This window comes from Convolutriloba macropyga, chromosome 11, assembly GCF_964194025.1.
Source record: "Convolutriloba macropyga chromosome 11, txConMacr16.3, whole genome shotgun sequence".
Classification (NCBI taxonomy): Eukaryota; Metazoa; Xenacoelomorpha; order Acoela; family Convolutidae; genus Convolutriloba; species Convolutriloba macropyga.
In genome coordinates, this window is record NC_134478.1 from 38,851,741 (window position 1) to 38,983,496 (window position 131,756).

The 131,756-nt window shown below is 36.3% G+C and overlaps 4 protein-coding genes across 6 annotated transcripts; 2 read left to right on the forward strand and 2 right to left on the reverse strand.

The window, feature by feature from the left end:
• Positions 1 to 6,240: 6,240 nt before the first annotated feature.
• LOC142349019 (cationic amino acid transporter 3-like) lies at positions 6,241 to 19,096 on the forward strand. The gene is made up of 3 exons (XM_075400421.1): positions 6,241 to 6,502; positions 14,665 to 15,098; positions 17,437 to 19,096. The coding sequence occupies exons 1-3, from the start codon at positions 6,426 to 6,428 to the stop codon at positions 18,711 to 18,713; spliced, it is 1,788 nt and encodes a 595-aa protein (XP_075256536.1). The 5' UTR covers positions 6,241 to 6,425; the 3' UTR covers positions 18,714 to 19,096.
• A 17,662-nt stretch (positions 19,097 to 36,758) lies between these two features.
• LOC142350053 (cationic amino acid transporter 3-like) lies at positions 36,759 to 72,419 on the forward strand. Of its 2 annotated transcripts, XM_075401968.1 has the most exons (4): positions 36,759 to 37,342; positions 47,953 to 48,386; positions 69,095 to 70,331; positions 72,365 to 72,419. In XM_075401968.1, the coding sequence occupies exons 1-4, from the start codon at positions 37,263 to 37,265 to the stop codon at positions 72,375 to 72,377; spliced, it is 1,764 nt and encodes a 587-aa protein (XP_075258083.1). In that variant the 5' UTR covers positions 36,759 to 37,262; the 3' UTR covers positions 72,378 to 72,419. The 2 variants fall into 2 exon arrangements, with proteins under 2 accessions (XP_075258083.1, XP_075258082.1); XM_075401967.1 differs by lacking the exon at positions 72,365 to 72,419 and having other exon boundaries at positions 69,095 to 70,630.
• Positions 72,420 to 74,812: 2,393 nt separating this feature from the next.
• LOC142349877 (tektin-1-like) lies at positions 74,813 to 79,905 on the reverse strand. The gene is made up of 3 exons (XM_075401705.1): positions 79,502 to 79,905; positions 78,381 to 78,942; positions 74,813 to 75,385 (listed from the first exon to the last, which is right to left on the reverse strand). Exons 1-3 carry the CDS (start codon positions 79,727 to 79,729, stop codon positions 74,958 to 74,960), a joined length of 1,218 nt encoding a protein of 405 aa, XP_075257820.1. The 5' UTR covers positions 79,730 to 79,905; the 3' UTR covers positions 74,813 to 74,957.
• Positions 79,906 to 93,337: 13,432 nt separating this feature from the next.
• Positions 93,338 to 122,337, reverse strand: LOC142350021 (uncharacterized). Of its 2 annotated transcripts, none has more exons than XM_075401923.1 (11): positions 121,840 to 122,337; positions 118,609 to 118,877; positions 116,352 to 116,419; positions 113,605 to 113,818; positions 111,475 to 111,630; positions 108,158 to 108,327; positions 107,506 to 107,728; positions 106,875 to 106,944; positions 101,734 to 101,874; positions 94,524 to 94,602; positions 93,338 to 93,696 (listed from the first exon to the last, which is right to left on the reverse strand). In XM_075401923.1, exons 1-11 carry the CDS (start codon positions 122,094 to 122,096, stop codon positions 93,598 to 93,600), a joined length of 1,746 nt encoding a protein of 581 aa, XP_075258038.1. In that variant the 5' UTR covers positions 122,097 to 122,337; the 3' UTR covers positions 93,338 to 93,597. The 2 variants fall into 2 exon arrangements, with proteins under 2 accessions (XP_075258038.1, XP_075258037.1); XM_075401922.1 differs by having other exon boundaries at positions 93,339 to 93,696; positions 116,352 to 116,422; positions 121,840 to 122,336.
• Between the last annotated feature and the right edge of the window lie 9,419 nt (positions 122,338 to 131,756).

Consider the following 131,756-nt stretch of genomic DNA (forward strand, 5'->3'; position numbering starts at 1 on the left):
ATGCGTAAATTTTACGTCATTGGTGATCTGCAAAACTACTAACTTGAAATCAAAAGCAGGTTTACTGGGAACAATGATGCTGCTCTGAGATACTAGAAATCTGCAAAATCAAATGACTTGCCCTAATTTAGCAACAATTCGCTTTCATTCATTTTTCATGAATGCAATCTTTCAGCAAATGGTGAGAAGACCTCAAACAAAAACTGTTTCCATGCACATAAAGCATTTATTGAGGCAGGGGTCACATCTAGAAAGACGGCCAAGAAAAATTGGCTAATTCGTCAGGGGTATCATTCTGAAGACGAGCCAGCGAAAATTGATTACACGGACAGCAGAGCATAGGTTATTGGTGCAAGGAAAACCTCTGTAGCAAAAGTGCAATAGAATTTTATTTAAAAACAACCAGTGATATACTTTCATGAAAAAACCATTTACTAAGTTGTCACAAAGGTGTCACAGGGGCCACCTTCGTATTTGTCTCAGAAGAGAGACCAATGCTTTCGCTTTTTTATCAGAAGCGAACGAGAATTACAATCTGACAATTTTTGAAGCAAAACTTTATGTGAGAAAAAAGATGGTGGCGTGCCATGTAACTACAATGCGTGCAATGCGAAAACACTACTCAACAACTGCAGAGTACAGATACACAGAATCTTTGCCGCAAACGTTGACTGGCAACACCTGGAATAAGAATTTAGAGGAAGGAATATGTTTTTGTAAAGAACTTCTTCGAAGAATGACTGTGGCAATGGCAACGAACCAGACATACTTGTGAACAAGCAAAATCTGTATTTTTCACTATCAAAAATTCAACTTGGTTGAAGTTGTTGTATACAGAAACAGTTCGCTAATTGTAGGAACCCCCATGTCTAAAAAATTAATCAAGGCCTTTGCATTAGCACTCTCGATGATTTGGACTTTTTGGACAAAGGTACGCACAGTATTGGTCTCGATGAGTACCAGTATCCTTTCATTCTAATTTTCGAAGTTTCTAAGTTTCTGATTTGAACTCAAAACATGAGGCTTCTCCTAATTTTAGTTTATCCTAATTTTCTCCTAAGTTTATCCTAATTTTCGAATTGTTATTTGCTCAATATCAGTTGAGCTGACTTTTGACTAACCGTTGAGCAACAAAGCAAATTTTTGATTCAACTTTTTACGTTAATTCTGAAAAAAGTGAGCAGGAATTCAGTTTTTACTTATCCAGCTGATGGATAATTTGGATATTAACTACTATGTCAACAAGTGTTTTCATCTAATGTACTAAATTTTATGGAGTATTTGGACCGGAAAGTCTTCCTAAATTGAATCAAATTGTTTGGAAATTGTAATTGCATCAGTTCGAGCATCCTCTGGAGCACACCAGTTACTTATATGCAACAAGCAGAAAAACACTTTTTTGCTGAGGCTCTTGGAATGGCTATGCAGTAGTAAAATTTTGTGCGCAGTCTCTTGAGTCTTTTATAGTTTTAAAATGAAATCGTCCAGAGTTTAAATTTCCACCAGTTCAAAACTCAAAATCAAAACTTGCATTCTTTAGCTTTTATATGACCAATGTTTTATTCAATGCTGAATTTCCTTGATTTTTTACACGAATGATAATGATTTGTTAGGTTTTGCAAAATATATGAACAAACAAAGTATTTCTTTTAATAGTAACGCGTGTTTTTAAAACGAGGAGTGTATTAACATAAATTTAATTTTTACCCGAAAACCTTAGTTTATGCTGCTCGTTGTAGATAACCCCTTCTTGATGTTTTTTCAACACTTTGCCAAAGAAAACAGATTGAGAAGAGCCCTGGATGAGCAGTTGAAAAAATGTGAAGAGACAGGGTATTGGATAAAATTTTGGAGGAAGCAACCTTAGAAGATTGTGGTAGATGATCAACATCTGCAATGACTTGACAAGGCGACTGTGGTACTCCGCAAATTTTTTCTTTCGTGTGTAGGGTGTATGCACATTTTTGTCAACCTGTATTTGCATAGAGGCTCAGTATTGCGAACAAATTATCGAAAAACTTTATGCCACTGGCAAAAGTATTCAGGTGTAGATTAAAGTCTAGCGTCTATCTTTTTCGTTTTTTTGTCCGGCTTAGTAGCTTTCTTCATCGCTCATGTTGGATTTTGTTGAGATTTTGAATTTCCAACTAGGATTTTGAGCTTTCATCTACCGTTCTGGATTCTTATAAGCGCCTCTTTTTACCGTAGGCACTTTGCTCATTCTAAAATATGAGAAATTTTTTTAACCAGCATCAAAATTTCCCCCCGAATTGTTCCATTTCGATCATAGAGAGACACAGAGACAGAGAGACAGACAGAGAGAGAGAGAGAGAGAGAGAGAGAGAGAGAGAGAGAGGAGGAAAGGAGATTAGTTATCGACGGTTTTTTTCTTGAGTAGTTTCATTTCTATACTATACGTTTCAGCACAAGCAACTTCACAAATTTTTGTGTCGATGCACAATTTTCATATAGATTTTACAAATTTTGATGACAGTCAAATTGAAAAAAAACTTTTGGTCCCTACAGAAAAATTGCACTAAAAAATTACTTCACGGATCATCACCGGGGGGGGGGGGGAGGCGTTCCCCCTTGACAAAGCCTGAATTTGGTCCTACTACTCACTTGAAGACACAGTCATTCAATGGGCTTCTCCTTTTCAAACTGTCGAACGAAGAGCAATCCAATAATAAACAGTCACAGAAAAAGAATCGAAAGCGTCCAGTAAGAGACATATTCAAGCTACGAAAAATTCATTTTTGATAGTGGAGAGATCTATCGGAGGGTTAGTCTCGCAAGTAGTTGTTCACTCCTTGAGTTTGAATTCTGAGCTCTTTGATCGTATGACAGCTGCCAAACTGTGAAGTAATTGAAAGTGATATACGATCAATTTTTAAGAAAACGTATGTTCTTAATTCATCTTTCCTACTTTGATTTTTGGTTACAGAAGCTTAGGATCCATCGGTGTTCTTGTTTAGCTTTTTCCCTTTTTTAGCATAACCTTTTTGCTGAGCAGTACTGATATAGTGAAACTTTTTACTGTCAAATAAGAGAAAACTGTTTATAGTATTTTTAGAGACCGTATTTTCCGTTTTCTGAGAATAATCTTTCCATAGTAAAAAGTGACACTACCATGATATGTTCCCACTAAAAATAAAGACTTGAAATTATTTTGATTAAGATCTGACTTGCTGTGTTGCTAAAAATACTACGTTGCTTTTAAAATAAAGCGGGTGGTTGAAGATGACCACTCAGTTTTTGAGCCCATATCCCGTAAATTTTGGCGTTAGATGAGAGCGATCGTAATCTTTGTAGGTTGCCCACCCTAGTCTAAACCTGGAATTTATGAGAAGACCTAATAAAAACCTAATAACACCTAATAAAGACTTAGGTGGGGGGGGGGGGGTAAACATTGGATTAAATCACATGGTCAAGGACAATGACTTTTCATAGCTTAAATTGGTGGAGGTTGTTCTTTTCATAATTCCAGGTCTCGACTAAGGCATTGGCCAACAATTTTACCCAGAATAATCTGGCTTTCGGAAACAAAAAACTTTGAGGTGACGCTAAAACTCAATCATTACAAAACTAGCAAACGAAAAATTTTTCACAGTACATTCAACCTCACTTAAAATTTTCCTTTAGACTGGGTATGTTTTTGTTAAAGTTGTTCCTACATTTATGAAATAGTTCGACAAATTTTATGTTCAAGCTGGGTTCTCCAATCAAACTGAACGGTGACAATATGCAGTTTCGGCAAAAATAATGTGTAGTCGGCGGGAACTAGCTTTGAAACATTTGAAAACTCGCTGCACTTTTCTAACGTATTTTTGAGGTGAATTTAGAGACAAAAACTTAAGGCAATTCCCGTGGAGATTTGTTATGAATTACGGTTAACTTTCAAACTTGTCCGTCGTAGTCCCAAATTTTTTTACAAAATTTCGGCGTTTCTAAGCGTAGATCTTACACAATTTTGCGTTTCTAAGCGTAGATCTTTCATAATTCTGCGTTTCTAACTGCAGACCAGATAATTTTGCCTTTCTAATTGTAGATCATAAAATTTAGCATTTCTACGCGTTGATCTTGCACTGTTCAAAATTTGCGCACAGATACTTGAAAGTTTTTAAAATTTTGTAAAATAAACTCAAATTTCAAAATAATCAATTGGCGATGGAATCCTAAACATCACTAAGTTCAACTATTAAGCTTTAGAAAATTTTTAGAACCAACTCTAAGTTAAGCGATATTTTTTTGAGAGCAACAAAAAAAGCTAAGTGTTGATTCTATGTAATGTCAACGTGAAATAAACTCCTAATCTTGTAATGTCAATGCCAAAAAATTATGAGCTGGTTTTAAGTATGATCTGAGCTTAGATACGACAAAATTATGCAAGATCTGCGCTGAAAAACGACATTTTTAGGTGAGATCCACGCATAGAGACGCAAAGTTATGTAAAGTCTACGCATAGAAACGAATGTAAATTCTACGCGTAGAAACCGTGATATTTTCTTTTCATCGACTAAAGCGTAGATCTTACTACTTTCACCATCAATCTTACATAATTTTGCATTTTTAGCTGGACACCTCGGCCCAGGCAAGGCATTAATCGTGCCCTGATTTTTCAATTTTACAACTTTTTCCTGATTTGCTCTTTTTCGCATTGCTCAGAAATGAAAATCAATGTTTACACGTTACCAGAAGGTAATATGCACTATCAAACATAGTTTGATCCTTTTATGTCCTGGATTTTGTGTTTTTGTCATAAGGTCTTGCTTTTTGACTTATTCAAAAATCAAATAATTACTACCATCAGACGCACTAGACAATAAGCAAACAATACCTGGTTCAGCATGACATCCTGGTTTTCTCCTCGTTTCAATCTGGATTATTTTAAGAGATGCGGATTTCAACCCGAGCGGACATAGCGGAAAAAATTTGCAACTCTTTGCCCAATCTGTTTGAAACAAATTATTTGAGCTATGAACAAAAATGATTTCAATCAACTATTTCGACAAAATTTTTGAGCAGTACACTTGTGCTCCAAATTTTATGCATATTTCTTAAGTAACATCATTATAACTGTTTTAATTTTTTTTGAAGTTATACAACTTACTTTTGATTTATTAGCTCTAAAATAACCTTTGAGTTGTAACTACCCTGGTCATCACAAAAAGCATTCAGAGAAAAAAGCTTCATGATCAGACAAAAAAATTCATAATTAGTGGATAAGTAGAATTTGTTACTGTTTAAAATATCAAACTGGAAGTCGTGACAGTAAGCCAGGACAAAAATTGTGGAATTGATGGGCGCGAGTTGACGATAAAATTTAGAATCAACTTTCAATCGTCAAGTTGAAAACAAGTTTCAGAAAACAAATGAAAATATTATCAGCATCCTTGCAGAAACTGAGGCATAACAGTGACTGCATTATAAAATATTTCGCTGACCATTTATACTCTTGCTGATAATTTGAATGATAGGGTAATATATTTGACAAATTTTGGACATAATTTGTACTTTGAAGACACATTTTCCCAGACACACCTTTAAATTCGTACAGAAACAGATAGATCTGAAATATCATTTTAAATATTTGGTATTAAAAATCGGTAACTTTCAGCCTTTTGCTTGATGACGAAAGCGCTTCTGTACCTAAATTGCATCGTGGTTGGTGAAAACATGGTGGAAACAATTTAAAATTATTCTCAAAAATGATCAATTTAGATTTCACGTGCTTTGGAGTGCTTTTCATTTAAAATCAGATTTGGTGTTTTAGCGATAACAATATTTACAAATTAAAGATTCAATTTATTATATCGGTTCTAATGTTTGCACTAATTAATAACTGGCAAAATCGGTAAATATTATGTTGACAATTTATTCTCTTTTAAAACATGCAGAAATCGTACAAGAACCCGAACTTGTGCGTATGAGCGGACAGGTGATCACCGATTTGGCCGACAGGAGGTTTAGCCGACAGGAGGTTTTAGCCGACAATCAAAAAATAGAACATCAACTGTAATAGCGGGACGACCTAGTGATATTCTGACCAAATAATCGAATTTTCGACCAATCACAATTAGGCGTCGGCTAAAATTTCTCATTTTTCCCTCTCGGCTAAACCCCCTGTCGGCCAATATTCCGAACATCGAGCGGACGCCATTAGGCAATTTTATCCAAATAATGTTATGGCGAGTTGTTGGTTATTCAGATAGAGAAATCAAGCCATTTCTAAATTGAGAATCAGTTCAAAGATATCGAGAGATCTCATCCGTTATATGGATTTAAATTTAACTGATATTAAAGAAACTGTACATCATAATTCAGGTGGCATCAATGCGCTAGGCTTTAGCTCGTTTGTTATCAACTAACTCATTCGGCAAAAATTTTAATTCTGCTTTGGTTTCTCAGTGAAATAAATATAAACAATGAGGTCCAGTTTTTGGCATAAATTGTTCAGGCGGAAAGTATTGGAAAGTGACGTCATGAGAACGGAAATGAACAGGTTAGCACATCTCGAAAACTTAAGAGGCAAATTTTTTTTTTATTTATGTTATGAAAGATTACAAAATTGAGCAAAGATATTTTGCTGGTTTTTGCTTGTATTCAATTATTTACCTGGGTCGAATGTTCTTAGTAGCAATACTTAAATCATTTTTGCTCCATATGAGAAACTAAAAGTTTCTCCATATAAGAAATTAAAAATTTCAAGTATGATCGTATATTGTTTTCTAGGATCCATGTAAGGTATTTTTATAATAAGGAAGAATCATATATGAGCTTTGCATTGCGAGTAAAAACTATATATCTATTTATGGTTGTTAAGACCTTCCTATGCTTTTTTCAGTTGGTTTTCTAAAGAGAAGACGCTGATATTGCATCACTTATTGAACGCTAAGGACCGCTCACACAAAATCTTTCTCAAAGATAACAAAACTTGCCATAATGTGCAATGTAAAGAAAACTTTTTTGCATTTTCTTTTTATAACTCGCACTTTCTATTTATAAATGAAGAAATTGTTTTTATGTTTTCTGCATTAAAAACTAATTTTAGACTAATTGTTTTTGATAAACTTATCAAATAGCTTCAGAGAGGGAGACGTTGGAAACGCAGTCTTCCATTAAAAATGAGACCCCTGAAACTGAAATTTCTGAAATTGAGACGCATGAAACAAATGATCCAGAGCCAACTTTCCCGGCACAACAGCCAACGCCACGACCAACAGCAACTGATGAGAAGAGAGCCGCAGTTGTGCTAAGTGCCTTAACTAATGCTATTGGAAACATCGAGGAAACGGTTAAAGTTATTGAAACTACTGTACAAAAGACTGTGGAATCCACTATCAATGCGTCTCTTGAAAAGTCAATGCTAACTTTTACTGCAAAATGGCAGGATGAAGTCCAAAAAACCATGGGCACTGCAGTCGACAATGCTCTTGTAAAACTGAAGAGAGAGCTACAGGACAAGCATGAGCAAAAAAATATTAGCGCTGTCAACAAAACTGACCTCAAAGCTATGGCCCATTCTGAAGAGTTGAAACAATACAACAGAAGAGAAAATTTGCACATCAGTGGTAACCTTGAATTCACGAACAATGACCAGAACGGAACAACTCGCCCTGAGACATCCCAGGCTATTGTCAACAAAGTCGTCGAAAATGGAAGATTCCTTCAAAGCGAAATAAATGAGAGAGATATCTCAAAAGCTCAAAGATTCCCTACAAAGAAACCTGGCCATAGACAGATAATTGTGCTATACTCGAGGCGTGTTGCAAAAGTCAATATCCTTCAAAACAAGAAAAATTTAGCCGAAGCAGCAGAGACGAAAAACGCTGAAATTTACGAAAACCTCACAGCCCCACGTTTGCGGTTCATCATTAAGATGAAAACTAATAAAAGGATTAAGTCAGTGAGAACCAAAGAAACCAACATCTTCTTTACATGGAAAAACAACAAAAGGTGAAGAATATAAGCAATCTCTTTGATGGTTGCCATCTTCCCAAATATTTGTTCAATGACGTTTGGAGTTGTTTTTCTCGGCAGCATTTTCTACCAACCGTGATATCTCAACCGGATTCTAAACTAACAATCAACTCGGCGCTCATATTTGAATCTAAATTGTGTTGGGTGCTACACTTTAATTTTCGGTCTCTCAAGTGCCATTATGATGAATTGCTTTTTCTAAATTCTTTGAAAATCAAACCGACTGTCGCAGTTTTAAACTTGGCTGATTGACCTAGACCATAAAGAATCAAAGTCAATTCCAGGCTTCAGCAAAATAACAACTAAAAAACGACGAACCAGAGGAATAGGTATAGGTCTACTTGTTTACGAATGCGCTTTCGTTGTTATAGAGGACTCTGCTGGAGAAGCAATGGATATCATTAAAAGGTCGATCATTTATGAAAATATCCCATTCGGCATTCTGATTACCTATTGGCCTCGTCACTTAAAGGCTGCCGTTTTTGGCGAGAGTTCGACTCATTGATGGAATAAGTAGCTGGCAGTAATCGGGAGTGACTGTTTTGGGTGTTTTTAAAATTGACATATTTCACTCATCTGCTCTTTCGCAAAGTTATTTAAAAAAAATTAGCAGCCATAGCGTCCCACAAGTCCTTCAATATCCAACTGTAGTTACCCAAAACCCTTCTTCTTTGCTCAATCACATTTCAATGAAAACCCATTCTTCAAAAAAGAAAAATTTTAGAATAACCGAGTCCTCTATAATAAATCATTTTCCTGTTTTCTTTGATCTTGTTGTCAATATTAAAAAAAGATCCAACTTCTTTCGAACAGAGAATTTTATCGCAAATTGAAAAAAATGGGAACAGTTTTCAAGAATTTGTTTGTGAGCATATTGATAACCTAGACATGGTAAAGATCAAATCGATAACGTGCACTATACTTGATGCGGCAAAGATTTTCGCTCCCCGACGTCTTTTGAAAACAAAATCTGAACCATCAACCACTTGTATAACTAGTTCACTTTAAAAAATTATGTCGATACGCAACCTTTTTTGGAAGCAAATTTCTCACAATTCCCACTTCAAGAATTCTAGCAGAAAAGTACATTTCCAAGAAAAATTTAGATACAAGATCAATTTGATCTGTAAAAAGAAAGTATTATGCAACGAAAATTGAGAAGCGGATGGAAGACCCCGAGAACTCTTTTGATACTTTGAATTTTGTTATTGATATCGCTTCAGAATTCAACGAGTTGTTCTCTAGCATTGGTTTGCAGCTCTCGAATGCTATAGATCACCGCTAACTTATTGCTCTCGCTTTTAATGATTTTTCAATGTCATTCAAGTAAGAAATAATAAACACTTTGCAAGCAAATACATCATCTGTTGTTGATGACATACCCAATTTGGAGATTAAGATACTAAGAAATGTACTAAACCATCCACTTGTGAATTTAACAAATGGACATAAACGCTCGTGAACTTTTCACGCATAGCTCAAATATGCGATGGTAGTGCCGCTACAAAAAAGGAGGCAAAGTTATTCCTAACAATTATCGGACAATATCTTCGCTTCCGACTGTAAGCAAAGCTCGCGTTTTTTACAACCGAATTTTAGACTACTATACATACTTTAAATTGTTCTTCGGATTTAGGCCTAAAAAGTCGACTGTAGATGCGCTAGTTCATATACCCAAACTATTAGACACGTTTTGACGTGTGGTTTTGAGTTTCCAGTTGCTGTATTTCGTGACTTCAAGGAGGAATTTGACCCGGTTGATCATTATATATATAAAAAAGAATCAAATGAAACTCGTGGTTTTTTTCTATCCTGCCTGTCGAGTTATTTGGAAACGAGAATGCAAATTTTGTGAGCTACAGTATCTCTGCAGCTCCTCCAGTTAGTTGTGGAGTGCCTCAGGGGTCTGCTTTCGGATCTCTTCTTTTTATCATCTACATCAATGGTTTGCGTCACCTCTGTCAAAACTCTAAAGTATTTAATTTTGCTTATGATACTTCTGTTCTGTTTAACAAGCCGAATAATGACCCAAAAGTTCAAATTGTGAACATGACATTATCAATGATTGAATGAAATCAAATAAACTTACTTTAAACCAGAACAAGATGGAAGTTATGTCATTTGAGGACCATTTCGATTGTTACCTCAACCTTTAAACTCTTCCTTCAGTTTTAAGTCTGAAATTTCTAAGAGTCATTATTGATATAAACTTGAAGCATAAATCTAATTTTTATAGTTTACACTGCTCTATATCCAGGTTGCTTGGTTTGACTTATTCGATGCGTAAGTTGCTAAATAAACAGGACTTGCTAAAAATGTACAACGTGAACATCAAGACTGAAATGCAGTACGGAATTTTCGTGTACTGTTGTACTTCATAAACGGAATTGAATGTGCTGAAGCGTTTGCAAAGTAAGTTTATATGAAGTATTTGATTTCTGCGAAATTTCGATTGCGTTGATCATCTTTTTGAGTTGCATAGAATCTTGCCTGATTCATAAACGGTATATTTAAGATTTGCTGAAGTTTCCTTTAGAATTGTATAATTATCTTTTTCACGATGAGTTTTTGAACAATCCCATTTCCCATCGTAAATATTCCAGGAATTTACGCTCATCAAGCGTTCACATAATATCAACTACCAAATTGAAAGGGCAGTTATCCAAATTATCTATTGCTTATAGGGGTCCTTTTGATTTCCATTCAATTGGGTTTTTCCTGTGACAATCAAATACAGCATTTTGTTCAATACTTCAGGGACAATGTCCTATTATGCGACAGAGAAATTGTTGTTATTTTTTTGCATAATTCTGCATTTTAGCATTGTTTCCTTGCATATCTTGCCTAGAGAAAACCTTCCTGCTCCGTTGGTCACCCACTGCCTGTTTTAGTCCTGCATATCTTTAGGCAGATTCCGGGGGCTAATTTAGTGTCTGCGGCTGCAAGGAGTAGCAGGAATATGCAAGAAAAAATATGTGAAATTTTAGCTAAGGTTAGCAGTGAAAAAATTTTTTTCCATTTTTGCTCTTTTTTTCATTCTCTGTTTCTGTCAAATCTGGGCGAGTCAAAAATCTCATTTTTTTTCTGTTCGGGGGTATCAAAAAAGCAAGAACTTGCTAATTTACCGTCCACCTTGGTGTTTTTCATTTCATTGGTTTATAAAAAAAGTGTTATTGATTTAGCATTGAGGAATTTATATTATTATTATTATTATTATTATTATTATTATTAATATTATTATTATTATTATTACTATTATTATTATTATTATTATTATTATTATTATTATTATTATTATTATTATTATTATTATTATTATTATTATTATTATTTCAGTGTTTCTGTTTCTCAATGTCAAGCACACTGAAACGTCAGCTCTGTTTGTCTTTTCACCTGAATGTGAAAATTAGGTCCCAGGTTGAAGTGGACAGATTGAAATCACCTCTGATCAGACCATATTCGAACGCACACATGTGAACGCTGCGCTCTAATTCCATGGTCTAGAAAAGGCTTCGAGCACACTTTAGTCTGGACAACTGTAGGAAAATTGCGCGATTAGATGTCACTTTGGTCTGGGATGGTCTAATCAGACGCAGTTTCGAGCGCACTAGTCGGACCAGAGTCTAATTCAAGCGTACACAAATCTGATCAGAGGAAGTTCTCAAGCGCACTTTAATCTGATCAGAAAATAGTCAAAGATATTCCTATGTTCCTATGTTCTTTTCGGCAGTAACCATTCAGTTGCCATAACGGTAATCCCAAATCACATTTTAGCCTAAATTGAAATTTTGCTGACATAAGAACAAAACTCTCTATCAAACAGTACGATGCGAGGTACTTTTGAGCAAACGTTGGCCTAAACGACGTTCTAAAAATGAAGTGAGTCAATGCTGGCAATATGGTCTAATCAGAGTTCATCCGTCCTTATGATGGTGTGAGACATTTCGAGCCCACGTTAGCCCGACTTGACAATGGTCTGGAACTCGATTGATTAGATGTCATCTCGATCTGAATGATCATACAGGTGGCTTCGAGTCCACGTCGAGCGAACCATGAGCTTTGAGCGCACTATAGTCTGATCAGAGGCCACTTCGGTGTAAGATGGTTTGATAAGTGGTCAATTTTCTCTATAGGGGTATGATCAGAGACGGTTTCGGTTTGGATCTCAATTGGTGTTTATACTGGTATTCCCAATACCGCTATACAAATAATTGTCCTATAAACTAAAAAAGCTGGCATCCCGGGTTGCCCATCATACAACTTTCCTTGATTTAATACAAGGTCATATATGGTCCCCGGTAATCATACAAGGTCATATATGATTTGTATGATTTCCCGGTAATCATACAAGTTTCATACAAAAAATAAAAATAGTGTTAAACCACTCTAATCGTAACAGCTATAACGCCCATTCGGTAAGAAATACACCAGACTAACCCAGCGATGAGTTTTTGAGATTCATTTTTCCCGGTAATCATACAAGGTCATATATGATTTGTATGATTTCCCGGTAATCATACAAGTTTCATAAAAGAAAAAAATTGTAATTGTAAATGAGTTAACAACTCCAGTCGTAACAAGTATAACGCTCTTTTAGTAAAAAAAACACACGAGAGTCAACCAAACGATGAGTTTTTGAGTTGCTTCTGTTGTTTTTTTAATAAAAAACCCCAAAAAAACCTTCATGGCGAACTGGGATTTTTTCCAACATAACGATAGTGGGTTTTGGTGTTCAAAAGCTATATAAAATAGTTGACCGTAAATGCCCCCAGATTTACGTTCATCGTAATGTGGTTGCAAAGATGATGGTGGCTTTTAAATAGCTGAACATTATATATTGAAACTTTTGATTACCAGTACAGTTTGAAAAATACTTCTTGTAATTAAGTCAAATAACAGTGCATCCTTTATGTAACAATAATTGCTTGTTCATTGCTCTTGGTTTCAATTTCATTTAATTGTTGAATTAATTGATTCACTTTTGAAGTCTTTTGTAAGAGACGAGCTGATCATTAAACAGGCTAAGATAACTTTCAACTTATTATGCCTTCGAGCTTTTCACATAGGGATCATATATGGCTTTGTTATTAGCTTACGAGTGTCCTGCAAGGTTTACTGGTCATCATACCAAAGCAGTCAACGATTTCCAAGTAATCGAACAGGGAGTATTGAGAATCTCTGTTGGGATTACCAGGAAATAATATATATGATTTCCTGGTAATCTTACAAGGATCATATATGATCCTTGTACGATTACTAGGAAATCATGTATTTTATTTCCTGGCAATCCTAGCAGAGACTATCAATAATCCTTGCACGATTACTAAGAAACCATATTGAGTTTTTCTGATTATCGTGAACTCATATCTGATTTTCTGGCAATCGTACAAGGGTCATATATGGTCCTCGTATGGTTACAAGGAAATCATATATGATTTCCTGGTAATCGTACAAGGATCATATAAGGTCCTTGTATGGTTACAAGGAAATCATACATGATTTCCTGGTAATCATACAAGGATCATATATGATTTCCTGGTAATCATACAAGGATCATTTATGATTTCCTGGTAATCATACAAGGATCATATATGATTTCCTGGTAATCATACAAGGATCATATATGAGTTCCCTGATTTCATACAACTTTCATCAATCATTTATCGTGGTTTTTGAGTGCTCCTGAACATTTCTTCTGTTTTTTTCCTAAAAGTCACACTAGGATTTTCTATGATTTCCTTGATTTCATGCAAGGATCATATATGATTTCTTAGGTTCCATACAAGGATCCTACTAGGAAATACGTTCTGATTTGTATGACATCATATATGATCCTTGTAGGATTACCGGGAACGGTCAACCCGGGATATTGAAATGCTTGATATTGATCCAGTGTAGAACACTAAATTCTTTTTCATTTTTTCCAGAACAATTGCTGGTCCTTTTTAAAATGTTTTATGAAACTCCTTTAATGTTGTTCATTCCAAACAAGTGTTTAGAATTTTTTTGCCAAAATTTTGGCGGTACTTACGCCATATGCCAAATTTTTCCGAAGAGTGCCTAATGGGACGCAATGGTTGTTATCAGCCTCTGCTGAAGAAATCCAAATTTTGATCTATATTAAGTTTGAACACTGAACCTAAATCGATTACCAAATGTTTAGTTGCCCTCACATTCTTAACATCTTAAATTCTTCTATGGCTAATTTGCAGCATTGAATCTTAATATTTCCATAGACTTTATACAGTTAATCATTGTAATTTATGAACTGTTAGTTACTCTTGTGTTTACAAAAAATTGATCAAGAAACTATTTAATTAATTTGATTGATCGTCTTTTTTGTTGAAAAGTGGCGTTAAGAGACAGAAGATAAAAATCAAAACTCTGATTGTAGAAGAAAGTAATTGCTATCTGAATGTACCCTAAGCATTGAAAAAATATGGTAAAAATTTCATTTCAAACAAAAAATGAAAACACTCACAAATATTTGGAAAATTGATAAATTGTTGGACGAATGGCTTTAAAAAGTACCACCATTATCAAGTTCAGAAGGAGTAAAAATTTGTCAGCAATTTCAGATTAAAACTTCGGTTACAACTAGAGAACCATTTTTTCTTATTTTAATATTTCATGTTTTTTTTCAAAGTTATATAGTGAGCTACCTTCTCTTGTGTATGTTTTCAGGTGTCTCTCGACCATCGATTTGATTTTGATTGGAATCGGAAGCATGGTCGGTAGCGGTATGTACGTTTTGGCCGGCGAAATTATTAACACAGCAACTGGACCAGCCGTTATTTTATCATTCTTGGTAGCCGGTCTAGTTTCCGGACTCTCAGCCTGGTGTTACGCCGAGTTCGGTTCACAGATTCCGAAAGCTGGCTCTGCATACATCTACACGTATCTAACCATAGGGGAGTTTGCGGCGTTTGTGATTGGCTGGAATTTGATACTTGAACACGTGATCGGGGCTGCGGCTGTGGTCAGAGGGCTGCTAGGGTACATTGACGAGATCTCAAACAATGTTCTAGTTGATGCGTTGCCCGAATTTATCCAGAAATATGACTTCGATCCCTATACGTCAATTGTTGTTCTAATAATGTGCATCATTGTATGTCTAGGTGAGTGCATTTCAATTCAGATTAATGCTCGGACCCGACCGTTCATTTTGGATTGAAGAAATACTTTGGAAATGGCCCCATTTTTATGCCTAAAAAAATACACCCCCCCCCCAAAAGGATGTTAGATTAGGGGGTAGTTTTAAGGGGTAAAACAATGTAAGATAAGGGATAATGGTGATAATGGGGGAGTGGATTCAAATAGGTCGACCGTCAAGAATTGAGCAAGCATTGAGCGTTTAGAGGCTAAGGAGAACCGGTTGAGGGTACAGAGGTTGCGAGTTGGGTTTCCAAGGGGGATGATTACCTCTTCGTCTTGCACCATTTTACTCCCTTCCCCCGAGTTACCCCCTACTACCCCACTCTTGCATTGAATCCCCCCGTTACCCTCCAAATCGATGTTTTTCGAGTTTTAAGAGGAAGTGGCTAACAATTCCCCATTTTACCCCCCCATTTTACATCTTTTTGGGGTTAAATTTTGACTTGGGTAGTGACCGAGACGCAAAAAAATAGACTTGAAGGGACAAGTTTTACTATACACCTATAATTTATTGCCGATTTTTGCAAAACAGCAGCAAAGAAGGTTTCGCTGATATGTGGCACAGCTCAAATGCGTTTCATGCTGTAGATGAAAGAACATATAGGATATCAATCTTAGATGAGAAAAGAAATTAATTGAAGTCTCTTAAGTCAAACTTTTCAAGTTGTTTTTTTTACAATAAAAGTGTCTGAATTGAATACCTTAATCCCAATAACTCAGCTATTTAATATATTTAAATCCAACTGAAAATGCTTATAAAATTGAAGTTGTGTTTTTGCGTGACTTTGCATGCACCAGGATCTGTAGTCCAGAAAAACACGTTCAGGCCTCAGATCTCCAAATTGGCGTATATTTAATTGACTAATCAAAATTTTTTTACTTTATTGTAAGAGATCATTAATATTTCTTGGAATCACCTGAATAACGATGTGGTTTCTTATTGTGATTATAATCGTGAGAATTCAATTAGAAACGTAGATGCGTTGAAACACTTTTTTTCGTCAAGTTGAATGTTTCCAATTTGGTTGCTTTTCGTTTTGAACCTGCAGTTTTTATTTTAAAATCTTTTTTCTGGAGACTCCAAGTTCGTATGCAGTAAAAGAATATTTGTTTCGTGAACTACGATAGCAAATATTAAACTATATGTTTTGCTTTGTTGAAGTCAACGGATGATTATTTCATGCCGGGAAGAAACCACGGAAGAGCATTTTGTTGGTTAAGGAACTTTTGAAAGACCTTTTTGAATATATTTAGGGTGATAGCGGCTTTGTTAGTTTTCATCGGCTTTCTAGATCAATCACCCAAGCATTTTTATGGAAAAAGCTCCACAGTACATAAGTAGTTGCTATAATCTTCAATCTTAGCTTAATGTAAACAAAAAATTACAATTTTAGATTGACAAAGTATAGCACTTTTTAAAAATTGGAAAATTGGAGATTGCTTTGTCTCATAATAAAAGTTTGCTTAAGAACTTAAAGTGACAGCACTTTAGCTTATGCACAATTCAAAAAACAAGGACGTAAAAGTCACTTAAAGAATTTGAGAACCAAGCATGTAAAACAAGCCCTGAACTTAGGATCCTCGCTGAAGCTGTTGGTTGGTATTAAAGCAAGACTACAATCTTTGATAAAAAACAAAGAAATGCCCTTTCACATGCAAACCGCAAGTTTCTGAATTCAATTTTAGGCAACTCTTATTTTGGTGGTCTTATTAACTTTTATATCAATCAACGCATGATCTTCAGAAGTTCAATAGATCCAAATTCAGAAAAAAATCGACACCCCTGCTAACAGAGAAATTCCCAATAGAAATTAGCCAGTGTTCCATAAGATAATATAATTCAGTTCTACGTGCAATCTGCTCAACTAGATCAGAAAATTTTTAAATTCACGTTACAAAACTTTATCTAACTTGATAGCGGGCATGATTAAGCTGCACATACTGAGTGTCAAAAAATTGGAATGCATTGACCGTTCGTTTTTCCCCATATTCATCGCTCTCACGCAATTGCACCTCATTTTTTGATTCGATATTTCAATGTTATTTCAGCTCCAATTTCAGCTTTGCAATTGTTGTTTAATAGCATGCAAATATGCCATAACTTTTCTCTGCATTCACTTACTTTCATGTGATTTTCATTACAGGTGTTCTTCATTACCCATCGCGAGACGAAAACAATTTTTTTCTGTATTAGTGAGTAAAAGTTAGAATAAAATTAAAATTTTGGCTAGCGTTGGCAATATTGTTCATTACTTAGAGATGAAAAATGCTAAAAATAATAAAATGCCAATTTTGTTTCAGGTGTGAAGAACTCTGTCATGGTAAACAACATGCTTACTTTTCTCAACATATCTGTGGCCCTCTTTGTCATATTCGGTGGGTTCTACCTCTGCAACTGGGACAACTTGACTCAACCCGACGGGTTCTTTCCTTATGGACCTTCATCCGTGCTGGATGGAGCTGCTCAAGCTTACTTTGCATTTGTGGGTTATGATGCAATCGCGATTGCAAGTGAGGAAGCGATGACCCCTGGTTTCTCAATACCTTTCGCATTGGCCTTTGACGTCATATTTGTAACTTGTTTGTATTGTATCGTATCTCTATCTCTGATCTTGTTGGAACCCTATAAGAATATAAACAAAGATGCGGCTTTTGCAGCAGCTTTCAAAGACAATGGGTGGGATTGGGCCGAATATCTGGTCAGCATTGGGGCCATAGCTGCCATGTGCTGCGCCCTTTTGGGTTTAGTATACGCAATGCCACGATGTATTTACGCTATGGCACAGGACGGGTTGGTTTTCAAAACGCTGGCAAAGATTTATCCTCGAACCCAAGTTCCAGTGATAGCTACAGTTTTGGGGTGTATAGGGATAGCAATTTTTGCTTTTTTCTTGAGTTTGACAGAACTGGCCGAGTTTATGTCAATTGGAACCTTACTGGCATATCTTATAATAGCCCTGGCTGTTATAGTGCTGCGATATTCCTCCATAAATCTGATAGAACAGACGGGAATTTTGGTCAATAATGACGAACCAAGACTTGATCGCGAACAAACTAAAACTTTAGTAGTATTTGTGTTTATGGTGGTCGTCACTAACATTCTGCTCACAGTTCTTCCCAACCATGTTACTGACTGCGTAACTTGGATTACGATAGTTTCCTTGTGCTGCATTTTAACAGTCCTTCCTTTAGTTTACTTGTCGAAAATATCGGAAGAAAATCCGAACGGATCCGATCTTAGAGTCCCTTTCGTTCCATATTTACCCGGACTGTCTGTGTTCATCAACTTCCACCTCATGACTCGATTGAGTATCTTCACTTGGGCTCGTTTTGCCATCTGGATGGCAATTGGGTTCTTGCTCTACTTCTGGTATGGAATTAGAAACAGTTCCCTGTCCAGGGTCAACGTGCGTGTGATCCCCAAACAAGATGAAGAAAATGGCGATGATCCCAATTATGGTACAATGATTCCGGCTAATGGAATGGGTTCTTCGAATTCCTCATCGCAGTCATCTTCGTCATCGTGTATTGATACCAGGCGTTTAATTCCAGAAGAACCCTGGACTGAAATGTACTGAGTGAAGAACTTGAAATCTTTAATTCCTTAGAAATCTTTAGAAAAATAGTACTGAAAAATTTAAGTCTATGGTCGGAAATAGGGGCATAAATGTTAAAATTGCCGGAATCTTTAACAGGGATTGTTCTAGACTGTTCCAGAATAACAAGACCAAGTACTGTTCTGGAACAACAATTGACAATTGCAATACATCATAATTATCATATATAACTTCTGTTTTTGACTTGGTCGGTCTGAATGGCAAAACTGTTGAAAAATTAAATGCTTAAATTAACTGAACGCCGAAAAGATGAGTTAACAACAGCTGCTCGTTCTGTCAGAAAAAAAACGAAGATTGACTAAAACAAAACTTATTTGCTCAAATAAATGGAATAGCTTTCAAAATTTTAGAGAACAATAATAGTTATAAACAATTTAATTCAAATTTTTCATCCTAGTCTTCAATCAATAGTTGAAAATTGAGCTTATATGTACATATCATTTGGATTCATAACAAAAACAAAAACAAAAACAATTATGGCCTTGATAGAGAAAGTATCATGGAGCTTTCGATATCATTATCTTGTTGATCACACTTTTAAAAACGATTGTACGCCATGCGAAGCTATTGGAAACAAGGCGGCTCGGTAATGTGCGATGGCACATAAGGTTCCGACCCCGCCCATCCACAATTTTGGCATAATTGTCTACCAAATGAGGAACAGATGGAAAAAAACCCAAAAATTATTTTTTGCGAATCCCAAAAAAGCCCAAGCCTTTTTCAAAAAACTCTGTATGAACGATAAGATAGCCTCCAAAGCAAATAACTCAGTGGAGAAAAAAATTATGCATTAGATTGCTGTAATATGTCATTATTAAGAAAGCGAGTCAAGACGAACAGCAAAATCAAACAACAACAACAAACATTAATTACATCAAAAAATTTATGTCCCTCTTAAAAACTAAATTTAATAACAAAGTCAACATACCGTCAGATAAACCTAAAACTAAACAAAAATAACTTATAAATCACCAGAAAACTTATAAATCACCATATGCGACCAGTCCATAAAAAGGTTTGGTAACAATTATACGAAAAAGAACAAAAACACTAAAGTAAAAAAATTAACTTATTTTTTTGAAACAGTTAACTTCAAAGTAATAAATACCATTAGGAATCAATTAATATTACCACAAATTTACGATTACCACTGCTTCTATAGAAGAGCATTAGGACCTGTCCTTATTCATTTTTTAAAGCGGATAAAAAGAACAACAAAGACAACAAAATTTCAATTGAAACTTGCCAGAAAACGCTGTCAAAACCGTCAAGCCAAATTTTGGCACTCAAAATATATTTGATAGCGCCTTCTTCAAACAGTTATAATGTAGTACGTGGCCATACATTAGAAGGACTAGGTAACAAGTAGACAAAAAAGCGAAGTGCTAAAGTATGTAATACTTTTAAATTTTTTTTTTGAAACAAAATTACATTCAATGTCATGAAATGCATTAATTACAAAAAGAGCCATTTAAACAGGGTCGTTCATTCATGAGAGGAAGCCCTCGAGACCTGTAATTATCCAGAATATTTCTTGCATCTACAAAAAGAACGTCAAATATGACAAAAATCAAATTAACTTACTTTTTTTTGTGAAAAACCGTTGTCGAAGCCAGTAAGGTCATAACAAATTCTTTAAGAAAAAAAATTTTGGGACACCAATCCCTTTTATTCCCTTGACACCCATAATGTCATATTTGACCTGTAATTAACTAACGAGATTAGGTAACAAAAAGAAACATAAAAAGAACAAAATTGCGAAGTTAAAAAGTTTTTTTTTTAATTTTGGAAAACGATTGTTTTCAAAGTCATGAAAGCCATCAGCTATCTACTAATATCAGAATATTGGTTCTTCTGTCCTTCCATGAAAAGCCAATGAAAGCTATCACTATACAGGAAACTTCATACGACCGAAACGACAAAGTATAAATGACAGTTAGAGACAAAATTAAAAAAATCAATTGATTTCTTCAAGAAAGAGGCGTCGAGGCCGTTAAAACGATGATGCATATCTTTCAGGATTTTAATATGTTCGATTGTGTCTCATTCTGAATGCTAATAAGGTGACATGAGAACTGTCAATAATGTGATATTGTGACAAAATTAGAAAACGTGAAAAACTGGCAAATATCAAAACAAACAAAAATCTGAAACCTTGTAGTATCAAAGCCAGAAAACAATAACTTCAGGCTAAAAACTGCAACCGAGAATAAATGTTAAATCATTAGAAAGAAAAAGCAGTCTTTCTTTGCTGACACTAAGCTGGAAGTTGAACAAATTAAGAAAAAAAATAGAGGAAAAGTTAATAAAGCCATTATTTATTGAAAAGTCAATTATTTTTAAAAAAAAGAAACGCCCATGAACTTTCAATTAAAAAACTAAATGTATTAGCTTGGAGCTGCTGAGCAAGCGAATTGGTTGGACCTATCACTCCTGAGCTTTGATTTGATTTGTTCTGTTCTTTATTATTATAAAAAGGTCTTTTTTTTAAAAAAAAAAAGACCGACTGATTACAACACAATTTTTTTTGGATTGCAACAGTCCAAGAATGGCCCAAAACTAGCCCTGCTAATACTTTTTGTCCATTAGGAACAATTGACTTTTCGAATGTTGTAGATATAGATAATTTGTTAGTTGAAAACTCAAAATAAATTCTGCAATTTTGATAATCAACGAGTAAAGTTAGCAAAAACCGGCAAAGTTTTAACTACAACGCACTCTCAGCGGACTCTGAAGTAGAAATAGCCCCCCTCTGAGTCTACAAAGATTGTATGGGTGTTGTTTGGGGGTGTACTGTCGGCAAATTTAATCAAAGTGGACTAAAGTAGCTTATTTCGTGCTGTTTTTGATGAAAAAGGCTAAATTTTGAAATGTTTATCCAGATTTTTTGACCAAAAAAATTAAATCAAAACAATCAACAATGCTTGTTCGTCTTCAAAAATAAAATCAACGACACTATTCTGAAAAATTATAACAAATTTTAGCAAAATTGACGAAAATTTAGGCAAAAATTCCGGAAAATGTGAATAAAACAATGTGAATTCACTCTTCTTTTCTCAGAAGTTTAAACCTCGATAACTCCCCGTAGAAAACGAAAATTAAAAAAATCTTTTTAATTCCATATTCTACGCTGGACGAGCTTTCTAATGATACCAGTCTCAACTCTCTACGATGAATATATCGAGCGGCGAAAATTCACGGAACAAAAAAAACCCATTTGAGTATATAGTTCCTCCCCCCTCAAGAGGGTCGGAACAATTATACCAAGGACACGTGGTCTCCACGAAAAGTTGGCAGCCTTATAACTAAAAACATAAATATCATCCTTGCCTGAAGACTACAAGATAAGAAGTTTTGCAACACTTCGAAATTGTTGCGTGCGAATCACACGATAATCGTGACACACGATAAGTTGTCTATTGATACGACAAATCGTTTAAATGTACTTAATTATCCCGAGCTTAAGCAGACCATTTTTCATGTGCACCATTCAAAAAATCTTGTGTAGTGTTAACAAGCGGACGCAGCGAAATATAGGCTATTAAACCAATTTAGCTGAAAAACTGCATGCAAAATATTCAATCAAAATTTAGCATAATCTTTACATGACTTATCGCACAATTGATTGTATACATGCATTGTTGTAATACGTGGTATCATTTAGCCGAATTTCAACACAGCACAAATTTTTGAAAAAAAAATCATTGGGCCATGCGTTGAGGACCACCCCGTACCGAACTCCAAGTGCATTTCAGTACTGGGTCAGTACAAATGCAAGCCTAACCATATAAATCAGTACTGAATCATTTTAAATCAGTACTAAAAGCTTCGAGTCTATGAGTCATATCAGACTCGCAATTTACTTGGCAAGTTGATTCCCAAGTGTAATATCACGTTTGAAAATTTTTCGAATGAAAATTTTGAATGCAAGAAAAAATTTCGTAACGTGCCACGATATCGTATTTTCAGCCTACCACTCCAGCACTCTTTACCTCTTTTAACTTTCCGTCTTCCTCTCTACCTCTCTTAGTTTTCCATAAGCGGGAGTGGGGGGAGGGGGGGGGGGGGGGAGAACAGGTGGCTGAAAGGTGGCGAACAGCTATTTTCGACAACTTTAAGCCGATTTGGTATCAAACCCAATGAATTTCACCAAAATTTATCCAAAATGCACTCTCAGATACTCTGTTGTTAAAACCAAAATGGCCACGATTCCCAATAGAGGACCAGTGTACAAGAAAACCGGGGGCAAGCTAGTGACAATAGTCCCCCGACAAGCTGGGCCGATCAAGTTGAGAGCCCTGGCGCCCATTAATATGGGTAATGTCACCAGAGAGGAGCATGATGCGAGCATTGTTCGCAGAAATGAGCCCCCGGACAAGGAAAATGCGCATCCAGAGCCCTCATCACTGATGAAGGACTTCCCCCTTTATTTTAACAAAGGAACCAATTTCGAGTTGTGAGGTTTGTCAGGTGATCCGAGTCAAAATTGCCATATATATGCTCTTTGCACATCGCTTATTGTTTTTGCGATTTTGATTATTAAAACATTGTTATACATATGGTTATAAAACTAAGTTAATGTTGACTCTAATGCACTAACGTTAGTTCAATTTGATTCAGTATGTATTGAGAAAACTGATGATGTTGATGATGAAGCTCTTTTTTGACCGAGTACCTAAAGCTCTTTCGTTTGTTGTTTTTTTTGCTATGCACTAAATTTGATAAATAATAGCTTTTTAAAGAAATAAGATGCTCCTCTCAATCCCTCTATATCAATGGTCCCGCATTAGTGGTGTTTTCTGCTGATGTTCATGTAAAACGGGACCATTTTTGGTCCAAATTGAGCAGATTTGCTTCTAGCTCACTTACCTTGCACTTCTACACCACGTAACCAAATTTAATGTGCTATCTATAGTTATAAGGCTGGTTTCATTGTAGTTCTACTGGTCTTAATGGTTTATCGTTTTAAGGCTATCTTTAACATTCTCCTGGTGATTTTAATTGTTTTTCTGGCTATTTTTGACGTTTCTTTTTGGCTAATTTTGATATTTTTCCAGCTACTTTCGACGTTTTCCGGACCTCTTTTACGTCTGGCAGGTATGAAAATCATAATGTGCCCCTATCTGGCAAGTAAAAAAAATCATAATTAACGCAAGTACGACAATTGTATAATCATAATAGGTGAAAGTCAAGTGTAAAATCAGATGGCTTAAGTCTGATAAATGTAAAAGGAGACTCGGCGCAAGTCCGACAATCGTAAAATCGGTATGAACGCATGTCTGGCACGTAGAAAAATTGGCATGAATCAGAGCAGGATCAGTACTGATAAGGAATTGCATTTAGACGTGCCCAGTACTGATTCGTACTTGGAGTTCGACATGGGAAAATCATGCCGTAACGGCCTGTGGGACTTGATATCATTTCATCACAACCGAACAGATTAAAGTTACTTTCATTGAGTTGAATTGCATAGAACTAAAAAAAAACAGCCACGACAGTTATCATTCGAAACTACTTTGAGGAGCGCCTTCAACCCATTTACCCTATCGTTTTCACTTTTATGTAATGTCTCGGGTTGTGACCACTGAAAAAATTCCAATATTGCGAAAAAGCGATGTTTGTAGACTATTTTAGAAACTCCGGATTAAGCTAATTGCTTTCCGCAAGCCTTTAATCACAAAAGTGTGCGACCTGACGCGAGAATTTTAGTGTGGAGCAAACGCAAGCAGCAAAGGATTCGTGACGAAATGACGTGGGAGATTCATTGTGCCATACAGGAAATTAAATATAAAAACTGAATGTGAGCCTGGAAAGTCTTCAGCAAGAACCTAACATGATGAGGTTTGCCGATTTGATTGACCCCACTTGGTTTGTATGGTCTGATCAGAAGCTACAGCATTGACCCTGAGATTCAGAAACGCTGCCCGGGGCTTCGTTGTGGAAATATGAACCAGTCGATCCAGACATAAATTGGCCATGATCGGACGGTCCAGTCGAAAAATTTATGACTCGAATTAACTCGCATTAGCGCAAACTACCACGAAATAATCCGACAAAACGCGTCTATGTTTTGACCCTGTGTATGCCTGAGTAACCGATGTTTTGCGTCTTTGAATCAAAAGTGCGACAACTCAAAACTGTGCGTCTATGATCAGATTGTGTGATCCAGACGAAAAGTAACTCTGATCAGATGATCAGACAAAACGTTGACATGATTGGAAGGTGTTCGCTTATGTCCAAAATAGTGCGCAATTGTCCGAAATTACGCAATTTAAGAGAAGCATGATCCGACGGAACAGATAGTGGAAGAATGTGAGACTATGATTCGGCAATGCAGGCCGTGCATCGTTCTCAGCTAGCGCACAGAAAATAAAAAAGTTTTCAAATTTTTTTTGAAATCTGCTGGATCATGAGGCACATTTAATTAGATTATAATTCGAAATATCGGGCTTATGATTCGAATTTGTGCAATTTATTCAGACTTATTGGAACTATGATTCGATAATGTGAGCTTTGATGTGACATAGTACACTTATGGGTGGAAATAGCGCAAAAAGGGCACCTCCCCTGTACGTGAAGAGGGTGCCATCGCCTGCTTATGTTCAGCTGACAGGAAATTACGAATTTGTTACTCTTGGTGCATCGCTTACTGGGATGCTTACAAATATTGCAATAAACGGACGGTCTCGAATCGCTCTTTCATTAATTGGCTTCTCTCTCATAAAACTTTTAACTACTTTTACTGTTATCAATCATTGCAAGATTTCTTTCGGGTCTTTCCCATTATAGCCCCATCTTCTCTCCCATTATAGCCCCCCCATGAAAATATAGCCCCCCATTATGGTATGTTTACCATGATTTGGGGGGGGGGGGGGGGCTATATGTTATCTGACCACTAAGCCGGGGGGGGGTATAATGGGAAAGACCCCTTCTCTCAATCAGTTCTGTTAGAATCTTAGACGGCTGAAGTAACTATAAACGCTCATTTATTAGAAGCACGCAAAAAATTGAAAGTAACTTTAAAATCATTTACTCAAAACGTATAACTTTCAAAGATTTTGCTTAAGAGCCCCCAAATAGTCATATTTGGACTGCACGTGTAATATACTAAATTTAAAGACTCTCCGACCACATCATACGGGCATTTTTGGCATTGTCATAGATGACCCTGTATGATTTCCACGAAAACTTATCGAATTTTACTGAAAATTAAAAACAAGTTTTTCGGTGTTCTAAGGCGAATTCTGTTTGATTTCCAGAAAGTCATATGTGATCTTTGTATGAATACTGAGAAACCATACAAATTATATATTAAATAATATGATTTCTAAGAATCATATATGACCCTGTATGAAATCAATGAAAGTTGTATGATCGGTGACCAGGCAATTGATACCGCTCACCTTTTAATGTTTTCGACGTATATGCGTGGATCAACAAAAGATTGCACAATTACCAAAAGAGGGCTCTCAAAAAATGAAATGGGTTACCTGATTTGAGCTAGAAGAATTTTGTTTCTTTTAAAGGAAAAGCAGGAAAGTGAAAACATTGGGGTTGAGGTGTGAACTTACAAAAAATTTGGAACAAACCAAAACTTCATCTCATTCTATCTATAAAACAATAAGTCGCATTACGTTTCAAATAGCACGATTTATCAAGAAAATCTACTCCAAGATGTCACTGTTTTCCAGGAAAAAGTTTGAGATTAAAGTTGCAAGCGTGCACCGACAGGAATGCCAACTATTTCAGATCTGCTTCAAATTTGACATTATCCGTTACAATCGTCAGAGATGCCTCTTTTCGAGGAACCGCGGACAACCCAGCAAAACTGTTGTTCATGTCATCACTGTTTTCCCCTTTACTGTAGTGAAATGCTAAGATAGTGGACAACGCACCAAATAGACCAAAATAAAAAAGTTTAATTGCTCGTTGATTTCAGAAAAGCCTTATGCAGATTGCTTAACAACACTGTTTGCTGATTAAGAACAATTAATGGTTTAGAAATTACTCATGTCAAGGTTAACAAAGACAATCAACACTTTAGACTGAATTGGGTCTCAAATAATTATCAAGTAAATTCTAGTGAAGACAGTTTCAGGCTACCTAGAGAGCCTTATGGAGAGTCAATTGTATGAAAACGCGGTCACCGATCACATTACCCTGGAGAACGACTCAAGACTTTCAAACCTATGCGATCAAAATTATGTTGTTCGCAGTTAACGTATCGTTTTCTTAGCGGAAAATCAGCCACGTAAAAAAATTATGTTGCTACAGTATTGTCACTGTTATCAGCGGAATAAGACCCTTAATAACAACCAATAGTTACCCTAGTGTTCTGAAATTCTTTGCAAGCATCTTGAAAGACCCTATTTACGTGTAGAAACTCATAAGCACAGAAACCAAGCAAATTAAGTGCGAAAAAGACAGAATTTGTACTCATAATTTGATTTTGACTATTACCAGGTTACCCGCCTTAGACGAAATTTTGAAAGCATACTTAGACTTATTTGGTGCGGTAGAAAACTTACAAAACTTTTTACGGCGCCGTTTAAAGCCGTAATAAGTTCCTGCTAAGGCCGGGCAAGTTTGGAAATCTTCTTCGGTATTGTTTTTCAATTAACTTAGGTATTGTTTTTCAATTATCAAGTTTTCTTAGATATTGTTTCAATGGAAACAGAACGTACTTGACTTATGGGGAATAGAAACGGTAGTTCCGATCAAACATTATTTTATATGTAATCAATTTTGAAAAAATATGACATTGAATCAGAGACAATTGTTTTCCCGCCAAAATCTACGAAAAGAAATAGCTTCACCCTGGTTGTCAAAAACAGCCTATTAATTATATGGATCTATTCTGTTTCGCCCCCCCCCCCAGCTTAGTGAGCAAAAGTTTTTTATGACCCCCAGACGCACGTGCTATTTTCTTACACGGTAAAGTGTTATATAACAACATAGAATTTGTAACGGGGGGTCATAAAAAACGAGGGGGGGCCGAAACAGAATAGATCCAGTTATATATTAAAAATATAGAACAAAAGAAATTTATTGCTTTTAAGTGCATTACACGGTCCTTCTAACGGCCAGAAGAAAACTATATATGATTTATTTGTTTGTTGGTAAACAACGCTGGTAAAGTAAAACCTTCAAGGTAGTATGGTTGGATAAACTTTATAAAAATATTTTTTAATCATTAGAGGTCAATTTACATAACTGGATAGAGGATAAAAAGAGATGTTAGAAGCCTTTTGAAGGAAATTTAATAATTGTACGAAACTACTTTGCTTGAACTGAAAACAAACTTGCTCGTAAATCCCTCTTTTTTTGAAACATGTAAATTACTCAGACTATCATCCTAAGGTTAGATATCTACATGCTCTAAAATGTTAAATAAATTAATCAGCATCGTTATTAATATAATAATCTTCAAATTGTGGCAGTTCGTTTTCATAGGTAAGAATAGGATTTGAAGGCCCCTATTTGTCTATTAACGGGTACTTTCTTGTGTTGATCGAGCAAAAACTCGGTTAAAACATTTTAAAGCAAGTTTTACTTGTTAAAATTTCTTTTCCAAAACCATGTTTGAGAATAAAGTTGTAAGCGTGTGGTGACGACTATGAAATTAAGCAAAACTGGTTCTGATTTACAACAAAATTGATTATATCCGTCACGGTTGTCTGCGTTCCCTCTTTTCGAGATGGCCCGGACAACTATAAGTGACAGTTGTTCAGACCATCACTGTAGCCCCTTTTACTGTACTTTATTGCAACGAGAGTAGACATCCTACCAATCAGACCAACACGAATAAGAGGTTTTTTTCTGGTGATTTTTTTAAAAAGAAAAACGCTTTATATTAAAGTTTGTGGATTTAGAACAGAAATAGTGCTTGTACAATTTCCCAAAACTCGGCTAACAAAATAATAAGGTGTCAAGACTGAATTGGTTCTCTAATAATTATCAAATAATTTTGACCAAAAATTAGGCTGACAAGAGAAGATTATGAAGAATTAAATTACTAAGTTTGCAGCCAATGGTTTTTCTGCCATGGAATACGGATGACAAAATTGATGTTTTTAGCCACTGCTGTCCATAGTTAGACTGTAATTTTTCAACAAGAATTTGGTAACGTAAAATAAAAATATGCGACACCAGTGTTGTGCAGTTCTTGACCCTAAACACTACATTTGTTTTTTCGAAAGCAACTTCACAGCAAGTAACCATTTGCTAAAACGTATTTGACATTTTTTCTTTCACCAATATTTAACTTTGCGTTTTTTTAAGTTTCGAATTGTAATCCATGGCAGATTTTTGGCGATTAATGAGTTTTTATTATTTATGTGCTTTTGAATATTTTTTGATAACAAATGGAAGAACTTGAGTGCGCATTTAAGGTAAGCATATAAATTAACCGATAAGAGGGCACTCAAAAGAAAAAGTTTAGCTCATCAATCATAATCATATTTGACAATTTAAAAGCTTTGTCCAATTCCAGCTGAAAGTCAGTGAGTTCCGTGAAAAAAGAAAAGATTGGTGAATGAGCTCAGCAGACTACAAGAATTAATGAAATTTTCCAAATTTGATACTTGGCGATATTCGAAGTTAAGTTACGATAACTTCATTGCAAGTCACTGACGTAATTTGAAAGCTGAATTCAAGACTTTAACGTATGTACCCTTCAAGAATAAAAAATACTAGGTCTTTGACGTTTTTTGTTAAAAAAAAAACCAAAATAAATTTAAAACTGCTAAATTTGTTAATCAGTTCCTTTTGGTGAATAAAACGTTTCGAAATTATTTGCAAGAACGTGAATGGGACATAATTCCGCTCATCAACAGGGAAAACTGGTAAAAAAATGTTCAGTGGATTCACAGAATATATAATTAGACTAAACCTATTAAACCTAAATTTGATTTTTGATCTTATAATAAAATTTTGTTCTTGTACATTTTACATTTTACATTGTATTTTTTGCGCTGATTTGATGACTAAACAGCGTAAAAAAGGGACATGATTATAATATGGCCAGTCTAAAATTTCAGTCTTGAAAGTTCATGATTCAGCGCTGTATTTAAATGGTGAAAAGATGCGGGTAGGCATACGTAGCGTTGCATCTTTTGAAGAAATCTGAGTGTCAATTTACAAGCTATATCAAAGTCCAGCTGAAAGTGGGTGAGTTCCGTTTAAATAAAGGGATTGGTGAATGAGCTCAACATATAACTAGAAATATGAAATTTAGAAATTTGATACCTGGCAATATTCAAAGTTAAATTCTGATAATTTCCTCGCAAGTTATTGACGTAATTTGCAAGCTAAATCCGAAACTTTAACGTATGTACGCTTCAAGAATAAAAATTAATAAGTTTTTGACGTTTATAATAAAAAAATCCAGAAAAAATTTGAAACTGCTAAATTTGTTTGTCGGTTCCTTTTGGTGTATAAAAAGTTTCAAAATTATTTGCAAGAATGTGAATGGGACATAATGTCTCTCATCAACAGGGAAAACTGGTAAAATAATGTTCAGTGGATTCACAGAATATATAATTAGACTTAACCTATTAAACATACATTTGATTTTTGATCTTATCATAAAATTTTCAAGCGTTGTATTTTTTTGCTCTCATTTGAAGACTAAACAGCGAAAAAAGGGACATGGGTATAATATGGCCAGACTAAAAAACAGTCTTAAAAATTCATGATTCAGCGCTTTATTTCAATGGTAAAATGATCCGGTAAAATCTACAAGTTATATCCAAGTCCAGCTGAAAGTGGGTAAGTTCCGTTTAAATAAAATGATTGTTGAGTGAGCTCAGCATATATCTACAAATCATGAAATTTGGAAGTTTGATACTTGGCGATATTCAAAGATAAATTTCGATATTTTCCTCGCAGATTACTGACGTAATTTGAAAGTTAAATCTGAGACTTTAACGTATGTACGCTTCAAAAAAAATAATAGGTTTTCATAGTTTTTTTAAAAAAGATCCGAAATAAATTTAAAACTGCTAAATTTGTCTATCGGTTTCTTTTGGTATATAAAAAGTTTTCGAAATTATTTGCAAGAAACTGAATGGGACATAACGTAGCGTTAACCGTTTCCAAAAGGTTGATTAGGCAATAGAATTTTTAACCCGAATAGTTTGAGGCTGGTAGCGTTATGTTATGTTCTAACCAATTTTCTACATTTGCTTTTAAAACTCTTCTGTACACTAGATGTTAAAAAAGAACTGATACAAAACTCAGCCTACTTTTCTTAGTGTTCGAGGCTTCTGTTCTTAAAACAGTCCCAAAAATGTCCTCAACCAGCCAAAAAAAAACAAATAAATACCCCTACCTCAGACAAAAAACATCAATTTTTTTTTGTTGCTTTTGGTTTGGAAAATTGTTTAAAAAGCAACAATTTGCTTCAAAGATGTTTTCCAAAACATTTATACCCTGATTTATTTTTTCGTCTAGATTGATATCTTGCAACATTCTTGCAACAATCTTGCAAGCTTTGAGTCGTCTTGCAAGGTTCTTGCACGATTTGAATCCGCTCATTATCAGGGACAACTGTTAAAATTTTGCAGTGCATTCACAGAATTTATAAGTGGACTGTGCTTATTAAACCTAAATTTGATTTTTGATCTGATCATAAAATTTCTAGTTATCGAATTTTTTGCTCTGATTTTAAGTCTAAACAGCGCAAAAAGGAACGTGATTAAAATATGGCCAGTCTAAACAGCGCAAAAAAGAACGTGATTATAATATGGCCAGTCTAAAATTAGAGTCTTGAAACTTTATAATTCAGCGCTGTTTTTCATTACTAAAATGATCCTGGCAGGCATACGTAGCGTTGCATCTTTTGAAGCAAACTGGATCAATAGCTTTACATGCGTCTCAACCACTGATGGTCAATATTATTGCCCCTTAGGAAGAATTGCATAAAACATGAGGTGTGCAGAGTTTCCTTGTTTACTTATTAACGTAAACGAAAAGCCTCATTGTTAAAAATACAATGCCAGTTATTGCATGAAATACCAATTTTGATTTAATAGGTGTAAATTAGTCTACTGACTCGTGACGCACAAGTCTGTGATCTATTGCAAACAAACAATTTTTTAGAATTCAAACATTTTATTATCATGATTATAAGTAGCAGTTAAACGCTTGCATTTGAATGAAATAAAACAATGGCACTCAAAAACTAAAATTATAGTTGTTCCGACCCCACCTGTGGGGGGAGGAACTGTATACTCAAACGACTTTTTTTTTGTTCAGTCAATTTTGGCCGATCGATATATTCATCATAGAGATATGTGAGTGGTATCATTAATAAGCTCGTCAAGCTTAGAATTCGGAACTAAAAAGATTTTTTTGAATTTCGTATTTTTTGTGGAGTTATCGAGGTTTAAAATTTTATGTGAACACGTGATATTGTTCACTTTTAGCTTGATTTTGTTCACTTTTAGCGTAAATTTGTTCAAATTAAGGCTTTTCTATAAAAATTTTATTTTAAAACTACATTTCACGCGACAAAAAAGAAACATTTTTGTGTTAGCAATAGACCGATAAAAAGGCTGGTTCTGGTCTCATGAGGAAAATTACTATAAAAAAACTCGAATTCAATTTCAGAGCTGTTTTTTAGAAAACTTTTTTAGAAAAATTATTTAATATTGTTTTTTTAGTCACTTGGAGCCTAGGCACTTTTCAAATCGAGGCTCCTTTAAAGACAAACCACATTTACAGTCAAATGATACCGACTGAAAAAAATATTTGTTTTCAAGGAACCGCTCATTTTTTTTTGTCATCGACTCTGAGTTTTTAATGAAATTTGGATATACTTTTTTGAGATTTACAAAATCTTGGGAGTCTTATGTTATAGACTCGCTAACTAAAAGTGCAATTGGCTTCCTAATGTGCATTAGGTAAACCTATATAGAGCTTTGAGTATCTATATAGTGCGTTGGATATCCAATTGCTGCTAAGACGTTAAAAAATAATTTTTCGAAAGTTTTTTTTGAACATTAACCGATATTAAACTTATTCCCTTCATGAACAGTAAGTCAGTCTCAGCAATGAAAAATCCAAATTATTTTTATTGCAACCAAAATGTATCTGGTAAGCGCTTTTGTACACTAACTGATGGTTTTATGACTTCGATAGCACGAGTTTTCATATTTTCAAGAAAAATTCAGATCTTTTTTGTAATTTTAGTTCCTTTTGAAATCTTATTTCATTATCCTAATACTGATATCTCCCATTGACTTAAAAAAGGCGTCCAATGCATCATAGATAAAACTTTCAGAGGAAACATTATGCTTTAAATGGCTTCGAAACTTTGTTCTCTTATTTCTGTTTTTTGTGGTTTTTGCCTGTATTTGTTGTTGTTTGCATAATCATAGGACTTATTTTGACGCTCTATTGATGACATATTGATGACAAACATCCTTGTCTTCCAATTGAGGCATAACGTGCTGTACTTTTTGACTTTTGTTGAAAGCTCCTGAATTTTGATGCCTATTAACACTTTAAAAACAATTTTTTAGAATATTTTTTGAATCTGAAAACTAACCAATCTTAAAGTTATTTTCATCAACTGTATGTCACTCACAGTAATGACAGGAGCTCGTTCTTTTCTACTGCAACTGAAATAAATCTGCTGAGCAGTTTTGTCTTTTATCTATTTGTTTTATGACTTCAATGCCACGAGTTTTCATAATTCATTTTTTATTTTTGGTTATCTTTTTGTAATTATGGTTCCCTTTGAAATTTTATCACATTATACTAACATTGATAGTTGCCAGTGGCTTAGAGAGGACTTTCAAAGGACAATAGATAAAAATTTCAGAGAAAAGTTTATGGTTTACATGGCTTCGACACTTTGTTGCACTTTTCAACTGTCTTCCTGGTTTTTGACTGCTTTTGTTGTTGTTTTCATAATCATAAGACTTATTGTGATGTCTTATTGATGTCTTAGGAATGAAAGACACCCTTAATTTCCTATTGAGGCACAACTTTGCGTATGTATTGACTAATTTAGTGGCTGTTAAGTCTTTTAAAAAGTTTTTGAATTGTTTTGAATTTTTTTCAATACTAACCATTATTAAACTTGTTTTCTTTAACTGTAAGACAGTCTCAGTAATCACAAGACGCACCACCTGTTTAGTGCAACCAAAACAAATCAGTTAAATTGTTTTATCTCCTTACTTTTGCTTTTATGACTTCGATGTCACGAGTTTTCATAATTCCAAAAAATTTAGGGTTTTTTTTTGTTATTTTGGTTCCTTTTGAACTCTTATCGCATTATCCCAATATTAATGGTTCCTATTGGCTTAGAGAAGACTTCCAAGGGATCATAGTTAAAGTTGTCAGAGAAACGCGTGTGGTTTTAATGGCTTCGACATTTTCTTCTCGCACTTTTCTACTGAATTTTTGGTTTTTGCATGCATTCGTTGTTGTTTTTATAATCATAAGACTTATTTTGTTGTCCTGTTGATGACTTAAGATTGAAAAATATCCCTGCTTCCTCATTGAGGCATAAATTAGCGTATTTTTTGACTTCCGTTGAAAGCTAATGAATGTAATGACGTTGATATAACCGGTTTTCTCGAAAATTTTTTATATTTTTTGCTTGCTGATTTTTTGAAGTCACATTGTTGCTGTTAAAAACCGCGTTGCTGTTAAAAAACTATATGAAGTTAGAATTTTTTTTACCAAGAATTCCTTTTTATTTTGGTATCGACACTTTTCTCGCTCAATTTTTTTTTTGAGTTTGCTGTTTTTGCATTTTTCTTCATGTAGTCCTAAAATGCTGACTGGTCTCATAGGCTTTTAATTGAGAATTAAATAATGATGTTACTCTATGAGGTCAGTTTATAGCGATGAGTATTACAGTTTATGATATTGTTCGTTTTCAAAGAATTCTTATACTTTTCAATTTTTGTTCTTTTCGTCAACTTTTAACTTATTCTCATCATTGAGAGGTTCCATCCGATTCCATATAGTTCAAAAACTATTTTTCAATTGATATCATGTCATTACTGATGTTTTGTTGGTTGGACAGTATGCGTTTTCATCAAAATTTTGTGAGTTGTCAATATTTGTGTTTCTTCTCTTTTATAGCACATTCGCTAACTTTTTTTGTTTTTGCTTATTTTGTTTTTTTTGTTTTTTCCTCGTCTTATTTGTAATGGCAGATTTTTTGAGCGCTGTAATGAGGCGTGGTATTATGTAATTCAATTGTAGTTCGGTTGTGTAACGATTTTTTAAAACTCAAATATCTATTTCAATTATCTCATCATTTTGTTGAAAATTAAGTGAAAAATGTAGATGAGCTCGGGTCGGAACATCATGTGCAAACGCACATTAACGAGCATCCTTGTTTTTGTACGTAAAAGTAGGGCATTAACTGGAACTAAAGGTTGATTTAAAGTAGGACATAAGGATTAATTTGCTCAGTCTATTCAAAAAATTGATTTTGTTTTCAATTTGTTATGCATTCAGATAAACTATAGCGTCTTATTCAATCCGTCTTAAAGCATTTGAGTATTACAAAACAATTTTGCATCTTCTGTAGATATAACGAATAAACAGGTCTCAAAAGTCTGTAATTCATGCCTATAGAACTATAGATTGAGAATGATACGGCGATATGGCTATAGATCCAGAAGACAACAGATCGCAAGCGAAAAAGATCGGAAATAAAATTATTCAAATTGCATACTGACCAATCAGATTTAAGCACAAATCTATGGTACACCGCATAAAATGTTCGATCGTGATATTTTGAGCGGTTGTAATAAATTTAAATCAATTCTCACGGACAGCTGAAATACGGCCATGGCTCGTGAGGCATGGCTAGATGCGGTGATTTTATGTCTGTTCGCAAAAACGATTAATTTCAGCCAATGTGAAAAAGATTTATTTTCAATCTATTGGCTCAACATTTTTTTTTTCGATCTATTGTCCAGTCACCATAGCCAACGGACCGCGCTAGGAAGCGTTTTCAAGAGACATATTCCTCAAGGACAAGAGTAAACGAAAATGTTATGATATAATATATGTAAATTTGTGTTTAAATATATATTTTTTTGCTATTTGGGCGTTACACTACTATATTTCCCGTAAAGTAGATAAACTGAATTGCGCGGACGCATTGATTTGCTTGGGATTGATCTAATGTAGAACAAAGACAATAAATTGTTCTCAGTTTGAATTTTTTTTCAAAAAAAAATTCGTCTATTTTTTGAGACAAAAAATTTCAGAACTGACCAACTACTTTATAGAGACAATAGTGACATTTTATGCACGTAAATTTGCTTACTAAAAACAAAAACCATATTTTGATCAATTAGGCACAAGAAATTGTTTTGACAATTTTTATATTTCAGCTATATTTCAATGATTTTATAATGTTTACTAAAAATCCGTTTCTTCTCGCAGTATGTTTGCGAAGTAAAAGAATTATATAAGGCTTAGTATGATTACAAAGAATCATGTTCGACTTAAAGGATTACATTACTAAAATTCTTTAACGTTAGTAAACCCGGGCAATAACTATTTTTTAACTTCATAGCCTTCATTCTGTTAGTCTACTACACATTTGCGCTAACAGTAGAATCTATAGGAAAACACTTTTGCGAAAAATAGCTTCTACGCTTGTCTCCTAATTTTGCTCATTTTGTGTATCTATTTTTTGCGCGACTTTTACTAAGGCGGAAATTTTGGGGTATACCTCTGCGTCGTAATGATATCAGAAAACCGCTTTTTAAGGAACAGCGCAACGGAGTTTAACGACAATCTTGATTTTGAGCAATTGCTTTCAAGTTTTTATCAGAGATCAATCATTTGTTGAGCTAATTTCGAATAGATAAGAATTTGTTTAGGTTAAGAACCTTCAAACGATTCCAATGTATGAATTAAATAGAAAAGAATCATTTTGGGTAAACACGACATAGTCGCCCGTGATGTTGATTAATTTTATTTCTGACAATTCAGTTAAACAATTTCCAAAAAGCAATGCTAGTACCAAGTGGACACTGGCAATGGGCTTTAAAATAACAGATGACAGTTTAGGCAAACTACAGGAGAGCGAAATTTAGATTAATGTAATTTAAATGTTCAAAACTAGATCGTACAATTTTGGTATCACTTTCAAAATAGTTTCAAACGAATTTCCGAACCATTCATTTATAAATTGATGCAAAAATTGTGAATTATTTATAACGTAATGCAAAAACTGGTAAACTGTTTGTAAAATAAGGCAAAATTTGCTATAACCATTTATAAAATTCGATAATTTTAAATTCATTATTTTTGCGAAACCAAGAAGTTATAAATTTCGATAAATCGTCTATTAATTTTTTCACTGGGGTTCGCATTTAATTATAATCACCAATTTACCGCATGAAATATTTGAAAATTGATTTCTATCAGATGACCATCATCTGATTCACGTTTTGATGACCAGAGTTGTTATTATAACTCAAAATTTGGAAAGAGAAGGTGGTTGAGTGAGCATATACTTCAGAAATGAGCAGGTCAGGTTTGTGGTCAAAATTGACCAGGAGGAGAGTCTTAGAACGTGACGCCATGAAGACGGAACTAAACAGGTTAGATTTCAAACAAATTTCAGAAAGAAATATATGTATATGAAAGGGTGTAAACCCTACTTTGGTCAACTACATTTTTAAAACTAAAAGAAAGAAATAACATTAAACCTTTTCAGCGACATTTGCCAAAGAGCTAAAAAAACAGTTTCGATAAGCCTTGAACAAATTTGCAATTTTTTAAGAGTCGATCTGATGCTAATCAAAGTATAAAAGTATTATCAAATCTGACAAAATTATACAGAAAAAATTGAAATACGGAAAAACTGGCAATTTTCTACGTTTCAAATCAAATATATCATCAATTTTCTGTGTTTTTAGACCCACGCCGAAGTTTTCCTACGTTCGGTAACCAAACTTAGCATACCTTTAACGGAAAATACAGGAAAATACATAATAAACAGATCAATCTGAGGCTCGTTTTCTATAGAAATAGGACTCGCGTTTGCGTTGGTTTGGTCTTCTAGACTGGGTAAAAATTTAGCCGGATTATAGAGCTCAGATGATTGAAGAAACAGATAAAAATATTTGCTGTTTCTACTAAACATGATTCCAAACTGTTTTAATCGTTTAAACGTAACTTAAACATATTTTGTTGATCTCTGGGTCGTCCGCTTACGGTCACCAAAATGACAATAAAAATTCCTTTAAATTTGATTTGCTAACTATAAACAGACTACCTGTTGATTCACGTTTAACCCACAGTTAAACACAAGATCCAGACTTTTTCATTTTTTCTGTCCAAAAACTTAAAAACTCATTATTCATGCTATTTCGAAATGTGATAATTCTTTTTACTTCGGTATTTGCCTCTGTTCTTAATTAGGTTCATTAAGTGGAAGATTGTGGAAAAAGTATGTTAATTTTTTTCTGAATTAAAATCAAAAATGGCGAAAAGAAATCTTAAAAACAGCAGCTGTCCAAGGATAAACGCTCAGGTGACTTCAGAGACTGAAGAGAATTTGTCAAACACGTTACAATCTGTTTTTTAGGACACTTCTCACAGGAAGATGAATCTGATCACAACGATGTAAATCATCTGGATGGATCTGGTGTCCATAACTGCACAATGGAAAATCCCATTTACAATGGTCCAAATAATAAAAGAAACAAAGAAGTGCAGCGCATCCACACACCAGACCACGAGGAGATTTATTGGCCTTGTAGGCAGAAAATGCTACTTACTAACACGGAAATTGGTGTAAGAAGTCGATATTCCCTCAAAATACATCAAAACTCATTCCCTGCCGAATACGAACAGTGGAACCATAGAAGTCTTAGCAATCTAATAAGAAAGTTAAATGAATGCCCGCCAATCAACACAAATCTTAACAATATCGCATGCAGACACCAATGCAAATCCTTAACTAACCAGATCAGCCCAGTTATCTACCTTGATCCCATTATCGATATATAGCTGAAACTGACTTGAACCTACAGTGTAGCTTTTCTAAACAGAAACGCAGCGTCGGCGGCAACCAGTTTTTTCCCATAATGTAACCCCAAGCAAATTGTCTTTTAATTCATTATCGTGTTGCGCAAAACATCCCTTCTGCGTACAGCCATATAAAAAAGAATTGCTCAACTCACATAGTGCCGTAACTAACCTGCCGGATATCGCTGTTCAAAATCAACAAAACGTTTCAATTAACCAAATTAACTGCCCAAAACCTTTCATAGCCTCTGCTACTCAACAGATGCTATATTCATCAGGCCTCCATCAGCAATTGCAAACAACAATTGAAAAACAAGTTCATACTTTTAATTGTACAAAACCTTGACAATTCTTGTCGGAAAAGGTAAATTATCCCCATCAACAACCTTTTTGCAATAGAAACATCTTAATCAACAAGCTACGCACACGCAATTGTCCAACAGCTTTCATCATCAGCCGTTCAATCGAAACAACTCTCGCTCTGCGCAGCTTCCAGACATACTAAGACAGACGTTCGGTTGGGAATCTTTGAAAATCCTTGCGTCATCTTGAATGTTCTCACCAGCGATCAATCAAAATTGAAAATGAAAGAATGAGCTACCTGCAAGGAATGGTAGTCGGATCAGCAAAAAAAGCCTTTCCGGGATTCTATAACACGGAATCTATCATGACGCCTTATCGGAACGTGAAAGAGCCTAACACTAAAAGAGGTCATGGGTAAAAGAAATGAGGGTTCGGATTGACCCAAAAATCTAGAGGTTCTGTACCCACAGACTTTTACTTCCTAGAAGAAGAAATACGCAAGCAATTTCAGTGTTGCAAGAAATTTGAACCTACCCAGATCACTTTATTGAAAAGCATCTCAAGTACACAAAGAAGTGCAAAGCAGCTTTTGATATTCCTTGGCTGGCATACATAAAAAAAAGGCGCGCAGCCAGAAATGAGTTTGTAGTAAGGCACCAACAATCAAGGGCAGTAAAAACAACCCAACGTACAATTCGGTTTCTTAAACTTAAAACAGCGGAGCAAAAGTGAGCGGTCAAGGTACGGAGAGTGTTTCTGAAACATCTTCAACGCAACGCGTGAAGAATGAATGAAAGAGTCCAATATCGAAATCAATTCAAAGTTGCGACTTGAACAATCACGGTTGGGTGAGCTGAAGCGCAAATTGAAAAGAACGAAATAAACGCCATTTTAGAAAGCTGAAGCTTGTTCCAAATCAACTAGTGAACTAGATAAGTCAGCTTTCAAATGGAAACCATAGGGAAAAGAAACTTTGGATTAGGCCAGTAGAGTTGACATTCTGCTAACACCAGACAGATCAAGAACTCACTTCGAAGAAACTACTGAAAAGAGCTGGCATAGTCTTTCTCACGATATCCAAAGTCACGCTATCGTTCATCCAGTGATGAGGACTGGGATGCTACCCAGTGCTGATTTAGAAAACACCATTGAGCATTCAGGAACCAGTAACATACTGTAATTGAAATTTAATCACTTCGACCGAAAACCCCCTGAATGGTCGGAGCGGTCCGGAAGGTTCATTGCTAAAGTGGATAAACGACCAATACCAGACTCAGAGAAGATGAGTCATCTTAAAACTCTATTGACAGGCAAAGAACAGTCAGCAGTTTTTGAAATGGGCCAGTCTGGGCTCTTCTATGGTGTTTCTTGGAGCATTCTGGAGAAGAAGTTTGGCCAACCTCATGTAATCATCGACACACAGCTGGAGGGTATTCAAAAGGGAGTCAGATGAAACCTCCTGACTAATGAGGTCTGATCAATTGATAAATGGTTGTCTCTGAATTTGCGAATTTGCTCAAAGTGTTCAGCAAATTGGTGATCCGTTATCAAGCTCGACAATGTATATGCCAGAAGATAACCAAACTCAAGTTCTTCAAGCGAAGTGGTGGTTCTATATTGATGATAAAGATGAGAACCGGCCCGATCTGATACTAAAAATGTCTATTTATATTCGCTTTCGTGGAGTTAGGTGTTTCAGCATTTAAGGGAGAGCGAAAAAAGAGACTGTTGAGACTCAAGTAGAGACAAAATGTTCTCGGATAAATCGATGTTCAGTACGAGTTCAAATGTGACAGAAATCAATCAAAAGTCAAAAACAATCACTCTCAGCTAATTGAAGGCACAAAAAAGTTTAATCTGTCCGTTTCAGGGAAAAGAGTTTTGAAGATCTTTACAATGCTAACAGGAAGCAACGTATGTGTTACGGATGTCTGACAAAGGACATGCAAAAACGATTTTAAAGTCAACGCATGCAGTATTAATGGATGTTCCAAAAATCACTACTCGTTGTTTCACTCAGAAAAACCAATAAACGAGGGAAATTACGAACTCAACGTAAGCGTAGTAACAATCAACAAAAGTAACAGTGTTTTGAGCTGTCTTCAGACATTCTTCTCTCAACACAAAACGGTTGTAACAGGCTGAACACGTATGTTATCTTCAAAAGTGGATCAACCGTATCATTCATCCATCAAAGTGGAAGACAAGTTACGTACTCAAGGCAACGATGCTACCCTCAACATAGCTGGCATACACTGAACAGAGGATCTGAAGGCAGAAAGGGCGCACTTAATCCAGGCGTTTGCACACCAGTCAACCTTGTCGGTGAACACAAAACTACGATTACATCCAGCTGTAGCAAAACTTCAATTGTTTTAAAGTTCTTCTAAACAAGAGCTCCAACTTGATGGATGTTGGTCTCATTTTCGATCAATATGCTTATGTGCTACCAACGCCCATTGGACTACAAAAAAGGAATCTTTCGCTGTCTTAACAGAATTTGGATGGCTCGTAAGTACACCCATGACTTTTAGGAGAAATATCAAGTTAGTCAAGTCGCCTTCAAAGAAAATGTGAAGGTGGCCAAGATTGTCCAAACATGGTAAAATTTAGAAGCCTAAGCCTCCAAAACTGACCCTGTCAGTCAGTCAAAGAAGGAAATGCAGGCTAGAAGATCATGGAGAGTACGGTTAAGTTTACAGGCGAAGCTAGAATGACGTGTACGAATCCAGAGCCCAATCTACCAAACAACTAGAGCTCAGCACTGGGTCAACTTTACTCAATGGAGCAAAGATTCCAAAAGGAGGCAAACCGGGAAAATTGTGTGCCAACATTCAATAGATACAGATTTGTTAAGAAAAAAGTGATTCGTTAAAATGCTGAACGAATCCAAAATAAAACGCAGTTCTGGGGAAGAACAACCTGTGCCCCATCATGCGGTGCTAAATCTGACCAAAATTGGCAAAGTCAGACGCATTTGCTTTGTCTGCATCAAAGTATAAAGAAGTTAGCCTAAACGACAAGCCTAAACGACAGAGTTATAATCTTTGATCAATGTATTCAATTGCAGCAAAACCATTTCAAAACAATTTGTACATGGACAATCTTATGAATTCAGTAGAATTCTTGCAGACAAAATTGAGCACTTCAGTCAATTACCACCTCTTATCTCAAGACAAAAATGTGAATTGAAAAAATTGTCACGCATCAATGATGAAAATACCAAAGCAATCCTAGAAAACCTGACATTAATACGCAACACAAAGCAAACCAGAATGAACCCAACCAGTAAAACTTTCAGTGCTTGGACAACAATGGACTGGTAATGATGATAGTTTTCAAATGTTGGGAGATACCAGCAATAAAGATGACACTCTAATAACTAAGAGGACGCTTCTGTCACTATTATCTTCAGCGTGTTTCTCAATCTTTGCGTTTATCTCAATCGTTTGTCTTCAGCGTTTTCTCCTTCTTGTGTTAACAAGAAACAACTTCTGAAAACTATCTAGACTAACAATGGACAACAAAGAGACAACGTAGTGGAGCCTGGCGAGTAAGAAGAAATTTTTAAGTGGAAAGGTAGATTTCCAATAGTGTTTGAACCCAGCATCGATTACAGTTTTTCTGAAGACACAAAGCCAAAGGAGTACTCATCCAATTTAGCTTTTAATAATTGAAAAGGCAGCGTGGCTCAAATGAGACTACTTTAAATAACTTGCTCGGAATTGCAAGCTGCTGTGATGGCGGTCAGGTTGAAATGACAGATATTGAAGGAATACGAGTTGAAAATACTCAATTGCAGTTTCGGTTCAGACTGAACTTCTGTATTGTAGTGATTACACCAATCCCAATGAAAAAAAATTGTTTATGGCCATCCAATTAGCTGAGGTACTGAATACAACTGATGTTTCACAATTCGGAAATGTGAGGCGTATCAACAACTCAGCGGACTATGCCACGAGAGCAATCAACACTAAGCAACTCAAGTGATGTCATTGGCTCACAGGGCCAGTCCGGTTGAAACGATTAGAAAATGAAAGACCAGAGCATGTGGTCCTAGATTTTTGCGTCAGTTGAGGAGAAATTGACCTCACATGTCGTCATGACGTAAGTCGAAGAGAAAAAAACTGTAATTCAGTGGAGTGTTTCAGTATCTTTAACAGCCTAGTGAATACGGTAGAATGTGTATAGTGAGCTTTGAGCGAACACAAACCACAAAAACCTGTATTCAGCTTCCAAAAGAGAAAAATGCAAAATCATTCATGTACAAGCTACAACAGCGAGGACAATTTGCTGAAGAGATGAATTCTATTGTATCTGAATGCGAACATCCAAAAATCAGCAAAACTTTACAGTTCTCCCCATTTTTTGTTGAAGAAGGGCCTCTTTGAGCCAAAATGCCGATTACGCATGAGTCAACTGAAATTCGATGCAAAGCATTATATTGCTGCATTGGAAGTATCATGCGGTTGATTTTATCATGCAAAATGAACACAAAAACAGTCTGCATGAAAGCACTGAACATGTAAGGAGCCATGTTCAGCGGAAGACGTTGATTATGGGAATACAAAACGCCTTATGATCAATCATGAACAAGTGCATTAACAGCGAAAGTATAAACGAACGACGGAGTTTACAAGAGACCGGCAGTGATGCTCGAAACTATACTACAAACAGGAATTAGTGGTTTCGCGGTTGCAAAATGGGTTGGCAATGTGAGGTTTGAGCTTTACCAGTTGGAAAGTTTTTCATGACCATACCGAACATTGGAGTTAGAATAGAACAGCAAGCAAAATCTAATGCTACCTTCTATGCAAGTAAATTTGATTTGTTCACTTCGTTCAACATCTATGTTGAACCAACCTGCTGTTGATAAAATTTAATCGATGAACTTCTATAGGATTGAAAAACTTCCTATGACATTATTTTTACACTGAAATGTGACGTTATGGAGTGTGGCCAGGTGTCAGATATTTCAATAATTTTATTCTCATCCTATGTAACAAAAAAACAATGGAACCGTAAATCACTTCTTGAGGGACGCTCGCCATGGCCGATAAGATTCACAAACTTCTCTTTTTCAGAAGACTTAATTTAAATGATTTCTGCTTTTGTTTTCAATGAAAGCAGGCCTTCTCGCATGAAATTTCATTTTTGTTTCGTCACCGTTGGGTCGAGGGTTCATTCGCAGCGCTAATCATTACATCTTCCCACGAGTGGTTAAATACATCAGGCGTCGTCTTTTTTTCATTTCTTCCATCATAACCCAGGTTTAGGTTCGCGACTTTAGACCGCTCTGATCAGACTATTTTGGTCTCACACTGGTGGCGTGGTGCAACCCAAAATACATGGTCTGGGAAACGCTGGATTCTGGACAATGGTCGCAATACGGTCTGATTAGAGGGCAAAGTCTGGGAAATGATCTGGACAATAGTCGCACTACGGTCTGTTCAGAGGGCAAAGTCTGGGAAATGGTCTGGAAAATAGTCCCACTACGGTCTGATAGAGCGCAAAGTCGAACTACAGTATGATCATAGGTCGCACAAAAGTCTGTGCAATGAACTCACTACGGTCTGATCACAGAACATAGTCTGGACATAAGTTGCCCCAAATTCTGACTACAGATTTTTAACTGACCGTATTTATTTGACTGCAGTTTTTTATCACTGTTTTTGATGACTCAAAGTAAAATTTGCAGGTGCTTCAAAATGACTTTTTTTAAATTTTTTTTCAATTAGTTTGAAAGATATACTGAATTATTCAGTTTTAAGTTGAGTAGTACATAGGTTTGAATTAAATATTTTAAACAAAAAACAACGGAATATAACATGTATTCAAGAATGGTCTGATCATAGGACAAAGTTTGGAGTATGGTGTGATCAGAGGGAGCATTGGTCACACTAAAGTCACACAAAATTTAGGGTCGCACCAGAGTAGCACGAATTATTTGGATCGCACGATAGACTGATCAGAGGGATTTGGGTCGCGCGATGGTCTGATCAGAGATCTTTTGGGTCTCACTACGGTCGCACATTTCTTGGGTAGCACTTCCGTCTGATTAGAGGGCTTTGGGTTGCACGATAGTCTGATAAGAGGGCGAAGTCTGGGAAATTATCTGATCAGAGCGGTCTAGTGTCGCGCACCTGAACTTGGGTACTGCCCGCAGCCATTCGCTCGCTATCTCTTGCTAGTAGATTTCAATTTAGCAAAAGCCGTACCTCTTGTGCATCACAGCATTATAGCAGTGATGGTCAGATGTTCTTCCACGGTTTTGTTCAGACTGAGCCACATCACTGGGTCATTACTGCTAGCGTTGTCATCACCATTTTGATAAAGTACCAATTTAGTCTAAATTCGAACTGTTATGGATGTCCGGAGAAACCAATATTATTCTTGTTTACTTTGCCATTTTTTGAAAAATCCTGATTTGCGATTGTTGTTAAAAAAAGCAAGTAATGGTTCAATAATTACAAAATAATAGTTTGAAAGTTTTGTTGCCAGTAGATTCCGCACCCGGGCCGAGGAATTTGGCCAAAATTATGTAAGATCAGCGGCAACTAGCGTTGACAAGTCGGAAAATTCACCGCAATTTTCCTACATAATTTTGCGTTGAATGCGTTGAATTTGAAGACAAAAATTCAACGCATTCAACACCAAATTATGTAAGAAAATTGCGATTTATTTTCCGACTTGTCAACGCTAGTTGCCGCTGATCTTACATATTTAGCGTTGAATTTAGCGTAGATCTTATATATTTAGCGTTGAATTTAGCGTAGATCTTACATAATTAGCGTTGAATTTAGCGTAGATCTTACCTATTTTTGCGTTGAATTTAGCGTTGATCTTACAAAAACTCAACGCATCCACTTGAACTATTAACCTCAAGTTGCCTATGGGCTCGAACTTCTGACCTCCTGTTTGCTTGTCGCCTCTTCTACCGTTGTGCCATAGTACCTTGGTTTCCTTAAGAGCTGCAATTCTTATAAAGCGTAGATCTTACATATTTTGCGTTGAATTTAGCGTAGATCTTACATATTTTGCGTTGATTTTGCGTAGTGTTTAACTTAGCATATTCAACGCATTTACAATGTGAGGCGTACTGGGAAAAATTTACATTTTTTTAAAAAGTTTTGAAAAAAATTTTAATTTCTAAAATGGTCTGAAATGGTTTTTGCACCGTAAGAGTGCACTCAAGGGTTATTTTTTGCTGACTTCATTTTTCTCACTTATGCAGTATAGGGGTCGAAACAGTAAAAAAAAATTTCGAAAAAAATTTGAAATCGTAACATGGTCTGAATTGGATTTTGCACTATAAAAGAGCACTAAAAAATATTTTTTTCTGACCTCATGTTTCTCACCTTTGCAGTATAGGGTTCGAAACAGTGAAAAATATTGATTTTTTGGAAAAAAAAACTTGAAAAAGTTCTGAAATCGTAAAATGGTCTGAAATGGATTTTGCACTATAAAAGAGCACTAAAAAGATTTTTTTCTGACCTCATGTTTCTCACCTTTGCAGTATAGGGTTCGAAACAGTGAAAAATATTAATTTTTTGGAAAAAAAAACTTGAAAAAGTTCTGAAATCGTAAAATGGTCTGAAATGGATTTTGCACTATAAAAGAGCAAAAATGTGATTTTTTGCTGACTTCACTTTTCTCACCTGTGAAGTATAGGGGTCGAAACAGTAGAAAATTGACTTTCTAAATAAATTAGAAAACTTTTGAAATCGTAAAGTGGTCTGAAATGGAAAGGAAAGATTAGCGTTGAATGCGTTGAATTTATGTAAGATCAACGCTAAATTCAACGCTAAATATGTAAGATCTACGCCAAAATTCAACGCAAAATTATGTAAGATTAGCGTTGAATGCGTTGAATTTATGTAAGATCAACGCTAAATTCAACGCTTAATATGTAAGATCTACGCCAAAATTCAACGCAAAATTATGTAAGATTAGCGTTGAATGCGTTGAATTTATGTAAGATCAACGCTAAAATTCAACGCTAAATATGTAAAATCTACGCCAAAATTCAACGCAAATTTATGTAAGATTGGCGTTGAATGCGTTGAATTTTTGTAAGGTCAATGCTAAATTCAACGCTAAATATGTAAGATCTACGCTAAATTTCAACGCTAAATTTGTAAGATCTACGCCAAAATTCAACGCAAAATTATGTAAGATTAGCGTTGAATGCGTTGAATTTATGTAAGATCAACGCTAAATTCAACGCTAAATATGTAAGATCTACGCCAAAATTCAACGCAAAATTATGTAAGATTAGCGTTGAATGCGTTGAATTTATGTAAGATCAACGCTAAAATTCAACGCTAAATATGTAAAATCTACGCCAAAATTCAACGCAAATTTATGTAAGATTGGCGTTGAATGCGTTGAATTTATGTAAGATCAACGCTAAATTCAAAGCTAAATATGTAAGATCTACGCTAAATTTGTAAGATCTACGCCAAAATGCAACGTAAAATTATGTAAGAATAGCGTTGAATGCGTTGAATTTATGTAAGATCAACGCTAAAATTCAACGCTAAATATGTAAAACTTACGTCAAAATTCAACGTAAAATTATGTAAGATTAGCGTTGAATGCGTTGAATTTATGTAAGATCTACGCTCAGGCGTAGATCTTACATAAATTCAACGTATTCAACGCCAATCTTACATAATTTTGCGTTTTTTAGCGTTGACACCTCGTCCCGGGCACCGCTAGAATTGGTATAATTTGAATCTATCATGCTATCAACTATCGTTTTCCATATTCCACTTCAAAGATGTCAGAACCCGCAAAACCAATATTATTAGTAAGTAAGTAATTGGAGCTTTGTGAAGTAAAGAATGAGCAAAAGCGGTTAAGTGTGCTTCAGGTGTCTATCAACGCTGGATTTAATTCTAATCGGAATCGGAAACATGGTTGGTGGTGGAATGTACGTCTTAACGGGAGAACTTGCAGCAGCAATCACAGGACCAGCTGTCATCTTGTCTTTCTTCCTAGCTGGAGTTGCTTCTGGACTCTCAGCCTGGTGTTACGCCGAGTTCGGTTCACAGATTCCGAAAGCTGGCTCTGCCTACATCTACACGTATCTAACCATTGGAGAGTTTGCGGCGTTTGTGATTGGTTGGAATTTGATACTTGAACACGTGATCGGGGCTGCGGCTGTGGTCAGAGGGCTGCTAGGGTACATTGACGAGATCTCCAACAATGTTCTAGTTGATGCTTTGCCCACACTTATGCAGAGAAATGACTTTGATCCCTACACAGCTATTATTATTTTTGCCCTATGTGTAATCGTTTGTCTGGGTGAGTTGGCAGCATCAATTATTTTTTACATCGAGAATGATATTGGTGAGGAGAGTTCAATTCTCTTCTGAACTCCTAATCTAGGCCTGGACTAATGAAAAGCCTGTGCTCAATCATAAAGTGGCATGAAAAGACTATGTTCGCCGCAAATGATCCATGAAAAGAATTATGCTCGACTTTATAGACATTTCGACTTTAACTCGCGCTAAACTTTCCAGCTTGACTTAAACTCGACACAAATATGACTTTAGTTTTACCAAAATTTTGCCGAAAAATAGTTTTCAATCAAAAAAAATGAAGCCAAAAATTAGGCCAAAAATAATGAGTTCCAACCAAGTAGTTGTCCAAACGAACCCAAAATTGATAAGGAAGTTGCCGAGTTAGCTTGCCTGTACAGTGAAGAGTTGACCTTTTTGCATGTTTGCGTTCTCGAAAGAGCAAATAGAGAACTTTCCAACTCAATGCTTTTATAATTATCAGTTTTTTCCAGTTATTTGTTATACCTATTCTTTGGCTCCATGTTCAGCGCAATTCTTATATGGAATCATCACGTGTCAGCACATCTCAGCGCTTTCTTCAAGTATAAGGAAAAGAGAACATTAGAACTTCAATGCCTTGTTTTGCAGTCGAAGAGGATAGGGCGATGATACATTCTGTAGCATGGAGCAACAAATGAGCTGAAGACGTGGAAACGAGCTAAACATTCTTTGTTTATCAAAAGTCAAATATGTTTTCAGACCGTTTTTTTTTGGTTTCTGCTAACTTCCGAGAATTATTTTGTATACATTTTAGGCTCAAACTATGAAATCCCGATAGAAACAAACTTACGAATCTTACTAAGGTCACAGAGCACATTAATCTGTCTTATGTTAAAACTTGACCAATATCTTGTTAAACTTTCTAGGGCACGAAAATCGACAATATTAAGATTTTTAAGGTTGGAATGATCTTCTGTTAAAGGTTCGATCCATCGGACTCCACTTCAGTTGAAGGTCCGGTCCTCTGGACTACGCCTCAGCTGAAGGTCTGGTCCCATGGATCATCCTTCAGCCGAAGGTCCAGCCGTCTGGACTGCCCCTCAGCCGTAGGTACTAGATCCTGGACTGCCCCTCAGCCGTAGGTACTAGATCATGGACTGCTCTTCAGCCGTAGGTAGTTAAAAACGGACTGCTCCTCAGCCGTAGGTATTTTAAAACGGACTGAAATTCGGACATGCAGTCTGTAAAGTTCGGCTTTGCAGTCTAAAGTTTGGCTGTGCAGTCTGTAAAGTTCGGCTGTGCAGATTTTGCACAGACTGTAAAAATGGTCTGCGCAGATTAAGTTCAGAGTAACATTTTTTTGTTCTGTATTTTTACCATGATCAGTGTAAAAAATGACATGAACATAGTACTGTGCAGGGTAAAATTGCAGAATTGAAATACTATGATTCAGCGCTGAGTTACTATGTTACTATGATCCGGGACCACAATAATAAAATTGTAATAGATCATGTAAAACTTACACTGAATTCTGGCAAATTTAAAACGAAAGTATTAAGTTGACAGTTGCGGAAAGTATTAAGTATTCAGCAGGGGAAAACGGTACTATATTTAGAATTTCCCCAGGCCTGTAACCACCGAAAAAAGGTAAAAACATAATCAGATGAAAATGTTTCCAATTGTTTTGGGAAAAACGGGAGTTCTCGCCAATCGGTACAACTAATGGGCATCGAGGCGTGAAAAACAATATGGCAGCATACCTAGTCATGTTTTTCGTTATAAATATAACTTTAACTAAATGTTCAAAGTTTTGTCCAAAGTGAGCAACCTGGGAGTCAATTCTTTTCGTCTAGGTTTTGGAAATTTTTTCTTCTTCATTGATCTCAATCACATAAATGAAGGCCAAAAGGTATTTTAGTTGATTCGTATTCTACGATGAACTGCTTGATCAAAATATTCTAGTGGTTGTGGGTAAAAAGCTGTATGAATTCAAAAGGGTTTCTGCCTGTGCGAAGAGCGAATAGAAAGCAAAAATACAGGCTTTATAAAGAATTGGTTTTTTAAACCGAACTAAGTTTTCAAATTTCCTTTTCAAAAATCGTCTTGTCAGTTTCTTCAGAATTGACGTAAGTTTTGACCGTAGTTTTACTTATTTGACAGTATTTATACTCTCAGAAATAAAGGAAATATTAAACTGTTCAAATTTAGTGACAAATTTAAACAAACGGAAATTTTTTTTCGAAAATTAAACCAGACGTTTATACTGTCAAAATTTAAGGACACATTTGAACAATCTGAGCAAATTTTTGGAAAATTATAACAGACGTTTTTACCGTCAGAAACAAAGGAGAAATTTGAAGAAACTGTCTAGAAAATTGAGGAATATGACATCTGAAAATCTAGTTTGCTTTAAACAACTGATTGTAAGTTATGAAAACTATTAGTTATTACTTCTTGACAAATTTTCAAACAATCTCCTGGCTCAGATAAATAAGCCTAATCTTGAGGGTTTGTAGCCGTTAAGATCAATCTTTACTGTTAATTTTGCTGGTGATATTCCGTCTTTTGGAAGAAATATACCTGAAAAATACCATGTTTGCACATACATGCAAATGCAATTTCAATTGAAACTCTGGGCAGCTCTGCAAATGATTTCTGGCAATAATGTTTTCTCCTCTTTCGCTAGAAGTCAAAGTTTTCTCTAGGAAAAAATGGAAGAAATTGGTGAACGAAATCAGAGAACAAGATTGTTAAAAAGTTTTGATAGCTCCCTCTTTTTCAACATTTCCGCAGGTAATTGCGCAGGAAACGAGCTGTTTCCTGAATTTTGACAAAATTAATTGACAAATTACTTGGTTAGAGAACTTATAGCCGAAATCAGTTCCAAATTTAGTTGATCTTCATGAAGTTTTATTACGATCAAGTTCGTAACCATAAATTACCATGATACTCACGCAACTGCGTCTTTGCCTTTTGTTTGTTTGCATGAACCTACACATTCGGTTCCTCAACAATTTGTCTTATTCAACCCACACCATCGGGTTGAATAAAAATGAGGATTGTCCCCACCCATTGGGTGACAAACTAGTTCTCACAGAGCAATAACTGGGCAATTAAAATTTAGGTAGGCCGTGACTATGAATTAACCATTGTAGAGCTGAGGTTATTTTCGCATGAATGTGTCTCATAACAGAGGATTTCTAGTGATCATCATTTTGGCGGAACTTCTCATTAAGATCACTGATAATCATTGATATGATTATTTTTCTTCGGCATTTTTGAGAGCAAAACCACACGTCCTCGTCGCATTCGAAATTAGACTGGCTGCACTGGGGAAGTAATAGTTACATCTACCGCAGCTGGTTGTCCCATTGACTAGGTATGCAGCTGCTGGCCTTTAAATCTTCTGGAATCAAACTTTTCGGTTCGCAGATGGGTGCTAAGTCTGCATTCGAGCAAGCAGCAAATGTTCTATTCCTCACTTTAACGTGCCGTCATATCATATCCCTAACCATGACAGCTTAATGCGTCACCCCCTAGCTTGTTCCGTGTTCACTTTTGACGGTACGGGATTTTTCGTTCCTCAATTTAAAACTGAACACCAATCCGACACTTCATTGCGAGTCTGAATTCATTTGGCTGAATATCAAGGCCCAAACTAGAGATTAGTGGTGCGGAATTTGAAGGCAAACAGTTTTTTTCCGTCGGAAATCCGACGAACAAAATTTGGAAATAGCAGCGTCGCCAACTGCTTCCTTGATCTTGTGTTGTAAATTCTAGATTGTTTAGTTCTTCCACAGTTTTTTGAAGTTTTGATTCTCTCCTTTTTAAGCGTCTGACTGCAATACTGACCCAATAACGCCGCTTTCAATTGAACAATTGTTTTTCTACTTCCAACGCAAGTATTGCTTATAGGTAGAAAAGCCTGCTTCCAAGCGTTGTCAGTTATAACGGTACCTAACATACTCTAAAATGAAGTCTCTGAATGTCACAATGCAGGCGACATAAGAGCTTTGTGGCATTAAAACAGCTTCAAAGAAATCCATTCGCACACTGGGTTGTCTAGATAGGCAGGGTTGTCGAACAGTTTTTTCTAGTTTGTTGACTCTTTTCCACAAAGATGCGGCCACAAAGCTAGGGTCGCACACGGAAATGCCCAGGATTTCAAGTCCTGTCTTTCTTTTTGTCATCACTCTGCTATAAACAGGTTTCAGGTCAACAGGTACTCAGATGTCGCATTATTTGTTTGGGAGCGCAAAGTATGTAATCTATGAACTGTACTTGATTTGGTAGTTTTGTTTTAGTTTTTATAATGATTGCCCACAATGCTAGTGAAAGCAAAATTTTACTCAAAGGTTCCTGTACTTATATATGTGTTCATAAAATTCAAATGACTGCGTGTGAGTAGGAAAAATTGCAGAAGGGGCCCTAGGTAAATATTTAGCAGCTGCTTCCAAGACCTTGCTTCTTTTCACCAAATTGAATTTTCTTAAAATCAATCTGGAATATTCCGGTATATTCCGATTTTTGCGATTTCTAATAGGAAATCTTTGTTGAATGTACTATGCACTCAGCACCAGATTTTACTGCTACTCCCAATTGTTTTGAGTTAAGTAGTTCTACAGCTTCTGAATTTGCTTAACGAGCTATAGATTTAGCAGCAGGACGTCAAATTATTCCCAAAAAAGCAATTCTACTGATCCCACCTTTCAATTTTTCCGTGAAATTAGTCTTGCACTGCACAGAATAGGAGGAACAAATTCATAATGCTGATGCCTGCAGGCTAAGTTAAGAATTGCATTATTTTAATGATTGCCCACTTTTATTGTTCAGAGCAGCCCAATTTTTTGCATGTAGTAGATGCTCGGGATAAATTTTTAACGTTCAGCTGCAGTAAATTTAGCAAAAGAACTAATTTTGAAGATTTTGGAGTCTTGATCAAATTCTCGATCAGGTTGTTTTTCCTTAGGGGGAGAATAATTAAGTTCATTCAACGTTTTAGTGTTGTCATTTGCGACAATCTCCAGAGACATAACCTTCGCCGTCCTCCCAAACTGCCCCTTCAAGCGAAGAGTTTTCGCGCGGCTTGTTAAATGGTCTGCAGAATCGTTGTTAGTTTTCCTTGACTGTTTCTTTGAGGCCTACTTCTATCACAGTGCAGAATAATAATCTTATTTACACCGCTCAAGTCTGCCCAACAACTGTTTTTCTTGTTGCTGCTTGTGCTTCTTACACCATGATTAGATGCTCATAAAACACATTCACTAATGGCGAAGAGTTTGTTCTAGTTTTCTAACGATTATGCTTGTAAAATGCAAGCTACCATAACGGATGTGATTAATTCGGAACATCTCAACCAAAAATGTAAGGAACCTCACGGTTGTTATGCAGTTACTGCTGATGGTTTCTAGATCTGAGAGTTCAGTTGGTTTTATTTCTGTTGCAGTTAGATTTGCTGAACTCGCAAACTGCACAATCGCGCCTATCGGGGTCAAAAATTACGTGGTATTTCTTTCACTTAAGACAGTACAGACAAAAATTGTTACTAGGCCTATATTGATTTGGAGCATGCCATCTCATCGAAAATGGATTCCCAATGGTCGTATCTAATTTCAGTTTCATTCAACATGACTTTCAATAAGGGATATATGGTACAGCTTATCCTTTTTTCGGGGAAGAAAAGGATTGATTTGGGGGCACTTGAACGCAGGATAGTGTCATAAATTGTTAAACCACTCATTTGCTGAGTCAATCCGAAAGATAAATTGCAAATTGCAATAATAGACTCTGTAGTTTTGTCAGGCAGCTGACAAAAACGTCTAACTTTCTCCAGTTTTCAAAACATTTTATCGGATTAATAATGAATACGCATTTGTAGAACGTTTTATTCCTCGTTTAATAAAGGCTGCCCCCAGTACTCTGACTGGTTTTTGATCCAATCGGATTTAAAAAAGCAAGGGCGTTGGTCGGTTTGGTTAGATCTCACCAAATTTAGAACCGCTCAATCTGCTGCTCAACCACAACATAGCTGATTTCCTCACGTACAGTGTTTAAACCAGGTTTAACGCTTTTTAAAGTGATAGCAGCCAAATCTTTCTGGGAGGTCAACTTTTGGGGTGATAAAGACTCAGTGTACATTTTCTCAATGTCTTTAGTTTCATCTTGCTTGATAAAATTGAGAGAAAAACTTAAAAACCCACGTGCGCTTAGCAATATTTTGGAATTTCAGCCTTGATCATAAAATGTTTTTTGGTGGTGCTATAGATTAAAGTTATTAAAAACAAAATTTGGTTTAAAAAATCACAGATTATTCGCAACTTTCACTTAAATTAGTCAAAGGATGCTTTCTTTTGAATATCTCAGGAAAACTTGGCCGGTTTCTTTGGCTAAAAATTTTATTCACAAAAGAACAGAAGAAAATTTATTGAACGCAAAATGTGGGGAACGTCCTATTGGTATTTTAGATCTGAGAAAAAAAATAAACTTTTTAAGAAGCTTGTTGTATCAACAGTTGCTATCGTCTGCTTGCGTCAAAACTGGTTAAATTGACGACATAAAGAACTGAACTTTGTTTTTTGTCATTGTTTGTCAGATTGTTTTTTGGATAACATTTTTAGCATAAAATGAGATTCGTTTCTAAAGTTGATAAGATTTGAGGAGAATGTTGTTTTCTGGCTAACGATGTAATCTGATGTACATACTGTGCAAAAACCGATAACCTCATTTGCCAGGGTGGAAAATGCACATTTTGCGCTAACTGAAAACGCTGTTCAAAGTTTTCATATATCTCAATTATTCTGTAAAGCGGACAAATCGCTCCCTATTTCGTTTATAAAAAAATTTCTTCTTTTAAAAGACAAATTGATAACATTTCGTCTGGTTACGTCACAAATCAACAATTTCCAAGACAACAGTTTTCATAAATGCGTCAACGATCAAATATGGATTCTTCCAGCTATGTTTTTTATATGCTTTTGAAAAAAAAAGAATTTGAGCGGAGTTTTTATTCTGAGTCTAATTGGTTAAACTTCTGTAATTGTTTATGGAGACAATCAGAATCTGTGATGCTAGTGAAACCAAACACTTTCTTAAATTCTTTTTGCCGTTTTGTAACTAGAGCACAGCAATTAATTGTTCCTTTATTGATTAAGTTTCCTAAATTACTTAAGTTTTTTTAATTAATTAATTAAAGTTCGTTCATCGCTTAAATTAATTTTTGGTTATCATTTATAATTACAACAATAATTATAGTAATCATAACAACTTTCAAAACAAGTCTTTGAATCGCGGTGAAAATTACGCGAGTCAATTGATGTGTAGTCTCATTATCTTTAGCTTGTCTGACTCATTGAGTTTCACTGAGTGTCATATGATTGGTCAGAATTTTTTGTTTTAGAAATGAATTTTGTCATCTTTTTATATGTTGAATTCAATTCTTGCTACTCGTTTTTGACCAATTGAATATCTAAATCGCAAACTTTGATGGTCAACTGCAGCATTTTGCAGACAGAGCATTTCATGTTAGTTCTGATTGTTTAATAAATGAATATTGGCATCACGATGAGACAGTTAACTGTGATACTAAAGTCAAACATCTAAGCAATAGAAATCTGACAGAAGTGATTACGGAGAAAACCCTTATAGAAGTTTGAACGTTTTCCGTAAGCATTTTGATCATTAATTCTAGTTATTAAAATGTAAAATTTTGTTTGAAATAATGCAGGAGTGATCAAGATTGCTACGATTTACAATGACCTTTGATACAATGACCTTAAAATGCAATCCGAGCAGGATGAGGAAAACAATGATAAGTAACCACGTGCTGAAACCAAATATTCATAACTTCAAACGATATTATCACATTCACTTGGTCTTTTCGAGCTTGAGATTCTTAAGCATAAAGCGTTATAATAAAGCATTTCTAAGCAATTGAATCAATTAATGTTGCACCGCAACATTTGGTCCGCCAACAAATAGGTTAAGGATAAAATAGTCAAAGCATTTGGCACCACAAGCATTAACTCTCTAAAAAATGTAGCAAAAAATCTAAAATGGGAAACTTTTAAAAGGGGAAGTTAAAAGCGGACCGCCCCCCACTAGATAACACATCCCCCCTCATGTTATACAAGTTGATTAACTTGTATAACAAAGTTGATTAATCTAATTCTGAGACCCGGTAAAGTTATGTAGTGGGAGAACTATATCTCAAGGATTACAAAAACTTTTTTCTTGAAACTTCGGGGAAAAAAATCTCTTTCTCAGTTCTCGCAGAGAACTCGAAATTTTTAGTCTAGGTTTGCTCCCCCGAAGTAATAGCAATAAATTCGCGCGCAAAAAATGGCCGCATTTTTTGAAGGGGGGATTAATTGAAACCCAATTTCCCGTCTTTTAACCCGAGTCCGTTTAGTGTGTTTTTAGCTTTCAGCACAGCAAAGTCCACGAAAAGGACAAACGAAAAAGATACGAATAAAGACCAACAACAAAGACCTAAAAAAAACTCCCTCAAAGGCAACAGCAAGTTCACAGGAGCTATGACTCAACGAACTTCAGAAGATGTCTTTCTTGAAACCGCAATTGTTTCCGTTAATGTTCACGGCGAGACAATTCTACTTAGGGCACTACTAGACTCAGCTTCACAAAACAACCTTATAACTGAATCAGCAGTACAAAGGTTACAATTGAAGAAGAAAAGCAGCAACACAAAAGTTTTTGGACTAGGTGGGACGGTTCAAGACAACAAAGGTCGCGTGGACCTTCTTTTCTCATCAAGGAACAGATCGTCCACTGTCAATATTAGTACGTCATTTTTGACAAAAATGACTGATAATCTGCCATCACGGTTCATTGACACCAGTCAATGGGAAACAATAAAGGAGTTGGAGCTTGCAGACCCAGACTTCAACAAGCCGTCATCAATTGACCTCTTGATCGAAGCATTTCATCATGAAGATATAAAGATGGGCAACAATCGACTAAAGGAGCCTAACTGTGGAATAACATATAGGCTATCAATGTTCGGTTGGGTTGTTATTGGAAGGGAACAGACAGACAAAACCTATACAAACGATCTGCAGACTTTCTTTGTTTCTTCAGAGCCAGAAAATTTGAAGCGTTTTTGGGAAATAGAAGAAGTTCCAGCAGCGCAGCTTTGGACAGCCGAAGAAAAAGGCTGCAATGATCACTTCAAGGAAAGAACTAGAAGAAGCCCTGAAGGTCGCCTCATAGTGAAACTTCCCTTCAAGAAAGAGACAAAAGCATTGTGAGATTCACTTCAACAAGCCAAAGAACGACTCCGCAGTCTTCTATTCAAATTGGAAAGACAACCCGACCTTTAAAAAAGATAAGCAGAATTCATTAGAGAGTTCTTTCGTCTCGGACACATAGAGAAAGTTCCAACATCAGAACTTATCAAGCCTGTCGAAAACTGCTACTATCTTTGTCATCATTTTGTGTTCAAGGAGTCAAGCACTACCACCAAGCTGAGGGTCGTTTTCGATGGATCCGCAAAGACGACAACAGGAGTATCTCTTAACGACAGACTCATGGTTGGACCGAAAATTCAGAAAGACCTTTTCAGCATTCTTGTTCGATTTCGACTACACCAAGTAGCACTTTCTGCTGATATTGCAAAAATGTACAGGCAAGTGGATCTGGACAAGGAAAAAGATTATCCCCGATTATTGTGAAAAGATCCGAATTCAGAGGCGATTGAAACCTTTCGTATGACTCGGGTAACATACGGCATCGCTTCTTCGTCTTTTCATTCAATTCGACCACTACAAGTTCTTGCCGAAGAAACAACAAACAATAAACTTCTTTTGTCTCTAACAACTGATATGTATGTGGATGATCTACTTACAGGATGCGAAGATTCAAAAGCAAGCCGCAGAGAAGCTCCAGGACGCCATTATTACGCTTCTTGCTTCAGCAGGTTTTGATATACGGAAATGGGTATCTAGCGACTCAAAACTTGTATGAAGACTAGCTGCCACTTTCAGAGCAACGGACGACGAGAAGAAAACTGAAAGCGAAGACTGTGCCATTTAGACGCTTGAGATAATGTGGAATCCAAATCCTTATCAATTTGGTTTCACAGTAAAACATGACAAGGGAGCTCCGTTTACTAAACTGCAAATCCTCTCAGATGTTTCACGTTTATTTGACCCGCTCGGATGGCTATAACCAACAACTATTCATTAAAAATCCTTTGTTCAACTGTTGTGGATGGACAAGCTTAGCTGGGATCAACTTTTATCGGACCCAATTCTACAGCAATACCTGCGACTTCGAGCACAACTGAAGGATCTTGAAAAAATTAGTCTTCAAAGTAAGGTTCTCAAGCCAGCCAAGAAATCAGATTTGCAGTTGCACATCTTCTGCGCTTCTACTAAAGCATATGCTGGTGTCTTTTTCATCAGACAGGAAACAGAAAATTTTGTTGAAACAAAAATGCTTACAGCAAAGACAAGAGTTGCACCAATTAAATCAGTTTGTGTGCCAAGGTTGGAACTCTGTGCTGCCCTGCTAGGAGCTAAGCTTGTTCAGGCAGTGACAAATGCTATTAGCGATGAACGGTTTCCAACTCCGAAGGTTTTTGTGTAGTCAAATTCTACGGTTACAATTGCCTGGCTACAAGATTATCCGAGGAAATGGAAAACAGTTGTCGCCAACCGAGTAGCAAAAATACAAGACATTATTCCAGCTAGTAGTTGGAAATATGTTTCAACAGAAGATAATCCAGCGGATTTTGCTTCAAGAGGATTAGCAGCAGCTGGTTTGTTGGACCATAAGCTTTGGTGGAATGGACCAGAGTGGTTGCGGCAACCTAAAAACGCCTGGCCTTCACTTGACATTTTGTCACCTACAGGAGAAGAGACCGAAAAAGAAGTAAAAGTACAATCTGAAAACGTGACAATGATTTCATCAAAAGAAGCTAACGCAATTTTATTGATGATAAATCGGCATTCCTCAGTACACAAAGTTACAAGGATATTTACGTATGTCCAAAGGTTCATCAGCAGTATTAAGAGAAGAATTCAATCTTCAAAGGTGAAACAGCGGACAACAAAAATGTCGGAAAGATTGAAAGCATGCTCTTCGACGCCAAACGAAAGAACTGATAGTAATGAGTCTACGTCTCAACCCATGATCCGGACTTATAGTTTAGTCTCCTTACAAGGGAAAGATTTATACGAAGGAAGACTTCAACTGTACAGCTTCCTACAGCGAAATTTTCTTCATGAATACAGGATCATCAGGAATCAGCCCACTGAAGATGCAAGCAACAGCAGCACAACAAGATGCGACACAACAAGACGTTCAGCAACGTAACAAATTCACTGGAACAGAGGGGGTTGGTGGTATAGGTAGGGCCGGGGGCCCAGATGCTTACATCAACACCAGGATTTGTAAGGGCACGGTGATCTCTTTTCTTACCAATGCTCCTCAACGTTTAGGTAGGGCCGGTGGCCCAGGTAGTCTTGTCAGCACCGTGGGCGCAGGTGAAAATGCGAGCTCAGTTTCTACTGCCAATTCCTTAGATACAGGTAGGGCCGGGCGTCCAGGTAGTCATGTCAGCGCCGGGGGCGCAGGTGAAAATGCGAGCTAAGTTTCTACTACGAATTCCTTAGGTATAGGTAGGGCGGGGGGCCCAGGATGTCTTGTTAGCGTAGATGGTGTCGGGGTCTCAAAGGATGATGTCAGCCATGGTATGGGTTGGGCCGGGGGCCCTGGGGATCAACTGTACATCGTGTCTACCGGGAATACAGACAATTCTAGCGAAACAGTACATCAATTCAACAAAGATAAAACCAGAGAAAAAAATGTTTTGTTAACGCCTATGGAGCAGCCACTAAGAGGAGACACAGGAGACAAAAATCTCCTAGAAGCAGCTTTCTCAACAGCCTTTTACCTTTTTTTTGATGAAGAAAATAAGGTGATTCGAGTTGGGGGACGCCTAGCCAATTCACCTTACACAATAGATCGAAAACTTCCAGTTCTTGTTCCAAGAAAATCACCAATCACTGAAATGCTTATTCGAGAAGCACACAAGAAAAATCTTCACGCAGGACCTCAATTGACGTTATACACGCTTCGACGAACTACTTGGATACCTTGAGGGCTTTTTGTAGTGAAGGGTGTCTTATACAGATGCAAGCCATGTGTGATACCTGATGGTATATTTATTCATTTTATTTAATCATTGCAGTAAAATTTATTTGATGCCTTAAACTAGTTCAATTACTTTCACCTTCATTAATTTGTTCAATTTGTTTATCTTATCATTTCATTCCGTTGTCTGATAGTTTCCCGCTTCGTGATCAGACATGTCTGATCACGCATTCATGCTGTGCCCAAGTGGCTCCAATCTGTTTAATTCATTCCTCTCAATTTATGCAATTCAATTCAGTTTGCAAAACTACCTCTTGTTCTCCCGCTCCGCAAGTAAGCGAAACAAAAGTTAAAGTAGATTTCGCTCCGCGAATCGATCATAAACATTCCGTCTGCATACTCGCAACGCGAATCACCACCGCAAAATAATAAAGTACGACATGGCGCAGTCAGCAACGAAAAGAACACCTCTTGGAATCGACCCCTTCTGGGACAAACCGACATCGGACCCACCACTTCGCTGGGAGAAGTGGAGAGTTCAATACAAATTAGCGCTCTTAGCCAAAGAGAATATCATCTTGGACACGCTACTCGGCCCGAAGCCTGAAATGGTGGAGCTACCCTTGGAACCCATCTATGAAGAGACGATTGTGGGTGCATCTGCACAATCAGAAAGAGAACGGAACGCGCGCAACGCGCAACAAAAAATGAATTGGCAAAACAAATGCCAAAGAATCATCGAGATAGGCATAATGTGTGGCGATAAACCGTGGTCGTTGGCGGATCGAAAATCAGTATCTCTCCTCTACTTGAGTATCGGAATAGAGGGACGCCGTATCTTGAATTGTAAGAACCCACACATTATGATAGATACACTATCAACTCTTAACTTCTGGAAAATCGTAGAAGAAGCATTCATTCGCCCGCGTAACATAACATTTGATAGACACGTCTTTCTGATCACAAAACAACTCAGGGGGGAAACTGTCGAACATTTCTACGGCAAACTAAAAGAACTGGCAGAAAACTGCGACTTCGAGAATAAAGAAGAAACCCTGATACGCGATGTGTTCATCACAAATCTGATCGACCCTGAGATTCAAAAAGAGCTACTAAAACAAACTGTGGAACCGCGTCAAGCATTGGATTTGGCAATCAATATGGAACTCGGGATGCGAAATCAACACCAAATTCAACAACATAATAAAATTGTTGTCCCGGCGAACGTAAATGCCGTACAGTTCAATAACAATTCACGAAGGCCGTATTGGCAGAACAACAACAACAATGCTACAAGACAGAATAATAGATCAACACTCAACTGTTCCAATTGTGGTGGAGTTTGGCTCCCAAACCATCGCGAAAAATGCATCGCAAAAGGAAAGACATGCAATAATTGCGGATTATTAAACCACTTTGCGAAGGTCTGCCGCAAACAACAAAAGATCATCAACTCAAAACCACAGGATCCCAAGAAAAAGATGGTTCGGGTGGTGGAAGATGACCCACACCCAGAGGACTCAGTAAACTTTGTTCAACCGCCAAAACTCTATGAATCTGATTACAGCAGCGGCGAAGAAGACAACACAGTTGCCATGATTGACTCCACAGTAGAGAAAGTTGAACCCCTCAATATGCCACTCAAGATTGGAAACACTAATACAACTCTACTCGTGGACTCCGGGAGTGCTTGTAGTATATTGCATCATTCACTCGCGTCGCAAGTAGTTCAGAACAGCCCCCGCGCTTTCTGGATCCACGAATCATCACCAACACAATTACGAAACTTCTCCAACGAGCCAATACAGGTACTGGGAAAAATCCAAGCTCCGATCACAAGCAAAGGATGGGTATGCAACACAGCAATCTTCACTGTTGTTGCTGACGGCCTAAAGTCCTTAATTGGTCGTGATTTGTTCGACCAAATTGGACTTGCAGTAACGCAATCAACACTTCAAAAAGGTAATTCTGTCAATAACATTGCGTCATCGGAATTTAAGGAGCAAATAGCCACAAAATTCCCTGGGTTGGTATCACGCATCGGACGATCAAAAAGTCATGTAGCAAAATCTAAATTTCACAAGAACTTCCAAGCTAGACACCAAAAAGGTAGACGAATCCCTATCAATCTCCAAGACAAAGTTAATACAGAACTTCGGAAATTATTAGCCGAAAAGCATATCATAAAATTGTCGAGTTGCCCAGATAATTATTTCATTTCACCTATTGTGGTAACTGTTAAAAAAGACCAAACGATAAAGCTTGCATTGGATTCAAAAATTTTGAATAAAGCTATCCACAATAACAAATATCAAATGCCGAATATTGATACGCTCATTGAATCAATCTCTCAACAAATAAGCGCTCCCGCCTCGCAAAACACAACTTATTTTTCTACGATCGATCTGAAATACGCTTACAGTCAATTGAATTTAGATGTTAATACAGCTAATCATTGCAATTTTAATATAATTAGTGGTGATATGACTGGCACATATAGATTTCAAACAGGATTTTACGGACTTACAGACATGCCAGCAGAATTTCAAAAAGCTATGGATTATACTCTAATTGGATTGGAAAATACATATTGCTTTTTGGATGATATCTTAATTGTTAGCAAAGGTTCTCTGAATAGTCACAAAAATTACGTCATGAAGTGCTTACAACGTTTAGATGATGAAAACCTTAGGATAAATTTACCTAAATGTCACTTTGGAAAACTGGAAATTGACTGGCTTGGGTATCATATATCACAAGAGGGTATCTCGCCGCTCGAATCTAAGACTGCGGCAATTTTGGCTCTTGATGCACCAAAAACACTAAAGAAACTCCGTTCATTTCTGGGATCCGTTCATTATATTGGTAAATTTATCCCAAACTTAGCCCAAATAAGCCACCCCCTTCGTCCGCTATTGAGAAAGTCTTCCAAATTCATTTGGACGACCGAACATGAAAATTGTTTTCAAGAAATAAAAACCCGCATAGCAAACGCTACGGCTAATAGTCACTACAACCCGCAACTCGAAACACGCGTGAAATGCGACGCATCTCGGTCAGGTCTTGGTGCGGCACTCGAGCAACTAACTGTAGATGGGTGGAAACCGATTGCGTTCGCGTCTAGATTCCTAAACTCATGTGAGGAGCGCTATAGCGTAAATGAACTTGAACTTTTGGGTGTAGTCTGGTCCACAGAATATTTCAAAAATTATTTGTACGGAAAACAATTTAAAGTAATCACTGATCACAGAGCACTTCTCTCAATTATGAAAGAACACCGATCTAATAAATCCTACAACAGTATATTAACCCGATGGGTAGATCGTCTCCTTCCTTTTCAATTTGATATTGAACACCTTCCGGGGGCAAAAATGGGTTTAGTAGATTATATTTCTCGCAATCCATCTCAAAAAGCTAAAACGGTCTCCACATACGATGAAGAATTTATAGTCGCAAAGTTGAAACTAATCTCGAATTCAATTAACACACTAGAATTAAAAACTAAACACCCCACATCGCGTTTACACCAGTTACTAACAAATCATTCACTTGACCCGCAAAACACACCTAAAATTGAGACACATATCTCCGCACACAAATTTACACCTAAATTTGAGTCTCTTAATAGATCAATAAATTCAATTAGCACACACGCTGCGCAAGTATGCGAACATGTATTTAGCCATTCACTCGCCCCGCGAGATCATACCTCAAATAGTAGTTACCAATTAAAGAATTTAAAATATGCACCACTCGCGTCTCAAAATACACTTAGCACTTCTCTCGCTCTGCAAAACACCAGTAATAACAAACAATTAATCCAAATTAGGAATAAAGTGGCATACGCGCAGCACAAGCATCAAATTACTCAATTACAAATCCCGCCAATCGAATCACATTCCGCAAATAACTCAAAAAGTCACCACCCAGAAATAAAATCAGTGCTTTTTGCCCCTTGTCGATCCAGAATTCAGTCGCATTCTTCTACTCTCAAAAACTCAACTAAAACATCATCCATAATTAAAGATATCAATTTAATAGCTCACAGTATGCCGTCAAAGAAAAGGATAACCCGAGTGCGATTCAATGATACATCCCGCGCAGCGGATCAACCATCAACTAGTGAAAACGGCACGCGCACCGCGAGTACGCGATCAAATTCAACTTCTACACCCCGCTCAGCAAATCAACGCCCGCAAAACATTAATAGTCCGCCGACAACAAGCATGGCCCACAACATAACCCCAACATCCCCTACCCATTCTTCAAACGCTAGTACACCGTTAACGCCAAGCCCGCACGTCCCCACGTTTGATTACATAGTATCAAAGATCTTCAGTAAATCGCTCATCGCTTCCCTCACTAGTAAAGATGCCGTCCTAAAAGAAGTCAGGGATTGTATACTGACAAATAATGAAGCCCGATTAAAAGCCATCAACCCGTATATACATTCGTACTGGAGGGACCTTCACGTGCGCTCGGGGTGCGTCTGCATAGACGAGAAGGTAGCTATCCCCAACGTACTTCGCGAAGCACTTACAGATGACATTCATGCCAGTCATCCAGGTACATGGGGTATGATTTGTATGGCAACACATTGCTGGTGGCCTTACATGCATCGGGAGCTAATAGTCAAGGCCACTGAATGCAAACCGTGCACCGCAATTGGTAAGAATCTAAAATCCGTAATCCCCGCTAAGCAATTTACCCCTCATATACCATGTGTTGAACCTAATCAAGAAATTCAAATTGATTTTGGAGGACCAATTTTTGATGAAAAGAACACTGAAGTTTATTTTTTGGCAGCAATTGATCGTTTTTCTAAATATCCAACTGCATATGTATATGAAAAAGCTAATGGACCCAATGTTCTAAAATTTTTGGATATGTACATCGAAACTCACGGAATACCAAGATCTATTCGTTTAGACCAAGCTAAATGCTTAATTGGACATCAAGTAAAGACTTTTTGTAATAAAAACAACATTGAAATTATTGAAGCGCCCGTAAATGATCACCGTGCTATTGGGTTGGTGGAACGATTAATTCAAACAATTAAGAATAGACTTGCATGTATCAAAGAAGAGAAATTAGCTGCACACGCCTTTCATGTAAAGCATGCATTAAAGATAATCATTCACCAACTGCGAATTTGTAAACAAAGAACAACAAAGATCTCGCCCTTCGAAGCACATTTTGGGAGAAAACCTAATACCCCGCTAAGCGTGATTGCAACTAAGCCGAATTTAATGAATTTGTCGTATAAGGGTATTATAAACCACTATTTAGACGAAGAAACAGTGATGCCGGAGGAAATATTGCCCGACGACAAATGGATCAGTGGATACAGAAGCGACATAGAAGTTGAAAAGGGCATGACACGCGCCACAACGGATGCAAACGCAAGAGAGAGAGAGAGAGCACGGATGGCGAATCCCGATTTCTGAAAACGAAAGCAATCCGCCCCATTCCCCTAAAAGAACGATCGGTCGAGCTAAACTCGGCTCGCAAAATCTACGGCAAAAGACGATCCAAGAAGAAACTTGAAGGCCTCTATGAAGTTCTCGCCCCAGGATCGCACATCTTAAAAGTAAGCCCGACTACATCGACCATCAAGGAGCCGGGCAAACAAATTGTCACCGTCCGCAATAGCGATAGTGCCAAATTTGGCACCCATCAGGAGAGACAGACTCCGTTAAAAGTTTATGCCGACAGACGCGGGCCACGTGGTGGGGAGAAGATAGATGAAGAGCTGATCCACAGCCATATTAAGGAGTTCACCCGAAAGCAAAAGGGTGACAAAAAGATGAAGCATAGGAAGAGAGAGCCGGGCAGCGGAGTATCTTCACAACGATCCAACATTTCTCGCGCAATGCGGGGGCGCGTCTCAAAATTACCAAACTTCGCTGCGATCCGAAACGCTCAACCTCCACTAGAAATTAGCGAACCAACTACAACCGCGCCCACTGATCCACCCGCAACAGCTTCTTCCAAACGATCTTCTGACCGTAATAGACGAAGCCCGTCATATTACGGTTTTGAAACATCACCCCAAGGATCAGACATTCTACCACCACCTAAACGACCCCGACGAGCAGGTGATGTCGAGAATTTTGCACCCCCTGTCACCGTTATCGAATCGGTGCAACAAATTTTGGAGACACAACCCGAAGAGCGAAACGTGTCACCGCAAATTGGTTCTGTCTCGCCTCCCGCGGTACGAAATGTACCCTTACTAGAAACGGACACCCCGACATTGGCTCGATCTATGACTGCTCTTGATGCGGAAGAACAAGATCAGGAAAATGACGATTGGACCATGTAAAACTCAAAAAACTGAAAAGACATTTTATATTGTATTAATCACCGTATTTTTAGTTATGATAACCAGCAAATATATTGATATTATCTATTTAACCGGGGACCTTGTATTAATTTGTAAATATTGTTATTATTTAAGTATATTTGAAAAATTGTATATTACAATTTTTCTTCTTGCTGCGAAGGGTATGTGATACCTGATGGTATATTTATTCATTTTATTTAATCATTGCAGTAAAATTTATTTGATGCCTTAAACTAGTTCAATTACTTTCACCTTCATTAATTTGTTCAATTTGTTTATCTTATCATTTCATTCCGTTGTCTGATAGTTTCCCGCTTCGTGATCAGACATGTCTGATCACGCATTCATGCTGTGCCCAAGTGGCTCCAATCTGTTTAATTCATTCCTCTCATTTTATGCAATTCAATTCAGTTTGCAAAACTACCTCTTGTTCTCCCGCTCCGCAAGTAAGCGAAACAAAAGTTAAAGTAGATTTCGCTCCGCGAATCGATCATAAACATTCAGTCTGCATACTCGCAACGCAAATCACCACCGCAAAATAATAAAGTACGACACCATGTATCCGATTTGATGCCAAACTGTTACAGTCTCAGATGGGAGATCTACCTCGAGAACGAGGAATGCTGTCATTTGCGTTCAGTCGCTGCAGACTCGACTATTGTGGACCGTTCTACACAAAAAATGGAACTCGAACGCTTTTGAAAACATACGTTTCAATTTCATTCGCTTCAGTACGCAGGCAGTTCACATAGAGCCAGTTATGTCTCTGACCAAGGACGACTGTCTTGAAGCTTTTAAAAGATTTGTATCTCGTCGAGGTATTCTTGATGAAATATTCAGCGACAACTCAATAACTTTCATTGGGACCAAGGGTGAGTTGGAGTTTCAACAAGCTTTAGCTACTCAAGAGTTTAAAGATTCTATATCAACATTCAGCAAGGAGAACAATATTACTTGGCTTACTATTCCGCCGAGAACACCAAATTTTGCAGGACTATGGGAGGCCGCTGTCAAATCTTTGAAACGCCACATGTACCGCAGCATTGAATGCACAGAACTGTTTTTTGAAGACTTCACAACACTGTTGACACAAATTGAAGCAATCTTAAATTCAAGGCCTATTACGTCCGTTTCAAATGATCCCAATGATGCCATAGCAATTACACCAGGACATTTTTTGATAGGACGATCAATAACAGCATAGCCTGCACCAAAAACAACAGGAAAAGAAACAATTTCATTGACACGGCAGAAGAAGAGGATGGACAATCTTATCAGAGACTTTCGGAAGAAGTGGTCAACAGACTATTTGTCAAATTTACAACAACGGAAAAAATGGCAAACGGGACAAACAAATATTGACATCAATGATGTAGTAAAATCAAGAAAGAGAACAAACTACACACTCTGTGGCCAATGGGACGAATAACAAAGGTCTTTGATGGAAATGATAAAATGGTTCGAGTTGTTGTTGTCAAGACATCATCTGGACTATTTATACGACCAGTCAACAAGCTTGTCTTGTTAATGAAAAACGATATTGACATGCCGTCATTAAGATCTGACATGGAAGATGACACAGACGAAGAATGAACAACGGAGGATATAGACAAGGAATGACAGCAAGAAAATGTAAATTACAACTGTAGAAAACTGGCAACAGGAACTGATTGATTTTAAAGAGTATTGATAAACTTTTGATGGGTTGCAGAGAAATAATATTTAACGGAATTGACCACAAAACCAAAAAGCCAGTTTCATTGATACATTAGTAAGGTTGAACCAGTTCAAGGAGGCCGGTATGTTACGATTTATAATGACCTTTGATACAATGACCTTCCATGCAATCCGAGCAAGATGGGGAAAACAATGATAATTAACTACGTGCTGAAACCAAATATTCATAATTTCAAATGATATTATCACATTCACTTGGTCTTTTCCAGCTTGAGATTCTTAAGCATAAAGCGTTATAATAAAGCATTTCTAAGCAAGTGAATCAATTAATATTGCACCGCAACAAAGATGGACAGTTTTGACGCGGGACTCAATTTTTTCCCTAGGTTTTTTTTGCCATTTTTTCTCTGAAATTCTCAATACATAAAGTGCTACTAATTTTTTTTTGTTCATAGAAAAATTAAGAGAGAAATTGCAATGCTTCTGAAATTTTTCTTTATTATTTTGGTTAACCTGTAAATTTGTGGATTAAATCATTTAATTTTTTTCTTCTTTATAAAAAATGAATAAATTTGATCACCATTGTTTGTCTTCAGGCGTGAAAAATTCAGTTTTGGTAAACAATCTCCTTACTTTCATCAATTTGTCTGTCGCAGCCTTTGTTATATTTGGTGCGTTCTACTTCTGCAACTGGGATAACTTGACTAAGCCGGATGGTTTCTTTCCCTATGGAGTTTCATCTGTATCCGACGGAGCTGCCCAGGCCTACTTCGCTTTTGTGGGCTACGATGCAATTGCAATTTCAAGCGAAGAGGCAATAACACCCGATTTCTCAATTCCATTTGCGTTATGGTTTGTTGTCATATTTGTAACTTGTTTATACTGTGCCGTCTCTTTATCCCTTGATCTTCTAGTTCCGTATGACAAAGTGAACACAAATGCAGCTTTTGCGGCTGCGTTCAGCAACAATGGATGGCAATGGGCAGAATATTCGGTGAGCATCGGAGCAATGACAGCCATGACTTGCTCTCTTTTAGGCGCCGTTTACACCATGCCGCGCTGTATTTACGCTATGGCTCAAGATGGGCTCATTTTCAGAATTTTGGCCAAAATTTATCCTCGAACCCAAGTTCCAGTGATAGCTACAGTCTTGGGGTGTACAGGGATAGCAATTTTTGCTTTTTTCTTGACCTTGACCCAGCTGGCCGAATTTATGTCAATCGGAACCCTACTGGCATATCTTATAATAGCCCTGGCTGTTATAGTGCTGCGATACTCCTCCATAAATTTGAAAGAAAGCTCTGAAACACATTTGGGAAGCAATGTGACTCGATTGAGCTTTGAACAAATTATGACATTGGCTATTTTCTTAATTTTGGTCGCCATAACTAACGTGTTGATAGTTGTTCTTCCAGATGTGATGCCAGATCATCTGTCATGGTTTTATGTTGAACTATGCGTTACGTTTTGTGTTCTTACAGTTCTTCCATTAGTTCATTTGTCAAGAATATCTGTCGAAAATCCATACCGATCTAAATTTAAAGTCCCTTTTGTTCCATACCTACCCGGACTGTCTGTGTTCATCAACTTCCACCTCATGACCCGATTGAGTATCTTCACTTGGGCTCGTTTTGTCATCTGGATGGCAGTTGGGTTCGTGCTCTACTTCTGGTATGGAATCAGAAACAGTTCCCTGTCCAGGGACAATTTAAGTGTAGTCTCCCACGATGGTGAAAACGAAGATCTACTCTATGGCACAATGCACCCTGGGAGTGGATCTACAGAATCCTCTTCTTTAACTTCATCTTTATCGTCTTCACAAGAATCGAATCGGTTAATTGCTGTTCAATATATACTACCTGACATATAAGCTAGTCAAAAAGAAGTCTACAATCATACGTTGAATTAAATCAAATTGGTAAAAAAATGTTTGCATCAACATGTAGAGCCTTAAATTTGCTTCAATTAGAATATAATGATTTATGATTTATCCACTCTTCTTGGTTGCCAAGTATTATTTATATGTATTATTTATGTCAGACATTAAAGTTATGCTGTATTTGCTTCAAATTAGGTACAATTTATCACTTGTTGAGTGAATTTAAATAATATAATTCAAAATATTCAATTTGTATCATTTGTTCCTCTAAGTTTTTCTAGTCTCCCACTTGGCAGTATTCTCGGAAGTTGAAGAAAATTCTCGTTTGGAGGTCTCTGTCTTAGCATTACACATACTGAAATAATCTCACTTTGTTTAACTTAGAAACAAATAAACAAAAACCGACGTAAGTGAGTTAGTTCATAAAGAAAATGAGGTTTTTTGTATCGCTCAAGAGACAAAAATTTTGTAAAATCGACGAAGCTTTTTGTTATAAATTAAGTGTTGGATTATCACATTGTTCTTTCAGAAATAAAAAAAAACATGTTCGAAGTAATGTCATAGAAAATTTTCCGAGAAAAACACGAATCAAAAGGCCATGCGAGAGGTTTTGTTCTCTCATTTTGATAAAATGGTATTCCTAGTCCATAAGATTAAACAAAAACGACGAATGAAAAATCCGAATTGCTCACTCTGCCACGTAAGAAATGGTCGGCTTGTTCGGTTTGTTCCTTATATACAGTTTAAAGCTTACAAATCATCTCTATGTTTATTGGTCAGTGATGTAAGAAAGCTTCGGAATGTCCTGTTATTTAGCCTTGGAAAAATCGGTATTTGAACGCAGGAACTTTTTGTTATATTCTGTTTTAAAGGGTAGGAAGTCGTCAGTATGCTTTTTTGGCTTTGGCGTGTTTGGTTTCGAACGTAAAAAAATTTCTACATGTTCGGTTTGAAGACGTAAGAAATTGTTGTTATGCACGGTTTGAGTCGTATGAAATGATATTTTTTTGCCTAAAGAACTTTTTTAATTTATGTATATAATATAGTGAAATTTTGTGATTGCTTTCTAATAACACGAGCTCTAAATTACCTCTTAAAGACTATTTTTTTTAGAGAAGTGCAAATTGATTGACTTTCTTCTGCAACTCAAAGTTAAAACTTGGTGAACAAATATAATTTCTTGACTTTTTGTTTTTCAAGTAGAAAAATTGAGACATTTTGAACATTGCGGGAGATTCGGTTTTTCACAACCAAATTCACCGAATTTTGATATGAGCATGGAAGATCAAGAAAATAAGTTGTTTGCTCATATTTTTTCTGTGGTTTAAGACTTTGCATACTGTCGGTTATTTGTTTTTAAAACCAAAGCTACTGACGAGATTCACCTTCAAGGGTTTTTTTTGTCTGAAGCTAAATATGCCAATTCTAAGCAACTGAAAATACAGTCATGTGTTTTATAACCAAACTTGGTCCAAATTTCTTATATTTGAGCACACCGATGATTCGGGTTCCCCGCGATGGCGTTGCAGGATAATCGCATTATTGTATGATCTGTTGTTGCGCTATTGTTCTCCATTCTCTTGTTGAACATTGAAAAAACAAAGAATCACGCGCAAAAATAACGAACGAAATGTTTCATGAAAAAGCAATACATCATACGAAAAGGATATTAATATTGTTTCTGAACATACAATTGGTTCATGTTTTTTTTTCGATGTAATTATCAAGATTTACTGGTCGTTTCAGCACATTAACATGTTGAATGAAAGAACAACCAATGATCTTAACTCAACAAAAACGCATAAAAACAGAAATTATGAAGTAAAATAATAATGGCAGAACAATAATTGCTTTCCAGACAATTTTTCAAAGAAGAACTTGATGAACTGAATCAATTTAAAAAGGCGTATGAGGGAAAAAACAAATGTTTTCTTTTTTTTTGTTCAAATTATCCGGTTTCTGTTGTCGTAGAAACTATTTTTTTCAGAAAAATTACGTGACGTGGGGAACAAATGACTACAGCATCAATATCAACACAAAGCACTCCGGAACAAGATCCGAAACAAACTGACTTTGATAAGCGAACAACGTGCCCTGTCGAGCAGTAAATACTGTCTCTTGTCTTTAGCAGTAAATAAATTGATACTTTGTTTAATAATAATTAATGTTCTTGAGAAGTAGTATAATTGTTATTGTATCTTGAATTAAAAATTGCATAGAAAATAAATATATAACTAACATTTATTGTTTTTTTTACTTGAACGGGTGGGCAGTAATGAAAACAGTTAAAAAAAAACCTAATAAGAAAAAAGATGTATGCAAATATCTTTGCCTTCGATGTAGTTCCCTATCAGATTGAATTGGTATACAAAGAAATCCCGTGTTGTTTGATATACAGCAAACCCAGTCAATTTGCGATCAGATTCACTAAGCGTAACAAACAGTTATTGAAATGGTTATTCAATAGTCATAATATAGCAATTAGATTTTTAAAAAAATGGACTGCAAAATTATGAAATCCAATCAGACTTGTTAAGCTTTCGACTTGATAACTGCAACAGCAGCTGTTACAAGTACTCTGGAAAAAAATGCGCCAATGGCTTCTTACTGTTAAAACTGATTCGGAATCTTACTTTATCTATAGAAGCAAAGGAAATGCACAATCTTTTCAAGAAAAGAAAAGTTCTACATCATGTTTTGCTAAATGGGTATCATTGGTTCAGAATTGGTTACTCCATTTTTACACGGAATAACCACTGTAAAAGAAATTTAAAACTCATGAAAAGTGCACTGAGATAAATGAATTTTGAGAAAAAAAAATCAATCTGATGACTTATCTAGAGCCTTCAAAAACTCAGCGGCTAAAATTATATGAAGTGATGTTCACTTATTGTAAAATATGTGACACCAAATGCCTTGCAGAAAATCTCTTCGCGTCGGTTTCAGGCTAGGACCCGTTTTCATTTTCTGAGAACATCGCAGCAGTTGGATGTTAAATGGATTTGATGACGTTTTCAACTAGAATTGTCACCCTTTTTCTGCTACCCTATTCAACCATAACTACGCAGATATGATTTTACAACTCTCTAACAGAACCTATAGGTCATTTTTTCGGATGCCACGGCCCATTCCTCTAACAACAGGAAAGAGGGGGAAACTACGCAGATATTATACTGGAAAATTTGCACAAATGTAAATCTTCATGCTCTCTCTAGAAGCTCTCAATTTTTACGTGCTCTACTGGTTACTTAATCCTTAAAACGAAGGATATGGAACCTGCCTGGTATCGTATGAAATTTAAAACGCATAGAATCAAATTGACTTTACTTGAACTTGACTAAACTGGAAGTGAACCACATTTGGTATCAGACTCACCGGATGCAAAAGTTTTGGAGCACCCGCCGTAAAAAATATTCAGTAATCAGCATGCTTTTAGCTTCGCAATGGTCTGTTTTCATTTTAATGACTATATAGGTAGTTCTATAAAGTTGCAACGAAAGCAAACGTTCGAAAAACTCCCGACATGCAAATGAACAACGAAGTGCTGATCTCTGTGTTTCAAGGTGAAAACTCAATTTCCAAACAAGCAGATATCTGGATATCGATGTTCATATGCGCTTAAGTAATATTGAACGTTGGCTTGCATTTCAAGTTAATGGAGCTCACTATAGTATCACTTCTCATCGTGTTATGCAAACAACCGTAGTGGAAAAAATCGCTCCAGCTTGCTCACACATGTTTTGGGGAAACAAAATTGTTGCCCATGCGAAGATTTTGCACTAACTTTAGGAACATAAAATCAGCACTGAACCATAGTATTTCAATTAAGCATTTTTGCACTGACCAGTACTATTATCGTCATTTTTTAAAGATTTTTCATGGTAAAATAAAGGACAAAAGAAGCTTCTCCTCAGCCACACACTGTGCATTAAAAAAAGTCATTTTGAGGTTGTCCTGTATGTAATATATTGCAGACAATTGTACGTGTCTAGTGTAACCTGCTGGGTGTTTACAGGTGTTTAATACTCACGGGCGCTCTGTTATCATGTACGGTTTTACCGCATCGCCCAAAATTTCAAAAATTTTTCAAAATTTTCAAAAGAATGTTATGATTTTTCAGTGAACATAATGTAAAACCAAAAACATGATGATCAGATCAGCTTCATACAACAATGTTCATTTCTGCTTTTAATCTGTACATGCTGTTTTTGTAAAATCCTTAAAATACTCTGTTTCGGTATTGACTTCAAGATATACACTTCGAATAAAATTGATCAGCACTGATTTCCTATGTACTAGAGCCGAGAAGCTAAAGAGTTGCTGAAATTTGCGTATTAGAAACCAAACGATGTTCAGACAGCTGATGAAAGCCTATTTTGGCCTCTTTCAACTGCCTGATTACCCGGATTCGATCACGCAGAAAGATAAGCAGCTGTTTCCCGTTCAAAATTCAAATTAATAATTCGCAAAAATTATATTCGATGTTACAATAATAAGTTCTAGCACGCGAAGCTCAACCAGCTTGAACCAAGTTTGTACTACGGAAGACAAATGAAGAATGTGACGGTTTCTGGAACATTCTAGAATACAGGGTGTTCCATTTTCTTCCTCTCCGGCACGCAAAGATCTCTGTCGATTTCCAAAGTGTGTTTCTTGATATCGATATCTTCTTCCAGTTGCAGCTGATTTCTAATAAGCTGTTTAAGTTGTTCCTGCGCCTCACACAGCTGCTCTTGAAGTCGCCGGATACTCTCGTTGATCTGGGCAACCTCCCCGATCAGTCGGTACTGGGGCGCGTCTCGGCACAACTCAATGTTGGGTCTATCGGTTCGTTCGTTCAGTCGTGTTTCGGCTACCATTAGTGGTGGTTGTTTGGCAGCGATGGCTTGGCTTAATTTGTCAATTGTCTGTTCGACTTCTCCGATTTCGATTAGAACTTTCTCGTGGTGCTCGATGTCTTTCTGGAGCGCGCGTTCTGTTTCTTGAATTCTTCGCCTGAAGCCCGCATCTAAAAAGCACAACACTTAAGTTTGTTGGCGCCGGTATCAAAAATTATTTCAAATATTCTAGGTATTGCAAATATCTCAGAACAATTTTAAAAAACCTCAGAGAAGTCACTACCTCAGTCGACTTCGGATGTTAATCTTGCAAGATCTTGCAAGGTTAACATTCCTTTTGCAAGCATTCCTTTTTCATGCGTCACGATTAACATCCCTTCTTGGTTAAGGCAAAATCAGTGATTAAATAAATAAATTGATCTTAGAAAATGATACCTTAAATATCCATGGCCAAAAATCTCGAAAAAATGTCAGTTGAAGAGCTGCGAACAATTAATGCAAACCGAGTCCAGACAAAACAGTCCCAGACAGAACAGTCCAAAATTGCGAAGTATCTCAGACAAAACAGTCCTAGACAACATAGTCCAATAAAAGCAGACAAAAAAGTCCCAATTAAATATTGAAACAATTGTAAATACATTCTTGAAACATTTAATAAACCATAATATATTAATTAATTTTCTGAATGTTCTGTTTTTAATTGATGAATTAAGATTAAACCAAAAACTTGTTTCAAAAAATTTGCGTATTAGAAAAATTGAAAGCCTCTTTTGGCCTATTGTATTTGCTTGATTGTCCAAACTCAATCGTGCAGCAAGAAAAAAACATTTCACGTTCAAAGTTCAAATTAAAAATTCGCAAAAATTATTTTTGATGTTACAATAATAAGTTCTAGCAGGCGAAGTTCAACCAGCTGGAAACAAGTTTGTACTACGGAAGACAAATGAAGAATATTATGGTTTCTGGAAAATTTTAGAAGACAGGGTATTGCAAAATCATTGACTGAATAAGTAACTAACTGATCTTAGAAAATGTTACCTTAAGTACCCATGACCAAAAATCTTGAACAACGTGTGTAAAAGAGCTGCAGACAATTAATTCAAACCATGTCCAGACAAAACAGTCCCAGACAGAACAATAAAAAATTTCGAAGTATCTCAGACAAAGCAGGCCCAGACAAAAAACTCCAATAAAAGCATGTAAAATAGTCTCTAATAAAAGTTGACACAATTGTATATTTAATCTTTAAACAATCGACAACCGTAACTTTTAAATTAATTCTCTGAATGTTTTGTTTTTTAATTGATATGAATTGGAATTAAACCGAAAATTTGTTTCAAAGTGCATAATTTGACTAAAATTGAGTTGTTATGAGCTTAACATTAGATCGATGAAGTACGATCATATGAATAAATTATTGGTTTCTTTGTTAATTGGTGCAATTATTTTAGCTCTATGTTCATTTGGAGTTTTTGTGTCCGGGACTTTTGTGTGGGCGACTGTTTTCTCTGTTCATTAATGCAAACAATAGATTGACGATAAATCAGAGAATATCTGCAACAAGTTTTTCAAAAAGTGTCTATATGGGTGTGCGCTTTTTATGTGACTGGTATGAGCGATAGAGTGAGGAAGGGATAGTTAGTGTGAGAAAGATTGTTCATTCAAATGATAGACAAAAATAGAGGCAGATTTCTGAAAGATAAATTAAAGAAACTACTAAACATTTTCTACAAATCGCAGATTCAAATGTGTCCAATACCAGAACTCTGTCTTTAAGTCTTGCTGATTTTGCTTCAGCTGACATCTCCTTGATAATTTAAAAAAATTGGTGCTTGCCTTTGTATTTGTGTGTTGGTGTTTGTTTGTGTAATGTCTGTTGTGTGTGTGTGCTTGGATGGTTTTTCTTTGTCTTTGAGCTTGTACTACACGTATCTTTTTAGTGTTTGTTCTTTTGAAAAAGACGACATATTTTTTGGCTTCAAACTGTATAAGTAGTTTTCCGAAATGCATATACGTTGCTTTCAGATATTTCCAACGGTTTGTCTGGCAGAATTTAAAAGTTGCTTTGGCAACCTTTGGAGGTATGTAGGAACATTCTGTGCTTCGCACAGACTCGCGCGAGCCGTCTTGTAATTTATATAGTTAGATAAAAATAGACATATACCTAGCATGTTAAACGCTTTGCCTCTACTTAGTTTGTTCGGGACACAATTTCCAAAGTGTTATATGGCGATAGAAAAACTTTCGAACGTGAAATAATTCTTCAAGGTCTCATAATCGCAAAATTGGGTGACAAAAGTTAGCTTGAGAAGTCATAAAGTAAGATCTTTTTCCCTAAAAGACAGACCTACTGTTAAAGATTACTCTCCGCATAGCTCTTCCTCAACGCTTATCATCTCTTGCAGCTTTAGGGTTTCTTTTTTTAGCCACTGAAAACAACTGTTTCTCTTTGAAAAAAAAAGATCCAACTTTTTTTTTATAAAATCTGTAATTGTGCAATGTTTTGTTATGACGTTATGTGAAAAACAGCTACGTGCTTAACGAATAGCCAAGAAAACAGCAACCAACCATTATTTTGTCCAACCGATGGTAAAACGACCACTAAATCTATTTTTTTCCACCTTTTATTTCTCACTTTTTTATGATAAGATTTTGTCATTGCACAATATTTCAAAAAAATTTCACGCGATTGTCGAAAAGAACCTTAAGCTCCCATTTAATGCAATGATACCAAATGAAAAAAATTAGTCGACGGGTTCTTTCTGAAAGGTTAAGAAAGATAATGACAAAACTTGCACCATCTTCTCATCATAACTGCATTAGATAACGGGCAGATACAGATCTTTTCGTGATATGTCAAGCCTCATAGTAAGTGAGTGGACTATACATTAGCTGATAGATGACCATCTGTATTTGTACACAGAATCGAAGAGCCTTTCCAATAATAACAACCCAACCCAAATTAGCGTTCAATTAATGAATGCCCCGCCCCCCAAATTAGCATATTTATATCATTGAGGGGTTAAAATTTTGTGGGGTAATCGGGTCAGATGCTAACGGAGAGGTAGGTGCTTTTGAAGGGTAACAAAGGGGTTAGGGGAGGGGTAAGTGGCGTAAAAGATAACGGGTGAATCGAACTTTTCCGCAGCATAATGGCTAACCAACCTGTTGCTGCGCATTGCTTCATGAGATCCTCTCTCGTCTGCTCCAACACACTGTCCACTACTGACCTCAAATTCTGGGCAGCATTCTTGTTCCTCTCTGCCTTCTGGATGTTGTCATGCGAAAACCTCTCCCAATCCTCAGGTGTAACCGAGTTTGGGGTTATTTTGTCGGAACCCAGGAACCTCTGAGCTGCACGTCCGGCGTCCGTATTTGACAACTGGTGACATTTAGTGTCAATGTTGAACGCGGTGAATTTGTCGTTCAGTTCTTTCCCTAAGTAGTAATCGGCAGACCTGCATACGCGGATCTGTTCCTCGACTTGTTCTAGGGTTCGCTGGAGCAAACCCTCGATTGCCTGGATCATCTCCAGTTCCTTGATGAGTTCTTTCTGCACTTCATCATGAACCAGGTCGATGGCTTTCCTGTTTTCCCTCAGCTGAAGACACTTCCTGGTCAAAGCCCGGTTCCGGTCCAGATAACCAGCCAGAGAATTCTCAATTCGCCTCTTGTAGTCCAGAAGTTGTTCCAATTCCTTCATAACCCCCGTTTTGGCATGGTCGACCTAATAATAACTACTAATTATTTCAAGAGAATACAAAACGAATAAGAGGTCACAATTTAACTATATTGAGGCTTCTTTTCAAGTTATCCATGATCAAAAAATTTACTATGGTATGATGACGGTAGCTAATTTTATTGATAACTTCATAAGCATAATGCCTCATTCCCAATATTGCATCCCCCTCAAATTTTCTCATTATAGCCCATCCTCCAGCTTAGTGGTCAAATAAAATACAGCTCCCCCTAATAATGGTAAAGATATCAGAAGGGGGATCTATAATATCAGGGGGAGGGGGTATAATGAGAAATGGGTCTTTCTCATTATAGCCCCCATGAAGATATAGCCCCCATTATGGTATAATTACCATGATGGGCGAGCTATAGGTTATCCGACCACTAAGCTGGGGGGGGGGGGCTATAACAATCGGAAAGACCCTAGGAAATAACCTAAATTGTAGCCACTATAAAGGCATACGTTTGTTTAATTTTGGCGATACATCATATGCATATGTCAACTAAGCTGGCGAAGGGGGGGGGGGGTGGTTAATTTTATTACAGACCTGTGATGTCCAATGATTAATGTCGGTCAACCTCTGGTCGATTCTTTTGGTCGTTTCCTGCTGCGTTTTCTCAGTTGTCTCGTCGGTTTCTTTCACGAGTCGATCCGCTTCCGCTCTGATATGCTCGGCTATCTTTCGGTTCTGCTCTGCCGTCGAGTAGTTTGTGTTGTTGGAAAGCGTCCATTCCTCTGTTGTAAATCGGGGAGGGGGAGCCACTAACTTTGCCATTTTTTCACAAAGTTTTTAATAATTATTATATTTATATTATATATTTATCTCAGTAAAAACTGTGGCAAATCTGTTTGAAAAAACTATCTCGTGTGGCGCGTTTGTTTTTTGAATTGTTTTGAAAGAATTATGAGCGGATTGTATAACAACAATTGAGCTGATTTTAATGGAAGCACGTGCTAAATTGCAGTTGTACTGTAGTATTGAATAAATGTATATACACGTTTAAAATACATTTAAGAGCAGTGTTTATAATTGTTATGATGTACTCTATACAGTGTTGTGTAGCATCAAACACCTGTTCAAATTACACACTGTTTAGATTGATCATTGTTGCTGGTGCAATCCATTGTTTTTGAATCTTATCCTGCTTTGGCCCCCTTCTCTATCAGCGTGGGATCTTTTCGATATAGAAACGATTAACCCAAATATAGAATAATCGGGTACCAATCAATGAGACTACAATGCAAGGGTCTCCCTATGGGGGGGGGGGGGGGATTGCTAGACGTTTTGTGTCCACTTAGCTTAGGGGACTGTACACCGCAAAACTTTTATTTTGCCCGAGTTAATTTACTGGAATTTATAGATCTTTTCCGTTTGTGTGCCCCCCCCCCCCCCCCCCCCCAGTACGTTACGCACCCCCAGTTACTGAGCACATGCCATTACAAAGTAAATCATTATATTAACATATTAAAATATCTCACGTGCTTCTGGCGGATGGAAATAATATGCAACCATTAAGATGGGCGGGGGGGGCAAACGGAAAAGATCCGAATTAATTATTGTTCTCGACAAAATATAAAAAATGTCATAAAGACAGAAATTACAGAAAGTCAAATCGATAAATGAAGAATGTTTTATTTTTAGGACTTTCAGATTGTTATTTTTTTACAATGGTGGGGCTATAGATTATCTGACCACTAAGCTGGAAGAGCTATAAAAAAGTCCTTTATTTTTGTCGTTAGAAGGCTTCTAGCTGTGAACGGGCCAGCGCCCAAAGCTCTATCGAAGTTCCGAAAAATTTGTATGCTGGCTCCTCTACTTGTTTGTCGTGAACTGTTTTGTCCCTAAAATGACTCTCTCGACTGCTTAAAAGATTCAATTCGGATAAATAAATTAATAAATAATAAAACTAATAGCTGTAAATACTAAAATGGATCTATTCTGTTTCGCCCCTCCCATTGTTTTTTATGACCCCAAGTTACAAATTATATGTTGTTATATAGCACGTTACCATGTAAAAAAATAGCACGTGCGCCTGGGGGCCCTAAAAAAATTATGCTTACTAAGATGGGGGGGGGGGGCGGAACAGAATAGATCCAGTAATATTATAGCCAAAACAGATAAATAAATGAAGAATTCAACAAAAAGAAGGAAGCATTTCTTGGCGTGTTACCAACCAACTAATCAACCAATTTATCTCCTGAACTAAATGACCTCAACAAATTCTGCCTCGAAGTAGCTCTGCAACTAATGAGAAACATATTATCCTCTTAACCACAAATTTAGGTTAACTAAAGTTTCACTCACTGTATCTAGACAATTATTTTCAGTAAAAAAAACTCATAGATTCTCTCTCAATCAGGAAAAACTGCTGCATTTCAGAGTTCTCTCAATCTGCATTTTGGCAGCTTCTTTGGTTTGTATTTTTTTTTCAATGACAAACAACGTATCGCTTAGAACATTTTGACTTAACGTATAAAAGCAATAGTGGACTGTTGACGTACGAGGTTGGTCTCGAGCTGTGGAACGTCTTATTTAAAGCTCCATCCAAAATGATCATTTTCCGTGAACAACTTGATTTCCTATTTTAATTATACCAAAAATCTTGTATTATGATCAAGTATTGAGTAGCATTCTAATGAAGGTACTGACATGCATTCGGACATGCTGTTGGACCTGTTTGAAAAGTTTGAAAGAACATGTGAAAAGCGGTAGTCGTAGGGATAATCAAGGCCTATGATGGCTTTTCTTGCATCCTTTAATGGTTTTAACATTGTTAATATTTCGATTTTTAGAATGTGCCCATTTCCATTCTCAAATGTTTGAGCGAATTTTCCAATTGGCAGAGTGCTTTCGATACATGTTTTGTTTTCTTCTGGATAGAGTGACAAAAAAAGCAATGAAAATCAGGTCTTTAAGTTTCTAGAACATTAAAAAATTCCGAAACAATAGAAAACAAAAAGTACTAAATAGGAAAACTACTTTTCATCTTTTTTAGCGAAAAACAATTAAAAAGAAAAGCTAAAAAATGAGTAAAACTAATTCGAACTAAAAAATTCGAATTCAATTTGTTTTGACAAATTACTCTTGAGTTGAGATCTCCGATATCAACCATTTATCAATAAATTTTACGGAATAAAAAACCAAACGATGTTTATAAGTGCCGTCTCTGATCATATATAATTAGCAGTAGCCTACAGTATTTGAATTTCGGTAAACTTGAATTGATATTACAAATTTTGTCCAAATATGAGAATTGGTTTTGTTCGACCCTTTGAAAGATGGGTACAAGTGACCTTTAAGTTTTTATTACGCAATATGGTAAGTGCAAATTGGAGCCAAGTGTTGCAATTAAAAATGTTATTATTCTTAAAGCAGATAGTTAGGTAGTGGCATGACTTTTAGAAAAATTGATCGAGCAGCTTTTATTGTTGGTTAGTTTCAATGACACTTTCAAGTTTTACGGTAAAATTTGAAATATAGTTGAAACATGCCAAAATTAAAAGCTGCTCGGCCATATTTCAAGGGACATGCCGCTATTCATCTGTATTTTGAGAACATTAACTTTTTCTATTATGAACCACAGAAGTTTTCACTCAGAAGTTGAAACTAAAGAGTCCTCAACAAAAAAGTGGTTGGAAGCTGAACAAAAAGTTTCAACATTCCACAGCTTTAAGTATTTTTTTTGGTGGGGATGCGTTAGTCTTTGTTCATAACTAAATAGATTTAAAGCGATGAAAATATCAGCCAATCAGAATCGAGTATTTAAATTACGTACAGAAATCGTTCCAATTTACGTACTAAGCTCGGAAAAAGTGCAAATAACATAATTTCAAGTAAATCTAATCATAAGACCTATTAAATAAGACAGGATTCGGCACAATAGTTCTCGGGTTTTTGGATTCATTGGTACAAAATGGTGACTGACATTGAACTGATTCGTTATCAGACAAAATACCGGCCAAAAGAGCATCAAATATTGCCGTCTAAAAACCACTTGTTGCTATGTACGTTACAATCTTAATACGTTGCTATTACCACTACAAATACGTTGCTTTGTTGATATTACACGTTGCTTTATAATTTTTGATTGAATTGAAACCTTGTCGGTAGACTGTTTTAATATATGTTACTGCTACATTTTGGCGCCTCGAACGAATTACGAAACCTGTACTTAACAAATTGGCGATTTATACCCCATCCTAATAGATAGCTCAGGCCATCACACATGAGAGGCCGCTATTTCCATTGTTAATAAATGGGCGGGGTCTGCAACACCCGAAGCAGGAGCCGAGATTGTCAGACTGGGGAGAAGTATATCCTATTTCATGTGATCAGTATTGTGGACAGATAGACTATACTGTGTTGGATAAGGAAAACGATAAGGAAAACATTTATCATCGCTTCTACAACCAGAACAGAAGCTGCACTGCATACGAGTATAATGAGCCAGAGGACTGCTGCATTCCCCTTGAGGACAACCAGGAGAAAGCCAGGAAAAATTGTCACCCTAACACAGAGTATGAAAGGAAAGTCGGGTGTCCAAGGACCAACGACTGTGCTACTGATGAAACTGATATGGTTTGGACACCAAATTGAAAGGCACTTTTCAAATTGAGGCGAAGAATGGACAAGGCACTGATCGACGTTGGTGCAACTGGGAGCTTCTAGAAAAAGCACACGCTATGAAAGAGGTCTCACAACCCTAGACAGGAATTATCAAAACGCAAGGAAGATAAAAAAACTGTAAGAACAGTACAATTATTGTTGTGGCAGTAAATTAAAATAAATATTGATTTAGACAGCAAGAAACCCAACCTGTATTTTTTCGATGATTCAGGGGTATTAATATCAAACAATTACTGTGAAAAATATTCGTAACCGGTAACCATTAACCTCACAAACATAATTTTTGAGACGAAAAAACATCGATTTTGAAAATTTTTGGTCGAATTGTCGAAAACTTGTAAAAAAAGATCAAATCGGCTCTTATATCAAAAAATTACCTCTGATATAGGGAAAATAGAGAAAAGATTATGCTAAATTGTACAATTTTGAAGGTTTTGGTCAATTTTGATGGAATTCTAAAAAACTTTAGAAAATCAGTACCGAATATTGATAAACCGTATTTGCAAGCTGAAAACCGTCTAGTTACTGGAATACCGTTCCGCAATCAAGAATTTTTAGAAAAAATTGACCAAAATTTGAAAAAATTGAACAAGAGTATAAAATTTTGACAAATTCGTCAAAATTATGATTTTTCAACCACAAGGTTCTTCAATTGAGTGAAACTTAAAACACACAGAAAAATTGTGAAAACTCATAACCTCTGGCCTAAAGAAAAAATTATCGAATTTCCAGAAATTTTTCTTGTCGCAGGTTGATGTAACGCTTCGCAGGCGTCTTTTTATCTGCTTTCACTCGTAAATTGTTCGTGTTGCGTTTTTTTTACGCAATAACTCCGCTCTCCCAAAGCCTTGCTTTTCGTTTTCTCCGTCTACTTTTCGGGATTTCGTTGTAGTATGTTGTCATATACGATGAAGTACTTTGTGTTTTTGTTGCAGTATGTTGATTAAGCTAGTATGCTGGTTTGTTGTTTTGGTCTTGTTGCTTTCTAGTGTGTGACTTAAGTATGTTCTGGAGTTACGACTAGTTGGTTCTTGGACTTTTCCAACTTACTAATTTATTAGCACCCCTGTTGTAGTATAATGATTTTTGTTGCTGTATGTTTGCGTGTAATTGTATGATTGTTAGTTGGTTTGGGTTTTCGCCCTCTAGGATGTGACTTATGTTTATTCTGGAGTTACGGCTAGTAAATTTCTTGCTCTTCTCATTCATTTACAAAACTACTGCTTTGCCGTAATTTAGTTTGTTATTTGTATATATTAAGCCTCATAATGACCTATGCTAGTTTGCCTTGCAGTCGCACCTCTCCTCCTTCCCAGGGTGTGACTTTAGTTTGTTCTGGAGTTACGGCTAGTTTGTTTGGTTGTTTGTGACTATGGTCTGCTAGCATAGTACTTACCGACGTCCCGCTCGCTGGTTATTTGGCTGCCTCCCGTTCCTTTCCCGTCTTTCCATATCGTTGCGCGCTACTCGCTCAACGCCTCCGTTCTGTCCGTCTCGTTTCCCATTTTTTCATGCGCCGCTCGTTCCGCTGTTCCGTCCCGTCCCTTGCGTCGCCTCTTTCCTACCCGCGTTTTCGCCAGTTCCGTTCCGTTTCCTGTTGAGTTGCGCGCCGTTCGCCCGTCCTTCCCGCGAATCCGTTTCAATTCCCGTTTTGTCGTGCTTCGTCCACCCGGTCCTCTTGCACCGGTTGCCTGTCCCATTGTTTAGTCTCACGTTGCTCAGAAGCATGTTTGACGCCCTCTCCTCTTTGCTACTTACTTTCGCCGACTAAATCATTACTCGGTTACTTCTTTCTTGCTCTTCGGGGTCTTTATTATCAAGTCGTCGTCTTTTGGGTTCGGCTTAACCCACACTCCACGTGTTCGATTGAAAGTTACTCTACATTGATAATTTAGCCATTTAAATATCATGGCCGAACATCAAATAAATTGAAAAAGCTCTTTAAAGCAAGATCTAATCTAGAATCTGAGTTATGTAACATCCATATGGACATCACAGATGCCATAGATCGTCAGGAGAGGAGGGTTAAAGCTGATCGCTTGGTTTCTAGTTAAAGGTTGTTTTCAGTAAACTGGTACAGACGAATGATGAACTATTTGATTTGGCCAGTAAAGCGGAGAACCCAGATTCAATTTACCCTGTCCTTGTGCAATGGTTGGATGATGTAACTAAGAACAATGATATATTCTTGCTCGCGGCTAGAAGGTATATTGACACAGTTGCTTACCGAGACACCGTATGTGAGTGTGTTAATCCTCAAGGCCATTCTAGGAGAAATTCACGCCGAACAACATCATCAATGTCTAACCAGCGTAAACATGACTTTCTCAAGGCAAAATTAAAACGCGAAGAGGCCGAATAACAACAACAAGCTGCCATGCGCCTCGCTTATTAAAAACACGAAATTGCCATGAGAAAAAAGGAGCTTGAAATACAAATGGAGCAGATGGCACTTCAAAAATGGGAGGAAGACCACCGCCAGCGTGTTGCCGCAGCTAAATTAGATGAGGCTGAATTAATGGATAATCATTCATTGTTTAGTCTCAACTCAAGCGAACTGATTTTGCTTAAAGACAGGGGATCAGATAGAAGTCAGAGGGTTGTTCGGTATTGGGTAAATTCTTTTCCAGCAGTTAATTCATTGACTGCTGCAAGTGAGTTAAACTTTTCTCGTCCTGGTTCAGCAACCGCAGACCCTCCTGTTCGAGATACTGCCCCTAGTAATCCTCCAGAAAACACAAGTATTGTTACTGATAACTTAAATCATCTTGAAATGCTCTCTCAGTAGCCACGGCCAGGTGTTGCAATTTCTGTTGCCCAGTAAGAAGCGTTCTATCGGGAATATCTCCATGCTCAACTGCAGGAATCACTCAGTGAGCAAAGGTTCGAGCAGGCACACAGTCCCTCAGGAAGTGGTAAGGTGAACCCAGTGAACCAAGTACCAGTCGACGTACAAAATGTCGCATTCCCACCACTTCAGCCACCTATGCAATCTCCCCGGCCACCGACACCTGCTATGGCGCCAACGAACTCCATTTTTGTGCCTGATTTTTCAACAAACCCACAAGTAAATCAGTTCTTGGGTCAGAAAAGCCCGAGTGTGCCTGGTCAATTACATATGTCGATGCCTCATGTTCCACAACAACAGAATCCACCTCAAAGTAACATTCCAATTCAAACACAAGCCCCTATTGCCCATTCTCCGCATAATGTCCCTCCACCTCTACACCCACTCGTGAACCCGCCACCCGTAATCCCGCCTCAACAATTATTTAATCCTCAGCTTCCCGTGATTCCTTCGCCCATTCCAGTGAGCACAGCAACTTACTTACCCGTCCCAACATTCCACAACAAAACATTGTCCATTCAACTCAAGCCCGCCTGGTACCAAGTCCTACCGCACCCAAACGTCCCCTTAACCGTAGCCCCGATTTAAATTTGTGACGGTTTCCTCAGAATACTCCCGCAAACGTAAACCAGGCAAAAAAAGTGCAACCGTTTTTGACAAGGTTCAACCGAACCTACCCCCAAGCACAGTTAACCCCGCCATCAGCCGTCCCATCTTGCAATTGAATACACAACAAAATCCTAATAGCAACCACGCAGCAAACTGTACCATCCCTGTTAACCCCCTTAGTACAACTACTAACTTCGCGCCACCTTTTGTCACGCCGGTTATACATCCAACATACGGGCATACTGCTCCGATACAACGCCTCCAGCAAGCTTGATTAAGGCAGTCACTGACGCCTTAACTAGCAAGGGGAATGACCCGCTACCCGAATGGAAGTTTTCCCATTACAATGGGGATCCCCTACAGTGGCACTAATGGTATGGTCAATTTAAAATCGGAATTGACTCTCAGTCTCTAACTGATGATGTGAAATTGACATACTTTAAGACCCTCGTAATTGGTAAAGCTAAAACAGCCATAGCTGAGATCGCTTACTGCGGCGCAATGTACAAAGACGCACTGAGGACCTTAGAAGGTAAATTTGGCCAGCCACAGGTGGTCGTAAGTGCAGATTTGGATAAACTCAACAGCTTTCCACCATTGAAGATGCACAATAGCGATAACATCATTAACTACTCGGGGTGCATTTCAAGTCTTGTCGGGGTAATTAAATCGCTCTCATACGATTCATATTTAAAGAGTGCTGCGCTTCTCAACACCGAGGTTCAGAAGTTTCCAACCAATATGAAGGAGTCGTGGTCACTCTTCACGGTCAAAAAGCATTAGGTGAAACCTACTCGTCTTGATTCCAACAACTGTATAAGGAGAAGGCTTAAGCGCACAATTTAATGAAGAAGACCGCAACTTAAGCAAGGACTGAGGATACCAACAACTCAGTAACAAGATCAAAAGTTGCTTCGAAGGCATTTGCTGCAAATACGCAACACATTAGTAACCTTAAGCCGAATCCGAGTTCTCCGTCAACATCAATCTCTGGTTGCCTTGTATGCAAGGGCAACCACCGGCTGTGGGAATGCAGTGTCTTTAAAGAAAAGGCCCCCACACAAAGAGCCGAGAGCCAAGGTCGTGGCTGATGCAAAGCTCTGTTTCTCTTGTTTGCGTGATAAACATATGTTCAGGCAGTGCAAAAGTCCCCGTAAATGTAGAAGAGATGGTCGCAACAGCTCCCATAACACCTTACTTCACGGAGCTGAAAGGGTTTTTCCAGTTAAACCCTCAACAAACAACAACACAAACACTTCGAAGTCGAACGTCGGTACTAGAAGGCCATCTACCGGTCAACAGCCACTTTGTCTTCCGTGACGGATGTCAAAGGCCTCCTTCAGGTCACGGAACTGAAGGTTACTAAATCTCCTGGTACTAGTACTACGGCGTTGGTTTTATGCGATACCGCTTGCAGTAACTCATGGGTGTCCGAAAGTCTCGCAGATAGGCTCGGTTTGCAGGGTACCGCATTAAAACTGACCGTCAAGGGTATATACACGGAAGAACTGATCGAAACAAAGGTGGTTCAATTGACTGTGACACCTCATTAAGATCAAGACTTCAAAGCATTCATTGTGCGTCCCTATGTGAGGGAAACATTAAACGTAGGTTCCGACATCATTGAAGTTAAGTCCATGCAAGAAACTTACCCACATCTAGCCATCCTAGATCCAGTAAATTATAGCTATGAGAACATTGAAATGACACTTGGACAGGATGTCTACCATGCCATCTGCTCGTTAGAGTACTTTGCAGCCGGCGAAAAGTGCTCATCGTTCGCTGTTCGCTTGCCCATAGGTTAGGCTTTAAGCGGCCCACTTCCGTCAAGTTCAAGTTTAGTCTCAACGTGTTTCAAAACCAATGTCGAACAGGATTATGAATTAGCTTGCCAAATTAAGTCTTGGTATGATATGGCACCGTACGGCGCGTACAATCAGGTTGACCCACGATTCGCAGCGGATGCTCGCGCGCATGAAATACTTTAAACAACAACTTTTCATAACGGCCAAAGATACGATGTCGGTATGCTATGGGCTGATGACAACATCCAGCTCCCGAATAACTACTTTTCGTCACTGGTACAGCTCAAGTCTCTCGAAAAGCGGCTCTCGAGAGATACATCTTTAAATGAAAATTATGCTAATACCATCCGTAAAGACTTGGAAAAAGGTTACTTAATTACATTCCATGATGCTCACAAGGTTGAGCAACGGTCGGATAAAGAGTGATACCCACCACATGATCCTGTAATCAACCCAAATAAACCTGGGAAAGTGCGTAGGGTATTAAATGGTGCAGCAAAGTTCCATGGTACTTCTTTGAATAAATCTTTGCTCACTTGCCCCGACCTGCTCCAAAACTTAATCCACGTACTACTTAGGTTCCGCCAACATCAATTCGCCGTGTCCGCAGATAACGAGGGCATGTTCCTCCAAGTGGGTGTCCCTGACTGTGACCAGCCATCATTGCGTTTTTTGTGGCGGGAGGACCCCGCAACAAACGTTGTAGTGTATCAATACACGAGCCATATATTTGGGGCTAACGACTCGCCCACATGCGCTAACTATGCATTGCAACGCACGGCACGAGACAATGTCAGTCAGTACCCGGAAGCAGCCAAAGCCGTCCTAGAAAACTTCTACATGGACGATTACTTGGATTCGGTGGAGTCACCTGAGAGGGCTCTCAAAGGATCGAAAGAGTTGGTGCATCTTCTCCATCTCGGTGGGTTCAAGCTTACTAAGTTTGTAAGCAATGTACCAAATGCGGCTGATCGAAATGATAGGTCACCTCAGTCCACCGAACCAAAAGTAATTGCCTCATCTAAGGAGGAATCTTCGCACGCGCTTGGGTTGGAATGGGATCACAACAATGACACTCTAGTTGTGAGTCGGTGTACCTCCAGCACAGTAACTAAGTCTTTAACACAACGCTTGTTATTGAGCCTAGTGTCTAAGGTATTTGATCCTCTCGGCCTAGTGGCACCATTTACAGCTGCTGCTCGATTGTTACTAAAGGACATCTGGCGTGTCAGCGGGCAGCACTGGGATGAAGAATTACCAAAAGACACCATTGAAAGGTTCCTCGAATGGAGTGTAGAACTACTCAAGCTTGCCGAAATCACTATACCAAGGAGCTACTTTTCCGGAAAATTTGAACACCTGGAACTACACATGTTTGGCGATAGTTCGCAAGAAGTTTTCAGTGCCGTTGCATTTCTCCGAGCCCGTGAACTATTTCGAGTGCGCCCCACACGGAGTTTGCGTTTGTCCTGGGTAAAGCTCGCGTAGCACCTATGAAGGTGATGACAATTCCAAACCTAGAGCTGCAAGCTGCTTTACAGGCCGCTCGGTTGAAACAAGACATCTGTCGCGCTCTTAATGTGCATGTTAACAAAATTTTTTTGTGGACCTATAGCACTACTGTCTTGCAGTGGCTTAACTCCACAAGCAAGCAGCCAATAATTGTTGCAAACAGTGTTTGCGAGATTTTAGAACACACTAGCGTTGACGAATGGAAGCACATTGCCTCAAGCGATAATCCGGCAGATGCCGGCACTCGTGGAATGTCCGCTGAGGTTTTGCAATCAAGTAGCTGGGTGAGGGGTCCAGATTTTTTAAGAACGAAGGAATTCCCGTTCGAACCAAGAACCGAAGTAGTAAAAAACATCAAACTGGGTATAGTAACTAAGGAAATCGAAACCAATACATCATTGGCCGCATCCGTAACCAAGTCAACTAAGGAACCGCCACCGCAACTAATTCCCTTTTATAAGTACAGTCCTTATCAGAAGTTGCTACGGATAACAGCGTACGCACTCCGCTTGTTACCTTCTCACGAGTGTTACCGTAATGCCGATGGTAGCATCATAGACCCCACGGAGCTTGACGAAGCCGAGCGTCATCTCCAGTATCTTTTCCAAGGAGAATCATTCAATGCAGAGAGAAAAGATCTCCTTGACAACAAACCCGTTAAACGGAGTAGCCGCATTGCTCCGTTTTCTCCTTTTATTGGGCCAAATCGTCTAATCCGATCGGCTGGCCGCATCAAACGGTTGATCGAAGTTGACTTTGATGTAAAATATCCTATCGTTCTCGACGCCAGCCATGCATTTGTAAAGTTATTCCTTAAGCACAACCACGTTAAACATCATCATCAAGGTATTGACTACCTGCGGGCTAAAGTACAAGAACGCTATACCATCCTCAAATTACGATACTCAATGCGTTCTATTAAATCCAACTGCGTAAAGTGCAGAAAGTTCCGAGCTGAGCTGCCACTATCCAATCAATCATGGCTGAACTCCCAATAGAAAGACTCGCCTACCAGTCTCCTCCCTTCACGAACACCGGGGTCGACTATTTCGTCCCATTTTACGTTACTGTACGAAGGACTACCGAGAAGAGTTGGGGTTTCCTCTTCACTTGCCTAACTACTCGTGCCGTTCAAGTTGAAATCGTTCCGTCCATGGACGCCAGTTCGTGTGTAATGGGAGTGGAGCGGTTTGTCTCCCGTCGGGGAGACAAATTATTTAGTCTGACAATGGTACTAACTTTGTTGGTGCGGAAAAAAAAACTACGCGAGAACATCGAAAAGTGGAACGCCATCAACATCGCCGTGGAACTCGCCCACAAAGGCATTAAGTGGAGGTTCAATCCGTCCAGTGCGCCACACTAAGGTGGCATCTGGGAGAGGTTGATACGAAGTTTTAAGCGAATACTTTACACCATCCTCGGTACTCGTCGTCTCACGGACGCTACTTTTTGTTTTGAAGACTACTTTTTGTCTCGTCGAACACGCACTTAATTCACGTCCGTTAACGCCCGTAAGCGCCGACCTGTCCGACATAGGCGCATTAACACCTAATCATTTGGCGTAGATCACTTCAATCATTGGCGTAGATGAGTTTGATCATCGTAAGCGTTACGCCCGCGCGCAATCTTACGCTAACGCTATTTGGTCTCGTTGGATCAAAGAGTACGTCCCGACATTGAACCAACGTTCTGGGTGGCAAACGCCTGCCGAGCAACACCTAAAGACTGGTGACTTGGTTTGGGTAGTTGAGGAGACCAATCCTAGGGGATACTACCCTATTGCTCGGATCACTGAACTCCGTTTCGGTTCAGACAGCGTCGCACGCTCCGCCGTATTGCGCAAGTCCTCCGGATTGCTCGTTCGCCCGCTTGTAAAATTGGTATCTACTCTCCCAACATCTTCTTCTGGGCCGGAGGATGTTAGTAACTAAATAGATTTAAAGCGAGAAATATATCAGCCAATTAGAATCGAGTATTTAATTTACGTACAGAAATCGTTCCAATTTACGTACTTAGCTCGGAAAAAGTGCAAATAACATAATTTCAAGTAAATCTAATCATAAGACCTATCAAATAAGACATGATTCGGCTCAATAATTTTCGGGTTTTTGGATTCATTGGTACAAAATGATGACTGGTTTTGAACTGATTCGTTATCAGACAAAAAATACCGGCCAAAAGAGCATCAAAAATTGCCGTCTAAAAAACCACTTGTTGCTCTGTACGTTACAATCCCAATACGTTGCTACCACCAATACAAACACGTTGCTTTGTTGATTTTACACGTTGCTTTATACTTTTTGATTGAATTGAAACCTTGTCGGCAGACTGTTTTAATATATGTTACAGCTACAGTCTTGCATCACTTTTTACTGCACCGTTAACACAAAAATGTATATATCTTTTTATCTGGGCGAAAGTTAAGATACTCTTGCCCTTTGAGCTGAAAAATCACATAAATTTTGATTCCATTGTGTTGAAAATTTTTACCATTACCTTTAATCATGAACTTCTTTCCAATTTTAGCTACAGATCATCTATTTTGTTTCTTATATTTGAAATATGTATCAGTTATACGCATATGTGTTGATTCTAACCCAGTCTTTATTGACTTTTCTGTTTGATTAAATAATTAGACAAGCCTTACAGGTGCTATTTCGCATTTCTAGTCTGTAAAGCCACAACAACAACTGATATGACTGAACCAAAATCATTTGACCAGGAAGCTTCTTGCGTGAAAATTTTGAAACAGCGAACTTAGAACGCTCAAAAGTCTTCTTTTTAGCCGTACAGTGAAAAAAAAGCCCTCAGTTCTGCGAAAAAACTCTTGCTAGAATACCCTCTTAAGTAGAAAGTCAAATATCAGTCGACTAGTAAATTATCAAACTGTTGAATGTTTATATAAAATGACCGTCAAACTATTGCATTGTTTTGAAAAATACGACTTCTTTTTATACAAAGCGGTTCTTATGGTAAGTGTATAATTTTTGTGTGAATCTTTTGCATGACTGTTTGATTCGGAATTTGTGGTTCTTTTACTTTCCTGTAATAAAAGCGAGGTAGCTCTACGGGGGTTGTCTTGAACCCAGGCGCCCAGCAGAACTTTGGAAAAAGCTGTAGCAAAATAGATGTCTCATGCACTAACAACAAACTGCTATGTTACACTAATGCAATCAAGTGGTTTTGGGTTTTTATTGCTGTATTTCTGCTACAATGTTGTCCCTATTTCTGCTCGAGTTTGTCTATAGAATATTTGTCTGTAACTCTACATCCAGCACTGATTCATACACTGTCCAGTCTGATTGCAGTCTGCTGTACGAATACTGCGGCGGCAAATTCACCTATACACAAATTAATGAATAAACCCAAATTTCAAATTTTCCTAATTTAAAGCTCAGAGTTCAGTAATATAGCCAGCTAAAATCGAACTTTTGTACAATTTACGTGACTCTGACGAAGTAACTGAGAAACTCAGTATTCGAAAACCACGTAGCGGTACGAGCCCGAATTTCGAAATGACTTTCACATAGTACCGCAGACTAGCTTGAAATATACAAAATTGAGGTTTAAAATTTGGTACTGTACATAGAAGCATCTTGCATTGTAGAATTTGGCTTTTTAAAACTTGTACTTGAGTGTTCCAAACAGCCTTGCAATATTATAGCCACAATTGCTCAACTCTTAATAGGCTGGATAATGATAACATTGATAATCAAAACCCAAAAGGCGTTTTGATTACACGGCTGAGGTCCCAGACAAAAACAAATTCTGGCCAGATTTTCCCAAACCAAAGCAAATTTTGATTAGAATGACTATCTTTGAGCTCATGACGGGAACGGGTGCTCGAAATTAAAGGTCCGGACCTCCTTTAGGCACAAAATTGTGGGAAAACTCTAACGCAAACTCTAATCAGATATATTTCAGACCACTTCCCACATTTCCAACATAAAAGATTCTAAACTTTTGCACTCATGTATGCATGTACGGACCCAGATTGACGTCCCATAGACTATGGTTTTTGGGACCTCAATCTGGGTTCGTACACGCTTAAATTAGTGCAAAAGTTTAGGAACTTTTATGACTGCAAAAATGAAGCGGATCCGAACGTCGCAATGTCGCTGATTGGCTTTGGGGTTGAAAATTGGTAATTAGAGCTCAAAGAATATACCTTCCACTCGATAGTCATGTTGGAATTGGCATCGGCAAGTATCTGTCCCAGAGAGGCCAGACGCATGCTCACATACTGCCTGGAACAGAATTATAACTATGACATCAATACCCAGGTTTAGGTCTCGACTTATGATGAGAACATAACGGAATGAGAAAAAAGCAATTCTCGAACCCTGAAAAGAAATTTAGCGCGATCACTTTAACGGCGATGATGGACCTTGTATTAATAGTACCTGGTAGCTATATCTTTATCCATATCTTGTATATATAGTCAATATTGACCCCCATCCCCGAAAATTCTTCCAATAGGTAGAGATCTAGACTGGGGTAATCCTGAGGACAACTGGACTTTTTCAAATATCAGCTTCATCAATTAAGAAGTGAATAAGGCTACCATAAGCATAGTGGCATCTAGGAGGCTATTGCCTTTCTATTCTCGTGCAGTTAACATAATCGCAAACAAAAAAGCTTTTGAAGAATCAAAGTGATAATAAAACAAGGAGACTCTGTAATGTGCGTTCGCACATTAAGTTTGGACCTGGCTCAACTACATATTTCACTTAATTGTCTGCCAAGATGAGGAAGAGATAAAAAAATAATTATATCGTTCAACAAATCATTAAAAGAATAAAAATAATATACCTTAGAGGGCCGATGAGACCTGTAATTAATGTGACTACCAGAAAAGACAACAACAAAAATCAAATATCTACAAAAATTAGTTACGACCAACACTCGTTGTCTTTTTTAAACAACTAATTACCAAATCAAAATGGCATCAGATAAAACCTATATCAAAGAAAAACAAAACCTGTACTTCATTAGAAAGAAAAGTAATTCTTCCTCAATGCGTCTTGATAACAAGTCAACAAGAAAAGAGCAAAAGGCAAAGTTTAACAAATGATCGACACTTTTTATGAAAAAAATGTCAAACTGACTAAAAATATTTTATCAACTGAAATCATTGATAGAATAATTAATACCTCCATAGAAAGTGACTGAGACCTTTAACTATACAGTATATGTGATAAGATTACAAAAAATAACAAATACAGGCAAAAATGAAAATCTATAGAGAAACTTAGCTACAACTTAACAGAAATAGGATCGGCAAAGCTCAAAAATCCATTCTCTTTTTTTATAAACAAACATTTTCAAAGTTCATAGCAAAAATAAACTTAAACAAGCATCAACTAAAAGAATAGACAGTTTATCTGACAATGACATAGAAAACTTATTGCGCCTGTAATTATTGAGACTAAATCACAAAACTATAAAGTAACAATAAACTCAAGTAGAACTAAACAATTTGACAAACAACTTTACGAAGCCACACTGTTGAAATCATTAAGTTTATAAAACAAAATAAAGTCGTTTTGTAAAACAACCGTCTCAAAATGACAGCGAATAAACCACTAATGGTGAAAAGCAACTAAAACTCTTTTAAAACTCTAAAACTTTTTGTTCGGTTCAACAAAAAATTAACGAGATCTCTCATTAAAGAGGCTGAGTTAAGAAAATGATACGAAAACTTAAAATTCAAAAAAGTTACGAAAACCAGAACAAAAGGGAAAAGTGGAACAATTTCTTTGTTTTTGAAGAAAACAGAAACAAAAGGGAAAAGTTGAACACTTTTCTTGTTTTTGAAAAAAATAGATCTGAAAGTCGTGAAAATTATTAGGTATACACCGATATTAGCTGTGGAGTTCATTTATATTTCTCTAGTTGGCCATTGAGACCTTTTATTTCCCAATATAGTGCACACGACAACACAAATAACAATAAACACAGTGCAAATTTTAAAAAAGTACCAAATTCTACAAGAGAACGGAACCGCAGCCTCAAAAACCATAAAATATAAGAGCATTAATCATGTTCAATTGCCTAATTTAAGCAATTTTTTCCGGTTGGATGGTTCAGTAAAGTGACAATTAACCACAGAGAACAAGGAAAGGACAGCAAAATTGGGCAATTAAGCTAAAAAAGAAACAAATTTTTGTATGAAAACCATGAAGCCGTTATTTATAAACAACCACTACAAAAAAAATTTTTTGTCTTGTATGGATGAGACCTGAACTGTCTTTACTTAGATTAAACTAAAAATGACAGAAATTAAATTAAAAATTGACAAATTCAAAAACCAATGAAAAATTCTTAAAACAGTTATATTCAATGTCATAAGAGACATTAGATAACAACTAAATGCCTTCTATAGGTTCACAAAAACCTCCTAAAGAGGCCATTTGTATATTTGATCAACGAGAGTTAGAGATTTGACTGCAAAAAGAATAACAAATGCAGGCAAAACACAAGAACTCACATGAAGTTTAGTAAAACTTTTCGTCAAAACCATAAATTGCGTTAGATTTTCCCTGAAGACAAAATACAGGTAAAATTCGCCTGTTTTTCAAATGAAGTAAACGGGAGTGGTCACTATTTAAGCCGTTATTTGAAAATTTTGTCAAAAAACAATGAAGCAAAGTAATTTGAAAAAAATCAACGTCCAAATAAAAATTAAAAAGTTCCGATTGTAAGAATCCATGACGAGATCATACCAGTCCCTGTCTTTGCTGCGCTCTTAAAAACCACCCAATTGTTTCAAATGCTTGTGAAGTAGATCACTCGATAAGTTAAATATTTCAAAAATCAAAAAAAACTTTGACGCTTTTTGGCTAAAATTTTAACAATAGAAGATTTTTATAGGGCGCCTTGTTTTGACTAGTGATTGTTTGGAGTTTACAGAGTCTGTGTCAGCGGTTTTTAGGTCTCTACGTCTGGCGAATTTCAACAAAGTTGACCAAAAAAGCAGGTATTGTGCCATTTTTGAAAAAATTAAATCGCAATTTGAAAAGTTGAAAAATTTACCAAAGTTTTAGCCAAAATAACTTCAATCAAACAACTCAGCAACGTTCCTCTATCTTAAACGAAAACAATAACATTTTATTTTTGAAAATTTTAATTTTTTTTAATCATATTAGCGAAATTGAACCCGAATTTTAGCGAAAATTACGGAAAATGTGAATAAAAACTGTCGAGTATTCACAACACTTGAAAAAATCTGTTTTAATCCATTTTCTAGGATGTACGAGCTGTCTAACGATACCACTCACAACTCTCTACGATGAATATTTCGATCGGCCAAGATTGCCAAAATTGAGTATATAGTTGCTCCCTCCCCACTAATAGGGGGGTCAGAACAATTAAGCATATGAGCGTAGATATCTCAATTTGCCCATAACGAGCATTTACAGGTACAGAACTAAAACCACTTGAATGTGGCTGGCGCTTTCGGGCTAATTTCCACAAAGCAATTAAAAACCTCAAACTGAGAAATAGGATAAAATAAATGAAAAAAGTATGTACTGTACGTGCTGTAAGAGCATTTCACAATAGTTTATTCCTTTTAATTCTTTTGCCGCCCAATTTTACGACTAAATGTTTTATGATTACGAAAATGAGGGATTATGTTGCAATTAATACGAAAAAAACTTATTTTGGAACGCCTTTCCGTCTAACATATTTTGCGGTCAACAGCAGTTTTCATTTTTCAACTTCCATATAAAGAACCAACTTTTAATCCACAAAATTTGAAAGTACAATATGTTTCACACATACAATGTTTTAACATGGGAAATATAAAATCTGGTATATGTAAAGTCACTAGAAAATTTGGGTCGCGGTAGATTGCTCGTCAAGCCGTAATGCTCAATTGAAGAAAGTGATTGAAGAATGGGAAAGAAAGAAATTTTATTGTACTATCGCACCTTGAACAAGTCCGGTAAATTTTGATTTGTTTTTTGATAGTCCAAAGTTTTGTATCGTGACTTTATTTTGTGATCTCCAACTATACTTTCCAAAAAAAATCTGTTCATGTTGAATTTTGTTTGCGGGAAAATTTTTTAATGAACATTGTCTGCAAAGATAAGATATTGTAAATTACCCAATTGACACTTGTGCCGCAATTACAATTTTTTCCTTTTACCAAGAAATTTTCTGTTCGCAGACCACACAATCGAACCACAACTTCTCTTGTTGACGGTCAAATTATTGTGGAAAGTGACTGTTTTTGACTGTTTTTGACCGATCAACATAGAAAATGATCGTTTTCCATTGTTATTTTAGGATTTTTCCGTTTTTGAACACTTTTAATAGTATTTGACAGAACACTTTTTTGAAAGTATTTTTGTTTGATTGCAACAAATGCAACGGACTGTATTCAAAATCATCAATGGGGATTATGTATGCGGGCTAAAACAAAATTGGGAAAAAAGGAGTCCGAATAGCAGTGAATGCTTTGAGAGCGGTGAAAAAGAATTCATAGCTATGAAATGGAAATATTACCAAAAATTCCCGCTGGATTTAACATACATCTTTATCGACAAAATAATGTATAAAAATATGGAAAAATAGCGGTGAAAGATAATATTCATCACATCAAGGAGTTGTTCAGATCCAGTTTTGAGAAATAGCAACAAAACCGAACTGAGAAGCGTCGTTTTTTGACGATTTTCTTTTCCGATTTCTTCGGTGTTTTTGATTTAAGAACTGTCGATTATCGTCGTTTTGTCGGCATGATCGACCGTTTATGTAAGAAGTGCCGATTAATCTCTTTTTGTCGTTTTTGTCGTTATTTTATGTAATAAGTGTGTCGAATATTGTCTCCCTATCCGATTAGATTTTGAAAAGAAAAAATTAAAAAGTTTTGCTCTTAGAAATACTTTCTTAGTTGTCAAATTTGCGCTCAAAAATCTCTTCATAAAGTTTTAATGTCATTTTATCGAGTTTAAATTTCTCTGTTTATAGTTTTAACGGTCATCTCTTGGGTTCAAAGAACGCTGAAAAACGTTAATCCCGGTATAAAATAACGGTTAAAAATAGTTGTCCCGTAAAAAGAGCGGCTAAAAACGATCATTTCTTATGTTTAAGAAACACTTAGAAACGATGCTTTCCTATATGAAAAACGGTCTTCTCCTAAAAATAACGGCCAGAAACGGTGTTTCTTAATTAAAAAAATGCTAAAAAACGGCCATCTCCTAGAAAAAGTTCAAACGTCGGAAAACTATCAAAACGCTCTCACCGGTAAAAAAACATAAGGGTTTTGAATTTTTTTTCCTAAAAATACCAATCAAAAACAATCATTTCTTATGTTTTATGTTTCTTGTAACAAAATTGCAACTGGGTTTCACATATTTTTAACCAAGTGCCAAAATGCAATAGTTGTTTCCCGGTTTGGGATGGATGTTTGAAGATACATTGTCTTTTGAAAAACTTCCCAATGAAAGTAAATTTGAGAGCCTTGATAAGAAACAATTGTAAGATAGCTTCAAAATATATGCGAAATTGCAAAAAAATTGCACGGGAATCAAGAATTGCATATTGGGATTTACTTCTTTATATATTATGACAACCTTGAACTGGCGAGAGTTCAACAAATGCTTTTAACCCACTTTACTATCTAAAACCAGTTTGGCAAATTGAGACCATGGCTCTTTTTCCTTCTCTTCGACCGATTTTCAACAATTATCTCTTCTCAAAATTTGATTGATATCCTGATGTTCGTTTGTTTTTGCTCTCTCTTTCAATGCCTGACATCAATTTTTATACAAAGAGAATGTTGGTTCAACCATTTTGCCCCACTGCCCATATCTTGAATCTATTTAATTATGGTGTTTCTATTACCTGCAGCAGAGATTTACCTGGCAAGATTTATCAAGATCTGACCAACTTGTGCTTGAAATTTAGGCTCGTCAAGTTTTGGGCAAGATTTTGCATGACATGTAAAGAGTGTATATCTGTAGAAACCACCTTTATTATATCTTTAACTCTTAAGATTACACTCTTCATCTACAATTTTTCCACCATTATTAAGAATGGCGCAAACGGGGTAAATTTTTTTAAAATTCTTTTTGATCTATCCTAGCTATTTTTCGGTTTGAGTTTGAACTGTGCAACCAAAAAGTCGCACAAAATAAATTACCAGTGTCTCCACTGTAATTAGATCCAATTCATGACTTCTGCAAAGTAGTCACTCCCATATGCTATTGTCAGATAATAATATGCAAAAATTGTAGTTTGCAAAAACTCATCAAATGTCTGAATTGAAGTTAGATTTCTTTAAATATCAAGATAAGCCGTTTTTGTAAGTTTTATCGTAACGTGCCAGTAACCTGAAAATTGTTGCAATGAGGTATTTCAGTTATGTTTGTATACTTTTTGTTGGATTCTTGTTCTTTTTGCATTTAGAAAATATAGTACTGTTTGCATATAAATTTCTCAAAATAGGATTCAAAGTCATTACTATTGCGACGGATCGATCAATTGGTAATTGTCAAACCCGGGTCGAGGAATAATCGGAAAAAATGCAAGATAAGCGGTGAAGTTTTTGTGGTGAAATGCGGTGAAATTATGTAAATTCACCGCTAGAGTAAGCGGTGAACTCACAAAATTTCACCACAGTTCACCACTAAATTATATAATTTCACCGCTATAAATCGCAAATCTTACAAAAATTCAACGCGCATGTTTTACAGAAAGTAGAGTGAATTTGATTCAATATCTAAGCAAGTACTCTAGAACGCAGTGAGAGGAGGCGCAGTGGAAGAGGAAGTGTCCGACATGCTGAAGGTTACAGGGTCGAACCCGCGTAAGGACGGTAAGTTATAGTAAGAAGTGATATTACATATATTAGTGTTGAAATGCGGTTAATTTTTGTAAGTTAACCGCTTACTCTAGCAGTGAAAATACATAATTTCACCGCATGCACCGCCCAAGTACCACTCGCTCACAAAGGCCTCAAGGAATTAGCCTATAGTAAAAGAATTTATGTAATTTCATCGCATTCACTTCTTATGTCACATAATTTTGACACGTTTTTTAAGCGGTAGAATTTTACCGCTAAATTTAGCGGTGAAATTATGTAATTTCATCGCTACCAGGTGGCATTTTTTTTCACCGCATTCACCGCCTGATTAATGTAATTTCACCGCATTCACCGCTTATCTTACAAATTTTTCCACATTCACCGCTTATTTTGCATATTTTTTGCGTTGAATGACGGTGACCCTCGACCCGTGAATTACCTTCATGCGAAATTCTTTCACCTTTCTGTTTAACTTAATTTCATTAAGTTCGAATTTTTCAAGTTTTTGAGAGAAAATGGAGACCCAATTTGACTTTACAATAATAATGATTGATATAGAATTTCTAACCTCAATTCTTCTGTCTTACACGTGGGGCACACCCTTTGACTGTAGATTTGTGACTGTTGACTTGTGTCCAGAACCTGACACTTTGAGAGGTAGTTGTGGAAGAAGGAAGTACCGCTGGACCACGTGTTCACTTTCAGGCTTCTATTTGCACAACATATAGGATCATAGGAGTTTTATCAACAGCCGACAATTAAGTTCAAAAAACAACTTATAAATCTCAGAAACAATAGCTCTCATTTCAAAAATCATGCGAAAAGTTTTTTTGACAGCAAAATGATTGATCGGAAACGAAGGATTGCAGAAAAGTGAAGTGTACTTATTTTAGGCTGCAGCGAATGACTCCAACAAAAAGCAGAAAACGAAGCTAAGTCTTGTGATTTATCGATATTGAATTGGTATCCACGAAGTGTTTTTTAAACAGAGAACAATACATGACAAGAAATACAATTTTTAAGTGATCTAGTTTAAAGAAAACCTGTTTGAGTTGATTTTAACTAAACTTCGGTACAGAATGTGGTGACATTTGATTTGAATGGAATCAATGCCGGGCTTTTATTACACCCATTAAATCTTTTAGATCAGGTTGAAGTCGTTGTAACTCACTAAAGTTCTTTCGTGTAAAATTGCAAGCCATTTCTGGTATGATAAAAAATCGCACAATTTCTTATTGACAAATTCATGCGTGTAATTTTAAGTGAGATGTTTTCATACTGTGATGATTAACTACAGAACTTTTTGCGTGATTAACAGTACCGGAGGAACGACCAGTTTTAATCGGAATTTCTGTCTGCATCTTATTTCCTTCAATTGTTCCATTGAACAATCATGAAATCAAAACGAACATCGAAATGTTTTCGAAGTATAGTCAGATTTGAAAAGCAAAAAAAGACCCAAAGAACATCACTCCATCTAGATTACATTAGTGGTCAGTACAGACTCCCCAATAGGGCATAATTGACACATTTTTGAGAGTGGATTTCCCACGCAATCTTATTACATTAATTATGTGCAAAATACTCATATTCGCAAAATTGGATTGGATTGAAATATTTTGAGGGGATGTTTCGGTGAATACACTGATGGAATAGTGTGAGTGTTTTTCAAAGGCAAATGCAATCAGATTTGACAATTTGAGTAAATAGATTTCACTATTAGCCTAAATCAGGAAAAAATCGAATTAGGACTACATACATTAAGCTCAATTATGGGAGAGAAGATATTTCTACACTTAATTATCGATTAAATATACAAGAGAATTTAAAAAATATTGGAACAAAAGAGTGTAAAATGGCTTCTTTATGCTTTGTAAAATCCACTGACACAAATTTGTCAGCGTAGGTTATTTTGTATTGTCAATATTGTCCCCTGAACCACTATAAAAGTTCTTTCTGGGAAACACTGACGAATTAGTGTAAGTGTAGCTCAAGTTTCCGTAAATGAAACCCACTGGCATAAAACAAGGGAGAATTTGAACTAAATTAAGAGGTCTGTTTTGACCAGTAATGTATAATTTATTGACTTTATTGAGTATGACGTTAGGTTGCAAGGAATAAAAAATGATGTTCTGTAGTCGGGCTGCAAGAAACGGTGTACAACTTCTGCAACGTATTTGGAGCAAGTAATGTCAAAAGTGTTTTTTCAATGTGAAAAGAGCAAACAAGAAAATCATAGGAACAGAAACATAAACTAAGTTTTGGCAAGCAAAAAATATATTAGCGGCCTCACTGATCGAAACATATGGGTTTTAATTTTTTTTGTGGTCATCAGTGATTTCGTAAGTTCTGCCGTGTACGATCTAATAACCACTATGTTCAAAACAGCTTTTAGTGAATGTTTGAAAACGTTGCTCATATGAGTTACTTTTCTCAGAACCTAGTGGCATCCAACAAAAATGGTCAAAACATTATTTTTGAATCGCCATCATAAGTTTACGTTATAAGATCTCAACTTAAGCATACTACATCATCAAGATGAATTGTACTAGTTTTAGGTGTCAAGGCATTTTGACACATTAAGTGACTGCAATTGTACTCTTTCGGTGTGGTCTATATAGTTTTACATTATTTGTTCCAATATAACGTTGATTGTAAGACCACTTCATTTGAAAATTCAAGACAATCTTTTTATTAAAAATGTGGGACCTACCTCTGACTGCAATATATAGCAATTTATCAGTTCCGTGCAAATAAACATTTTCATGCCAGAGAGGTTTATGATCTGAAATGAAACAACCACCTTTTCACGAGATCTAATAAATCGGGCGAATAAAAAAATGCAGGCAACAGGTAGTGTTTTTTTTGTTATTGCACTATAAAATTGAAGCATTAAAAGGTGTTATGCTATTGGCTATTTGTTCTAGCATATTGTGCATTGTGTGTACCACATCTCGTTTTTTATCTTTCTGGTGATGAACCAGGACATCTTTTGTCCTCATTTTATTTTACAAATTGGGTTGTAACTTTGCAAACTAAAGATAAAAAACTCACCTCAATCACCAAGTTTTGAGGCTCCATTAATAGTCAAATAAGGCAAAAACACTGTTATAAGAAGTTTTTAACATGAGTACTGTTGTTTTGAATTTTCTGTTGATAAAATTTGCTTTAACCACTGCTTCGACTGTCTCTCTATTCAATAAGAACTAACTAGTTGTCCCAGAGTTAGACTGATTTAAAATCAGCACTTATCTTTTTCTTGGAAAATTTTGTTTATGCTGTAGCTAAAAAATATTTGCATTCATTAGTTTTGCATTTAAAAAATATGTCAAAGATTGGTCAGAATAGCGCCGTCTCTAAACTTGCGAACTGAATTCTTCCTTTTCCGACCAATTTGATTCTTACGATGCAATGCTTGTGAAGCTTAGAGCGTGCGTGACGACAATAAAATACGGCAGAGACACCGGGAAAAGATTGGTTTTGAGATCTCCACTAATAAAATATGCTGCAACCATACGATTTTGACTGCCTTGCTCCTAAATGGCAATCAAAACAAAATTTTGCAAAATTATTGCCTACCTATCTGCGATTGTTAACGTTACTCCGGTAAATTTACTCAAAAGGAGCCAACCCGTTATCCCAAAAATATACTGATTTAAAATCAGCACTTATCTTTTTCTTGGAAAAATTTTGTTTATGCTGTAGCTAAAAAATATTTGCATTCATTAGTTTTGCATTTAAAAAATATGTCAAAGATTGGTCAGAATAGCGCCGTCTCTAAACTTGCGAACTGAATTCTTCCTTTTCCGACCAATTTGATTCTTACGATGCAATGCTTGGGAAGCTTAGAGCGTGCGTGACGACAATCAAATACGGCAGAAACACCGGGAAAACATTGGTTTTGAGATCTCCACTAATAAAATATGCTGCAACCATACGATTCTGACTGCCTTGCTCCTAAATGGCAATCAAAACAAAATTTTGCAAAATTTTTGCCTACCCGGGTTGAGGTTTGGCGGTGAATTTTCCTAAGAAATGCTGTGAAATGCGGTGAAAAAAATAATTTTCACCGCGTATTTCTTACATCTTTTTGCGGTGAATGCGGTGAATCGCGGTGAATTATTTATTTTCACCGCGTTCTCAGCATTGTTACAAAAAATACTTGTCCCTACACGGGATCGAACCTCTGCCCTCCTGCATGCCTTCACCTGCTTACTCCACTGCTCCAACTGTCACTTACTTATTTGCTATTTATAGTGAATTTAAATCAGGTTGAGTAAACGTTGGAAAGCAAATGCGGTGAATTTTTGTAAGAAATGCGGTGATTTTCGTGGTGAATTTTTGTAAGAAATGCGGTGAAATATTTTTTTTCACCGCATTCACCGCTTTCACCGCAATTCTTACATTAATTTGACACAAAAACCGATGCGGTGAATTTTTGTAAGAAATGCGGTGAATTTTGCGGTGAATTTTTGTAAGAAATGCGGTGAAATGCGGTGAAATATTTATTCTCACCGCATTCACCGCAATCACCGCAATCACCGCATTTCTTACAAAAGTTCACCGCATTCACCGAAATTTCTTACAAAAATTTACCCAAAAACCTCGACCCGGGTGCCTTTCTGCGATTGTTAACGTTATTCCGGTAAATTTACTCAAAAGGAGCCAACCCGTTATCCCAAAAATATACTGATTTAAAATCAACACCTATCTTTTTCTTAGAAAAATTTTATTTATGTTGTAGCAAAAAATAACCGTTGTAAGCAAATTATATGTACACAGATTGATCAGATTAGTGACATGAATCTAAACATTTTGCTGCAGCTTTTCGAATTTGTCTACCAAGGAAAATGAAGCCATTTCTACCATTCTAAAATTTTGATAAATGCTGGCTACAAATATTCTCCGACCGGATTCAAGTCCCAGGACATTTCAGAGCTGAATCTTTACATTCACATGGTAACCCGAAATCTCAGCTCTGAAAAATTAGTACATAATAAGTCCAATTCTGTGCATTTATGAGCTTGATAAATTCAGAAGAGATTTTTAATTCATGATATTCTACTTGACAGATTAAAACCATACAAAATTCACGTGAAATTGAAATTTCGATCATACTAAGAAAGAATGAGCTTGACGAAATCACGTTAAAACTATTAAAACTATCGTCCCAGAATGTAACGACATGTTACCACCAGAGACGTCTTGAAAACAGCATAAAATACAAATACCCACTGAGTTTGGGGGGGGGGGTCTAAACAGAATAGAACAGATCCAGGGGTAGATCTGGTTTTGATGAAGATCCAGAATTCATTTTGTCAGCCACTTCAGAGAAACTAGGTTGACCGGATATTTTTACTCTGATCATTCCAATTATTGACATGATCATGATACTTGGCAGACTAAAATGCGGAATAAAAGTTTGTATGATGCAGCGCTGAAAAAAGTGTGACCTCAGTCCGGGCGGCTCAAACAATGCATTAACTTTTTTTTAGAAAAATAAATATATAGTGAGAACGAATACTATGATTTCCACGACCAGTTCATAGTTAAAAATTAGAGATGAGCCGTAGTCATGATTATAAAGTTAAGGCTAAAAAAGGAGTGTTAAGGAAAATAACATAAAATTTTCCTTGCATTCGATCAAAATAGTGCGTTATCTAAATTTGCGAACTGCGTTCTTCTATTTTCGACCAATTTGATACTTACGATGCAGTGATTGTGAAGTTTACATCATGTGTGACCAAACTCCCAAAGAAGTCGAGAACCCGGTCCACTTCTAAAATATCTCATCTTTCACACTATCAGTTGGGCAACATTTGTAAGTGTAGTAGTAAACAAATTGCTTATTTTCATTCAGAAGGCCCTGCTGAAATGATTGTTCCGAAAATCAATAATGGATATAACTTATAACTAAGAAAGAATTGAAAAACCGAGAGACAATATTGGTCAGAGGAAAGGTTGAATAAAAGCAAACAGATCAATACCTATATAAATTGACTATAGTTACGTTTGACTGCAATTATCTATGATTTTTTAAGCAAAACCATAAAAATGTCTTGGCCATTTTTAATGTGCAGTTTTCTAATTCCAAGTGCACAAATTATATGTTGCCATATTGCACGCTACGATGTACAATGGCACTAGCGAGCTTGGGTTTAACTATTTGGGGGCCCTCTAAGCAAGGGTTATAACACACATATTTTATATATATATATATATATATATATATATATATACATAAATATATATATATATATATATATATATATATATATATATATATATATATATATAAATATATATATACACTTTGCCGATTATAAGGGAAATTAATTACCGATAACAGAGAAAGTCCATGTCACATTTCTATATATTCCGTTCCCTGTTTTCTCTTCGGTGGCTCCAATTTTGTATCGGTGGTGAACAACTGGACCAATTTGTAAACGATGATCAGTAAGCTTCAAATCATTTCCATTTGGATCCTTTAGAGTGCCTACTGTGCGTTTCCACGGGTTCAACAAGTCAATTTGTACAGCTGGCGAGTCCAATGTTCCAAGAGCCTAAGAATTGTAAACTGTTGTTTTTAAACTGTTGTTTTAGTTATTAAATCTTAAAAGTTTCTCTACACAATGAAAATAACGAAAAAGTTTTCAAAAGAGCTGAATTTTTATAAAACTTCTGCACAAATCAAACTATAAACTGCCGTAATGTAAAGTGGTTAAAGAAGATAAAGTATTCGTGGATTAACCAACGCTTTTTTTTCGGCGGCATATCTAGCTTGAATCTACCCCCTTCCCTGAACAAAATTTTCCAGCTGCCGTTATAACTAAACAATGAAACTAATGCATCTTTTTGAACTGTGTCAAGGGTTTGCAAACACTGATGGCTTCATCCGTAAAGATTTATATATACCAATAAAAAGCTGCGTAAACATCATTAAGTGAAAGCATCATTAATTCTACAGGGGATAAAGGAAAGTGTGCCATTACCTGTACTTGAGCTGCCTCGTCACTTAGATCAATCTTGTAAGCAACTCTCTTCACATCCAAACTCAAATCTCTCTCGGGCAACTCAGTTGAACAGTCGTCTTCTATCTGTTCAACTACCTTCTTTCCTTCGCCATCATCTGCATGTCTTTTGTTTAATTTGTTTCGTCTGTCTGAATTGTCGGCAGTCATTCAAGAGTTTCAGTTATTCCCTAGTTCAAAACTAATGCCAAATTTGCAAAGATTTGCAAATTTTTGCTCAATAATGCCAAATTTGTTAAAATTCGCAAATTATTTCTTCACAAGGCCAAATTTGCAAAATTTTGCAAATTAATGTTAAGATTGCCAAAATTTGCAAACGATGGGCCGAGTTCGTTCCGGTCGAGCTCTGCTTAATTTATCAATGTGGGTTATTTTCCTAACCACTTCTCAGAGATTGCTTAATTTAATTGAAAAATGTTCAAAGTACACTATGCAAACAACTTGAGTGGTAAAATTACCCTACAAGGCCAACTGCTAACTATAAGAGACACAAATATTCAGACCTGTTCGCAAATATTTGTAAAATTAATGCATTATTTTACAAAATTTGCAAATTTCTTTATAAATAATTGCAAATTTGACATTAAGCTAAAACTAGGGTTGTTTCCTTGGAGGGATTTTTGTTATTGTTTCAGTTATTGTTTCCCAACATCAATTTATTATCTAACAATTATTGGTAGAAGAAAATGTCTTCTCAAAGCCATCCTAAACTTTCCATTGCTGGCAGGTTCTCCTGATTCAATTCCAGGATTCTTTAAAACGGTGCTAATTACTGGATAACAACTCATTTTACATTAAAAATATCAATAACAGCTTCCATCAAAGCCTAATGTGAACAAGACGGCGGCACCCTCAACAGGTCTGTCCGCAGCACAAACTGTTCCAACAAACCTCATAAGCTCATCAAGAAAGTTTAATTTGATAAACGAGACAGTTTTTTTTATTTAGCAATGAAATTTGTAATCCATAAACAATTTCCAAAAAAAACATTTTGTAAAAATTTGCCAAAAACAGCAAAAGTACTTAGAGCAACCGAAGTGCTAATAATATCTTGTCATAGTCATAAAACTATTATTTGTTGGTTTCTTTGCAAAGATGATGGTTTCACTCCGATTTCAATTTCTGAAAACAGCCGATAAATTGAAATAACTTGTAATACAGGCTAGCGCCACTACCAATTGTAACTTAAACTAGGTAAACACAAATTCCACAAAAAGTTTATTTGTGGGTTTGGTGGTAAATTTTGCATTTATGTTTTTTTTATTTATTCCACTTTTTGTGTTTTGTGGAAACGAGAGTTTAAGAGAGCGGAATGTGGTGGAATATCACCATATTCCCAAATTAGGCTTGTGAGATTGTTTTAAGTAAATTATATTTACCTAATTCGATTCAACTTTGCTGAAGCGGCACCATTACGATGCAGAGGTATACCCCAAAAATTCCGCCTTAGTAAAATCGGCTCGAAAATTAGTTATATACAATGAACGAATTTAGGTGACATCCTTTGTATCTTACTTTTCGCAAAAGGGGTTCAACCAATTTTGCGAAATAAAAGAACATTCGGTGCAAAAAGAAGGTAACAAATCTTGTAGCACGTTTCCGCTCAATTTAGGTATCTATTATTCGCGCGCATTTTGAGCATGCAATAAGCACTTTAATAAAGATTTAATTGAAACTTTCAAAGCTTCAAATTGCTTTAAATACATGCAACCACAAAAACTGATTTTTTTCTGAAAAATCCCTCGCACATCAAAGACTTTGTATATCAATGTGGGACTGGCCAATTTTAATAAGTAGTAATAAATAGTACTAATAAGTAGTAATAAGTAGTAATAAAGTACTATAAGTAGTAATAAAGTAGTAATAAAGTACTACTAGTAGTAATAAGTTAGGCTTAATTAAATAAGTAGCAATTAAGTTAGGATTAATTGCGGATTATATGCGAAATCGAGCTACATTGTTTGCGAAAAATCGATTCATAAATGGAGCGGATGCGTTATACAACGGATGCGTTATGCGAAAAATAGGTTATTAAGTTTGTACTTGTATTTCGCGGCTAAAATTAGGACAATTTTGCGAACACGGGTTACGATATTCCCTTCCATTTTGCCGGTTTCTGGTAAAGTACCTATTTTTTGCAATATTGTTCCACTTTCAATGTATTAACATAGTAAAAACGAACACGAGATACACGCATCGGGCATGTCTGCCCGTGACGATTTGGGTATACCTCTGCATCGTAATGACTAATCCATCATTTAAGCTAGTTGTAATTGCCAGCCAAATCCGATAGGTGAAATTCGAATAATGAAACAAATGTTTTTATGTTAGCTGTTGGAATTGCGAATGTTTTACCATACTTCATAAATAAAAATAGTTTGTTTCACCCTGACATTCTCCCTAATTAATAGTACAGGTTTTTTGTGTAAATGAAACACACATAAATGGTCATCTTGTTTATGTAATTGCTAGAATATAGATACATAAGTGGCAATAAAATTCCTTAAACTAAACGGAATTAAAATAAACATTTTAGGCGCTAACTGAAATGTTTGATATCTATGTACAATATGTTTGAAACAGCACTGACTAAGTCCTTTCGTTATAGATTTTTTCGGAAAAAAAATCAATTATACTTTTCTCACTTTTATCCAAATTGGTCATTCGTGGAATTTGGTGACAGAAATTTGTGGAATTTGGTTTTGTAAGGAAATTTCACATTTTAAGCCAATTTTACATGTTTTAAGATGTATTCTGAGAAAAAATATGGTGAAATGGGAAGAAGGTTCCCCCAATTTGGTAGCGGAGGTAGTCTGTATTGTGTTTATTTCGAAATAAGCTACTCAAAGTCTGGCACACAATAACAGTGACAACTGAAAAAATCAACTCTATCTTTTTACAGGCTGATGCCCTAAATGACGTAAAGAGTACTCAATTTTACACAATTATAAAAATTTATTGAAAACTAAAAACTAAAAAAGTACAATCCTCAAAAAACAACATATGGAGGATGCTTTTTAATAGAGAACTGCGTTATAGATGAAAGTCATTCCTAAAGTTTTTAACAATTAAACAAAAAAAATTCAACAAAAATCGATTATTAGTATATTTTGTGAGCGGAAGAATTTTAAATTCTGCGCGAGAATTATTTCGCGCAGAATTCGGCTGGTGTGAAACTTTTAATCCAAAGTACAGCCATTTTTGCTTAAACTCTTTGAATTTTGTGAAAATTTTGCAGGAATTTAAAAGAAATCTCATAAAAGACGGAAACTCTGAACAGCGATTATGTGAGGTGCTTAAAGTGGACATAGAAGAAGCGGATGACTTAAGGTTGATTGCAAACCAAAGAGACCGTTTGTTGTCCCCGTACAGGCCCAGAGACACATACTCGTACAACTCAGACACGCTCAACTTGGCCAATTTGTCATTGTTCACTGAAAAATATATTATCAGGCGTTTGTCAGAACTTTGAACGAATTCAGCTGTTCAAAATTACTACGGTAGTTGAAACGCTCAAAATGTTCAGTTCCTCAAAATTTGACCGTTTATCTGACCCATATCACATATTCTCAAATATGGGGTTGCCTGTAATTTGGACCCTTCATGAACGGTTGATCATTTTGAATGCCCGTAGATTTTTAAGTAAATTTTTCATTTGACTGTCGCAACCCATGTTATCGACTGATATTTGCATTCTTTCTCGTAACACGTTTTTGAGTGATCTAGCTCCAATTTGTTCACAGTGTCATCTCATTGTAAACCATAACGAATCTTTTCTGCTAGCCCCCCCCCCCCCGCTTAGTTAGGCACCCCCCATATATAAATGTGTAAACATATTGTTAAAGCTAAGTAATCTTATACGTGAACATATATGAGCAATATGCATTTACTAAAAGCTAGCACAGCTATGGTTTGAAAGTATGACGTATTCAACCAAAATTTGTTGCATATAACGTAAGCATCAATAAATCGGCTACAATAAGGGCTTGAATTTTTAAAACTTTTTAAAGGAAACTATTCTAAAAGTGCCTTCAATCTACCTAGACACTTGTTTCAATGAATTGCAAATATCGCTCTTACAATTCGCAAAAACTTAGATTTTTTGGGGGGGGGGGTTCAAAATTATCGGCTATATAAGGCTGGGGGGCGCTAGCAGAAAAGATCCACCATAACTTGATACAGCCTGATAAGAAATATTCAAAACATGATAAATCTTGCTCAGATCTTGACACATGGAACTTTTGCGATGAATATATCAAGATTTGTACGAACTTGTATGGGCATCTTTGTATGTATAGCATCAAGAAACAAGATCTTTGCAAGATAATTAAGAAAGATTTATAATGACATGGCAAGACATACTAAGTTCTAAAATTTATAAAGCACCTTCAAACAGCATATAACACAAATTCATATGATTAAGCACGAGTCATCAAGTTTTGTCAAAAATTATTTAGAATTCTCAGAAAATTCAGCTCCCATTAGTTTATTACTCAGCAATTATGCCTACTTTTTCCAGCATAATGTCATACGTTTGTAGCTTATAACTGATAATCACTATAGTAGTATTAGCACTATTTTTACAGTAGCTAGTTTGTAGGCAGTTACCACAAAGCCCATTTAGCCTGATGGTGACGACTTGCTACGCAAATTAAATGTTATCAGTGCCCACGCAGAAGTTCAAATCACATATAAAGCAACCTTTGTTGGCGGGAGTTACATCATTACCCAAAGTAAATATTACCCAAAGTCAAGACTGGCCATGGTAAATTCTGACACGAACATAGAACTGGGCATCCTAAAAAACAGAAAGTCTCTAGACTGATTTACCTCTGATTTATTCTGCCTCCAACCTCCGGGGTATATATGACAATTTTTAAACACTTCTTAGAACACAGAAACAAAACTATTTCAGGAACGCAATTATATGAAATTCCTTGAATCTTCACTTTAATAACATGATGAAAGCTTACAGGCAAAATAATAGACAAAAAGATCTCAAGTTAGTTCGAGAAATTGTCATGGCGCATCTGGATAATATCTTGTCAAGATTTCATCACCATTTATCCAGAATTCCTGGTGTTTCAAGATTATTGTAAGATATTAAAATTTGGCAAACGATCTGAAAAACATGCATGTCTTATCAAGGTGTATTAAGTTTCGATTTTCTGGGACTTTGTTCTTATTCTATCCCCTATGAACGCCACAAATTTCAGCAGGCGCACGAACTCGAGAAACTGAAATGAAATGTTAAATAGTTAAATCAAAGTTTTCAAGCAAACATTTTTTATTTCATGCTGATGTCTTTAGACCTAATGATTGGAGGAACAATTACAATTAATGGGTCGATCAATATCAAAATTTCGATATTTCATCGTCCGTATTTCAGACGAAATGCGTTTTCTTACCTTTCAGAAGGGGTTGGTTTGCTGACAGCTTCGGTAGACCTTCGACGGATGAATTGATGAAATTAGTCACTTCGTTCAACACAACGCTGTTTTGCCCAGAAAGACAGTCGGCCATTGTGCGAGTCAGATTTGACAACAAAATGTTCTGATTGGTTGCTTCGAGTAGTTTGCCCCCAAAATCTTCTCCCTGGCCGTACTCTTTGTCGAATGACCACTAGAAATAATGAATGAACGCAGATGAAGAATTTAGCTACAATTATCAATGAGCTTTTAATCATTCTTGACCCCTTACTTGAACAACAATAATGGCAAAATATACATTCTTTATTATTTTTTTATCTCACAACGAATTGCGGTACAATGTACGTCTCTTCCCGGGTTGAGACAGGATGGCTAACTTACAAGAACTTACAAGTTTCTTACGAAGGATAGTTAGGTTGTAAGAACGCACAAGTCGGATTTCTAACTTGTAAGAACTTACAAGTCTGATGGTTATCTTGTAAGTTATAATAATAATAAACAAATTCGTTCTCAAACTGATACCAAATGACAGAATAAACATACAATGAGTAAGTTATTATCAGTTTGCAAGAGCACCATCAGAGTTTTACTGACCGTTCTCAAGTGTCTTGATTTATTTTGAGAGCATTTCTGTTACATAAAAGATAGCGAGTAAATCTGTATTTTCATATATGTCGACATCTCTAATATTATGCAAATAAGAGTCTAATTGTTTTTTGTCAAGTAGTAGAACATTTTTATTTTGTTTTGTAAGTCTCATTTCAGTTCTCAAAAGTTTATTTCTTTTCTCCGGTCCAAAAATGTGTGGGTTTCTTTGGGGCTTATGTCGCTATTTACCTCTTGATGGACATGTGTTTGTCTTAAAACAGCTGCCAGAAGCTTCAAAAGCTCATAGACAAAAATTCCTCACTAGGGGTATTTTTTATCTTCGATATCAACTTGAGCGTCGATTCGAACTTAATTTTGTTTTTCAAAAAATAATTCGGATAAACAGTTTCTGTTGACTTTCAATTTTTTCCATTACTTTTTTATCAGCAGTACTTCACACCAGTATGCAGTACTGACAGATTGGCTGAATAATGGATTTATATGCACTAAACAATGCAGAAGACGGCAAAAACTTTTTGAGTTGATACAGCAACGAAACGTTCTTGGCAGTTTTTTCAGCAACTGATTTGCATGCTCCTTGAAACTCATTTTGTGGTCTATTTTGGGACCCAAATACTTTGCAGCTAAGTCAAAGAGAGTTGCCTCTAAGTTTAGAGACAATCTCATATTTTTCTACCAGTTTTAAAAATGCATCAACTGCCTTTCAGTTCTCTCTGAAGCCATATTGTTCAATATTGAGCATATTAATTTGTTTTAAAAAAACTGTGCTGTTCCTTGCTAAAAACTTTCCAAATACTTTAGACAGTTCTGGAGTCAGTGCAATAGGTCGGTATATAGCTCTTCGTTCCTGATTTCATTTTTGTGTCGTGGTATTACCTTAGCTGTTTTTTAAAAAAGTAGTATTGTGTTCTTCATCCAAAATTCTGTCGAACAGAGTATAGAGATCAGGAAACACCACTGGTTGTTGATTTTCAGGAACCAATTTGACATTTCATAGCGATCGAACGAGCGTTTAGTTTTCAAAGTTAGAAGACAATAAAAAATTTCTTCCAAACTTCACCATAAGGGTAGAAATAGTTGTTTTTATTTCACTTACATTTTCACTTTTTATTATTTCATTGATTCGTGTGATAAAACATCAAGAAGACATTACTATTTTGATCTTTTTCATTTCTGCCCCCAGCTTAGTGAGTGCATTTTGTTTGTACCCCCCAGACGCACGTGCCATATTTTTGAATAATGATTTACTTTGTAATGGCAAGTGCTCTGTAACTGGGGCGGCATAACGTACTGGGGGCACATAGGGAAAAGATCCGATTATTTTGTGTGTGTGTGTGTGTGTGTGTTTGCGTGTGGTGTGTTTGTGTATGTGTGTGTATGTGTGTGTGTGTGTGTGTGTGTATGTGTGTGTGTGTGTGTGTGTGTGTGTGTGTGTGTGTGTGTGTGTGTGTGTGTGTGTGTGTGTAATTGGCCTTTATAGCCCCCTTCCAGCTTTGTGGGGCTTGAAACTTTAAACCCTTATCCTAATTCTGCCCTTATCTAGCTAATTATATGGTGGGGTCAAACTGAGAAAAGCCCAAAACAGGCCAAGAAAATGGCTGTGGAGTAGACAGGAAACTTAACACATTTACGATGAATTTTATCTTGTCTTTCGAAATCGATCTAGCATCTAGCTGTTACACAATTTATAACGATTCAAGCTATCTTCTGGATTATTTTTTGATTTTGGGAGCAAAATTGAATTTTAAATGCCAGCATATTCTACATGTCTAAATAAAACGTGAGAGGACTGTACTCAGATCTGTTTTTTTTAATGGATTTATTTAATCAATGATAGCATTTGAGGTAAAGAAAATTTGAACTCCGATATGAAAGTCCCTGCTCCCATGTATTAATGTATCAGACAGGGGAATTTACCCTATGGTTTATGTAAAAACTACTCGACTTAATGAAAGAAAATTTGAATATAGACTGATCAAAAATGAGCTACATAACACAAAATACATGTTCATTTAATCTACAGAAGAGTTTTTGCTGAAAAGGTTGTTGTGAATTGAGGGCAAATTAATTGAGCTAAATTGAATTGAAAACAAATTCGAAGTCAAGCTTTAACTAACTTGTCTCAAGAACCAGTCCGTACTCCTCCAAGATACAGGTCCATCCATAGTTAATGCATACTCAGCTCCTACTGTCATTAAATTACATAAGCACCGTTTTCTTTCAAATTGGAGTTTTGCGCAGATGTATTTAACAAACAGTGATGAATGTTCCCTCGGAATCATATCCATCCATTCCGAAAAAATTTACACTGCATATATATATATATATATATATATATATATATATATATATGTGTGTGTATGTCTTTTTTAAAACAATTTCGCCTTTCTTGTTTTGCGTGTTAACTGAGTAACGTAAGATTCTAATATGAGGCAAAAATTTTGTCAGAGCCACTATACGAATATACTTGCATAATTGACCCAGAAATAATATGTTATCATGTATATCTCGTTGTTTTATGGCCGCAACTCTATGTTTGCAGGAAAAGTTATTTGTGCAGATTTGAGTTCAGCCTGTATTCCTTGTCATTTTTTAGACTCATCACTTAACCTCACTAATGCCAATGCCTCCCTAATTGTGTTCCCAGGGAATTACAAAATAACCTAGTGAGTAAATACTGGATAATATCTTATGGTTATTATAAAATTTTTTTCGAAAAACATTGGTTTCAAAGAAACAATGGGTTGATAAGATTTGTCATTTTATTTCTGTCAAATTGTAACTTAGTCTCGACAAAGAAGCCACGTCCTATTTTGAGTGAATCCGAAATGAGTTTTAATTGAAGTTCTATGACTTCGCAATAGGGTTCTGGCTTTGAAAATACGAATATTTTTAACTTCTTGAAAAATGTTTTGAACTCTTGCCCATTTTTGTGTTTTTTATGTCCTGTAATTTTATGAAAAAAACGATAGATCACATATAACAAAATTGGCGAGTTTGAAATTGTTTTATGATTTTAGTGATTAGACTATGTTTTTAACGGCTTCGATAACGTTTATCACAAAAATTTGTTCAATTGTAGAATTTCTCCTGTGTTTTCTGACCTTTTTGTAGTGGTATGACCTATTTTGGAAAAAAGCCAATCTCATGGCTTCCCATTGTGTAAGAAAAGAGTGAAATTAATGTTTTCAGTTGACAGCTAAGGCTTTTCATGTTTTTGAAATTATTTTGTTTTCTAAAAAGATCAATTTATTCTTAGTTTTGCTCCTTTTTCTTCTAGTTACCTAGTTTCATTAAGTGTAGTTCACATATCTTTCCAACGAAGTGTAAGTTTTTTTTCGTTTAACAGACTTTTAAGTATTGATTTTTTTGTCGTATTTAAGGTTTATTTATTATTTGATTTTGATGCTTGTCTTGTCTTGTATTCCTGTTAATGGCAGATATTATCGGCCCTCTAGTGCAGCTTTATTTAAATCAGGTAGTTTTTGGTGTTTAAAGCGTTCTTTATTCATTCACCATTAAATTATGAATTTAAATGTATATTTTTGAAAGTGTTCTAACTCATTCTCATTTTGACGACATTTAAGTAAAAAATGTGGTTGTGTGGGGGCGGAACCTTATGTGCAAACGCATATTACCAAACCTCTTTGTCATTTTCGACATAAAAATCAAGAAATTTTTATACTGACAGAAGCCCAATGCGATAGAGCTCAAAACGGTTCAAACAGGAACAACTAAATATAAAACTATTGGATTTTACATAATTAAGCATGTTTGACTTTTCGAACACTTGAAAAAAAATTAAATTTTAGGTAGCTCAATTTTTGTTAGGTCTAGAGCTATTCATCAGATTGTTACACATTTAAATGTTAAATGCAACAGTCATTCTATTGCAAAAACAACTGTTCCTTTTTCTACAGCGTGCCGAACGCAACAGCTTCTTAAATTGATTTCGAAAATATAGTTGACTGCTAGATGACTTTAGAGCTTTTTATGGGCTACTTTCGGCTATTTCCGAGCGCATTTTATCCCAAAAAAATTTTATCTTAAAAATCTAACAAGATTTAGTTTTGCTTCCGTCTCATTTTAATGAGCGCTAGGTTTGAGGGAAAGCAAAAACATTTTTAATTTTGAATGAATCAAATTCTTTTAATTTGGAATTTTTTAGGATTGTCCAAACAAAAATATTTCCAGAGAAGTTCAACAGAGAAAATATGAAACAAAGAGCGGAAAAAGCTGAATGTTTTTGGGTTCTAAGGTTGCCTGACGCGTGATGGTTCTGTATTTAGGAAGAAAAAAACAATCATTGTTTCAATACATTTTGGTTAAAATTAAGATCTACTGGTAAAAATTTTGTTTTGTGAAGAACGATGCCTTTAGATCCACTTCCTATTTCTTTATCCGATTCTTGGCTCGAACTGGAGGATGGCATAGCAACAGGTGCCAGGGTGACCCCTGGAAGGGTGAATGTCATTGTGAGGTCATTGAGATGGTAAAAAAGCAGAGCCTGGCCCCATGACTTTTTGAAGAGGTAAGCATGGATATAGAGACCATACGTCCATTCTAAGGTCAGTTGAGAAAATGTGGCTGTGATTGAGACCTCCTTGCTTCCTTGTGACGTTCCCACGGTCAATGTTGGTTGACTGAAATCAACAGGCAAAATTTCGGTAGTCAATTGTAATTTAGGCCCCGTAATATCCAGTTGAGGATTACATAGAAAACTATCAAAAACGCGTGTCATTTGGTTGTATTTATACTGGAATTCGAGTCCTTAAAGATATAGCAGAACACAAAGAAGATCGATAACATTAGGCAATGATCACCTCTAATCGAACTCCAACAGTTGTTTTGCAAAGTCTCTTCAAAGATGTTAAAACAGTGGATGGTTAGATGGTTATCTTGCAAGATATTGCACGAGTTCTTGCAAGATTAAGTCTTATTTCACGAGATTCTTGTAAGATCGTGACACTGGAAGATAGTCGTCGGTAAAAGACTACAGATTTTCAAAGATAACGAAAAAATAACATAGAGAGATGCTCAAGTCGACTTCGAATATTTATCTTGCAAGATCTTGCATAATCCTGACAAAATATTGCAAGATCTTGCAAGATAACCATTCATCTTGCAAATATGGCCCGATCAAGACCAGCTTGAAAGGAGTACTTTGATTTTCAATTTATTTTTCTTCGTTGTTAAAAAATTAGCGTCAATTTAGAATTTTATGTGAGAATAAAATATAAAAATCCAAAAGAATTAGCACAAATTAAAAAAAATACTTAAATGATAAGAAGTGTAAGCAAATATCGTTAATAATTAATAATATTTAAAAAAATTTGAAGGAAATTTTTGATTGAAGAAGTGTAATTGTAAAGATACCCGGTTAAAGGAACAAGGAATCCAAAAGTTTCGAAAAACCTTCTATTTGTTTTTGCAGTGCTCAAAGGAGCAGCAACATTTTAGCGTAGCTGGCTGAAAAAATGATGTTCGATACTAAAACACATTTAGCTGAGATAATATTGTTTCAAATTATATCAATAAAACACTTGCAGCTATCTCCGGCAAAAATGTCTGGGCAAAGTGAAATGCAATGACCTTGTAACGTCCAATGAGAGCAGAGCTCGACAGGAACAAACTTGCAAGAATCTTGCAAACTAACCAAAAATCTTGCAAGATCTTACAAGATAGACATCGTCTTGCAAGATCTTGCAAAATAACCATTTTTTGCAAGAATCTTGCAAGATCTTGCAAAATAAACATCTGGCCTCGACTAGGGTGATTACAAAAAATTAACTAGCTTTATATGAAAATAAAGTATAAATATGAACATGAAATGAACAAGTAGAATATGAATAGTTCAACGAGCGCTCAATTTTCAGCAAAATTGTTCAGGTAAACTCAGCAGTAGCTCGTTTTCAGGTAAACTGGATGTTCAGGTAAGCTCAGCATTTACTCGTTTTCTCAGTACTCCGTTCCTGTGATCAATGGTGTTTTGTATGTAAAATGATTACAAAATTGAAGCTAAAGTGACAACTGTGAAAAAAATATATTTTAAGATCTCTAGTTGTGCGAATTCCAAAAAATGCATTTTCGAGACGAATCATTCGACAGATAATCTTATGAAAGAAAAATGCTGAAACACATTCTCTATTAACTGTTTAATGAAAACAGAAAAATTTTGTTTCAACAAAAAACCAAATTCTTTGTCAAAACTACAAACTCTCTTTGTACGCTCAGAAAAACTTTTGGTGCAAATCAAACCTTTTTTGGGCTTTTTAGATGTAACTTTTTGGAAGAATGATGGTTTGTTGTTAACCAACGTTCTTTTGTTTCAAAATAATTGCACTTTATTTTGCATGTTCAACAACTAAAAACATCTGCTGATTGCTCATAATCATCAAACCTGATTTTATAAAATTCGATTGGTTATTGGATACAAAATGATACAAATAGATACCCAAAAAGGAGAAAAGAAGTTCTTCAATGAAAAAAAAACTTGCTGTATATGAAAATAAGTTTAAAAGATATATTGTAAATCGTTTTTTCCTGTTTTCTATCTCGAGTTTGAAGCAAACAGGACAATTACCGGTATAAATATAAGATTTGTCATATATGTTAATTTAAAAAAAGTCCTTCAAAGAAATTTACTTTCTTGATAAAAATGATTCTTTTTTGATATAAAACGAGCTTAAATAGCAGACCGAACATTAATAAATTCAGCAAGTAAAAAATTGACAAGCGGTCCTTACTACTTAAAAATAAATTTTGGGACCAGTTTCATTGGGTGTTTTAAAATTTGGGCACTGAACTTTAAAAACAAACAAAATTATAAATTTGAAAATTCAATTCAGCTGAAACAGTTAAAGAACAATATTACTCCAACGGCACCAATGTTCACCAAATTAGTGCAAAAATGATCTATTTGGTCCCAAATGGCACAAAAAGAGCGAAAAAAGATAGAAACAAGTAAGAATTGGAGAATATGGTACAAATATTTCAACGTAAATTACTGCTCGGAAAAAAACCGAAGTTTGAGAATCCCTCAAGCTGGCATTTTTTGCTCCCAGTCCTTTAAAATGGATTAACTCTGAGATTTGTAAGTTTATTATTTTGAAATATAGACCGGGTCTGCATCGTTTTCGCTTGAAGCAGAAAGTGAAGTAATAAAAACTAATATAATTTTTAAATCTGGATGATTCCGTATTTAGTTGTATTTTTAGATAACACCAAAGCCGAGATCATAGACGGAAAACAATCCACGAGGGGACTATAGCACACCGAGATGACATCTGATCAAACTCAGCCGCGCTGCAACATTTTTTTTCTGCGCTTGAGGCGCGCTTGATTCCACCTCTAATTAAACTCGCTCCTATTGCGCTCCCAATTTTTTTCTGCGCTCAAAGTGCGCTCCAAATATCTGATCAGACTCGATTGTACTCGAAAGCTCTCATAGGACTACACTGCGTATAAGTCGCCCAAAGATTGTGCAATTTCGACCACTGAAGTAACAGGATTGAGTGAGCTCGAGAGATTTTCTTTAATGTCAATTCTGTCTGGGGCCTCAAACTGGGTAGAATGGCTTTTTTGCCTCTACAAAGGAGCTCTAACCTGAAAGAACTGATTCTGACTGATCCATTACTAGTCGAGGTCACTGCAGTTTCAAAATCCAGAGAATATCTCCATTTCTGCAAGTTGTTTGTCAACAATTCAGACACTTGAGTAAACACTTGATCTATAAATAAATCCGATACTTTGACCTTGATTTTAGCTTGAGGTGAAAGCTGATTTGTAAACTCGGGTAATGAACAAGTAAAAACAATTTGAAAAGTAAGGTAAGATACTAGTTTGAATTTTAACCCCAACATTTTTCGCTGGTTTTCAAAGTTCTCAGTCACAGAAGTTGTTATTCGAGTCAACTTATCAGCCCGAGCTTCAGAAGTTTTCCAGAAAAGTTTACGGTTGTTTTAGCTGGATTTCTCGTTGTATGACATTCATAACAAAAGCAAAGTTGTTCAAATGAAATCAACATGAATTATTTCAGTATTAAAAGAAAACCGCAGTATTCATAGATCAGATTGTTGGTTAGATATTTATAATTCGTGTGTGGCTTTAGGTCTTCTAATTCAAAGGTATTTACAGTTTATATAACCTGGATTAAACTGTCGACATATATTTACGTTGTACATAGACGCACGTCAGACATATCTACTCTATTGCAAATACCGCCTGCAGATTCTACTTGCCTTCGGTTGAACATAGAACTCAGTACAGAGAATGGAAGAAATATCCCATAACTGCACGAATCCATGACTTTAGTCTGCTAAACTGTAATTTGACCTAGGTCTGGTAATTTTATGTATAAGAATTGCGCTTAATCTTTGAAAAGAAATCCGCTGTTTTCAGCGCATTTTGATTTCATTCATGATTTGAACTCACTAGGCGCATATCTTTCAAAAACGGCTCTGAAATGACACTGATACCTTGACCAGGGGATCTTTCAAGAATTCGATTGTAGACGAGAACAGGCAGAAATTAAATGAGTAAAAAATTTACCACCAACATTTTGAGATATAGAGAAATACGGCATAAAAAGCCATCATTATAATGCAGCCAACTGATTTTTTTTCAAAAAAACTGAACGAATAATTTGAAACAAATTACAGCAAGAACTCAAAAACCTAGGTTGGGTTATGGAGTTTTTGGTCCACCATCTAGAAAATTTTATTTAAAAAGGAAATTTTCAAATGTGCACTAGTTTGGTGTCATTTCAAAATTTTTCAGTTGCAATTGCATCCAACTGATGACATGAACGAACTAAAATTTGATGAACCCACACGAAAGTCTGGACATGACCGCACAAAAATCTGATGAACGCATTAAAGTCTGGACATGAACGCACGAAAGTCTGGTGAACGCACGAAGGTTTGATGGACGCACGAAAGTCTGGTGAACGCACGAAAGTCTGGTGAACGCACGAAAGTCTGGACATGAACGCACGAAAGTCTGGACATGAACGCACGAAAGTCTGGTGAACGCACGGAAGTCTGGATATGAACGCACGAAAGTCTGGACATGAACGCACGAAAGTCTGGACATAAACGCACGAAAATCTGGTGAACGCACGAAAGTCTGGTGAACGCACGAAAGTCTGGACATGAACGCACGAAAGTCTGGACATGAACGCACGAAAGTCTGGTGAACGCACGAAAGTCTGGACATGAACGCACGAAAGTCTGGTGAACGCACGAAAGTCTGGACATGAACGCACGAAGGTCTGGTGAACGCACGAAAGTCTGGACATAGGCACTTTCCGTCTGGGACGGTCTGGACATAGGCACTTTCCGTCTGGGACGGTCTGGACATATCAACTTTCCGTCCGGGACCTCAACCTGGGTAGCCAATCAACCCGGTCCTGTATTTATTAATTCTGAACAGATGCGTTGAAAATTGATTTCAAGAATTCTCAATGCATTTTTTTAAGAATTTATTTATTTTTTTAAGAATTCTTTTTTTTAAGAATTCATTTCAAAAACCTTACTAATAATGAGATGAAAGCACTGGAAATGTAATCAAAGCAGCTGAATTATCAGAAAATCAATTCGTCTAAACTCAATTCTTTTTTTATGCCTCGTCAAAGACCAGAATTGCGCTCTTCGGTGTCCTAGCCATATTTGCTCATTTTCTGCGCCATTGATTCGTCAGATTTTGAATAAATCGACGAGTAATCAATGTACGCCTCAATAGAAAACGCGCTGAAAAGCTCTGTGAGGCAATGAAAATATGTCACTATTCTCTGAAATTTCCCTAATTTCGTTAAAAATTTCAGCTCACTTCGCAGTATTATGATGCAAGATTTTTGAGCTCAAAATTTTGAGCTTCTCAGCACCATAATTAATTTTTCCAAGCCTAACGAGCCTTATTTAAACAAGAGGTTCAATAACGTGCGTTCGCACATATTGTTCCGACCCACTCACTGAAACTTTTGGTTTAGTTGTCTACCAAATGAGAAAGAGATGGAGAACTTGAAATGTTGTTAAGAAAAAATTGATGTAATATTTAAAAAATGCTTCCAACTGAAAAAGGAAAATATTTAATAACAAAGTCAAAATAGCGTTAAATAAAATTAAACTAAACGAATTAGATGTACTTCACCAGAAAATAAAACATAGGAAAAGTTTTTAATGAGACTCGGTAACAAGTAGACAACAAAAGAACAAAGAGCGAAGTTAAAAAATTGGTTTATATTTTTAAAACAAATATTTTGAAAAAAAGAAAATCATTAGTTGTCAACTGAAATATCTATCGTTATCTAGAATATGTCGTACGTCTAAAAAAACAGAGGACAAAAACAGACGAAAAAAAGTATAATCATATTTTGCGAGATAATGGTGTCGTAGCCCTTTATTTCTCCATGAAAGCCGTTGGGAGCTGTAATATTTCACGATATATCATCCCTCTACAAAAGAACGACAAATACAGACGAAAATAAAAAATTAGGTTAAATTTTCTCAAAAAAACCTGTGTTGAGTTCGCTGAAGCAATAAGCAATGCACTGAAAATTTTAGATATGTTCAGTTGAGTTTTTTTAACACCAATAATGTAGTTTTTGACGTGTAATTGATAAAACTAGGTAACAATTAGGCAAAAAAGAAAGCAAAGTGCAAAGTTAACGAATTATTTTTTTGTTTTTGTTCAAACAATTGATTTCAAAGTCATGAGAAACTTTAGCTATCAATTAAAATAAGTAAATGAGCTCCTCTGTTTAAGCAAAGGAAGCCGATAAGACATAAAATCATCCAAAAATTTCTATACGGGTACAAAAAGACGAAAAGAATAAAAATTTCCATTTAATTTTGCTCTGAATAAAGGATATGCTCAAATGTGTCTTTTTTTGAACGCCAAAAACGTGATGTCCGACTGGTCAATAATGTCACGAAACGAAAAAGCCTCAGAACTGGTATAATGTACAAAATCTGATATTTTTTTGAAAACTCGTATTACCACAGAAGAAAAACAATTATTTAAAACGTTTAACCGCAAAAGTAAATTCAATTTTAATCCCTTAGAAAGCCGCTGCTACCTATCTTTGCTGATATTAAGCAACAAGTTGACCACAAAATTGATAAAAAGAACTCAATCAGCCTTTGTTTATTTTGAAGTAAAATAGAAATTTATAGTTTTCCCTATATCCTTAAATGAATTGAATTGTTCTGTTCTGTAAGTAACATAAAAAAGGCAATAATTAAAATTTTTTTTTTCAATAAAGACAGCGACTGTTTTTAATTCAAATCACTATTGGACTGTAAAAATCAACAATGTGACAATAACTAGCCTTGCTATTGCTGTTGCACAATTGTTCCGAATGATATGGATATAGATATATTTTGATAGAACAGTTCCTTTTTTCAGAAATATATTACCCGTTTTTGATAATTGTGAAGTTAAAATAGCCGAAAAACAGCTCATGTTCAACTCAAAAACCTTTTAAAAAGAAGACAATCAAACTAGCCCTTTTCTGAGTTAACAAAGATTGTGTCAACAGCTTTTAAGTGTATATAGAATTTTTTTGTGCTGTTTTTGATGAAAAAAAGCTGAATTTTGAAAAACTTAGCAGAAATTTTAGCCGAAAAATTGGAGGAAAAATAATTCAACACTCCTTTTCTGTCTTAACCAACACAACTATAGTTAAAAATTTTACAGAAAAATTGGAGAAAAATTGCGCAAAAATACGGAAAAATGAGAACAAAAACATTGAAAATCTGTCAAATGTTCATGAACAGTTAGACCTCGTTAACTCCGGGGAAAAAGACGCAACTCTTTCATTATTTAATTTTCAATGCACTATTCATCAGATTAACCCTGGCATGAATGTTAAATGTCTTAGTTTTGGAATGAAATTTTTTTCAGGATCACAGTAAGTTCCATTTTTTAAAATCTCCATTTAAAAGCTGTGCTTAAATATCTTTCGCTCTGAAATGGATATCAACAGTATGTATGCATGGTGAGATAGTAACGTTAAAATTAATGTGAAAAAGTGACGGCTTCGTCTTTTCTCTCACAGATCTATTTTTAAATTCATGCAATGATTCAAAAGTTTACTTTTGCGGACAATGTCATATATACAATTGTAAAAGTGAGGCCTTATATATTTTTTAATACCTTTCCGAATGATACCTGTGTGACTGATTGTGCTTCTCGCGAACTGGTCAGGTTAGTTTGCAGGGTGAAAATTTTTATAGATCGAGGTTGACGTTTGTGCTCCACAACCTGTTAAACTTCCTGCAATTTAGCTTGCACGAATAAGAAGTAGAAGTTATTAGAAGATTTGAGAAGAACTTTTCCTGCTGAAGAAATTTTTATTTCGGTTATTTAGATAAATAAGGCAGACTGACTCTAGAATTTCAGCTATTAAGCTAGTTTTTTTGTTCTAGATCTTAAAATCTCCATTGTCGTTCCTCCAGGAGTTAAAAAATTCAATACACCAGTCAAATTATTGTTGAGTTTCATCTGAATATTTATTAGACATTATGAGCGCCTACTGTTCTAGGCAACACTTATCTTAAATTATAAGTACCTTTTGTTCAAAATGGTCGTAGAACAGAACTTCTTAATTTTATGTAGTTAAGCTGAAGGAAGTGCAAATCACTTTTTCTTAGGTACTATTTACGGTTGTTAAGCTCTTCCCAGGTTGAAGTGCCAGACAAAAATGACTTCAGATCAGACTGTTTCAGACCAAAATAATCTCTGGTGAGATTTATATTCGTTTGAAATCTTTTGAGCCCACAAAATGCGCTTGAAGGCGTCTCCAATCAGACCTTCACAGCACAAACGTAAGTAAAGGAACCACTGATCAGACCAAAATCAGGCCTTTGTCTAAACTTTTGTCTAACCCTCGCCCACTTTATTTTCGGACTATTGTCCAGACGTTTCGGCTATTGAATTGGTTTCTGATCAGACCACCCTCAGACCAAAAGAGGCCATTGATGAGATCATTTTCTACATAGACATACAGTGAGGTTGAGATTTTATCTAAGTAATTGTCCAGACATTTTTGTACTCAAAATTACCTCTCATCAGACTATCGTGCGCTTGATAGTCACTCGAATCCTCCTGTGAGCAGTCTCGGGTGAGCTCATTTTCACCTCTGATAAAACTCAGGTGTGCTCGAAATTGCCTCCGATCGGATTAAAATGTGCTCAAAATTGACTCTGATTAAACTCAAGTGCATTATAAATTGCCTCTGATCAGACTCAAGCTCACTCAATTGCCACTCTGATCACACTCACGTGCGCTCGAATTATGGCGATCAGAGAATGCATTTAACAAAAATTAAATCTCTTAATATCGCTACATTTTATATCTTTGAGAAAACTTGATGTTCCCAGTAAGGTATTCAACTAAGAGAAATTCAACCCTAAGAGTACTGCCAATAAAAAGTCAATGTGTTGAAAAAGAATTCATTTCTTATGCCATTGGTGCATCTTCCTAAAAAAAGAGGAGATGGGCGATTGCTATCTGCTGGAACTCTTGGTTCTGCTCAGCGCCATAAGACTGTCAATGAGTCTTTTTTATCAGAACGCTGCTTTATTGTTGCCTCTTGGCAGAGCTAATATCTCTCAAAATTATTACAAAACAATTGACCCTGATAAGACCCAAATCTCTGATAAGACCCAAATCAAACCATTGTCCAGACTTTGGTACGCTCGCACCAGATTCCAGGCCCTATTTTTTGGTCTGGAAACGTTTTGTGTTCTTTCGACTTGAGTCTGACCAGAAGTCACTTCCGTCTGGGACCTCAGACAGGGTTGTTTATAATTTTAAGGTTTCCTAACCCAATTCTTTTTCCATACTGTTCCTAACACAATTTTATTAGTTTATTCTCCATCAACATTCAAACGCATGGTGTCCAATTCTAAACGTTTTATCGCAACTTTTTTCAAGATTTATCTGTTTGCACTGTAGAACTTTGGAATAATCTTTTGCTGGGCAGAAATTTCATTAATGAAAACTTCACGCTGCTGCGACTATTATTACAGCAATAATTATTAGTGAGTGCTCCTAAACTTTTAGAGGAAATAATAATATTAAAAGTGGTTGAGTTTCCGCGTAATCGCAACAATAAGCAGCAATAAGCTTTTAGTATGAAGTGCATTAACAATATACAGTTCTCAGCTGTTCTTTTCTACTAGCTGTCAATTTCGCCTGCTTCTACTTTTTTGTGGGAGTTTAATAATATCAAAAAATTGGAACTTTTCTGCGAGCAGCCCCCTTTATACTGGTTTAAACATACTGTCGAAGTTAAGTACATGAACATATAGGACCAATAGGCATTTATTAAAAGCTAGCACAGCTATGGTTTGAAAGTATTACGTATTTCACCAAAAATTTGTTGCACATAACGTACGCATCAATAAAATTTCTGTATTATTTTTTTTGGTGTTAGCGACTGCAATAAAAGCTCGATTTTTCAAAAAAAAAGTTTTATGGAAGTTTTCAAAAACTGCCCTCAATCTACCTAGACACGCTTGTTTCAATGAAATGCAAATATAACTCTTACAATTCGAGAAAACTTAGATTTCTCGAATTAACACTAAAATAACCGTTATATAGGGCTGGGAGACGGGACAGGGGCTAGCAGAAAAGACCCTAATAGTTTTGTTTCCGCGTAATCACAGCGGTTCAGCATTAGGCTTTCAGTCTGTTGCCTTAAAGCCTAATAACAGTTACCTTTTAGCAGATGCTTTTTCCTTTTACTCCCCATATTTCGGACTGTTCTTTTTCTGAGCAAAGATGCTCTTTTTTAATGACGTTGTCTACTTTTTTAGCGTCTGAAATGTTAACGTGGTATCATCTTTTAGGTCAAGAGTGGCCTGACTACGGTCAACAGAAGCCACGGCTAACTGAGTGCCTACCCAAACACAAACAGCTCACGGAGGCATGGTATCGAATTATCGATCATTGCCGTGTCAGTCAGACACTTCACCTCTCGGCTATCACGCCACCAGAAAAAGTTTCAAAACTTACTGGACTTTATCGATTTAAATTGTTTTCAAAACCGTATTTATATTTAAACCCAATTTCAGCCTAATTATTGTTTTATAAATGCTTTGATTGTTCGCTGAACATTTTATTGCTTCTGCTTCATTCTAAACGTTAAGGCTGAATTAAAAAAACATAACAGGACAAGACTTGACGTACAATTCAAAGCATTTTCAATGACTAAACAGAAAAATTAGACCTAGAATGGACTATGAGTGAATTGAGAAAACCATTTTAAAAAAAAATCAGATAAAAAAATCAGAAAAAAAACAGAAAATCAATGTTTAAATGCCGCATGTGAACAAGAAAACCACTAGTGCGAAATGAAAATTTAATACAAACAAAAATTACGCCTAGGATGAGCTGTGAATGGATTGGGAAAACCATTTAGAAAAAAATCCGATCCGAAAAATCGAAAAAACAGTACAAATCAGAGTGACACTGCCGCATGTGATCAAAAAACCACTACCGAGAAACCAAATTTTTGTTCAAACACCGTTTTCTCACTCTACTTTAAAATTAGAGCGAAAAAAATTCACGCCGCAACAACACTCATTTTTTGCTCCATTTTCTGTTTCGGCCTGACCAAAATCACTACTCCAATTTGACTTCAAAAATCATGAAAATGTGTGAACAGATCTTTAAAAAACATAGCCGGAACAATTCCGGAAACGACTCGAAGTGAAAAACCACCTAAACGCCATCCAACTACTCATCAAACAAAACTTGCCTTCACTAATTTATGATTATCTTGAAACAAAGTCTTGAAACAAAAAAGTAAAAACAATAAAATCAAATCTGGTAAAATATGATAAAAAATCTGATCAAATTTTGTTATAAATTGAGATCCCGAAAAAACAATCTCTGCCAAAATAAATACATCAAAACAACCAGTAGTTACAAAAACCACTTATGTGAATTTTGAAAAAAATACTTTAGGCTAAAGTTATGCAAAAATAGCTCTTAAAAACAATTTTCACTGAAAAACTGGAAAAAGTTACTAAATTTTTCAAAAACATTTAAGTCCAAAGAAAAACTCTCTTCAGCCAATAGGATATCCAGATGCTCGGAAAACAATGGGCAAGTCATAATAGGCAAAGAAACTAGGCTAAAAATCGAAAAAACGAAAAACTGCAAAAAATTAAGAAAAATAGATCCAATTTTTGCCATTCTTTGTCATCTTTCTCAACAAAAAACTGATTCGTACCCACAAAACTGTAACCAATTGTTATCACAAAATTGCTCAAGTAGAAGGGTTTCTTAAATACCCATTTGAGCCAGTAAAACAGAATAATCGTCAAAAAAACGCAAAAACTAGCCCGAAAATCAGCAAAATAAATTAAAAACCTCCAATTATCATAAATTTCATATGACTTTCCAGAAACCTTCAAACCACTACCGAAACAAGCCTAAAATTAAAACAAAATCATGACCGAACATCTTAACCAAAATAAATGAAAAAAAAACTGCTTAAAAATGCCGCACGTGAACAAAAAAACTTCGCTCGCTTAGAGAAAATTTTTTCACACATCAATTTCTCGCTCTCTCAAAAACAGCGGTATGAACAAAAACCACTCTCTTTGCGCTCCGCTCTTCACTTTTTTTCAGCGCCAAAATCACTCCAAATTTTTTCACGCGTTTCATTTCCCGCTTCAAAAATCACTCCAAAAAATTGATTAAAAAAAACGACTTCTCCAATACTCCTCTTCGAGTCGTAAAAAGACAGCGCCCCAATAAAAATCAAATTCTTTGAATTGTAAAAATGCCATTGAAAGCTACCGCTTCGCTGCTAGTTTGTATATGCAAGATTGGGTGCTACATGAAAGAATAACTCTATCTTTTTTACTAAACTGTTCGTATTCTCTGAGGCCAGTTTATATCTATAAAAGTTAATTTTTTGGAAACATGATTTTTTCCATCTGACGTTTAAATCATTTTCTAAAAACGTGTTAAATCCAAATTTATTGTCACCCAAAGTTGTTATATGTGTAACGTTTCTTATGATAGAACCTTTTCAGAAAATTTTTCCTTTATGTTTTTTGCCCTGTTGTTTTTTCTTAGCAACCAATTAGACATAATAAAACCTTATCCAGCTCCCGAATCTGACACCAGACTATCTGTATATATATATATATATATATATATATATATATATATATAATATATATATATATATATATATATATAAATAAGTATTTTTAAATCTCCGTGTTTTTTCTGCACCTCGACTACGTTGTTCAGTTGGTAACTGTCATTGAAGTTGTTTTGTGGTGCAATAGATTATCTTTGCACCATTCCGTTTTATTTCATTCGACTTGATTGCTCTATATGGAAACTCGACTTGGAGTCCCAAAGTTTAAAGCAATCATATTCTGCACTATCCGACATCTGGTTCTTACGACTTGATAAAAAGTTGTATAAACATCGAGGCTTGTCACAATTTAGTTCGATATGCGCCTCAAAACGGCCAGAATTACACAAAATTG

Bases quoted from the DNA above. Each gene is read 5' to 3' on its own strand.
- LOC142349019 (XM_075400421.1), top strand. From the start codon at position 6,426: ATGAGGTCCAGTTTTTGGCATAAATTGTTCAGGCGGAAAGTATTGGAA. The intron at 6,503-14,664 runs GTTAGCACATCT...GTATGTTTTCAG, and splicing joins ATGAGAACGGAAATGAACAG to GTGTCTCTCGACCATCGATT. The intron at 15,099-17,436 runs GTGAGTGCATTT...ATTTTGTTTCAG, and splicing joins GTGCATCATTGTATGTCTAG to GTGTGAAGAACTCTGTCATG.
- LOC142350053 (XM_075401967.1), top strand. From the start codon at position 37,263: ATGAGCAGGTCAGGTTTGTGGTCAAAATTGACCAGGAGGAGAGTCTTA. The intron at 37,343-47,952 runs GTTAGATTTCAA...AGTGTGCTTCAG, and splicing joins ATGAAGACGGAACTAAACAG to GTGTCTATCAACGCTGGATT. The intron at 48,387-69,094 runs GTGAGTTGGCAG...GTTTGTCTTCAG, and splicing joins ATGTGTAATCGTTTGTCTGG to GCGTGAAAAATTCAGTTTTG.
- LOC142349877 (XM_075401705.1), bottom strand. From the start codon at position 79,729: ATGGCAAAGTTAGTGGCTCCCCCTCCCCGATTTACAACAGAGGAATGG. The intron at 78,943-79,501 runs GTCTGTAATAAA...AGTTATTATTAG, and splicing joins TTAATCATTGGACATCACAG to GTCGACCATGCCAAAACGGG. The intron at 75,386-78,380 runs GTTGGTTAGCCA...TGTGCTTTTTAG, and splicing joins GAAGCAATGCGCAGCAACAG to ATGCGGGCTTCAGGCGAAGA.
- LOC142350021 (XM_075401922.1), bottom strand. From the start codon at position 122,096: ATGTTGGGGTTAAAATTCAAACTAGTATCTTACCTTACTTTTCAAATT. The intron at 111,631-113,604 runs GTAAGAAAACGC...TATATTTTTCAG, and splicing joins AAACCAACCCCTTCTGAAAG to TGAACAATGACAAATTGGCC. The intron at 94,603-101,733 runs GTTAGAAATTCT...ATTCTGTTCCAG, and splicing joins TGTAAGACAGAAGAATTGAG to GCAGTATGTGAGCATGCGTC.